This window comes from Myotis myotis, unplaced genomic scaffold, assembly GCF_014108235.1.
Source record: "Myotis myotis isolate mMyoMyo1 unplaced genomic scaffold, mMyoMyo1.p scaffold_m19_p_14, whole genome shotgun sequence".
Taxonomy (NCBI): Eukaryota; Metazoa; Chordata; class Mammalia; order Chiroptera; family Vespertilionidae; genus Myotis; species Myotis myotis.
The window spans coordinates 13,527,428-13,648,459 of record NW_023416318.1 but is presented as its reverse complement, the minus strand read 5'-3'; the positions used below and the strand labels follow the sequence as shown (position 1 = coordinate 13,648,459).

The 121,032-nt window shown below is 44.5% G+C and overlaps 1 protein-coding gene, 1 long non-coding RNA gene and 2 pseudogenes across 5 annotated transcripts; 3 read left to right on the top strand and 1 right to left on the bottom strand.

The window, feature by feature from the left end:
* Positions 1-32,131: 32,131 nt before the first annotated feature.
* Positions 32,132-32,557, top strand: LOC118668897 (annotated as a pseudogene).
* An 8,027-nt stretch (positions 32,558-40,584) lies between these two features.
* Positions 40,585-48,730, top strand: LOC118669409 (annotated as a pseudogene).
* A 384-nt stretch (positions 48,731-49,114) lies between these two features.
* On the bottom strand, positions 49,115-106,088 carry LOC118668898. Of its 4 annotated transcripts, XR_004971793.1 has the most exons (7): positions 106,053-106,088; positions 105,359-105,449; positions 102,767-102,936; positions 74,537-74,640; positions 65,433-65,543; positions 50,094-50,180; positions 49,115-49,250 (listed from the first exon to the last, which is right to left on the bottom strand). It is a non-coding gene; the product is annotated as an uncharacterized LOC118668898 (long non-coding RNA). The 4 variants fall into 4 exon arrangements; XR_004971796.1 differs by lacking the exons at positions 49,115-49,250; positions 50,094-50,180; positions 65,433-65,543 and adding an exon at positions 71,016-71,873 and having other exon boundaries at positions 106,053-106,075; XR_004971794.1 differs by lacking the exons at positions 49,115-49,250; positions 50,094-50,180; positions 65,433-65,543 and adding an exon at positions 71,927-72,179 and having other exon boundaries at positions 106,053-106,075.
* Positions 106,089-107,395: 1,307 nt separating this feature from the next.
* PCBP1 (poly(rC) binding protein 1) lies at positions 107,396-109,003 on the top strand. Its single transcript, XM_036334239.1, has one exon. It carries the CDS (start codon positions 107,581-107,583, stop codon positions 108,649-108,651), a length of 1,071 nt encoding a protein of 356 aa, XP_036190132.1. The 5' UTR covers positions 107,396-107,580; the 3' UTR covers positions 108,652-109,003.
* The last annotated feature ends 12,029 nt before the right edge of the window (positions 109,004-121,032 follow it).

The window sequence follows — 121,032 nt, the reverse complement described above, 5'->3', positions numbered from 1 at the left end:
ACAGATGCCCAGGGTTCTGGTGGCCAGAGTAACTGTCTCTAAGGGAAGACCCTCTGCAGAGCCCTTCCTCCACTTAAGGTTGGAAGTGGGACTTGTAACACAGACCAAACAGCTCTGGAGACATTAACCCACTTCCAACAAACACTCCTGAAATTTAAGAAATGTCCAGACAATCAAAATATACAGACTGGGTATTCTCTAGATCAGGGGTGGGCAAACTTTTTGACTCGAGGGCCACAATGGGTTCTTAAACTGGACCGGAGGGCCGGAACAAAAGCATGGATGGAGTGTTTGTGTGAACTAATATAAATTCAAAGTAAACATCATTACATAAAAGGGTACGGTCTTTTTTTTTTTTTTTTAGTTTTATTCATTAGTTTGCCCACGGCTGCTCTAGATACAAGTGGGCTTCTAATGACACTAGGGAACTTGGCTCAGAGCTAGACACATGGAAGACTTTTGTCCAACTTAAAATACCTCAAAGGCAGCTTTGAACTAATCCTGAAATAGTTTAATTGCTGCTAATGATAACTGGTATTGTGAGCAATGCAAACATATAAAATAACCTCAACATGAAGAACTGCTTCTTTTGAATCCATTGCCAACTTAGCTTTGCTCCTAACTTATAGGAGATGGGGGACAAAGCAGGGCCCCCCCCCCTCTGGCATGTCACAGTTGTCTCCCTTCTTCACCACCCAGGAGAAGTAGGGGAGGCAGGAATGGGCAGGAGAAAAACAGCTCATGCATGGAAATCTCCGGGCTATTGGTAGCAGCAGTAGTAAACATTTACTGAGTGCCTACTATGCGCCAGACACCATGCTGGAGGCTGTAAACTAGTATAAGGCACTCTGAGAATCTGCAGCACAGATGAGGATGGGCAATGCCAAATAAGTGGGTTGATTCAATTCCATACATATTTCTTAAGGCCAACTCTGCCTCACGTAGAGCGGTGAGTCAGCCCTGAGCCCCACCCTCACATAGCGCTCAGGTGAGTGGGGTGATAGAATCAGATACAGAGAGATGAGTATGGGACGTGGGCAAGATGGGGGCCCAAGGAGCATTGAGCAACTCGTCCCACTAGAAGTCAGCTAATGTTACCTAAGAAAAACCATGAAACCAATGTTAAAGGGGAGGCCTGCATTAGCATAAACTCGGAGAGACAGGGCACCACAAGCCACAAACGTGGCTCCATTGTTGCTCGTGAAGCAGACTCTCTGTGGAGGGATTTGGGGGTGAAGGCCATGGCGCTGAGCCACTGGTGTGGACACACTGAAAGGAGGGAGCTGAGTGGTAGGGTTAGTCTCTGGATAAAATAGTCCAGTTAAGAATATGTGTATAAGCCCTGGCTGGTATGGCTCAGTGGATAGAGTGTCGGCCTGTGGACTGAAGGGTCCTGGGTTCGATTCCGGTCAAGGACACATGCCTGGGTTGTGGGCTTGATCCCCAGTAGGGGGTGTGCAGGAGGCAGCTGATCAATGATTCTCTCTCATCATTGATGTTTCTATCTCTCTCTCCCTCTCCCTTACTCTCTGAAATCAATAAAAATACATTTTAATAAATAAATAAATAATAAAATAAAAATATATTTTAAAAAATATATGTGTATAAGTGTAGGGAAATAAACTGGGAAGAAATACACCAAAACAGTGAAAGTACTAATTTTTGGATAGTAGAATCACAAATGATCTCAATTTTCTTCTATATACATTTTGAGAATATATTCTTTAATAAGAAAACAGCATTTAAAAATATTTAAAAATTGTTCCTGCAATTTTGTGTAAGCTTAAAGTTATTTCCAAATAAAAAAGCTTTTAACCAGAGGTAGGTGGGTAATCACTGTATCTTCCGCTCAATTTTGCTCTGAACCTAAAACTGATCTAAAAAATGAAGACTGTTAAAAAATTTTTCTAAGTTTTTAAAAAGGTACTTAAAATAGATAAATAAAATAGTAAACAGGTACTTAAAGGGGGTGTCATTAAATAACATAATCATTGAAGCTGAATGATAGGTATAAGAGGGATGTCCATTTGCATTTCCCACAGCTCTTGGGTGTGTTTGAAATTTTTCCACAGCAAAAAGTAAAACAATAAGTAAACAAAACTCTGTGCCAAGACCCTGCCTGGCCTGCCCAGCTCTAGGCCTGCTGCATGTCACCTCTCCAGAGCCCAGAACTGCTCTAGACTCATCCACATATCAGGACAGGCCGCCTCAGCCATGTCTCATGTCCCTGCTCGGCGTCCGCTCCCTCGCCCCATCACAGAGATTCTCAGCGAACTCAGCTGCAGCACCGGCCTGCACACTGGCCCCGGGCTCCAGGTGGGGCACCCAACCCTCAACCATGGCCGCAGCACCAGCCCTGACCTGCACACAGCGCACCATGGACCGCCCCTCCTGCCTGGGCTGCCACCCAGCTTCCCATTGCAGGTCTCCCTGACCCGTACCCTCTTTTTCTCCATGGGCTCCCTCTCTCACACCAGTCAGCACGCACCAATCTCTCACAGCTTAAAAACTAACCCTTCGCATGGCCCAGCATCCCCGCGCGGTCAATGACTACTTGCTCCTTTTTCCGGCCAGTTTTCTAGAAGGGCTGGTGTACATTTGCGGGCCACGGCACACATGGGTGCTCCACTGTGGGGCCCGTGGGGGCTGAAATCCAGCCTGCACCCCTCTCACCGAGCCCGAGTGCTGGCAAGAGGGTTTGATCTGCCTGGAGGAAGGCGTGTCCCTTTCTAACTCGCACAAAGGCACCATATGGTCTACGTGAGCCCCGCTCTCTCCGCCTCAGTGTGACGTCTCCGCTCACTGCCAAAGCCCCGGCTCCTGCCACACACCCTCCACGAGCCCTTGCCCAGGGCACCTGTGTCCTCCCACAGCCACATCCCATGGCCCCTTCAGGAATTTGATTTTCTGAAGCATCTGCATTGCTGTGTTTCCTCCTAGGTCTTCTCTGCCCCCTTGGCTCCTGTGACCCAAGTTTCTGGATCTTGTGAAGGGATTAAGAAGCATAAATCGATGTACGAAATAGTCACGGGGATATAAAGTACAGCACAGGGAATGTAGTTAATAATGTAACACTTATGTATGGTGCCAGGTGGGTCCTGGAAATATCGGGGGACAGGGACGGGGGCAGGGGTCATCTGTAAAGTATGTGACTGTCTAACCACTATGCTGTACACCTGAAACTAACACAAATAATAATGAATGGACACTGTAACTGAAAAATACAATTTTTTAAAATTAAAAAATAGAAAGACCACTTCCCTCAGTCTTTCATGGGTTTTCTCTCATCTGTCTCCCTGGCCCAGCCCCGCTCCTCTGTTCCAGCTGCCCACTGCCATGTCCACCTACAAGTGCGGCTTCAGCTGAAAGCAGTATCTCCTCCCCATGGCCCCTCTCTGCCTCCTATGTTCTTCATCTGGGCAAAAGGCGCCACCATCTAACCGGTTCCCCCGTCAGCACCCCTGGAGTCACCCTGACCTCCCTCCCCTCACTGCCACATCCGATGATTAATGGGTGGCCACATCCTGTTGGCTCCTGAGTCTCTCTCCCTCCCACCCTCCCTCTGATTCCCCACTGCCCTGTTCAGGCCCAGCTCTTACAACAGTCACCCTGCAGGCCTCCCTGCCTCTGTGCCCTCTGCATTAATCCGCTCTCCTCGGGGCAGCCAGAGTCCTGGGATGTAAGTCTCCTCATGCCACTCTGCTCAACATTCCTTCGTGGCTCCTCAGCCCAAAAGCAAATCCTGACTCTCAAGATGGCACTTGAGGCCTCCTCCCTAGCTCATGGTCCACTGACGCCAAGTGGCCCATATTTCCCCAAACATGACAGGCTTTTTTTTTTTTTGCCTTTTCACAAGCCACTCACTTGGCCAGTCTAGCCTTCCTCACACTAGTAGCAATTAAGTTTTTCTTTACTGTGATTATAGTAAGAAAGATATTTCTCATCATACTCCAGTATACATATGCATTATATTAGACACATATACCTATCTATAAATATATGTGCTCTCCATAATATATTCATATAGTATATATATTAGTCTGTTATATCACCATTCTATATCACATATTTAACATTAACACATTGTCTATTATATATTTAATATTTTACGTATACTTATTTTTACAGATAGCTGAAACAAAGTGTATTTATTACATGCAATGTACTCTGACATTTTCTGTCTCTCTCCACTCCTTTTTCTTTATTTCATGCTGGTGATGACACTGAATTAGCTCCCAGCCCACAGCCTGTTCCACCCACCTGAGGCCTCTGCTGCAGCCCGCGGGGCTCAGTGAGGGCTTCCAGCGGGAGCAGCGTGACAGAGGGGGGATCAGAACACACGTCTCAAATGTTCTGAGGGGAAGCGCCAATTTTGTAAATTTCCAATCTGTCATGTATTTGACTTTTAAAAAACATAAGAAAAATGAATTACTAGAAAATAAAAGAATAAAGGTATGTTTTAAATGCAAGCCCTGATTTGTATTACTAGCGGCAGTAGGCCCTGTGGAACGTGCTGGGAGGTGGACACCAGGGAGGGGCCAGAGGCACGAGGCGGCTTTGCCAGTCCTTTTGATGCCCCCAAGTCCTCGACATGTGCCACACCTGCCCTCCCTGTCTCTGTCCTGGAGCAATTCCAGTGTCCACAGTGGAAGGGGCTTTACTGAGGAGAAGGGGCTGCTGTGCAGGCTCCCGACTTGTCAAGAGGGCCGGCTGCCTGAGTTCGCATCCTGACTCAGCCACGAACTGGCTGTGGGCAGTGGATAAAGGACTTAACCTCTCCAAGCCTCGGTTTCCTCCCAGGATTGTCCCAGCAGGTTAATAAAGCAAATCCGTACCTCGGGGCTTGGCCCAGGGCCAGAACGGGGTTGGCACCCCACCTTCCAGATGCCATGGTTATGACGCTGTTGTCGTCTCCTGTCTCAGGGTCGCCTTGTCCTCACGGGCCCCTTCTCTTTGTGCCTCACCCACCTCAGCTCTTTGCTTCTTCTCTGCCTCTCACTCTCAGAAGATGTTTGGCTGGCATCCTACGTGGCGGAGAAAATAGTACATAAATGAGTGTGCAATGAATTTTATTGACATGAAGAATGTTTAGCAATTTACAAATAATAATAAAATATACAGCACTCTTTACTGTAAATTGCATAGAGCAAATTGAGTCTTACAAATGCTTTCATTGATTTTTAGCGACCTGCTGAATCCATATCCAACCTATAACTATAATTGACAAATGAGAGTAGTTCCTATGTAAATGCTGGTTGATAGTTTTATTTGTGGCAACTAGTAAGAAAAAAGTGACACAATGAAGATACATGTTGGAACTTCACTTGTTTCTCAGTGATGTGAGCACATCTTCACTGAATGAGAGCATAGTTTTTGGACACTGGAAGAACTTGGCTCAATTTTTCTGTACAATTTACCATGTAGTGGCTACAGGCACAATATACATTTAAGTTTAATGTGCATTATACATTTTCTCTATAACTTTGTTAAGTCTAGACAGTCAACAAACAATAAATCAAACCCTGATTTGTGGAGTTTGCAAACTTCTATGCTGTAAATATTTCCACCTGACCAATTTCAAGCTATTAATATGATGTCACTGAATGTAAGTTGGGAAGGACAGCATAGTAACACATTATATAGTATTTCCACCGACATAATAAATGTAAATAATCTTACAAGCATAAATAATAAAATGTAAAATTCTTAGGAAGTTTTGAGTATTTATCTTTGTTTCCAATATAATTGATCTAATTGTAATGTTATATAATTTAATTTTAAAATAATAGCTGGTTTAACTACTGCCTTGTAAAGTTCCTAAAAATTTCACAATCAGCTCTCAGGAGCTGGTGTGATCACACACCTGGATCCATCCCCTCGCCCCCAGCTGTGCTTTGAATGGGGCCTTCGAAAAGCTCTCCAAACCTGATGGCCTCTTCCAATGTTCTTTTCAGGTCTTATAAGCAAAACTAAACTCATTTTCTTGCTCTCAAACCTGCTCCTCTCCAAGGCTGCCATCTTGGAGAACGAAGGACTTCACCATGCACTCAGCAACCCCAGCCAGACCACATGGCATCACCATCCTGCCACCTTCACACCTTCTCTGGCATCAGGTCACTTCCATCTGAACCCCTCGCAACGCTGCCTCTGCTCTCTGACGCCTGGCCTGCTCAGGATCACACCCCTGCACGTCCTCCCCGGGCCCCCACAGCCTTCCTCATGGCATCTAAAGCACTCACGTCCTACCCTGTTGTACACTGGGAAAAGCCAGTCTCCCCAGAGCCCAACAGTCATTGTCTCCTGTCCCCTTTCTCCAGAGTCATCTGTGGCTCACTCAATCTCTGCCCCAATGGCAGAACTAGCTACAGTTTCCTTAACATATCCCACTCTCCCAAACTTCCATCCCTCCATGCCAGTCCCTGTCTTGGAATGCCCTTCTCCATTCAAATTCCTGCTTCGCAATTCTCAGCCCTTCTTTTGGACGCACCTCAAAGATTAGCACCCTAGTGAGCACCCCAACCCCAAGCAGAATCCATTCATTTGATCATTCATGCATTACTTCATTACTAATATTTTAGTGCCAACTATGTGCCAGGGTAGTGCTAGATGCCGGGATGCAGAAAGGAGCTTGGCTCTCAGAAAGCTCAAACAGGGGAAACAGAGCTAGGGCAACCAGCCCCCTGGTAGACAGAGCTCTGCGGGGTGCTGGAGAAGAGCAGAGGGGGCACCCTTACTCAGGCTCCAGGGGCTTGTAGCTCTTGATCTGATCTTTTCTAGATGGGTAGGAGTTAGCCAGGGGAGGGATGGGGGAGAGTGCTCCAGGCAGACAGAAGCAGATGCAAAGGCCCTGAGGCATGAGAGTGCCTGCTGGGAGCTGCAGGTGATTCTGTCTGCTAGTCCTCAAGGTCCAGAGGAAGGCCAGACCAAATCCACGGCGTCTCAACTGGTACGTGGAAGAAGCTGAAATGGTGATGCTGGAGTGGTAAAGGCGACGGGAGCAACAGAAGTCTTCCTGCGCCAGAGCCAGGGCCTTTCAGAAAGCTCAGTTTGAGAGATAATGGAGAGACACCTGACGAGAATCAAAACGCGGGGCTGAGAGGTGAAATGGGCAGTGCAAGCAAGAACCGCTAAAGGCCACCTCCAGCGGCAGCGCCGGGGAAGGAGCACACAGTTCAGGAGGGACAGGGTGGAGAATCAGCGGTGCCGGTGACCCCCTGGAAGGGAGCACTAAGGGGGCTGCCCAGTTTCTGGCCGGGGTGACTCGGAGGAGGAGGGTGGCATTCTCTGGAGTGGAAAGCCCAAGGCGTGGCTTTGTGGGTAACCATGAGTTCACCCCCGGACATGCTGGTGGAGGTACAGCTGGTGGAAAGGGCCCCTCAGCAGCTGTCTATTGGCACCTGGACTTCAGGAACAATTCCTGATTTGGAATTTGGAAGGCACCAGCAAGTCAGCACCTGGGAATCCTCTCCCTCATGGAGAGCAGATGAGGGTCCCACACAAGCCTGGGAAGCACCGGCACAGAAGGGGCCAGCAGGATGAGGGGGCAGAAGTGGCGAGGGAGGAAGGAGCAGAGAGTAGCACAGGGACCCAGAGGACAGGAGAGGAGAGTGCTCAGGGAGGAGAGGGTGCTTCGCACAGACCAAGTGTGGCCAAGATCGAGAAGTACCCGAGGATTTTAGCAACTTGGGGGTCACTGGTGGCCCTGGTGGCACTGGGTGAAGGACGCGTGGCTGGCGAGGAACAGTGCAGGCCAACGAAGTAAAGGAGGAGGCTGGGAAACTGGGATGATGGCTACCAGGACTGTGGGGTCCCTAGGGAGACCAGCAAGGGAGTGGACCCCCAGCCCCACTGAAATATTAGCCTCTGAGCGGTGCAAGATCTGCCTTTGTAGAGATGAGCCAGGACGCAAGGGTGGAAAGAGGCAGGCAAGTATTCAGACTGACCAGCCAGGAAGGTGGACTCTGGGAAGCAGGTGCCAAATGGAGTTAGAAGAACAGGAGTTCTAGGGGCGTGGCGATACCTGGGGGTGGGGGGCAGGAAGAGGCAGAGATGCCTTCAGGTGCAGAGCAGGCAGAGGGCAGGCAGGCAGAGCCTCTGACTTGGGGCAGCAGTGGCCGAGCCCTCACACCCCTGCCGTGCTCACTGCTGGCTGCAGCTGACGGGCACATGCCCCCTAACCTCTCCGGCTCCCTCTGGCAGGGAGGACTGAGCAGCACTCCCTCCACAGCGGGGTGCTCCCCATCTGGTCACCTCTGATTTCCCAGAGAAGCAGGATTTGGGTTGTTGCCCTAAGTGTGGTGGAGAGATGACATAAATGGGTAGATGACAACAGAGGAGGCTTGAAGAATCCTAGGGAAGCAGAGAGGCTGCGGCTGGCTGGCTGAGGTTTGGCTGTGAGCGGAGGCCTAGCGTGTGTAGCAGCTCCAATCCTCCCACCGGGGACATGAGGGTGCCAGGAGGTTGGTGGGACCCAGAGCTGGGATGACCAAGCCTAGTCAGGGGCAGTGGCAGGACAGAGGAGAGAGGGGTTGGCAGGTTTGGGCAGACATGTCTGATGTGAGGGAAAGGGTCTGGGCCTTCAGGAGAGGGAGGTGAGGACAGGATGGAGGGGAGGGTGAGGGGAACCTCCAGGTGGAGGGCAGGGGTGGTGGGAGTTGTGGAAGAAAACTGGAAAGGAGAAGGCTGGGATCAGAAAGTGAGGACTCTGGTAGTACAGTTCTGGGGATTGACAAGGTTAGGTGGTCACGGGGGCACGGAGCCATGAGGCCAGGCCGTTCCCAGGATATGGGGTCATGGGCTGGTGACATCCCTGCCACATCCCCTGTCAGCTAGCTGCCCTGCACCCCTGTGTCTGAGCCCCCAGAGCTCCTTGGGGACAGAGCTGGTCCTCGGGCACAGGCCTGGCACCTCACCCATCCTTTAGCGAATTGGTAAATTTGGAAACACCCAAAATCACTTGAGGAAAAGATTGTAGCAGATACATTTGAATTTTCCAAGAGGCTTTGCTATCAGATTAGAGACAGAGGCCAAGTCCATGGTTTTGTCCCTGTGATTCCACGTTTTCATCAGTAAAATGTGGGCCTTGCTGAGTGATAAGGGGAAAGGAGTGGAGTGAAGGAGACACGAGCCAGAACGCCCCTCACTGTGCGGGCGCCGAGTGGGTGCCAAAGGTTACTTACTGAATGACGAGTCAGAGGAGCATAAAGGAATGGCGAGACTGCCTATTTCGTGTCCCCTTCCTTTCCCTATGGTTAATGCACTTGCTTTGGGGCTGAGCCTGAGTCCTTTTCCAGACGGCCTTGGGCCACAGGCATATGCTGGAGACTGCACACCTCAGGGCACAAGGGGAAATACCTGTCCTTGCTCAAAAGCTAGAGGAAGTTGCTAAATGGGCCAAAAGAAGAACCAGCTTGCTTGCTGCTCTCTCTTCTCTCCCCACACTCCGCTGTTGCTTCATTAGGGTCAAAACAGGCAAGATAAAATCTGTCCGACTCACAGCTCAAAGATGGAGGAGTGAGAAATGTGGCCCGACTGCAGCTCTGCCCACCCAGTGCCCTCTCTGCCACTGTGTGGCCTGGGGCCCGACCCAGGCTGGGCAGCCCCGGCAGCCTGTGCCCTGCTTCGCCAAGGTCTCTGGGCGTCCATATTCTGATCTCTCATGAGATTCAAATCTGGTTTTATTTCTGGATGGTGGATCCTGTTGTTTTCATCTTCTCTGACAAGAAGATGGGTATAAGTCAGGGAGGGTGGACACCCATGATCCCCCCCAGCCCTGCTCTCACCGCAGGCTTCACAGAGGGGCTGCGGAGGCCATTTTCCTTGGAGGCCAGGCCCAGCCCCACAGCGCCGTACTCACTCCAATCTGATCTTGGTGAGGCAGCAACGTGGATGGGCAGCCTTCACCCCGACCCAATCCCGGGGGGCCTGGAACCAGTCATGAGTCAACCTCTGAGCCCTGCGGTTGAGTGGAGGCTCTCAGGCAGGCCATGGGACCCCCTGGAGACTCTCCTATTGTTCCTGCATATGAAACACGTCCTTCCTGGAACCTGGCACGGGCCCTTGCACGGAGGTGATTTTAATCATTATTGTTGAATGCTCTCCAGAATTATTTGAGTGAATGAATGGCATGGACACTGAGTCAGGAGCTTTCAAAACCTGTAAGCTTCTGGGTTAGAAAACCCTTTATCAGCCTCTTTTGTTTCACTAAGAGACCCCACCTCACCCCACTAGTGGACACCATGGCAGACCCCTTCTCCCTGCTGGCCCAGCACGACACACACACACACACACACAGAGACGTAGCACAAACTGGGTAACAATGTAAGAATTCAATTTCACCTAATCATTTTTTTCATTATGGGATTTTCCAATGTCTCAAAAGAAAATTACAACCGCAGGCAAGCCCATATAAGAAAACAACACAGAGACCCTGGCAGCAAGCCCACTGTGGGCAGGAAATCACCACTAGGGAAACTCTGCTCCCCCCCACGGGTTCTGTAATCGTTTCAGAGGTGTCATTCCTGCTCTTCCGACCATACCGTAAGTTGTGTAAGATGCTGTCGAAAGAGCATAGGGCTGAAAGGCGAACTTCAAGTTCCAAACCCACAGGGGCCCCCAGGTCACCGTGACCTTGGGTGAACCCCTTAGCATCGCTGGGCTGTCCTGCCCGTGTGTGAAATGAAGGGTGGCCTTCACAACTTCTGTCTGAGATTCCCACTGCACGCAGAGGGCCTGCCCAGGTCCTGCCGAGACAGGGCTTACTGAGTACCAATGGGAAGAAATGGCCTAACAGGATTTTTGTCAGTATAACTCCAAACCTGGCTTAGATTTGGTTAAACAAGCTGCCATTTCCCAATGAGTTCATCAGGAAGGTTGTATAAAATGCATCTTGAGAGGTCACAGTCTTGGAATTTTCTCTTTCCCCAAGTCAATTTTTAGCCCCTGGGGTGAAGGGGAAACAGGTGGAAATTAGAAGCAGGAGTAAGGATGGGGCGGCGGGGACCGATGTGACAGAGTCACTGAGGGGGAGGCTTGTCGGTGTCACTCTGAGCTGCACCATCCCAGGCCGTCTGGGATCTGTCTCCAGGTGGTGAGCCCCAGATACAGGTCCCTGCCCTTGGGTGGTGCACGGCGACAGTGGCATCTGTCTGCCCAGAGATTGGGTGCAAACCCAGACACCACTTCCCAACCAGCAGGCAGGCCGAGGCACTCTGTCCGGGACCACCTCTGCATGAACCCGACTGGCCACATGCCTGTCCTGCCTTTGGAGCGAGGACAGCCCTCTGCAGGGCAGGCACGTGGTGAGGTCCCGGACCTTGGGCCTGGCAGCAACTTCAGAACCCGGAGAAATGCTTGCTCTTGCCCACAGAGAACCTCATCCCCAGGGGTTCTCATGTTCCTCCCAATACTCCCTTCTCCATCTCTTCAGGACTCAGGGGCCTGGGAGTCTGCAGGAAGAGTTTTGAAGATGGTCACATACTTGTCCTGGAATATTTGCCCTCTGAGTCCCTCTGACCCCCTGTGGGGACACAGTCCAGAAGGCTGAGCAGCTCAGCCTCAGAGTCAGGCCAGCTCTGTCCGTCACCGACCGTGTGGCTGCGGAAAGCTATCTGGCCTGTTTCCTCTTCCATAAAATGAAACAACAGGGCCAACCCAACAGGCAGCTTTGCGGATTAAATGAGATAATGCATGGAGAGCACTTAGCCAAGCCCGTAGCTAGCTCATCGTTACCGTGATGTTACACGGAGCTACAAAAACACTGTCACGGATTAAACCAGCAACAGCCTCAGTAACAATCGGTCTTCCTGGTCAGGTCACATGACTGGAAAAGGACAGGAACTCCAAAATAAAAGAAGCCTTAGCCTTCTCAGGAAGTGGCGAGTTAATTGGAGGACTGTGAGTGCCCACAGCTACTGTACAGGTTACAGCACCCACCCCCTCATTGCACAGCTGAGGAAACGGGCTGGGAGACAGTGGGTGACGTGCCTGAGGCCGCAATGCAGGTTTGTGACAGTATCTGGACAAGAGGACATATCTTCCTGTTTCTCCTTGGTGTGGCCAGATTATTTTCTCAGATATTATTTGTGTTTAGATGGTTGCGTTTTCCTTTCCCTTCCCAAGCCAGGGTCGTGGATCTGTCCTCTTTGAGTATCAGGACTAGACAGAAGCCACCCCAGGCCCTTCTCTCCTTAGTCTGTTTCCTGAGCCTGGGCTCCTAGGAGACTCTGAGGGGAGGGTCTTGAAGGCACCGTGGGAGGGAAGAAATGATAGGGAGAGGGGCCAGGGGAACTGGAGAGCAGGAAAAGGATGGAGACCCGGGTTCTGCACCTCCAGGAAGGGACAAGCCTTGGAGGTGGGTACAAAGACCTCAAGCACAGCCTGAGGGCAGAGTCTGAGCCTTGCAGGGCACCTGGGACCATGAGAGTAGACAGCCCACAGAAATGCTCCTTTTCTGGGCAGCCCCATAAGCCTCCTGGATTCTGGGTGACCCTTACCAAGAGGGAGCCTATAATCACCACAATGGAATTTCCTCCCCATCAGGCAAGATGGGAGCTCAGGGTTGGAACTGAGTTGATCTCAGAAGCATTTCTTGCCCTCTGGGGATGGTGGATTGATATTCATATGTCCACATAAGGCACTTCTCAGTTCCCTTTGCAACATTGTTCCCTATGATGTATGGTGCTTTCAAAGTACCTTCACAAATGGTCCTTTCCATCTTTGAGACTCCGCCTGCTAACCAGAAGGAAAACTAGAACTCAGAAAATGGACTAACTTGCTGAAGTTCACATAGGTAATAAGAGAACTAGGATGAAACCCCAAGTCTCCTGACTCCTAACAGTGCACTTTACACACGTCACTGCCCACTCTGCACGGAGCCGGCTAGCTGAGCCCACTGTTACCAGGTTCCACAGCCCGCAGGCCTCAGTCCAGCTCCCTGGGTGCTCGCCTGACACTGCCTGTATGTCAGCTTGAATGGAAGCTAAAGGCCTAGACACTGACAGAACCCCTATAGCTGATTGGGAAAAATTTTTAAAAAACTACAACTGGCCAACAAACAGATGAAACAATTGGTAAACCCAGTAGCAATGAAGAAATGCCCACTAAACTCGTTATTGTTATTGCTGTTATGCCTATTAGGTTGGCAAAGACTTTTTTCCACTATAGTATTAGTGGGCATATAAAATAATATAACTTTTACACACACACATACATCAAAGAGCCTTAAAAGCATTCACAACCAAAATACAACATGATGTCTTGAAATGGATCCTGGAATGGAAAAGGGACATTAGTAATGAAACTGATGAAAGTCAAATAAAGCCTGGGGTGTCATCAGTAGTGGCATAAGAATGTTAACTTAGTATTTTTGACAGCTACACTCTGGTTAGGTGAGATACTAGCTAGATATACGGGAACTCTCTGTACTATCTCTATAAATCTAAAGTTCTTTCAAAACAAAAGGGTCAATTTTTAAAATATTGACGTTCTTTTACCCAGAATTTCACTTCTAAGAATTTATCTCAAAACTTATCAGAGATGTAGACGGACATTTATGTACAAGAATATTACACCACTTATGATAAGCATAAAAATGTGGAAATTCTCTACATGTCTAAGAACAATAGGTTGGCTGAATAAGTTACAATGAATCCAACGATGATAGAATGTGGTCAGAAAGGATCACATTATAATAATATTTATTAACACAAAAAAATGCTTACAATAAATAGTAATGTGAAAGAACTAGGACACAAAACTATATACATTTTAAGCTCAAAAAAATTAAAATGATGCACACAAGCAAGAAGGAACTATGCCAATATATTAAAAGTACTTATTAATGGGTCATATAGAGTGAATTTTATTTTCTTCTGAATATATTTATATATATTATAAATTTTCTACAATGAACATATTACTTATAATCAGGGGAAAAAAAGGTATCAGAAATCCCCAACCCATGGCAGTTCCTCAAAAATTTAAACACAGAATTACCGTATGACCTGGCAATTTCACTACTAGGTATATATATAATCAAGAGAACTGAAAACATATGTCCACACAAAAAACTTGTACATGAATGGTCATGGCAATATTATTTATAACTAGAGGCCCAATGCACAAAATTCATGAAGAATAGGCCTTCCTTCCCCTGGCTGCCAGCACCGGCTTCCCTCTGGCACCTGGGACCCGGGCTTCCCGGAAGGACATCTGGTCTAATTAGCATATTACGCTTTTATTATTATAGATAGCCAAAAAGTGGAAACAACTCACATGTCCATTGTGATACACAAGATGTGGTCTACCCACACAATGGAATACTGTTCAGCAATAAGTAGGAATGAAGTACTGACACATGCTTCAACAGGGATAGACTCTGAGAACTTTAAGTGAAAGATGCCAGACACAAAGGCCACTTATTGTGTGATTTTATTCATATGAAATGTCCAGAATGAGCAAATACATAGAGACAGGATTAGTGGTTGCCAGCATCTGGGGGGTAGGGAGTGACTGTGAATGGTCCAGAGCTTCTTTTTGGAGTGATGAAAATGTTCTGGAATTAGACAGTGATGATGGTTGCACAAACTTGTGAATATACTAAAAATCACCAAATTGCACACTTTTTAGTTGTTGTTAATCCTCACCCAATGATATTTTGTTCTATTTTTGAGAGAGAAAAAGAGTGAAAGAGAAAATCATTGATGTGAGAGACACACATCGATTGGTTGCCTCCCGTACGAGCTCAGACCTGGGCTGTGGATCAAACCTGCAACCTAGGTGCGTGCCCTTGACTGGGAATAGAAACTGTGACCCTTTGTGGGCCGATGCTCTAATCACTTAGCAAACCAGCCAGGGCAAAATTATACACTTTAAAGGATGAATTTTGTGGTTTGTGGATTATTATCTCAATTTTAAAGAAAGAGAAAGAGAAAGAAAAAAATTCCCCTATCCAAATGCCACATTTCACTTCTACTCATAATTTTCTTTTTTAAAAAAATGTTTTCCTTACTTGTAACTGATGCTCAGGCTAGTTGAACCCAGCTGTCCCCCTAGCCAGGCCCATGTAGGCAGAGCAGGTGGCCATCTGTTTATGTGGTGGTCGGAATCCTGAGAAGGTGACTGTGACTGGAAATCTCTCCCCAGTCAGTTCCTTCCTTCCTCACCAGTTCATTCATTTGTTCATTTCTTCCTTCCTTCTTTCCTTCCTTCCTCCCTTCCTTCCTTCCTTCCATTCTTCCTTCCCTCCCTTCCTCCCTCCCATATTAGAGCTACACTGCCTGGAGGCCCACAATGAAGAACTAATCTTTAGAGTTACCCTTTGAAACAGACACCCTGTCCCATTACATCTCCCCTTTATAAAATACAAGTTTCCTGGAATTTTACACTTACCACCTATGTGGGAATTAATTGATTGAGCCTGCTAACACAGAGCTGGCTGAAAGGGAAAGAGACACAGGAGCTAAGCTTTAATTACAGCAACGGGAAAGGAAAGGTACCTTTCAGAGTGGACACTGGCACTGGGAATGTCACTGACCCCTGCGAGTCCGAGACCTGAAACTGTGGTCCTTCTGCCCAATGTTGCTAACACCAATAGAATGAAACTGTTCGGTAAAGCAGATCAGAAACTTTATTCTTTGGCCAAGGAATGGAAAAGGACAAGCTTATGCTTTAGAGATCCCTTCTGCCCGATTCTGGGGAGGTAGGAAAGTTGGGGTTTGGAGTGCATTGGTAGGTTCAGGGGCATAGATTTTCAAGAAAAGGGTGGAGTTCTCAGACTTCCAAAGGAGTATGTGCAGTTCCCAAGCATGCTTGGAACATGCCTAGCCAAACATCTCATGTCTCATTTTAATGTTAAATCTCCACCCCTGGCCGTGATAGAATGCTAATGAATAAAAGTTCATCAAAAGGTCACTTGGGAAGGGTTTTCAGACACCTTCTGAGGCAGAACTCCATTTCCCTAAATTCCCAGTGAGGCTGTCAGCCCTGAATCCAACCCAGCCAATGAGACTCCATCTGGAGATCACACAAGGAGGCTGGCCTGCTTCTGCCCAAAGGCAGCCTTCCTGTTCCTGAAACCCCAGGCTCAACTTTCCTGGCCTTCCTGAGGTCTCAGAGTCAACCTTTACTTAAGTCTGTGGGCAGGATTCTTCTAACAATTAGCTTTCTTTTTGGCTTATGTTAGCTACAGCCAAACTGATAAGGCATGCACAACATGATGCCATCTAATAATCCCCATTATTTACTGAGTATCTACCATGTGCCAAGAACAATGTGGGGCCCATCACATACATTAATCTAATTCTATTCCCACAGATGCAGAAACTGGGACTACTAAGAGAGATTAATACCATGTCTATAGTTCTACAATTAAAGAAGATGGAAAGGGGATTCAGGTCCAGTTTGATCTAGCTTCCAAGTCTAGGCTCTCTCTTCTCCCTTCCTTCCTTTTTTCCTTCCCTCCCTCTTCCTTTTGGATTTGAACCTTGGGGCAGAGAACTGATTATCCAAACTCTTCAGTTCATGGCACTTAATCACCACTGGTCCATGCAAAGCCCCTTTCTTATTTTTTTACCAAGTTAATATTATTCTTCCCACAGCACTGCACCACCTTCCCACTGCTCAGGATGATGGCTCACGTGTGATAGGGTCTGGCCTCTCACTGGCAGACACCAGGTATTGGGGAGAGTCAAACCTTGGGTTTGTTTCCTTGAAGATCAAAATCCAGTTTGACCTGGTAAACTTTTCCAGGTGACTCTCCAGCATTCCATCAATTGGCCAATCCATCGGCACTAGGCTGGGCTGAAATGCGGAATTGGTAAGAAAGGGAAAGACCCAGTCTTCACCTTTAGGAAGTTTAAAATTCATATATTTGTACACTCAACGAATACTTATGGTGCACTGTCTTCAGGTTCAGAGATAAAAAGATACAGGTGGTGTCCTCTGAGAGCTAAAGCCCAGTCGGGGAGAAGACAATGAAGCAATTAGACCTGTGTCACAAGGCTGTGGCAGGGGAGGTGCAGGAAGTCAGGCCGACATGGAACCCAGGCCTGGGCATGGCTCAGAGAGTAACATTAACCAGGAGCCAAGGAGAAATAAAACCTGTAGGTACAATTGTTTCTGCTCATATGCCTCAGCATCGTACAATCATGATGGTGGGATTTTCATCAGGTTTGGAGGGGAAATGTGGGATGGCTAAACTTAAAATGCAAACTTTATGGCATGTGATAAATGAACTGTGGGAAGCCCTGGGGCACATGGCAGAGAAGGAAGCAGTCATCCTACACAAGACCTGCAGAGACTGGGGCCAGGGGAGGCCTGACTGGAGGCCTGCCTGACTGTTGAATGGGACACAGAGGTCCTGTATGCAGATACCTTCCCTGGGGAGTACAAACAGGGTGTCTAATATGAATCCCAATCAAAAGATTCCAGCAGAAGGCTCTGCCCTAGCTGGGCTGCTTCCCACGTGGGTAACTCCTGGGATAATTAGAAGTGGGGCAGTGTAGTCATCAGTGGTGACTGATCCTCCTGAGCAGCCCAGCTGCCCAGCGGGTGAGAAGGCAGCAGTGGCACCCCCTCACACCCTAGGCAGAAACTAGTGTTCCTGGGACAGAATCTGCTTGCTAGAGGCTGTCCCCTGGGGTAAGTGAAGCCCTCCCAATCAGCAAGTCCTATGGGGACACCTAAAAGGTCCTTTAACTCAGGCCCCTATGTCCCCAGCCCAGAGCCATATGGGACATCAGAACCTCACTGCTGGTCTCATGCTGACTGGGACCACTGATGGGGACCCAACCATGTGTGCCTCTCACTGGAAGCCAGGAGAGTGGGAGGCGACTGTGAGCTCACTCAGTGGGGAAGACTCTCGTCCTGGCCCAGCTGGAGCTGAAGAGGAGCCCTGTCTGTGCAGCACCACAGCGCATGCTGCGTGACACCATTCTTCCCTCCCCTGCCAGCGCAGACGGCACAGGGCTGGGCTTGGCAGGGAAGGGCAGTTAGAATGGTGAGGAAAGCCCTGCAGATGTTGTGGGCTCGCCTTTGGGCCTTGAGGGATGGGCTACTTGGGTTAGGAAGAAAGGGAAAGGAGCAGGAATGGTGTTCCAGGATGAGGGAACAGCCTGAACAAAGGTGCAGAGGTGGGAACAGGCATCTGACCAGAAGTCCAGCCTAAGTGAGAAGGCACCAGGAAAAGGAGCCCAGGAGAAAAAGACACTCCAACCCCCACCCCACCCCGTCATCCTGCCAGTTCCTCCAGCCTTCCCTCACAGCACGGGAGGCAGAACATGCCAATGTTCCCCCGGGTGTCTCATCCTCTGGGCATCTCCTATCTCTTCTCCAAAGAGCCAAGCTCTGGAATCCACAGAAAACAAGGATGGCCTTTCACTACCTTCATATTGTCCTTTCCTTCCTATTCCTCTGGGACTCCTGACTCTGATCATGGCTCTGAATGTACTTCTTCCTTTCATGGTAAAACAACCCCCCCCCCCCCCCCCACACACACACACACCTGCTTAAAACTCTCCAACTGCCCTGGCGGGTGTGGGTCAGAGCTTAGAGCATCAGCCCTTGCACCAAAGGGTCATGGGTTCAATTCCCAGTCACGGGCACATATGTGGATTGCAGGTCCAATCCCCGGCCCCAGTGGGAGTGCCTGAAAGAGGAAACCAATCGAAGTGTCTCTCTCACATCGATGTTTCTCTTTCTTTCTCTCCTCATCTCTCCCTCCCTTCCACTCTCTCTAAAACAATCAATGGGGAAATGTCCTCAGGTGAGGATTTAAAAAAACACACAAAACTCTCCAATGACTCCTCACTGCCTGTGGCAGAAAACCCCAAATCCTTACTCTAGGCTCGCCCCCACCCACTCCCCAGCCCCTCCACAGGCTGGCTCTGCCACTCCAGCCTCCCTCTCCCAGCAGCCACTGGCCTCAGGTCTTCCACCTCCTGACCTTTGCCTGTGCTATCTCCTCTGCTGAGAAGGCTCTTGCCAGCAAGCTCCAACTTAAACATCATTTCTCCCAGAATGGTCTAAACGAGGAACTCCCTTCCAGCCTCTCTCACTGGACCCTGTTTTTTCTGTCACACCACTCACCCCACTTTCTACAACTGTGTGTCTCTAATTTCCTGCTCACTCTCCACACTGGAGGGATCTGCTTCTCAAGGCGAGGTCTCTGTTTCATGCACCCCAATTCCCCAGAGACCAGCACACATCCTGACATGTATTTGTTTTCTAATATTTGAATGACACCCCTCTGGCTGTAGGGTGAAAATCTAAGCTCTAGGCACAAAGACCTTTCACAATTTGACCTTCACCTGTTTTCCTGCCTCTTGTCCCTCAAGTTGGCCACCCCCACTCTGCCTTCCTTAAGAACCCTGGACTCCAGCCAGACCAGGCTCCTTGCTATTTTTTTTTTTAAATTATAAATGTAATATATTTTTTGTATCGCCACCAGCACAGAAAATAATAAGATAAAAAACAAAAGTCAGTTGCCAATCTCACAAACATTAACATTCTTACACTTTCTAACATTGCCTCTTGGCATTGGTTTGTGCATGAGGTGTATTTATTAGGCACAGATGTCCTTTTTTTATTTTATTTTATTATTTTATTTTATTTTTTTTAGTATTAAATTCTTTTTTTTTTATTGCTTAAAGTATTACAAAGAGTATTACATATGTCTCCCCCCACCCCCCCACCCCCCCCCACCCCCCCGCCCTTGACAATCCCCTGGCCTCCCTATTTTTTTTTTTTTAACATAATCTGCTTTCTGATCTCCATACTTTCCTATAAGCTTTTCTCTCAATAAAGAACGGCAAACTCCTATTTATCCTTCAAGACTCATTTCAGCATCCTTCCTGGACTCCCCCAGGCAGCATACCCTGTTCCTCCTCTCCCCACCTGCCTGTCCTCTTTCTTGTTCACCATTAAACTCCTCGAGGCACCCTTTATTCCTCTTTATCTCAATGCCTATTACAGGTCTTGGCACACAGGGCCTCAAAGCAAAGATCTTACATGCTGATTGGTTTCTACTCAGTAAGTGTGGGCTTCCTTGTAAGGTAGTTAACCCCCTGCCATGGGGAATTCTTTAGGCAGACCTTATACAACAATGTTTTTCAAATGCTTTGTGATTCATTACACACACACACCCAAATATACAAAAAAAAGTTTCACAATATGATACTTTTCTTTTTTTCTATGTGGTACACACTGGTATTTTTATTATTTCATTTTTCATAAATGTTAATTTTAACCACTAAAAATTGTATACACAAGCCACAAATAGGTAGAGACCCAAAGTTTGAAAAATAGGCCCAATCTAGGTAGCACGTAGGTTCCCTGGCCTCCACAGTGCACCACTGCCTCTTTAGTGCCACTCCTTAGTTACTCTAAGTGACATACCCCATCAAAAGGGCGGTTCTTTCAGAACTGAGCAGGGACTAGAAAGGGATGAATCTGTTGACTGGGTGCCAGTTTCAGGTACATCTGCCTAGAGATCAAGGTCTCCCATTCATTCAACCCAACAAATATTTATTGAGTATCTACTATGTGCGGAGTGAGCACTGTCCTAGTCTCTCAAGATATAACACGAATAAGAGATTTAAAAAAAAAAAAACCTGCCACAATGGCGAGGATATGTAGATATTGAAACCCTTGTGCATTGCTGGTGGGAATGTAAAATGGTACAACCACTGTGGAAGACAGTATGAAGGTTTCTCAAAAAATTAAACATAGCCATGGCCAGTGTGGCTCAGTTGGCTGGAGCATCATCTCATATGCCAGAAGGTTACAGGTTCGATTCCTGGTCAGGACATATACCCAAGTTACAGGTTTGATCCCCGTTTGGGGCACATGTAGAAGGTAACCAATTGATGTTTCTCTCTCACATCAATGTTCCTCTCTCTCTCTCTTTCTCTCTCTCTCTCTCTCTCTCTACTCAATTATATATCTATATTAGACATAGAATTATCATATACCAACAATTCCACTTCTGGGTATATACCCAAGAGAATTGAAAGAAGGAACTAGAACAGATACTTGTACAGCAATGTTCATAGCAGCATTATTCACAATAGCCAAAAGGTGGGAGCAACTCAATTGTCCAGCAACAGATGAGTGGATAAACAAATGCAACGTATACATACAATGGAATATTATTCAACCTCAAAAAGGAAATTCTGACACAGCCTACCACATAGATGAACCTTGAAGACATTATGCTAAGTGGAATAAGCCAGACACAAAAGGACAGGTATTGGTTGATTCCACTTATATGAGGTTCCTGGAATAGACAAATCCATAGAGACGGAGTAGCATGGTGGTTGCCAGGAACTGAGGGGCAGAGGGCGGGGTAGTTACTGTTTAATGGGTATAGAGATTCAGTTTGGGATGAAAAAGTTCTGGAAATAGATGGTGGTGATGAGTGCAGAACAATGTGAACGTGCTTAATGCCGCTGAATTGTACACTTAAAAATGGTTAAAATAGTAAATTTTATGTTATTATATTTTACCATATGTTTTTTTAAACTTGCTACTTGGACCTTATGTTCTAGCAGCAGAGACCTGGTGAAGAGCTCATTGACAAAGAGTAGGGTTAACTCTCCACACCACAGAGCAGGGGTCATAAACCACGTCTGGTTCTGCAGAATCTGGGTGGGGCGGTAGGAGGGGTCAAGAAATAAGTTCCCCCAGCCTCTCTTCACACAGAACACTTCCCCTTGTAACTGTCTTCAATGTTAAGCATGTTCAGATAAAGTTTTGGGGAAAAGGTCACCACAGAGATCCATCAATCGTAGCAAAGATGCCGATCTGGTAGAAGATATTGATGATGGGGAAGGCTCTGTATGTCTGGGGTCAAGGGGTATATGGGAAATCTCTGTACATTCCCCTTAATTCTGCCGTGAACCTAAAACTGTTCTAAAATAATAGTGTGTTTTTGGGGGGGAGGGTGGGGAGTGGCACCGCTGCTTAAAAACATTTTTTTCTAACCCACTGCCTTCCTTCTCTAGAATGACCACTGGGTGAGAGATGTTTCCACAAAGAGTGAGCAAGCAGGGACCACTTTGTAGGAAAGGTCCCCTGAGTACTGGCAAGCAGTACTGGCTTTGTGAGGAAGGTCTTGTGAGTAGACAGGGGTTTGAGGAGCAGCAGGCCGGCCTGGAAGGGTAGGACTCTCAGAGCCCTTCTGGCCCTTGCCCGGGGCTGGGGTGGTCAGATATTAGATCTCTGGCTCCATCTCCTCCTGAGGGCAGGGTTCTCAGCTGAGTCACCTCTGGTCTTAAACAGGGTGGGGTGTGGAAACAGCACCTGATTTTGGCCTGGGAAACCTTGACTTCAAGTTCCAGCTCTGCTCTTTCTGAGACACTTAACGTCCCAGCCTGTTTACTTAGCTGTAAAATGGGATGACCTGACACCTCCCAAGATATGATGTGCATGACACCACCGGAAGACGCCCAGCACAGTGCCAGGCATAGAAAGGGTGTGCACAGGAAGCTTTAGGGTTTGGGCCCTAAAGCTAAGGAATGTGGGTCCCAGCTGTGCTTGGGAGGCCCCGAGGCAGGGCCCTGCACCCTCAAACCTGCCCAGCTGGACTGGCCAATCCTAGCATTTTCTTGGGGTACACAAGAGGCACCTCGTGCACAGCCACCCCCACAGCAAACAGCCAGAGAGCATGGGACCAAGACAGCAGCCCTGAGATGCCTGAAAATGCTGTGGAGCCCAGTCACAGTTTTAGGAGCTGGTTTCCAAGGAAGGAGGTCCCAGGTCACCACCCCCAGGAACCTTCCCCAAGCCCCTTCTCCACATGTGACAGCTCTCCATTTTCCACCCTGGGCTGTGTCTTCTTAAAGGCAGGGATCCAACCTACTCCTCTCTACTGTCCCAGCACACAGAGCTCAGTAACTGTGTGATAAATCAGTGGTGGTGGTGGTGACAATGACAGGGACGGGGACAATCACAGCAGCTGTCTGGTACATGACCCTTACCACAAGCATGGTGCCACTTTAAATGCCTTGCTTTAATTCTTCTAAACCTCATGAAAGCCCCAGCAAGTGTGTGCTACTGCCGTGATACTTATTATTTCTTGAATTTTTATTGTTGAAAGTATTACATATGTCCCCTCTTCCCTCCCCCATTGACCCCTTTTAGCCCCCCCTCATCCCCTACCCTAGGCCTCCACCACACGATTGTCTCTGTCCATGGACTATGCATATATGCATACAAGTTCTTTGGGTTCTCTCTTCCCACCCACCCCTACCTTCCCTCTGAAATTTGACTGTTCCATGCTTATATGTCTTTGGATCTATTTTGTTCAACAGTTTATTTTGTGGAATCTAATGATCCTTATTTTTAATGAAGAGATTAAGGTGTAGAGAGTAACTTGCCAAGGTCACATACAAAGTGACAGAAGCAGGATTTGAACCCTTTTACTGCTGCTACAAAGTGCTGACTCCTTATGGGGCAAAGGGATGTCGAGGGAAGGGACTTTAGCATCCTCAGGCCACTTTCTTAGCAGGCTCTGCAGTGCCCTCTGAGATGTCCCAAGATTGTTCAAAACTTCCACTGACAGGGAAGACCCAGGGCATCTTTTGCAGATGGAATCCAGGCCTGCTCTCAGGTGGCCTGCCCTGTGGAAATACATAATTGGCCCCCCCTTCACCCTCAGGTGGCTCTTCAAGTATCTGGACTCACCTCTCTGCCCCCAGCTGAAGGCCCCTGCCTCATCACCCACTCCTCTATCCACAGACCCTCTCCTGGTGGCCTGCCCTCAATGTTTCCAACTTGGTTAGTCTCCAAGACCCTGGCCCCACACTGGACATCCATGTGGGCTAAGGAGTGGGGAGTGGAGAAGGGCTGCATTCCCTCCTTTGTCCTGGGTCCACAGGCTGGACTGTGGAAAACCAGTCTCCTAGGGCTCCTCCAAAGCCATCTGTATGTACCTGGATGAGTAATTTGTTAAATCCAAATATAAAATGTTACATTTTCCCTTGTAAAATTCCCTTCTTTTTCCGCACTAACAAGACTGGTTTGAATCCTGACTTTGTCACCCCAAAGCCATTTCACTTGTCCCTCCCAGGGCTGTGTCATCCATAGCCTAGAGTTGTTATTTTTTTTAACTACTAAACAGGACAAGTTTCAGTTTCCTCATCAGTGTTTAAATCTAGGACTAATGCCCTGACCGGTTTGGCTCAGTGGATAGAGCGTTGGCCTGCGGACTCAAGGGTCCCAGGTTCGATTCCGGTCAAGGGCATGTACCTTGGTTGCGGGCACATACCCATTAAGGAATGTGCAGGAGGCAGCTGATCGATGTTTCTCTCTCATCGATGTTTCTAACTCTCTATCCCTTTCCCTTCCTCTCTGTAAAAGATCAATAAAATATAAAAATAAATAAATAAATAAATCTAGGACTAGTAAATGGATGTGTCTCTGGTTAGACCACACCTCTCCCCAGAAATGCTAATTCAGGGGTGCTAGTCAACCTGGATGAATGAGACAGGTGGGGAATGTGAAAGGTGGACTTTGCCCCAGAAAGGGTTGGGGGTTCCACTAACATATCCTCTACTTTTGGGAGCTTCATTTCACCCCATATGATCTGTGTTACTTTCTCCCATTTGAGGACTATTCTCAAGGGAGACAGAGTTGGAAACAAATGGGAATTGGGAACGTTTCTCTCTCTCTGGCATTAACACTCCACACCTTCCCCTAGCAGAGAGCCTGTCTTCGCCCTGCTCATCCCCTTACTCAAAACAGACGTTAATAATGAAGCAAACAAGCAGCCTCTATGCTGGCCGGGCTTCTCTACAATCACTGCTCACTTCTGGACTTCATTCCTTCTGGACGTTCTAACACGAGTGGATTGCACACCAGGTATCATGTAAGTCATCTGTCTTCTTCTTTTTACACTTTGATCCTTTTTACACTTTGACCCATTAAAATCATTTGTGACCCTATCATCAGAATCTAACCTCCACTAGTCAGAATGCTTAAGGTTGGGTGGCTTTTTCTACCCCTCACATTACTATATTCCTACTGAAGAAAAGAATTCCATTGGTCGGCTTCTTAGAACCACCAATTAACCAAGCCCTGCTCCATTTCTGGCCTTGGAGTGGCTTTGCAAACCTCTGAAGTTTTGACACAGACTTTTAATATTATGCTTTAGTTTAATATTACTATTCTCCCCCATTAGGAGAAACAGTTTCATCATTTTATAATCAAAACAGCATTTTCAAGTATCAATAGAAGGATGTGTAATGCACTATGCATGCATTCTGTATCAGTGATTTTCAACCGGTGTGCTGCAAGAATTTTTAAAACATGCAATAACTGACTATTTACTCAAGGGCACTGACCTCTTTTCCCTTAGATTAGCAAATAAAAAAGTGACAACAGCTAACACAATAGTCATCCGGTGTGAATGAATCAAAATTATACCTTTTTTGGTAGGATCATCAAAAAATAAAACATTTTTTGGTGTGCCACATAATTTTAGTAATTAGTTTATATGTGCCATGCGCTGAAAAGGGTTGAAAATTGCTGTACTACATAATAATCTATTGTTAAGACAGAAACCTCCTAGTGGTGTGACACATCTCCAACCCCACTGCCTTCTACGTAACGCTCGCTTTCACAGATGGTGTAGAATAAATCATCTTTGTCTCAGAAATATCTGACTTTTCTCTAAGGTCCCTGACTGGAACACCCCTGCGGTCACCTGACATAACTTACAGAAGCAGATCTGGAGATCAGGTGGCCAGGGAGCCAGGGAAAGACTGGCTACCAAAGGAAAGGAGACCAGGCCCTGCCTCAGTGAGGGGGCTGCCCCAGCAAAGAAGTGAAGAGGGGGAATTCATCCTCCAAGCGCACCCCACACACACACTGCTCCCTGAAAACCCACCCCAGCCCAAATACTCAGTGGCTTTGTATGCCCTCTGGTCATTTAGGCCACCCCACCCAGGCCTGGAGTGTCCAGCTCAGAGTCCCCTCTCCACACCTATCAGTGCATCAGGGAGCCACTGTCAGCAAGCTTTCCAACTGGAAAGAATTTATTCCCAAGTTCACATTGGTGAACAAAAGACTCCAACAATAATGGATGGGTTTTACCCTGTGAGGCTGACTAGAGCATGAGGGTGGAGGGGGTGGGGAGGTCTTGCTCCATTACCTGAGATCACAGCATGCCTTACACCCATGAGGGGTATGACTAGCCCTAATCAGGAGCAGATCAATAGCATTGAATTTATACCGAATCACTGAAATTCTCACGAATTACTTTTTCTGAAAAGTGAAACTTCAATTGCCAAAACACTGTTTGGCCAATTTAAAGGGAAATCTTGCCACAATGTGGCACATAGGTCCCTAACACCTTAAAAAAAATCCTTTTCCACTGGTGTTGTTACGGGCATTCCCTATGGAACTAGACAATAATGTGACTGTGCTTCCTTCTTACCGTTTCTCTGTCCTCTCCATGGCCTTCACATTCCTGTTATCTACAAGCCTGTCTCTAAAAACTACCTACCGCCACCACCCTTCCAGGCCATTTCTTTTCTTCTGCAGTGCGTTGAGAGCCACTCTTGTTAGGATAGCATGCTAAAAAATAAACGCCGACAGGGGGGTAAAACACCTGGTTTACGTGCAGGGGTTTTGATGTAGTGATTTCAGTGGGTTCTGCTTTCAGTAACTCCCAGTTCAGGACTAAAGTCCAAAGGGAAAGGGGACTCCAAGACTTACTCCCTCCTGGAATGCTCCCTAGATGTGTTTGTCCCCCATCCTCTGGCTGGTCAGATGTCTCTACTGTGGTGCTGCAGGCAGGAGCTCCATGTCTTGCTCTTCCTGCTGGTTGTAGCCCCACAGGGGATGCCACTGGTGAGCCCCCACTGGGCCTGGGAGCTTTGCTTCCAGGAGGAGCCTCATCAAGAGGGCTGAGATACTCAGTCCTGTGGCACCTGACACGGACCTGACATCTTTCTCTCGGGTATCTGGAGTAGAGACTTCCCACCCCCTCCCACAGCATGAGACAGCATCTGTGACCATGGCCACTTGATGGCACAACCACCCGGGGCCCTGAAAGGAGACTCCAAGGAGAGAGCAGAGCATCACCAGGTGGACCGCCATCAGGAGCACGCGGCTTCTAGAGCCGTCATCTCCCAGCTCTTCGAGGAGCCCAGAGGGTTACGTCTGGACAGGGCCACTTGGCCTGTGTTTGGAGCTGTTCTGAGCAGCAATGATCTGCGTTTTCCGCCCAGTGCATTGTGCTGCATTACTGAGCTGTGAAATCAGTTTAATGGGTCACAACCAGTATTTTTCTTTAGAAGAAATAAATGGAACAGGATGGAAAGTAGCCAAGTACCGTTTTTACAAAACACTTGCTTCGGTGTTATGTATCAGTATGTATGTCTGTGGTAGTTGGGACATGAGATTTCTTTCTCCCAGGGAGTGGAGATGTAGCTGGAGAAGGAAGTCTAAGGGGCAGTGAGCTGACACACATACATCCTACGGCTATATCTTCCTAAGATCCATCCCTGCCACCTCCACCAGCAACTGGGCAGCCAATGGAATCTGTTCAGGGCCCTAGGACTGCCTCACCTGGAAGGTGCAGGAGTCTGGGAAGCCTTCTTGGAGGAAGTGGGGTTTGCTGTGGCAGGAGCAGAATAACAAATAGGGAGAGAGGGTGGCAGGGCATAAGGAAAGGCACAGGCACTGCCTTGTCCTTGAAAGGAGGAGTGGGGCAAACAAGGGTCGGGAGAAGCAGGTGAGGGCAGCTGTAGATACCTGCCTCCTTGGCGAGGCAAAACAAGGGCCAAGGCTAGAGAGGTGAGAGAAGGAAAGCCCATTTGATTTCAAAGACCCATTTTCAAAGGTACCTCTGTGGAGTATTGATAGTGGAGCAGCAAGTGGGGTATCAGACCCAGTGTCCCTATATTTTATTGATCCAGTAAGTGCAACCTAATAGTATCTGCTTTTCTTTTGTCGATTTAAATATAACTTTTAATTAATTAAAATAAAAATCTAACCTTGGCCAGTGTTGCTAAATGGTTAAAGTGTCGGCCTGTGCAAGTAAGGATCACAGGTTCAATTCCTGATCAAGGGCACGTACCTGGGAAACAGGTTCAATTCCTGGCCCTGGTAGGTGTTCACGAGGCAACCAATTGATGTGTCTCTCTCACATTGATGTTTCTCTCTCTCCCCCCGCCCTTCCTTCTCCCTCTCTCCCTTCCACTGTCTCTTAAAAAGCAATGGAAAATCCTGCATTCAATGTATTCCATCCCTGGGAACTACTTTCAAGCCAGAAGCAAATGGAGTCCAGCAGGATGAGACTTTTCACCTAAAATTAATCTCATAGATATGAGATGACAGAAATAGCAGTAGGGAAATGTTAGGGGCAAAAATAGAATGTTGGGGGCTAGGTATAGTTACAAGAAATATTAGTCATGCTCTGTTAACCATGATTGCCTTGCTCCGATTAAAGAAAGGACATTCTAAATAATACTAATAATAAAGCAATGGAAAAATATCCTCAGGTCAGGATTAACAAAAAATAAAAAATCTAGTTCCTCAATTACACTATCCACATTTCAAATACTCAATAGCCAGTTGTGGCTAGTGGCTATGGTATTGTATAGCCCAGAAAAACATTTCCAGCAATGCAGAAAGGTTTACTGGACAGGGATGTTCTAGAGTGAGCAAATGAATAACCCATTCCAGGTTCACCTTCCCTCAGGAAGCAACACCTTCCATTAGTCCTATTACACCTCTAGTTCTAGGTGCAAATGTTTCTGGAAGAGATAGTGAAATTCTTACCAAAGAGTAGGATCTCCAGGGCCTGAAGAGAGTCATAGTCTAAGAAGCCATCCACCAGAGGTTGGGGGGTAAAGGGATGCCAGAAAATAGGACCCTGCCCCCAACTGAATGCCCCATCTGAGGATACTGATGGATCAGGACTACGCTCCTCCATCAGAAGATGTGGAAAACTTTGAGACCTATGAGGAAAGGAAGTGACCCACAGTCAATATTCATCTTTAAGTGAGAAGACTGAGTTCATTCCCCCACAGTCTTCTGCAAGGGGGTTATTACATGAAAAAGAAGCACTTTTCTATTTCTAGAGAGAGAATAAGAAGTGAAGGTTCACAAGTGGATGCTTGCGAACTTGGCCCTCTTCTGTCCTCTATGTTCACTCAATGACCAGGCCCATGGCTTTATCTCCTTCATACCAGTGATTCCCTGAAAAACACCACAGACCCAGGCCTAGAGATTCCAATACTAACGGATTTCCACCAGGAGCCTCCACTCAACAATCCCAAAGGGAATTATAACAATCTCTGGTCCGCTGCTCTCCCCCTTCCTTTATTTCCTATTCTGGCTCATCCTCCCCCTGCTCACTCTATTATTCAGTCAGCACCCTGTGAGTCACCCCAGACTCCCCACCCCCCGCCCCCCGCTTCTTCCTTGCTCCACCACTCAAAGCCACCATATCTTGGCCACCTCTCCACTCTGCCTTGAATCGGCCCTGCTCGATCCCCTCTAGCCCTCACTACCACAGGAGCCAACCACTGGCTGTCCTGCTTCCATTCATAGCCACCCCCAGACCAGTGGCTCTTAACCATGAATAAGCAACAGAATGAGAGGAGTTTAAAATCTAGATTCTGACTCAGTACATCTGGCCAGGTTGAGCTGGTGTATTTTGCGGAAGTGCCCCAGGTGATTCTGATGCATACCCTTCTTTAAGAATCACTGCCACCACCTCCTCTTAATAACAACAAAAACAACAATTAAAATTTCTTGTGCACTTACATGTACTGCCTCATGCAATCTTCATGACAACCCTGTGAGGTAGAAGCTATCATCTACTTACTCCCATTTTACAGTTGTTAAAACTGAGGCACAAAAGTCCCATGGCTAATAAAGGGGGAGGATTGGAACATGGCCCACTGCTTTTAAGCATTTTGTTCCCCACATCACTGTATAGACTTGACATTTGGCTCACTCTTTAACATCCTTTAAAGATAATTCTAGAAAAAATAAGGCATCCTGGGGGCATACTCATGATTTCCCTCTCTACCCAACCTCCACCAACAGCTTCTTAACTGGAAAAGAAATACCTTGATCAGGGTGGTCATTACACAGTGTACACATATGGAAAAATTCACTGAGATAGGTGATTGGGATCTGTGAGTTTACTATATGTTTATTACTACTCAATAAAAATGATCCTGAAAACATCACTTGAATAAGAAAGAACGTAACAAATGTGAAATAGGGAAAACATGCATGCACAAAAGCTATCATGATGCTGGCAATTATGAAGAATTCTTTCTGGAATAACACACTTAAGAACAGATTAGGAAAAGACCCCCAGCTCGAACCCATAGGAAATCCTTAGAGGAGAACAGGCTTAGAGAAAACACTGGCTGGAGGCAGGGACCTTGCAAGATGGACAGGAAAATCCAGTAAAGCCTGGCTTGGCTACGGGGGGGACATGGCTGGAAGCTATGGTGGCCATAGCAGTATGGACAAAGGGGCTCTGGGGGTCCACAGGACTCTCTGGGCCAGAGTCTGGGGCTGCCCCAAGTGGAGGTCAATGGCAGTGAGGGGCTTCTCCCTAAACAGTCCGTGTGATGTCTATACCAAGAGGACAGTCCAGCCCCACCAAATCCAGCTTCTGGAATGTTTGTACTTATGATTTTAAACAAGCCAAACTGGGGTCAACTGTTTCCAGCCCCCACTGTGCAGTCCAAGGGAGCAGGGCTTGGCATAATGATTCTGAAGCCTATCCTAAAAGACCAAAGAAAATTCTGAGAGAGAAAAAAAAAAGCATGATGAAATATATACCTTATCCAAGCACCTATTGAGATATATTTAAAGAAAATGTGATCAAAACAGATGGAACAAACAATTCACTGGAACAGACCGCAGAGACCGAAAGCAGACCCAGATATACATGGAAGCGAACTGTGAGATACAGGTAGTATTTAAGATAGATATTTTAATCATAAGTGACTTCAGAAAAAATAAGTTAAATCCTTAACTGTCACAATTCACCAAAATACCACAAATCCTGTCTAGATTAGAAGTTAAATGTAAAACAACAAAAAACAAAAGCATTAAAGTATTATGAGAGAATTTACGTGCATATATAATTCTGTAGCAGAAAAAGCCTTTCTGAGCTGACACAAGACAGAAACCAGGCCAGGCTTAGAGATCCAAATACCAACAAGTTCTCTCCAGCAGGAGCCTCCGTCAACAATCCCAAAGGGAATTATAACAATCTCTGCCCCCTGCCCGCTTCCTATATTCCAGATTCTGGCTCACCCTCCACCTGCTCACTCTTGTCGTTCATGTCAGCATCCCAGACTCCCCCTCCTTCTTCACTTCCCCACCCAAGTCACATTTTGATCACCTCCCAACTCTGGCTAGAATCTGCCCAGCTGGATCCTTTCCAGCCTGGCCCTGACTGCAGGTCTTGTCTTGCCACCGCTGTGCCAGCCCAGGGGCCGCAGGGGCCTCCCTGCTTCCAGTCACAGCCACCTCCAGCCCAGTGGTTTGGAAAGCCTGTATGGAGTACCTTGACTACATGGACATCTTAGATTTATGAATGCTTAAATAGTAAACAAAAACTAAATGGCAAACGACAATCTAGGACAAAGTATTTGTAATATAAGAAATACAGCCCTGCCCTAGCTGGTTTGGTTCAGTGGACAGAGTGTTGGCCTGGGGACTGAAGGGTCCCAGGTTCGATTCCAGACAAGGGCACATGCCGGGGTTGCGGGCTTGATCTCCATTAGGGGGTGTGCAGGAGGCAGCCAATCAATGATTTCCTCTCATCATTGATGTTTCTATTTCTCTATCTCTCTCTCTCCCCCCCCTTCCTCTCTGAAATCAATAAACATATATTTAAAAAAGAAATACAGCCCTACCCGGTTTGGCTCAATGGATAGAGCCTGCAGACCAAAGGGTCCCAGGTTCGATTCCGGTCAAGGGCTTGTACCTTGGTTGCAGGCTCCTCCCCAGCATAGGCCCTGGTCAGGGCTCATGCAGGAGGCAACCAATCAATGTGTTTCTCTCACATCAATGTTTCTCTCTGGTCTTTCCCTCTCTCTTCTACTCACCCCCCCAAGCCCCCCGCCCCCCCAAAAAAATCAATGAAGCAGCGTGAAGAGCTGCTGCCATGTCTGCCCACCTGCAATGGATGATCGTGCGGAACTGCTCCAGCTTCCTGATCAAGAGGAACAAGCAGACGTACAGCACCGAACCCAATAACCTGAAGGCCCGAAACTCCTTTCGCTACAACGGCTGATTCACCGCAAGACGGTGGGTGTGGAGCCGGCCCAATGGCAAAGGTGTAGTGGTCATCATGAAGTGGAGATCCAGCCAGCAAAAGCCGGCCACCTCCTCTGTGCGCACCACCATCAACAAGAACGCGCGGGCCACTCTGAGCAGCATCCAGCACATAATCCGCAAGAACAAGTACCGCCTGGATCTGCGCATGGCCGCCATCCGCAGGGCCAGCGCCATCCAGGGCAGCCAGAGCCCCGTGAGGTGAAGAGGAAGCGGCCGCCCCACCAAGAGCTCCTAAGCACCCCTCCCCCTAAAGCAATAAAGGTATCAGTCAGCTCTCCTCAAAAAAAAAAAAAAAAAATCAATGGAAAAATATCCTCGGGCGAGGATTAACAATAAATAAATAAATAAATAAATAACCGAAAGTAAAGAATAGACAGCTCTGGCCAGTTTGCTCAATGATTAGCATGTCAGCCCTCGGACTGAAGGATCATGGGTTCGACTCCAGGTCAAGGGCACATACCTTGGTTGCAGGTTCAATCCCCAGCCCTGGTCGTGGCACTTGCGAGAGGCAACCAGTCGATGTGTCTCCTTCATATTGATGTTTCTCTGTCTCTTTCTCCCTTCCTTCCTCCCTCCCTTCCACTCTCTCTCTCTAAAGATCAATGGAAAAAATACCCTCGGTTGAGGATTAAAGAAAAAAGAAAGACATAGAGTTAATACCCTGTATATCAAGTACTCTTATAATCAATAAGACAAAAAGAATAAACCACACTAAGTAATAATAAAACACTGCACAAATGAAATGAAAAAGAAAGAAATATACTTTCTTTTTTTTTAAATTGATTTCAGAGCGGAAAGGAGAGGGAGAAAGAGATAGAAACATCAATGGTAAGAGAGAATCATTGATTGGCTGCCTCCTGCACACCCCACACTGGGGATCGAGCCCAAAACCTGGGCATATGCCCTGACCAGGAATTGAACCGTGACCTCCTGGTTTACTCCTGGTTTATAGGTCGACTCAACCACTGAGCCAAGCCAGCTGGGCAGGAATATACTTTCTGATAGGAAAAGAGATAAAGCACATAATCAAACAATTTGTCAAAAGAGAATCACCGATGACTAATTAGCCTGTAATTATATACATATATATATTATATATAATAATCTATATATATAAAAGGCTAAGTGACAGACCATCTGGTACATATGACATGCACTGGCAATCTAAAAATAAACATTGACTTGTGCATGCGCAATACATATAAAGCTCTCACTTTATCACATGCATGTTTCGATCTGTCATTGTCGATCATGAATTTGGTTGTTTTTGTTGACATTCTGAAGCTGAAAGTGGCTGCGTCGACAGAATATGTCCGAAGACCAATTATTGGCACAACTGTCCCCGTCTGACACTGGTCTCCCACTTAAATTAATTCGAAGACAGTTTCCCGTGATGCCAGCATTTGTGATGACTATTAATAAATCACAAGGACAAACTCTAGACAGAGTAGGAATATTCCTACCTGAATCCGTTTTCGGACATGGTCAGTTATATGTTGCTTTCTCTCGAGTTTGAAGAGCGTGTGACATTAAAGTTGTAAATACTTCATCACAAGGCAAATTAGTCAAGCACTCTGAAAGTTTTTTTACTCTTAATGTGGTATACAGGGAGATATTAGAATAAGTTTAATCAATTTATCAGTCATTGTTTTTAACAATGTTGTTTTTGTTGTTGTTATATCATGTCTTTGTTGTTGTTATACCATGTTGTTTATTAATCAATTTATATGTTATTTTCATATACATTTTATTAATTTTATGTCATCTCTGACACTTCTATTATAGAGAAAGGGGGAATAGTGATATTAAAATATTTCTTCTAATTAATTTCCTTTCAATGTGCATGAATCTGTGCACTGGGCCACTAGTGTAGTAATAATAAAAAATGAAAACAAAATAAAACAACACAATGAAATACTGTTTTTGCTTATCAAATTTGCAATTTAAAAAAAAAATAATACCTGGAGGTGGGAAGGATGTAGTGAAAGGGATACTCTCATAGGACAGGTGGGAAGAGCCTGCATTGATATATCCTTTCTGGAAGGCAAATGGTTGATACATAGCAAAGCAGTTCAAAGTGTGCATGCATATACTTTGCTCTAGTAATCCTACTTAAAAACTATGTCCTAGGAATAAAAGTACAGATGTGGAGAAATACGGATAAAGCACAGAGTATGATAGAGTATTATATAGGCCACAACTGTTAGTAACCTATAGGGGAAATAACAAGGGATTAGTTACTGGTAAATCAGAGTAAGTACACAATAAAATACAAAAGATCCTAAGAAATTTATTTATTGCTAAGTATAAAAATGTAAGTCACATGAATCCACTTATGTAACAAAATGTGTATATGTGTATATATTCATATGTATGCACAGGAAAAAATATCTTAAAGGAGATAACCAAAATAATAACATTATGTATCTGACAAGAGTTAGTATGATTTTAATTTTTTTCTTTGTTCTTCTTTGTGTTTCCTACTTCTTTTACAACATGGAGGTGTGATACAGAACCCCACCACCTCCATCCATCCACCTGGTGGAGAATCCCTGTCCAGAACTCCTATTTGCTCTGAGCATCCAAATCCCTTATATGTGACATATATGATATTTCATGTGCTGCTCTTTAACTTTTTAAACTTAACCTTATTTCCTCAATTCTCTACACTGTGGGTATGGCTTGTGTCTTACATTTCTTTCGTGTTCCTCTCAGTGCCTAATACATAGCAAGGTCACAGCAAATGGCCCAAGAAAGAATGCGCCCCTTCTGTGCCCGTACCCCTGTTGGCTGCCAAAACATGGGTTGGTTGGCTCCACAGGTGTGGCATCCAAGCCCAGTTCCAGGTCAGGTTTGAGACTGTGTGTTGTGGGCCACCTGTCAGTCTGGTCCTGTGCTAATTACTGTTGAGTGATGGACTGTTTAAAGCATGGGTTATTGCGCCCACAACCAGAGGCAAAGCCAATCCTATGGCATCCTATAATTAATGAGCCAGTAAGTATTTCCTCTGGGGTGAAGTTGGCTTTGATCCAACAGATCCCTTCCCACTTCTTTTACCACCCTCACCCCATTTACAACTTCCCATCTTGGCTGTTGGAGACCTCCTTTAGAGATGCACCCCCCTCATCCAAACTGCAGGCAGACAACCTGTGTCCCTGGTCCCAAGCTTGACTCACCAGCTCCTCCTTGTCCTCCTGGATGATAAAGTTTGCTTTTGTGTCTAAGCAAAACTAACTACTCAAAAGCATCTCAGTCTGAAGGCCCAGAGACTAAAAGGGCTCTGAGAAACCACTGTAGGAGTGATAGGATTATTCCAGGCAAATTTAATAAGTAAATTGTCATGGTTGCCCATAATCTCTGCAGTCAGTGTTTACTTCAATTAAGCCCTTTGGAGAAAAAAATACAAAAGGTATCGGAAATGAAGTCAGAATCAGGGCAAGAACACCAATCAGCTACTTTTTTCTCTCTCCTTGTGCAGACACAAACAATCCCTGGTGCTTCCAAGGCTCAGGAAGAAGCAGAGAGAGGAGAGAAGTCCTGGAACGCTCACCATGAGCACATGTGAGAGGCTCCATGGAAGCCAAGCCCAGAGCGCCCCCGCAGGAACCTGGGACTAGGTACTCTAGAGCTCCATGCCTCAGCTTCCCCATCTGTAAACGGGGTGATAATAGTGGAGCCTGCCTTACAGATTCGTGAGGATTACCTGAGTTAAAGGATGTAAAGCACTCCAAACAGTGGCAAACTCTAGGTGACCAAGACGTGTTTGCCACTGTTAACAAAAACAGAGGAAGTCACAGTGACAGCCACTTGCTGGGCAGTCTGCCCACTGCAGCCCAGGGTCTTTCAATCTCAGGACTACTGACATTTTGGGCTGGATAACTCTGTTGTGAGCAGCTGTCCTGTACAATATAGGATGCTTAGCAGTATCCTTGGCCTCTCTTTACCCACTAGATGCCAGTAGCAAACCCCCATGAAGTTGTGACAACCAAAAATATCTTTAAGCACTGCTAAATGTTCCCAGCTGGTGTGGGGGAAGAGAGACAAAATTGCCTCGATTTCAGAACCACTGATGGAGTCCTATGGAGAAGCCATGTCACACACTCTGACCGCCCACCTCCAGGTCTGATGTGAATCTAGGCCTGGAGGTCCCACACTGGGCCCCTTGTGGTTAGATAGAGGAGCTGCAGGTATGGAAGTAAAGAGCAGCCAATTCTGTTTCTCCAGGTGGCTGCCATTTTCTCTTCTTGCAGATGGAATAGGAAACTGGGGCCAAGGCAGCCCTCTAGTTAGGAGATACCCTCACCTTGAGAGACCAAGAGAGTACAGAGAGAAAAGGAGGCTAAAGCTCAATTCTCTGGGAGCCTGTGGCTGTGGCCTTGGTTAGAGGACATGACTTCTGGGAGCCCAGCCCAGCCCAGAGGGTGAGAAGGCCAGGATGAATTCAGAGATGAAGGCCTGGCCATGGCAGAGAACAGGCCCTTACTAGTGAGGCCTCTGGACACAGGAGCAGCAGCCCCTCTCTTCTCAGGAAACAAGTGGACTCTGCACTAAAAGAAACATTGCTCTCTTCATGAAAGAATCTTCAGACCATTTCACATTAAAATTTAACACACACTTATTTTGACCCAGCAAGTACAGTGCTACAAATGTATTCTATATAGAGACATTAGCACAGGTGCACCGGGTGGTATGCTACTCTTAGAGTGCAGGGTTGGGACCTGACTGCCTGGTTCAAATCTCAGATCTACCACCTATCAGATATGTGATTGTGAGAGTTATTGACCTCTTTCTGACTTAGTTCTTTCATTTATGAAGCAGGGGCAATAATAGGGTCTATCTCACTGTGCTGTTACAAGGCTTCTGTGACTGACTATATGCAAAGAAAGATGTCTGTGGCCAATAAATGCTAGCTATTATTATGTTCATTGTGCCCTTAATTGATAATAGCTAAAAATCTGGGCCAATCACCTAGTTAAATACATGTGACACATCTATTCTATGGAATACTGAGCACCACTGAAAGAAATGAAGTAGGACTATATCTACTTTAAATAATGCAATTTATTTAATAATAAGGTCAAATTGTTAAAGAAGCAAATAGGTTGCAGATAAGTATATATAGCTGGAGAGTATTTGTATATAAAAAGAGCTATGTAGAATAGATACATGTCTTTATCTGAATAACAAATTTCTAGAACTCTCAAGGAGCTGTTAGCAATAGTTACATCTAGAAAGTGGGAATAGACTGAAAACTTTTGCCTTCTCCTTTAGTACTATTAGAATTTCCTACTATGAGCATGTATTTAAAAAAATTTTAAGAATAACATAAATCTGTATCTACAGCTATGGGAACATTTTTTTAAATATATCATGAATTGTTTTTCAAACGTGGCAAGCATGAACAGTACAAACCGCAGTTCACAAATTTAGGCATGCAAGAAACTAAATGTTAGTTTCTATAAGTCAACTCAATGTTTATGTTAAGCTTCCATCCTGCTAACAGGAAACTTAATTCCAGGTGTGTACAAGTCTTCCAGAACACTGAGAAGTGCCAGGCACAGGACAGAGGAAGTGGCTGTGAAGTTGGCTGAAGCCAGGCTCTGCTGCTTTGTGCCACGTGTGGGCAGCCAGGCATCTTGGACAAGATCACATGTCTCTCCACAGCTTGCCCAACCACGTAGCCACCATTCCCTGGGGTCTTACTCCTGCCTGCCCAGGTAAGCTGATAAAAGTCAGGATAGAGGCCACAGATCTTCCTCCCCTGTCTTTCCTGCCCCCAGGCAGTCTGGGTGGGGAGGGCTTCAAAGGGTTGGGGGTCTTTCCACTCCAGGTGAACTCCTTCTTCCATCTTGTTTCTAGTCAAGACATCCAGTCTCTGCAAGAGAATCCTTTGTCTTTGATGAGCTATTCCTCAAATCCCGAAGTTTCCCTTAAGTGAGTAAACTTTGGGCACACAAAGCCCAAGACACCTGAAAGTGGATTCCATTTTCTAATCTGGGGAGCTAGCTCAGGAGGAAATGAGTTCCATAATCCTGAGAGTGGAAAGGGGGAAATCTAGGGAGGGGGTGGAGATTAATTTCTCAAATATTATGCCAGCCACACATATGTGTGTAAATGCAGAGCAAAAGTCTGGACATTTCTACCAAATATTTAATAGTGCCTACCAGCAGGGTAAGCTTTAGGATAAGGGGAGGGATGCAAGGGGATTTTTAACTGTTTGGATTTTTAAGTGATGAAGCTGTAATCAATATGGCTTATATAGGGTGTCCCAAAATTCACGCAAGATTTGAATTTTGCGTGAGCAATAACAACAACAAAAATAAAAGCCTAATTTTACTTGGTTTATTGAATCAGATTCTAATATCTGTTGCCCTTTGATTTCAATCCCTTCAATTTTGATAAGCATTACCAAGTACCAATTATGGCCCAGGAGCAGGGACAATGAAGACCAATGAAGACCACGGCTTTGTGTATGTACCAGCAAAGCCACGAAGGCCATTTACCTGATGTGCTATTCCATACATAACCCTATACTGTATACTTTATGAATCAATAAAGAAGTTACAATTTTTAATTATAAACCTGTGTTTTCTATCAAAATTACTTCTTGCATGAATTTTGGGACACCCTATATAATCTACTTTAAAAAATAAATACCCATATATCTTTTGCCTCCAGGCTAGAGATGAAGGCTGATGCAGGTCACACCTATCTGGTCCTCTGGTGGGCAGAACCTTGGGAAGTATATTTGCATGAGGGGCTAAGAGGCCTGTTAGGAAAGAACACTTTCTAAGAGAAGGAGGCTGATACTATGAACTACCCCAGAGACAAAGCTTTGCTCAGTGGAAAGGAGATAATTCTGAGTTAGAGTGGTATTTATGATTCAGACATATCTGTGGGGCCATATACTATGGCTGTATAAGGCAATGAGGATAGCATCAGCCCTATAGCCTTGCTCTTACAGTAGAACGGCTGATCTCATGCCAACAGGAGTGTCAGTGGTTCCCAGTAGGTGTGGGGTGCCTAATGGGTGTGGCAATGTCCAGCAGAACTGATATTGCCATGGGGTGTGGCAGGGGCAAAGGGAGGTTACAGAGCAGAGAAGGGGAAAAGATAGCTGGAGGTTTGGGGGTGGTAACTGTCTAGCTAGCCTTATCCACCAGCACATGGGAGACACACACTCTGAGGACGCCCAAAATGCTCATGGGGTGAGGGTGTGGGAACTAGGCAGGACCTGCATTGGAAGTAGAAGCCAAAGTCAGAGGCACATGTGAATGAGCTCTAATGATGTCAGAGAGCACAGGAGTCCAAGTGTATGCACAGGTGGGGAGTACAGGACAGGGAGCCACAAAGTCTACATGGGAGGGTCAGGGAAGGTCTCCTGAGTCAGCTGCCTGGTAATCCAGTGGGTGGGAAGGGTGGAGGAGATGAGGAACCACGTATACAAAGGCCTGGAGCTGTGAGGGAGTGAGCGAGGTTTGGGGAAACTGAAAGCAGCTCAGGCTGAATACAGGGGAATGGTAGATAAGGCCACAACAGTAGTATTCCATAGTATGGGCCTGGCCTTTATCCTACAGGCAGTGGTGAAGCCCAGAAGAGGGCTTTAAGTAAGGGGAAATGAGATAATCAACTTACCAGGAAAGCTTTTCACACCACACACTCCCACCACTTCTAGCTAATTCCTACCCAGTGAGCAGTTTCACAGTGTTGCTTCCTCCAGGAAGTGTTCCCTGACCACCCCTCAGGCTCAGCTCCTCTTAGCTAAGGTTTCTAGGGGTTCTCAAGCACTCCTATCACACTGTCTTGATTACCTGTGGCCTGTACTTTTTCTCTCCCTTTGTATGCTGTGAATACTGGAGGCCAGGGACTGGCTGTTTGTTCTTTGCTATATCCCCAGCACCCTGCACACTGTCTGACATGATAAGCTCTCAATATGTATTTTTTAATATATTTTTATTTCAGAGAGAGAGAGAAAGAGGTAGAAACACCAATGGTGAGAGAGAATCATTGAGCAGCTGCCTCCCACATGCCCCACGCTGGGGATCGAGCCCACAACCCAGGCATGTGCCTGACCAAGAATCGAACCAGGACTTCCTGGTTCATAGGTCAATGCTCAACCACTAAGCCATGCCTGCTGGGCCAATATGTATTTATTTAGTGGGGGGAAAAACAACTGTGAGAAGATAACTCTTGTAGTTTCTAGCCTGAGCTATACAGTATAGGTTGGAAAGGGGAAAGGGGACCAAGGAGGAGCCACTTGTAATGGTCTGGGTAAGTAATGATGAGGGCCTGATCTGAAGTAGTGGTGACGGAGCTGGAAAGCAGGGAGAGATTGGGAAAATATTTAGGAGGCAAAAATGATAGGCCTGGGTGGTTAGATGAGTGAAGGGACGGAAGGATCCTGGGCTTTTGGCATACGTAGTTGGGTGGATGATGGATTAACCACAACTGGCTAGTCTGGAGGAGGAAATGTGTGGGGGAAGATGATTAAATCAGTTTAGACATACAGGTAGGGACACAAAAATGGAGAAATCTGAGGGGCAGGTGGAATCATAGAATTGGATCAGATACCTGGGACAGATATCTGATCTGAAAGTGAAGATTTGGGAGCTGTCATCCTGCAGGGGATGGCTAAAGGCCAAGGAAGGGATAAGATCACCAAGGGAGTAGAGGAGGTAAAACAACAAGGAGGACGCCCACCTGTAGGAGGTGGGCTGAGAGGAGCTACTAAGGGAAAGGAGATATAAGGGAGGGAGGGAGAAAAGAAGAGTACTACAGCTGCTAGGGTAGAAGTAGCTTCAAAGAGTAGCAAACATGGCTCTATAGTGCAGACAAACTAAGAGCCCATCCAGGCTCTCCTTAAACTTGAGAAAACTAAGGCCCAGGGAGGCTAACTGAGGTGTTCAAGGCCACGAGCTATTATTACCCATGGTCACAGTGATCAGTGGCTCTCAAATTATGTTTGCTGGACTCCTGGGGGTCTCCAAGACCTTTCCAGGGTATTCAAGAGATGAGGAACATTTTTATAACAATACCAAGATTTTTTTTGCAGTATTCACTGTGTTGACATTTGCACTGATAATGCAAAAGCAACAGTGGGTAAAACTGCGGGGGCCTTAACACAAATCAACGAAGTCATATTCTTCACCACCCATGCACTTAAGGCTTAACAACAAGTCCAGCTCCATATAAGAATGTCCATGATGGAGTAATAATTATTAATTAAAACATTACCCTTGAGTATAGATCTTGTTAACATCTGTACATAAAGCACTTCCGCTGCATACTGAAGTAATGGATGCATTTACTTGATTGACTGCACTGAAAGCTGAACTACCTGCTTTTGTTGTGGAACATCATTTTTGTTAGAAAGAACAACTGACAAACTGATTATTCAGAGTTAGGTATTTGGAAGACATTTTCTTGAAAATGAATGAAGTGAGCTTGTCACATTAAGTAAAACAACTGGTAGTAATTTTTGCCAATGATAAAATTTGAGCTGTCAAGTGAAAACTAGAATTTTAGAAAACTTGTATCGCCGGCCAGTGTGGCTCAGTGATTGAACACCGACCTATGAACCAGGAAGTCACAGTTCAATTCCTGGTCAAGGCACATGCCCAGGTTTTGGGCTTGATCCCCAGTAGGGGGCGTACAAGAGGCAGCTGATCAGTGATATACTCTCATCATTGATCTTTCTATCTCTCTCCCTCTCCCTTCCTCTCTGAAATCAACAAAAATAAAAAATAAATTAATAAAAAATATATATATTAAAAAAAGAAAAAGAAAACATATCCACACCAGGAGCTCGACTGCTTCCCAATACCTAAAGACTTTGCTGATTAAATCAGTGGTGATATTAACAAATCTGAGATGAACATATAATAATGACAAATGGAAAGAACTTTAAATAAACAGGAAAAAGAAACCCACACCCAGGGCCAAAATAAATAAATAAATAAAATCTGATATTGTGGAATGAAATGTGTCCACTTTGAAAGGTCTGCATAACTCACTGAGTCATTGTTTTCCAAATAACCAATGCATGATGTTATAAAATCAGACATGAATAAAAGACCTACTCAAGGTATAAGACAGACCAAGAGAGTTTAATATAGCTGAGTGTGAGGAGTTAGTTCATTGATGTGGCTTCAGATTCCACACTACAAACTAATCTTTCAGAAACTGGCTTTGTCCAATTTTGGTGGCATATTAATGATAGCCATCAATGATCTGAAAAGGCTATTAAAATACTCCTACTTTTTCCAACCACAAATCTGTATGAAGCTAGATTTTGTTCATCTACTCCAACCAAAGAAACATATTGCAATATCTGAATACAGAAGCAGATATGAGAATCCAGCTATCTTCTCTTAAGCTAGTCATTAAAGAGATTTGCAAAACTGTAAAACAATATGACTCTTTTCTAATTAAATACTTTTAAAATCTCTGTTTCTTTTATTTCCATATTTGTAATATCTATAGCTACAGACCACATAAATAAACTTAGCTGAAGAAGAGATAAGACAGCAGGCACAGTGAACTAAAGAGAGAATAAGACTCTTTTCTTCCCTTCAAAATAATGTTCCTAATTTAAGGGCCAAGGCCTGGCAAGTGGTCCTACCAGGCAAGGCTGGGTTCATCCACAATCCCCTCTACTGCCACCTGTAGGAGAAGAAAGACTAGGGACAGAGGGCTGAATGGGCATTCAGGTCTTATCTTCTTTATACATTCCATATCTAATTTGACACAATAGCCAATGAAGTAAGGCAGGTGGAGCATTTTTTATCAGTTACGATTTATGGGGAGGAAACAGGTTTGTGCCTTGCCTAATACCAGTAAATAAAAATCAGATTGGAATCAGCAGCCTGTGGTTTTAATCCAGGGTTCCCTCCCCTGGATACTCAGCTAAAATACCTCTCTTCCCTGAGCAAGCCTAGAGGTCCACCACTAAAGATGCATTGTTTTATTTGCAAGTAAGTCTTTTCTTATGTTTATAAGCCACATCGATTTCATTTTTTAATGCTTTGTCCATCCTTTTGGGTATCTGGTCTTTTCATAATAGTTTGTAAGACAAAGTGACCCTTTGTAATATTTTTCAGTTACAAAACTAGTTTTAAAAAAATTAAAAGTTAATGAAATAGAATACAAAGAAACAATAGAGATGAATACACAAAAGCTGGTTCTTCAAAAAGAAAACTGACTTCTAACAAAACTAATCATGAAAAGACATGAAGCATTAAATAAGTGATACTGGGCATGAAAGAGGGAATAAAAATAAAATACAGTAGAGATATAAAAATAAAAGACTATAAAATTTTTCCACTAATAATTTTTAAAACTTTTCTTACATTTTAAAATTTTTTTAGAAAAATTCAAAATTACTAAAACTGACTAGAGAAGAAGTAATCGTTTTAGAATACTTAGAGTGGTAGTAGAAGTAATATTCTGGAGTGTCCTCTTAAAGTGCAAACTGCTCAGGGAAGTAAGTGCTGGTGAGTTCGCTCCTCAGTTGCCTTTTGGGTCTTTGGAGCCTGGGCCTGTCTGGCTGGAAGGAAAGATGATGCTGAGAGTACAGAGAGCCTGGCACTGTCCCCTGTTCAGCAACCCTAGTGGCTATGAGTCAGATTACACCCAGGCTGTATCAGGCTGCCAGGACAACCCTACTTGCTTCCCTAAGATTTGGCCTCAAACCTGAGGTTCTGCCTGGCCTGTCAGTCCCAAATGGGAACAGACACCCCCCTCAATCTGGCTCTGCCCAGCCCCAAGGCTCAGCCTACAATCCCCTCCTCCCTTACCTCTCTTCCTCAGTTCTCCCTCTATCCTTCTTCCCTTTCTTCCCTCTCCCTGCCTCCTCTCCCTCATCTTCTGTTGGAAGACAAAGAGTAGGTTTGGTTGGAGTCATATCAGGTGCCATACTCTCTCTCCCCACATCCCACCCTCTCTGCACTCCCACTGCCTGGTACTTTAGCCAGAGGGTTTACAACAAATAGGTGGAGTCTTAAGTCCTAACCACTCAGCCTATCTTGGCCCAGTCTCCAAACTCATTTCTGAGTCTGATGTCAAATGTGGTCAGAGGGGTCTGGTGGTGTGTGCAGTAAAGGGAGATAGTTGTCTAGCTCTGTGCCCTGGTACTGGAGTTCACGCAAGAGATCTATCATTTATACCTTGCACTGTCTGTGGTGCAAATGAATGTCCCACATATATAAGCACAAATGTGTCTCAAATTTGTCAATGCAGTTCAATGAATAAAAATTAAACCTATTTAAATGTGTTATCCTGTCCATACCAGCTTGTGACCACCAGTATTATCTCAAGCAACAGACACTAGAAGCACCACCACTAAAAGATACGTGTGTGTGCACGTGGGTGAACGTGTGTTGGGAGGTTAAAAATCTGTAATTATTTTTAATGATAGGGTGATCTTCAGGAAAAAGATGGGGATGACCAATGTACCCAACATTGCTGTGGTCAAGCTGTGATGTCTTCTTATGGTCTTATCCATTGTGGGGGTGGGGAGGTAAGAGTGGGAAGGAAGCCCCAAGAGAGTTGAGTTTAGGTAGAAATGGTTCCTTTGTGGACCTTGCTGCTAATGACTTTAGTCCTGGATTGACTGTAGCCCCTAGCAGCCCCTAAGACGGTACTTCTGTGGACTCTACCTTGTCCAAAGCCTCAGGGGGGATGGGATGTGGAGGGCAGATACTCACAGTGACTTCCAAGTTCTGCTGATTACCTGGTCTAAAGTATCCAGCTTGTCCAGAAAACAATAAAACTGATGCTGCAATAACAGTGATGACAATAAAGGCCAGGACACTTGTCAATGGTGAGAATGTGGCTAGAAACCCAGCATCAGAGAACTAAAAACCTCCAAGAGTAAGAAAGAGGTTTGATGTCATGACACTTCCCAACGTAGGCTGGCACGATGATTTAAAGCCCTAAGGAAGGTTCCCAGATTCCCCCTATCTAGTGAAATGATATCTAAAGTCCCAAAATTAGAGCTCTCTTCCTTTCACTGAACTTCCACTAGTTTGGGCAGTGCTGGGTGACGCAGGAAAGAGCTGGGACCAGTATTACTCTGAGCTGCTGTCACTCTCTTCACCCCAATACAGATGAAGGCTGAGAATGAAGTGTGATAGGGTAGGTTTGGGAGTGGATGGAAGTAATAATGAGGAGAAAACTTTCTACTATTGCCTGCAACTGATTATATTGATGATTTAGATCTTTCAGGTCTCTCTCCCTAACCCCTCTGAACCCATTTGGGTTCAATTTTTGGAAACAATGAGCTTCTTTGAAGTACTCACCACTCCCTGCCACCTGAGACCTTACAAAGTTGGGTGCTTTTAGCATGGGCTCTATGTAGACTCAGGGCTATAAGTGATTAATTCAAATCCTTCCTCTCTGGGATCCTCTGTATCCAGGAAGGGACGGTGACATAATAGGAAGCCTGGTATATTTTGATGTGATCTGTCAGGCTCTTAGAAATCCTCCTTCCAAGCCCTGGCCAGTGTGGCTCAGTTGGTTGGAGTGTTGTCCTGTATACCAAAGGGTGGCAGGTTCGATTCACAGTCAGGGCACATGCCCAGGTATAGTTTGGTGTGTATACCACGTAGTCAATCAATGTTTCTCTCTCACATTTATGTTTCTCTCTCTTTCTCTCCCTCCCCCCCTCCTCTGTCTGTCTCTCTAAAAATCAATAAAATTTTTTAAAATCCTCCTTCCAAAAATATCACTCCTATTCCAGACCCACCTGACACTCAAAATTTCACCTTTAGAGGGTCTGTAACATTACTCACTAGGTCTCTAAAAAAACACAAAGATCATTTAATTCAGGGTGGGGGTGCGGGATTATTGAAAAAATCACACAAAAACAAACCAGTGGTAGCCTGGAATTCCTAGATGAGGAGCTCAGAGGTGACAACCCAGTGGGCAGAGGGCAGGAGTAAGAAAGTGGGAGGGTTGGAAGTATCTATATTAAAGCTGTGTTTTCATAGTGCATACATGGTTTTCAATTATATTGAACTAGAGGCCCAGTACACAAAATTCGTGCACAGGTAGGGTCCCTAGCGGCTGCCAGCCCGGTACTCCCTTCCTTCCCCCAGCCAGCCCTGACCCCTGGTCAAACTCCAGGACTACCAGGGGACAATTTGCATACTACACTTTTATTATATAGGATATTTGGGGTGGCTTTGGCAAGGAACTGACAGATTTGGGATGCTAAAGACTAGCCCATAAAACACCCTTTGACTCTACTTCTTCAACAAAAGAAACAAGCTGAGCACCAAGACCATGGAAATCAAGACACAAGCAGGGAGTAGGTCAAATTCAATACCCTCTCCCTTAGTCATTTTGCTTGTCAGAGGCAGGTAAACACCTCAAGGCTGAGCTGGGGAATATCCACAAGGATCTTGAGTCCTCAGAAATCTCCTCAGGGTCCCCTCCCTGGAGGACGGGAATGCAGTCCCTTTGGCCAAGAATGGCAGGAAAAGGGCAGAGTAAATTGTGGGCTGGATTGTCCCAGTCACATGATGCAATCTCACTGCTTTTTGTCACGTAATATTTTTCCCTCCTCCGCTGGTCCCTCCCTCGCCTCCTTTCCTCTCCCTCTGCTCTGTTTTGATTTGGTTAAAATAGACGCAAACTCTGGTGTTGTCTATTTTTAATACCCAGCGATTACATAATCTATACCGTAATTGCTGACTTGAAAAACTACTGGCAACAGTAGAAAATCCCCAGAGTTTTAAACAGGAAAAAGATTACTACAGCACAAAGCCTTTGGCAGTTTTACTGACTGGTAAACCGCCTGTAATCGTCACTTGCCAGTGTAAGTCACATGGGCCCTGGGAAACACTCTCCCCACCTCAAGGAAAGCCCGCTGGGGGAGGGGATGAGCTGCAGCCTCACCGGGAGGAAGCTTTGAATGGCAAGGCAGGGGGTGGATGGTGCACTGAGAGTTTTCTCTGGACCCAGACTCCGGGTTCCTGGAGTGAGCTTCAGGTTACCACCCCCTCCCAGGGGCTACCTTTTACTGCTTTTATCTCTTGCTTTAGAGTAGTCTCTAGCATCCAGGATCTTTCCCTCATCAACTTCCCAGGTCTTCCTATAGCAGCGGTTCTCAACCTGTGGGTCGTGACCCCTTTGGTGGTCAAACGACCCTTTCATAGGGGTCGCCTAAGACCATCCTGCATATCAGATATTTTCATTACGATTCATAACAGTAGCAATATTACAGTTATGCAGTTGCAACAAAAATAATTTTATGGTTGGGTCACAACATGAGGAACTGTATTTAAAGGGCCAGAAGGTTGAGAACCACTGTCCTATAGCCTCCAATACATTCCTAAACAAGCCTGAGTGAAAGGAAACTATTGCAGTTAAATAGATGATTTAATAAAGACAAAGGAGCAAAGAAGACTGCTTGTTTATCACAGAGACCTGACCCACTCCTCTACAGGGCTTTCCACATATTAGGCCAACATTCACACTATTTAATTCTTCAATAAAGTATTTCAATAAAAATATAAGAACTATAGGTTTGGTAAGGGTTTCACAACCAAATCAAAATGATCTCATTAAGACAAAATTTTCTGTATGTGTATGGGAGGTGTGGGTAGTATAGGAGATACAGAGGGGATAGAAACAGCTTTCCCTGATTTTGCCAATTCTGCCACAATCCTATCCCCAATAAATAATCAAGGAGGGTGAGTCCAATTTGGGTAACTTAACTATATGTGATGATTCATTCAATAAATGTTTGCTGAATGCCACACACTGGACTCTGCAGGGGATATAACAGTGAGCAAAATCACTGCCCTGGTGGAACTGCCAGGTCAGTGAGGGAGACAATCAAAATATTACATAAACATATCACTATAAACCCTACATGCTGAAGGGTTATGAGGGAAAAACACAGGGCACTAGGAATATGTAGAACAGGAGGCCTGATAGGGCCTGAGGTTTCTTAGAAGATTACCCTAGGCACTTCAGGGTTCTTTTTTCAGCACCCCCTCTTCTTTCACTTCCCCATCCTCCCTCTTGCCTTGCTCCCTGTAGTTAATATTTACTGTTTCCCCCCCTATGTACAGAGGATAATGCTAGGTTTTTATATGTACAGTCTCATTTGATTCATATAGCAAATGGACAATTCAGCACTTTAAGACAAAAGGATCTGTTGAAAAAGGCCAGATCACCTTTCCTTTTGTGTCATTGCTACAGAGAGAGCAACTCTACTGGAGCCACCTGAAGAAATTCAGCCAGGGTTCTCGTTCTTGCCACGACTGCTCAAACGGCCACAGTCTGATCCGAAATACGGCCTCAACATGTGCCGCCAGTGTTTCCATCAAGTGAAGGACATAGGCTTCATTAAATTGGACTAAGACATCTACCTTCTGACAGAATGCTATCTCTTTATACATAAAAGTTAAAAAAAATAGAAGAAAAAATTAAAGGCCAGATCACAATTTATAATGAGAATTATATACAATTCATACCATAAGTTAAGACTATACTGGCTGCAGGTTACAAAAATCTAAATCAAAGTTTCAAAAGAGAGAAAAGAAAAAAAGGAAAGCTGGGGCCCATGTAAAATGAAATGCCGGCATTAGATTAGCTTAAGGCATGGTTAGATCCAGGTGCTCAAAAGATGTCATCTAGTCTCCATCTCTCTCCATCTCACAGCTCAGCTTTCATGTGTTGGTCTCAGCACTCCACCTGGGGTGGCAAGACGGTTACCAGCAGCCTCAGAGTTATGTACATACTACAGGCTTGGCAACCCAGTTGGAAAAGAAATGAGAATTTACCTGTTAATAGTTCCAACGAAAGTCCAGAGTGCTGATTGGTCTGGATTTGAGACCATGCCCATTCCAACTGCTGTTCTCTGATTGGCATAGTCATGTGTCCTCCATCAAGAGCCAAGGGATGAACTTGAATCCAGTCTGAGAATGGGGAAGGAAAACTAAGGTACTCAGACCTATAAAGGGAGAACCCATGCCGGACAGTCAAAGCCACTGATCCCCACTGTCCTCAAACTTTGGAATTACAGTGGATGTTAAGACTATCCAATAGATTCTTCCTCCCTAAGGAATGGGCAAGAGTTCTGTACAGTGTGGCACTGTCTGGATTTGTCCTAGTCCCACTCCAGCAGCTCGGGAACGTTGGCTTCTTGCTTTAGAGCACTCACCAGAGTCTTAATATTTGCTTAAATACTTGCTCAGAACAGTCTTCAAGTCCTAAGGCTTTGTGGAAGACTTTTCCCACCTCCCTTCACTCCAAAATGATGTGCCCTACTCAGCACTGGCTAAAAGAGGCTGCAGTTCTTTGGCTCTTTGGCAAGCGTCCACAGGGTCTGTGCAAATTATAGGGAGAGAAGGGAATGACAAGTCCTTTGTTGGAAAATTTTACTTTCCTTCTGGAGTCTGAACTGAAAATGGTTTTCATTGGGCACATACAGGAATATTAGGATAGTTCATAAAGCACCCAATAAATAGATGTCCATAAGAAGGATCCTGAGAAGGGGAGCAGGGGAAATCACTTAAACATGCTATATGGTACACAGCACTATAGCAATGATATACAATTGGAACCACCTGTCCTTGGGCATGTTGTAGAAGCTGCCTGGATCCACCATTCCAAATTTACGTAAAGTCCAAATCACTGTCCCACAATTTCTACAAATTCCCAGCAGCTAATGCTCTTAACAATCCCTTTTGGCTCTGATTCCAGTTCCTTCTGGACTTGGAATCTCGTTCACATTTCACCTTCTAAGGCTGGTCTCTTACCTCTGTTCGAGCTGTCCCATGCTTTACCAAAAAGGAAAAAATACACATATACAAACTCGCTCAAAACATTGTGTTCATCAGATGATCCTAAAGTTATGAAGAAACAGAGGGGTTTTATATTCCATGCTGCTGGGCACCTTCACCCTTCCAGATATTTCTCATATTTAGAAGGGGTCTCTCCTTCCATCAGGAAATTAAGCTCCCCTTATATTACTCAGAGTAACTTAGCTCTCCATTCCCCTTCCTCTGAACTCCAATGCCATCAGAGCTGGAGTCAGCCCCATTATGAACCATCCACTCCAGGTTCCACCCCAGACTAGACTGAGGAACAAAAAGAGGTTTTGAATTTTCCCTCTCTCACTACCACCATTAACTATATGTGTATGGGAGGTGATGATGCAAATGGAATGATTCTTTCCTCTGCAAATATGAATTATTCCACTCCTCTATAGAACAGACTTAGCTATAGTCAGTTTGATTTTAAATAAGTTTCTACACGCATACCTCAGAGATATTGCAGGTTCTGTTCCAGACCACTATAATAAAATGAATATCACAATAAAGCAAGACACACGAATTTGGGGGCTTTGTAGTGTATATAAAAGTTATGTTTAAACTAAACTGTAGTCTAAGTGTGCAATAATATTATGTCTAGAAAACAATGTACATAGTCAACAATATTGTAATAACTATGTATAGTGCCAGGTGTATACCTGAAACATTGGGGGGAACACTTTATAAAGTAATGATTGCCTAACCACTACGCTGTACACCTGAAACATACAAAATAATGCTGAATGCAAACTGTAATTGAAAAAAAAAAAGAATGAATGGATCCAGCAATTCCACTTCTGGGTATTTATTCCAAGAAAGCACAAATACTGACTTGAAAAGATATTTGCACCCCCTTGTTTATTACAACATTATTTACAATAGCCAAGATATAGAAGCAACCTAAGTGTCCATCATTAGATGAGTGGACAAAGAAAATTTGAGAGATACAGATATAGATAGAAATATAGATGTATAATGTAATCGATATCTATATACATATATATAAAAGCCTAAGCGACCATTCGACCGGTAGCTATGATGCGCACTGACCACGAGGGGGCAGATGCTCAATGCAGGAGCTGCCAAGCTGCAGTGACTTGGCAGCTGCGCTTCTCAGGTGACACACCCGGAAACAGAGAGGAGGGAGCCCGATTCTGGGGTGCATCACCTGAGAACCACACTTTCACAATCCAGGACCCCTCAGGTGACGTAGGAGAATAGGTTTCAGCTTGAATCCCACAGGCCAAGCCAAGGGACCCCACCAGTGCACGGATCCATGCACCGGGCCTCTAGTATAATATAATAGATATAATGTAATAGATATAATAGATATAAAATATTATTCAGCCATAAAATATTATTCAGTCATTGTGACAACACTGAAAGACCATGAGTGCATTATGTTAAGCCACATAAGTAGGACAGAAAAAGATAAATGCTGCCCAAACAAAAACAAAAAAAAGAAAAAAACAAACAAAAAAAAGACAAAAGAAAAATACCAACAAAGAAAAAATGACAAATGCTGTATGACTTCACTTTTATGGGGGATCTGAAAACAAAACAAAAACTAATTTCTTAGATGCAAAGAACAGATTGGTTACCAAAAATAGGGGTAGGGAGTAGACAAAATGGATAAAGGTGATCAAAAGATATAAAATTCCAGTTATAAAATAAGTAAGTCATGGGGATGTAATGTACAGCATGGTGACTATAGTTAATAATATTGTATTGCATATTTAAAAGTTAGTATGATTGTAAGTCTTAAAAGTTCTCATTACAAGAGAAAACATTTTTGTAACTATATACAGTGACAAATGTTAACTAGGCTTATTGTGGTGATTGTTTTGCAATATACACAAATATTAAATCATTATTATGTACACCTGAAACTAATGTAATGTTATAAGTCAATTGTGCCTCAATAAAAAAATAAGCAATGTACATACCTTAATTAAAAAAGACTGTATTGCCCAGCCAGTGTGGCTCATTTGATTGAGCATCATCCCATGCATCAGGAGGTCGCCAGTTCAATTCCTGGTAAGAGCACATACCCAGGTTGTAGGTTTGATCCCCAGTAGGGGATGTACAGGAGGTAGCCAATAAATGTTTCTCTCTCATCAACATTTCTATCTCTCTCTCCCTCTCCCTTCCTCTCTCTGAAATCAATTTTTTTAAAAAAATACTTTATTGCTAAAAATGCTAAACATCATCTGAGCCTTTAGTGAGTCATTATCTTTTGTTGCCTCCATGTTGATGAAAATGAAATTATCTGCAAAGTGCAACAAAGAGAAGTACAATAAAATGAGGTTGCTGTATTACACCACTCAATGTAAACTGTCCAGCTCAGAGAAAATCCTGTGTTACAAGTCCAAAACAATTCACATATACCCATACTGGGGCCCACTGACACTGAGAATGTGTCTAAGGAAAGCAATGCTTCTGTCCCAAAGGCATTACCTGTCTTTCAAAGATAAAGGGGTTTATGTCCTCCTGTTTCCAGGCTAGAGTTCTAAAGCCTCAAACCCCAGTGAAATAGGCAAAACTAAGGTGTTAGCTTCAAGGACTCTTTTCATCTAGGTTGGTGGGGGCCTGACCTGAGACAAAGCTTAAAGCTTAAAGCAGCTGAGAGGCTTCTCCAAAGGAAAGGAAAGGATAAATGCAAGGGGCATGTTTCCTCCCAAGGCCTAGGCCAGCTCTAAGCCTTGCCTTCTGGAGCCACTCTAGTAAAATTTCCTTTGGTTTCTAAGGAGAAGGAGCAAACAGAGGAAGACCCAGCCCCTCTCACTGCATCAGAGGCAGGAGGCACAGAGGCTCCACAAGGCTGTAAATAACAATGAAAAGGGAAAGAAGAATTCTGAGCTTTGAATTCCTTTGTTCATCACACCAAAAAGTACTACAGCAGGCACAAGGCCCAGTAGTCTGACTCAGAAGTCCTTTTAGTTCCTGGGGAGGGAAGGATAGTAAAATGTCCCTAAATCCTTATCAGAAGTTACAAATTATAATACAGAGTTAAACAAATAAAGAGAGTTAAGAGGGTGAGGAGGGAGAATATACCTTTTATCTTACTAAACAAAAGACATAAGTTGACTTTTCATTCATTAATATCATAATTAGAATAGTCTTAAATATTTTTAATATAAATGAACCCTCTAATAAAATTTATAACAGAATGAATACATTGCAAATCAAATAAATAGGAATGTGCTTAAAAAATAAATGGGAACAGTCTATTATGTTGCTCTGCACTTGCTTTTTTCAATGATACAGAAACCTACTTCAATGTTTTCATGGCCACATAGTATTTCACAATCCCCTTCTCAGGGATATTTACCAAAACAATGAACATTCTTGTTCAGAGAACTCTGTGCTCTAGGATAAGCATTTCTTTAGGTGAAATTCCAATTTGCTCTGCCTATTTGTGTTGTTTGCTCATTTTCTACTGGGTTTGTTGTCTTTCCCTTATTGACTTATAGGAAGCCTTTAAAAATTATAATATACTAGAGGCCTGGTGCACGAAATTTGTGCACGGGGGTGGGGGGAGTCCCTCAGCCCAGCCTGCATCCTCTCCAATCCAGGACCCCTCAGGGGATGTCCGACCGCCCCTCCCAATCCGGGACTGCTGGCTCCTAACCACTCACCTGCATGCCTGCCTGATCGCACCTAACCCCTCTGCCTGCCTGCCTAATCGCCCCTAACCACCTCTGCCTGCCTGCCTCATCGCCCCTAACTGCTCCCCTGCTGGCCTGAAAGCCCCTAACCGCCTCTGCCTCGCCCTGCACCCAGGACCCAAGATTCCCTCCTCCGGCCAGCTGCAGGCACCCAGGACCCAGGCTTCCCTCCCTCTGGCCAGCCGCAGGCACTCAGGACCTGGGTCGGCTTCTCTCGGGCCAGCCACAGCCACAGGGGACCGTGAGTGGGCGGCTTCGCCCAAGCTGCAGCCGCAGGCTCCCAGGACCACAGGGCAGGTGGCTTGTCCCTCTCCCAGGCCACTGCCCCAGCCGCTGACGCTCAGGACTGCAGGGTGTACAGCTTGTCCCTCTCCTGGGCCACAGCCTGGCTGGTCCCCATTCCTCCCTCCCCAGTGTTGAGTGTCTGAGCTGTTAAGGTGTGATGGCGTGAGGGTGTGACAACCATTTGCATATTAGCTCTTTATTATATAGGATGTCTTTTACATATATTGCAAAATTTTTCTCACAGTGTGTTGGGATAACTTTAGCCAGATAGAAGTTTCTCATTTTCATGAGGCAAAACCAATCATAACTTAGAAAGTACTGCCATGGGAACAGTACACCCTGAGCTCTGAACCACACAGCCTCTTCTGCTGGGGTGACACAACCTTGCTTAGGTTCCTGAAGGGAATGGCTGTTTAGGCAATCATTTTCTGAGCTGTTCACATCTGGTTTTAAAGCCAAGGCAATAGTGTAAATAGATCAAGTTAAGAAGGGGCAACAAGAATTCTGAAGATTTTATTTGTTTGTTTTCAGCTATTTGGAGGCTCCTTTCTTAAATGTTTAGAGTCATGTACTAACAATGTCAAAGGAATCCTGAACCATTGCAAATCCAAAAACATCTTTATAAACAATAGTCTGAGTATTTCCAGACTCTTTCAAACTATGTGGGCTTTAGGGCATTATTTACTGCCATCATGGATGGAGGAAAAAATAAATTCCAGACCCCACAGGAATAGAAAAGCTCAAGAATCAACCGACTCCTAGACTTTTAAGCAAGTAACCTTTACAAAATTTCCCACAAGCCTCTCACAGAAGATGGCACTGGCCCAACCTGACACTGAACAATTCAAAAAACCCTAGTGTCCAAGTGAGATTCTGCCCACAAGAGTACTTAGTCCCTGGTCCCTGCAAACTCTGCCAAAGGCCCAGGACTTGGTGGCAGCCCTCCCACTTGGTCAAAACCCCCTCGTCCACCCCTCCCCCAACTATTAAAAACCCCATGGTGTTTAGGAGGCCGTGCTGAATGCAGAACTGAAAGATGATTCCAGCCTCCTTCCCCTTGCCAAAACCTGGCACTCCTTGAGGAAATTGACTTCTGGGCAATGAAGATTCGGCCATAAAATCATTCATCAGTCAGTACCCAGTGGTACCAAAAGGAGAAACAATCTGTCCCAATGCTGCTGCAAAGCCATTATTCCTACAATCTTTTTTTAAAAAAAAAAAAATCCTTCTTTTGTTGAGGTTTGCACCAAATAACTACACTTCTCACTGTTGTCAACTACTGACCGTTTGGTCATCAGGGGCTTTGGCTTTTGATCAGAGTCTGCCTTTCCATTCTAAGTCAGGCTCCTTGCCTGGTCATGACCTTCTATATTTCTACCCCTCCTTGTCTTTATTTCTACAGCTTCTGTTATTCAACAGCATTGAGATTTCCAGTTCCTTGAAACCAGCTGCCCATTATATTGCTGTTTATCAGTCCTTTCTTGCATTCACTTCCCTCTAGCCAACTGGATGACAACCACTCTGCTACCAATTCTTATGCTCCCTTCACTCCAAGTCAACCATTTGCCCCACAAAACACCATTCCTGTTGTCCTCTGCTTTAACCCCTAAGTTGCTGAGTGCTGCTAAAGCAAGCACGATCATGAGGGCTGACTCCTCTAGAAATTCATTGTCTTCAATGATTAGTTGGGTCTGCAGCACTGTTCAGTTATCCTCCCACATACCCTGATCACTACCATTCGCGCAACCGTTTTTAAAACTGCCACTGTCCCCAATACCCCACCTGCTCTAGCCGATGACCTCAACTTCTGCCTAGAGAAAACAAAACCCAACTGAAGGAAACTCCAACTTTCTGTTTCCCCAGAATCTTACCAAATTCCTCTGCCCTATCATAGCCCTCCCCCTATCAAATGAGACTTAAAAGTGTTCAAGAGTGGCAGCAGAAGGTAGAAAAGCAGTAAATAGTGGTAGTGGTGGTAGCCTAGTCCTAGTTCAGTTCAAGTGTAATCTCTGTACTAGTGCTCAGGATATAGTAACCTGCTCCACCAGCGCCTTGCTCAACAATTTTTCTCTTTCTTTCAATCTCCAACTTCATCCTCTTTACTAGTTCGTTCTCCATAGCACAGGGATATGCTTCTAGATCCCGTGTCTCCCCTTCACTAACTCTCCTCATTTCACAGAAAAGCTTCTCGGAAAAGTGGCCTTCCTGACTGAGTCCACACCCTCCTTCCATCTGCTAGCTGCAGAGGTACTGTCTCATAGGAGAGAGTGGACTGGTCTTATTTACCAAAGGTCTGCTCTTTGGAAAATTGCTTTAGAGATTAGCAAAGAAGCATAGTGAAAGGAAATACATTGTGTTGCTATTAATTCCGAGTTTTAATAATAAGAATAATTTTTAATAATAGGAATAATAGATTTCCTTTGTGTCAACATTACCTCTGAATAGGGTATAAGGAAGATTGTTTAAAGTGTTCTTTAAAACAGTGAAAGCTGGCCCGGCTAGCATGGCTCAGTGACTGAGTGTCGATCCATGAACCAGAAAGTCAGAGTTCGATTCCTGCCCAGGTTGTGGGCTCAATCCCCAGTAGGTGGCATGCAGGAGGCAGCCAATCAATGATTGTCTCTCATCATTGATGTTTCTCTCCCTCCCTCCTTCCCTCTCCCTTCTCTGAAATCAATAAAAAAAATTTTTTTTAAAAAAGGTAGAAAGCTGTTTAGATACAGCTTCCCTGATTCTCTAGATCCAAAAACTAAAAACAATCTCTCCTCAAGGGGGAAGAGGGAGGTGGAGGTGAAACAGGGTACAGGGGAGATAAATGGTGATGGGGGAAAAATAAAGAATCAAAAAAATTAAAATCAAAACAATCTCTCCTCTGAGTTCCCACAGTTAGTCTATACTTGTCATACTCTGTCACTTTATCTCAAGTTATCATAGAACTGCAGTTAATAAATATTTGATAAATGAATGGACTTTACAAGCACCAATTATAGATTATATAATTCTAATTACTAATAAATCTAATTGACTAATTAAATCAGGCCCCCTGAAGAGCCTCCACTAACATTATGCTAACTTAATATTAGTCTTTTTATATATACTGAAATTAATAAAGTTGCATTAAGTCAGTTACATCCTGTAATTTAGGGTTTTACTTATTTACACATGCCTTGCAAAATCTCAAACACTGAGGTATTACTGTGTTGTTTGGGGTTCAATCTGAAAGGACTAAGGTAAGAGTCAGTGAGGCAGTCCTGGATGGTGCTCCATTGGTTGGAACAGTCCCGTACATCAAAGGAATGCATTTGTCTCCTCCTTCACCTGAGAAATACCCCAAGAAATGCTCCTCCAGGAGCACTGAGACTTCCTCTCATGCAGTCTGCTCCCTCTGCTTCAACTCCTTTCACATCATTTGAGTGTCAGCTCCTCAACACAGGCATGACTTTGTCCTTGCTGGACCCTTCCAAAGTTTACTCTTTTCTAAAACAAGATGTCTGCCTAGAAAGTCTCAAAAGTTTTTTTCTGATGTGAATAACTGCACATTACTTACAGCATGAAAATAAAATTTTATCTTAAAAAGCAGGTTCAATGCTTTAAAAAACTCAGTGGCAAATCCTTTTGTGATATGAAGAATGTCCAAGTCCCCCTATCACTCCCAATATAACTGCTAAATATCTCTCTGAGACCAATAATTCTCCTCAAGCAGGACATGGAGACACGTCAGGAGCTTCTTCCAAAGCACTGACATTCTTGCTCCCACAATCCCTCTGAAGAAGCCAGTCCTTAGTCCTTACACAAGGAGAATTATGGGCTTGGAGAACTGTGCTAAGAGTAAAAGAGTGGCAGGGAATGCACGTCAGGAAACATAGGGCAGGGCCAGGTGACAGCCCCAGTCTCTCTGGAGCCAGATCCAGAACCTCCCAGTTTGCTTTACCCTCACAGAGGGTGTAATTTCTAGCAGGGCGAAAAATCACCAATGGCACACAGACAAAGGGCAGGGCCAGGCTGGGTAAGCAAAAGCTAGCAATGAGCCCAAGAGGCTCCTGATTTAGAATCCAGGCAGTGAGGAGGAAGGGTCTTGGAGCGGTCCCCAGAGAACTTGGAAAGTAGCTGTCCTCTCTGGGTAATATCCAGGTTGCCATAAGAAATCTCATACCTCTAGAGGCCTCCTCACTTGCTTCAGAGACTTTCTCAGCAGCCTGATCTCATTAGAAGGAAAGATCATGTGACTGGGACTCAACAGACACCAGCTTACTGGTTTGGACAGCGTCCCTTCTCTGTGGAGTCACCAGCTCACAGAGCAGAAACTTCCCATGGTGCTTCCATTTCCTCCCTTCCCACCACAAAATCCGAAGGAAAGACTTGTCCTCAAAACCATCCCACTAAGCTACAGTGTGAGACTGTGGGAAGACTTCCTTACAGCTCAATATGCCTTAGGGAGAAAGAGTTCTTTGGTCCTTCACTCACTCACTCACTCACTCAACCACGGCTTCCTGACTGCACACCCTGCTCCAAGCACTGGGCTGCAAGGATGTCTTGCAGGACTCTCAGAGGATATTAGTCTAGCAATTGCCTAAGAACCTCTTTAAAGTGGCCCCCGTTAATTCAGAACTTCTGACAGGAAATAACTACTTTTTGTGATTATGCTATCAGAATGGGTTAGCAAATAATTTAAACCCATAAATATGGTTGTCAGCTGGAAAACTGAAGTGACTTAAGACTTTAGTTATTTTACTCATTAAAGCAGGTCCTCTTAGGAACTCTACCAGCTGGCACATACACAAGTGATTTACTATGTGATCCCAAAAGTAAACAAACCTAATGACTTTGTAAAAAAATTATTTTCATGTAATTAATTCAGACAAGCCCTTCCCTCCTGGCTCAAAGTAATATGCTTTTACTGTATTACTTTCAAAAGAATGAAGCCAGAATTCAATAAACCACTAAGCCACCACACTAACTCTGCTGTAACCAAACTGGCAACCTTATTTCCGAAATACCTCAAGCTATTTATGGACAGATTCAGACATTTTTCCCCTTGAATTCAACAGAAACCCAACATTCTCTAGTTTAGAGGAATGTCAGGGCCTACAAGGGGCAGGGGACAAGGCAGTGACTATGAGTGATTTGGTGTCTTCCCCTCTTCTTCCTCCCACCGCTTACTGTGGATCCCCCTAGCTCCAGGCTGCAGCTTTTGCTCTATTCTTTCCCTCCTTGGAAAATCCATCTCTAAGAGATGGAGAGTGAAGAACTGAGAAATAGATTTGAAGCCTGAATATCTGAGTTTGAGTTTGAATTCTACTCTCTAATTGTGTCTCAGTGTCCATATAAAAGAAGCAAAATAATAGCACACAGCATTCAGGACCGTGTAAGCTAAGTCGCTGTATATAATGGCCTTTGTAAATGGTAGAGTGCTTCTTAAATAATGCTGTGGCTGTTGTTTTATTATGAGTACTTCCCACTCCTACCTCTTCTTAAGCTCTCTACTCAGGTTCCAATTGAGACCACTGCCACACACTCCTCTCCAGAATCCGTCGGGACTGCTAACAGGAAAGAGAGAACCAAGATACATGATCACCCCTTCCTCAAGTATCTAAAGGTGTCAAATCTAAAGAGTCCCCACTCCCACCTATTGCCTCTAGTTTAGAAATAACTTTTCCTCTAAATAGGAATCTCCAGCCTACAAAACATTTCCATTTGGATATACATCTGGCGCTTCAAATTCAACTCCAAGAAACAAATTTGTCTCCCCTTCTAGAAGAGTGGTTCTTTCTTCCAGTTACCTCCATTTCTGTCATGACAAATAACTTTCCAAATTCACAGGGTAGACCAGTGGTTCTCAACCTTCCTAATGCCACGACCCTTTAATACAGTTCCTCATGTTTTGGTGACCCCCAATTTCATTGTTACAAATTGAACATAATTAAAGCATAGTGATTAATCACACAAAAAATGTAATGATATATGTGTTTTCCGATGGTCTTCGGTGATCCCTGTGAAAGGGTCGTTTGACCCCCAAAGGGGTCGCGACCCACAGGTTGAGAACCACTGGGGTAGACAGACACCATGGTATTATCAGTGACTTGCTACTTTTTCTTCTTTATCTTCCTCCTGACTGAAACTATCAAATCAGTGTTTCCTTCAGAATGATCCTTGTACTTATCATCCCACTGCCTACTCCAGTTTATGCCTCATTATTTCGGACCTAGACTGCCACTATCTTATTTATCTAATTGCATTTTTCACTTCATTCATGTCATACATTCACACCATAAATCCTTCCATAAACACTGCTCTTATCACCACTATTCATTACCTAGTCCACCAATCTGGTTTTAACCTACCCACCACCAACCACAGTCAAGTCAGAATCTATTTCTTATTTTTTTAAGTGGCTTTTTCTTTTCTGAATCAGAAAAGATAATTTCTGTTAACAATGTGTTGCATGAATTTTTAAATAAATATTTCAATTGAAACAGGTTCATATGCTATTTTTCTCATGTATATACTATAGCCATCTTTCTGAGTTAATAATTATAGATCTATTTCATTTATCATTGTATAGACACACCACAATTTATTTGACCCTATCAATGGCCATTTTGATTATTAGAAACTCTATAGTAACATATAGTAACAAATATCCTCACACATATATCTCTGTATACTTGCCCTTGGGATAAATACCTAGAAGTAAAATTGCTGGTTTAACAGTGTATGCACTTTAAATTTGATACATAATGCCAAACTGAACTTCAGAGAAACTGTATTCATTTATATCCCTAGCAACACAGTATGAGTTCCTGTTTCCTCAAGCCCTCAGCAGCAATAAATATTTTGTTTAATATGTGTCAGTCTAACAGTTGAAACATGATATCTCATTTCTGTTTGCCTTTTCTGGATTATAAGTGAAACAGCTTTTTTCTTTTTTTGTGTGTTTTTGTTTTTTGTTTATAAGCCCCTTTTATTTTTTTAAAATATGTTTTTATTGATTTCAGAGAGAGGAAAGGAGAGGGAGAGAGGAATAGAAACATCAATGATGAAAGAGAATCATCAATTGGCTGCCTTCCACACTCCCCCTACTGGGAATCAAGCCTGAAAACCTGGGCCCTGAATGGGAATTGAACCATGATCTCCTGGTTCATGGGTCAATGCTCAACCACTGTGCCACACCAGCTGGGTTAAAACAGCCTTTTTCTATAAGCTTTATTGGTCATTTGTATTTATTCTTCTATGACTTTGGCCTATTTCCTTTTTGTGTTTTTCCTATTGATTTGTAAGTGGCTTAAAGACATGTTGGAGACATTTCAACTTAAAGACATGTTGAAAACTCTTTGTGCCCTGGCCAAGGAACTTAGTTGGTAGAGCATCTTTAAGTACACCAAATTTTCATGTTTGACCCCTGTTCAGGGCCCATACAAGAGGCAACTAATAAATGCAAAGTAAGTGGAACAACAAATTAATGTTTCTCTCTCTCTCTCTCTCAAATCAATTTTAAAAATAAGTAGCAACAAATCTCTCTCTCTCTCTCTCTCTCTCTCTCTCTCGCTCTCGCTCTCACTCTCAAATCAATTGTAACCAGTTTGTCATCTGCTTTTTATTTTGTTTATGGTGCCTGTTGCAATTTTTTTAGATAGTCTATCACACTTTTTCCTTTATAGTTTCTGTCGTTGGTGCCCTAAGAAACTATTTTCTAGTATACTTATTACCTTAGTTTTCATGTAAAAATATTTAATCCATCTAGAATTTATTTTGCTAGAAGGTGACAGAATTTTTTTTTTTAATGGTTAGACATTTGTCCTAAACACTATCCTTTCCCACTGAAACCCAAGTCTGTTTCTGGGCTTTCTAATCTATTCTGAGCTCTGCTCCCCAACAAGAATTCTTTCTAGTTGGACTAGTTTTTTCATTGATCATAATAGTTCTATGTAGGTTGTTGCCTATATTCACATCATTGCCCTTGGAACATCATCAGACCTTCCCTCCACTGATCCTTCAAAGCGAAACCATTTCTGGGGTAAGAAGAAATAAATGCTACCTAAAACAAGAAATGCTTTCAAAAGAAGGAAGGTAATGTAAAATAACACATCAGAGGTTCCACAAATCCTTTAATACCCTTGTACTGAAGTACTCCTGCTGAGGATCCATAATGATAATCTAAGGAGAGGATCCCTGTAGATTTTTGTGGGTATTTTACTAGGTGGGGTGTATTTTGTGCTAGATCACTTTCAGCTAATTACTTCCTTAAGATGGTAGATTATTTATCCTCTTGTTTTAGGGTTTCTGCCTCATTTAGAACCTTTTTAAAGGAACCAAATTCCATGAGGCTCTGAGATGACTTACCGAAGCAGCCAGTGGGGAAGGTGACAATTACTCTGCTTGCACAAGAAACAAGCTGAGGGTCATATGGCCCATCCCTTCTCCACTCTGAATGCTTCCAAGGGGTCTTTTGATCCCTAACCCACCTAGGGTGTTCTTGGTCAACATCTCTTCCACGATGCTTACTCCCGAGGTTTTAGCCCTCAGATGCTTCCTTTCCAGACTTCCATTTTACTTAGAATCTTAACCTCAGTTAACCTTTCATTGTTCTTTGTTTTTTACTATCTGTTAACTTTTCTATTGAATTCAACTATAGATTCCTTGCAGACAAGAACCACAACCTGGAAAGAAAGAAGAACGGGAGGAAGGGAGAAAAGGAGAAAAGAAGGAAGGAAATCACCCACCCATATTCTAAACATTTTCATTACACTGAGAGCCTATTAAATTTATGGTTGGGGAACAGTATAAGATAGTGATACAGAAACAAGTTTACAGGCATGCTCTCCCTCCCTGGAGCATGCTTGCACCTTTCCCTTCTCCCTCTTCTTCCTCCACAGGCATGCATCCCCTAAATTCTAAACTCATTGAAACCAGGGTTGCAAAGGATAGCACCAGTTCATCCCAAGCTAACTCACTGCACCTGTCTCCAAGATCCCCTTTTCTCTAACTTTTTAGTGAGTCAAAGCAGCCCTGCCTAGGCTCTCCACTGTTGCTTCTTCTATTCTAAGCCCTTCTTTGTTTCACTCCCCCCAGCTTTAATAAATGTAGGGGGGGAAATTTTTTTTAAATATACTTTACTGATTTTTTTACAGAGAGGAAGGGAAAGGATAGAGAGTCAGAAACATTGACAAGAGAGAAACATCGATCAGCTGCCTCCTGCACGACCCCCACCGGGGATGTGCCCGCAGGCAAGGTACATGCCCTTGACCAGAATCGAACCCCGGACCCTTGAGTCCGCAGGCCAGCGCTCTATCCACTGAGCCAAACTGGCTAGGGCAGGAAAAAAATTTAAAAAAGAAAAAGAAACAAATTTACTAAGCCCAGAATCAAAGGAGGAGGAATAAGAATAGGAAGGAATAGGGGAATAGGGAGAAGAGAATGGGTTGATAAAGAATATAATTTGGTTTGGGATATGTTGATTTAAAACTGCCTGAGGGTCATATGGAACAAGAGCCATCCAGGTTATAACATCAATAGTGTTTGGCCATTGTGATTCGGGAACTCAGAACAGAAATTTGCCGAAACTGGTTTGGCTCAGTGGATAGAGCGTCGGCCTGCGGACTGAAAGGTCCCAGGTTCGATTCCGGTCAAGGGCATGTACCTGGGTTGTGGGCACATCCTCAGTAGGAGATGTGCAGGAGGCAGCTGATCGATGTTTCTAACTCTCTATCTTTCTCCCTTCCTCTCTGTAAAAAATCAATAAAATATATTATAAAAAAAAGAGAAATTTAAGTTGGAGATAGAGATTTAAGAGTTTCTGACATATCAGTGGTAGCTAAAACCATAAGCATAAATGACATCACCCAGGGATAGTAGAGGGAGGAGAGAAGAGAGCTAGGACTAGGAACGAATCTTAAGGAATGTCTTTATGTAGGGAGCCTGTTAGGCAAAGACTAGTCAGAGAAAACAAGCCTTTTGCAGTTATAGGCCAACTAATACTTATAAATACCTACAGCCTGACCAAATAACTGACTGGCTCTATTTAAGATCTCCAAATGCTCACTCCCTGATCGTCACAGTTAAGACTTTCAGAAGAAGGGGCAGAAATGGACAAGTGCCATAGGCCAAGGCTCTTAGGATGGAGCTTACGAGTAGAGAATACTACTTGTTGGATGTTCAAAGAACATCATACCTAAGGGCATACCTAAAAGCTGAGTCTTGCCCAAGCTGGTTTGGCTCAGTGGATAGAGCATCAGCCTGCAGACTGAAGGGTTCGATTGCAGTCAAGAGCACATATCCAGGCTCTGGTCTTAATCTCCAGTAGGGGGCGTGCAGGAGGCAGCCGACCAATGATTCTCTCTCATCATTGATGTTTCTATCTCTCTCTCCCTCTCCCTCCCTTCCTCTCTGAAATTAATAAAAAAATATATATATATTTTTTTTAAAAAGCTGAGTCTTTCCATCTATTTTGTTTATGATTAGCTCAGCCAACTGAGTCAAGACTGGCTGACCAAAGATCTCACTAATGACAGTAAAGACATATACATCAGGGTCTCAAAGAGACCTAGTAATTTCTTAGTCACAAGACTTAAGAGATTTCTATCTGCTTCAAGTAGTTTCTTCCAGTCTGTACTGGTTGAGAATCACACACAAAGGAAGTGACTGATTTCCTCTTTGGTACCACCTATGCCAGCTTGAGTTCCTGACACTTGATCACCCTCCCTACCAAATTGATCTCCACCTGCAAGATCATCCTGCCCACAGAACATGGGTTTATCTCATTGAAAGGTTGAAAAAATTATTATAATCTGGACTTCCTATGAGCTATAGAAGAGGAGGAAAAGTAGAAAATACAGAACGTCACAGTTTTTCCATAAGAATGAGCTCCATCCCACTTGGCAGAGATCCCTATGAGTAAAGTCAAAATCCTGAACGAGCAGTGAGACTTGAGACTGAGGCTGAGATAGACAGTCCTGGAGCAGGAGGAGTGCTTGAGAAATCTTGGAAGAGGCCAAACACGGGGAAAGAAGCCTCAAAGCCCTCCTTCCTTGGATCCAGAAGCCAATGATGTCTGTGGCCATAATGGCATCACCCCATTCACCACTTCCTGTTTCAGCGGGAGGAAAGGGGAAGTGGATCCAAATGTGGGAAAAAGAATGTAGAATATCTACTTCCTCCTCACCTTAGGCTCCACTCCAGGTCAGAACTGGCCTTATGCAGACACACAGTAAACAAACACTGGTGTGACTCCAGCAGAGACTGGTAAATAGTAGGTGGTTCAGTGGATTTGTTCCATGAAGAACACAAGGAGAAATTTCCAACCCCACAGAATCTTTTTCACTGATAGTCACATTACCTTCACCTGGAATTCCTCCATTTGCCATCCATTCCTTTGGGGAAAAGGTTCACACTTTCCAAAACTGTGCTCCACCAAACTCCATATTCTGTGAGATTTTAATAAATACTCCTTCAGAAAATAAAATGGTTCTCTAATTAAATGTATTTTTTAATTCGTTTTCGAAAGAGAAGAAGAGAGAGAGAGAAATAGAAAAACATCGGATGCCTTCTGCATGCCCCCTATTAGGGATCAAGCCTACAACCCGGGCACATACCCGGACCAGCAATCGAACAGTGACCTCCTGGTTCATAGGTTGATGCTCAAACACTAGCCAGGACTGGCTCTCTAAACAAATAAATTTGGGAAATGTCATATTCTCTATCTCCTTCTGGAGCTTTATAAATACATATTAAAAGCTCTTTTTGAAGGCAGAGGCAGCTGGAGAGCTAGCATGAAATTCAGGATAGAGGCCTAAGCTAAGAACCTTGTTCCAGAAGTGCAGCTGGACTTATCAGTATGACATCCAATTAGCCAAAAAGTAGCAAGCAGAATTCAGAGTGGTCAACACTGGGAGATTTGTGGGTGAACAGGACTCTACCTACCAAAATCTAGATGTAAGAAAAGGCTCTAGCCGAAACCGGTTTTGCTCAGTGGTTAGAGTGTCGGCCTGCGGACAGAAGGGTCCTAGGTTCGATTCAGGTCAAGGGCATGTACCTGGGTTGTGGGCACATCCCCAGTAGGAGGTGTGCAGGAGGCAGCTGATCGATGTTTCTCTCTGATCGATGTTTCTAACTCTGTATCTCTCTCCCTTCCTCTCTGTAAAAAATCAATAAAATATATTTAAAAAAAAAAAAAAAGAAAGAAAGAAAAGGCTCTAGTATCAGAGAAGAGACCTGGCCTAAGGAGGCTGCAAAGCAAAGGCCACAGCCCCTGGTGAGGAATTGACAAAGGGGTGGAGTCCTGACATGGCGAGGGGGTTTGAGTAAAGCAATTGGACAGAGCTTGATACTCTTAATAAAAAGCCAAAATATAGGTGACATGGAGGGGAGGTAGATTGTCATTTAGGGCATAGTACACATGACCAGGAGTCCCTCCCTATTGGAGGTACTGGCTCCAAAATCTTGGTGATCAGCAGATCCAGCTACATCATTTGATCTTGTGTATGGGCTACAGTGGTTGGGGGGGGGAAAGGATGGGGTGTGGTACCTCCAGAAACCTCCACAGCATTGTACTCATTCCAGTAAGGATGGAAGTCCAAACCTTGTCAAACTTTAGGAGGTGAGTGATAGAGATCATTTCTAGGACAGCTCTCTAGGAAAATATGCCAGAAGAAATGAGTAAGAACGTCAGTGGTCTGAATGAAACCAAAAGTCTGATCAAAAGAAAATGCTCTTGCCCTAGCTGGTTTGGCTCAGGGGATAGAGGGTCAGCCTGTGGAATGAAGGGTCCTGGGTTTGATCCCCAGTAGGGGGCGTGCAGAAGGCAGCCAATCAATGCTTCTCTGTCATCACTGATGTTTCTATCTCTCTCTCTTCCTCTCCCTTCCTCTCTGAAATCAATAAAAATTAAAAAAAAAGAAAAAGAAAATGCTCTCACCCTAACCGGTTTGGCTCAGTGGATAGAGCGTTGGCCTGCAGACTGAGAGGTCCCAGGTTCGATTCTGCTCAAAGGCATGTACCTTGGTTGCGGGCACAACCCCAGTAGGGGGTGTGCAGGAGGCAGCTGATCGATAATTCGCTCTCATCGATGTTTCTAACTCTCTATCCCTCTCTCTTCCTCTCTGTAAAAAATCAATAAAATATATTTTAAAAAAATAAAATGCTCTTGACTTAGGGTAGGAAAGTAAACAGAGTAAAGTTGAAGCCTAAGAGTGAAGGACATCCATGAATCCATCTGTGAGGAGCTGGGAAAGGCAGAGGTTTGGGTTGCCTCTGTCAGAGATCCCCTGGGGGAGGAAAAAATGTGAAAATTCAGATCATGAAGATGCACAGTCAATTAGGAAGGCTCTCTCACTTTGAAGTAACTCAGGCCAAAAAGTTGTAGATCTGAATCACAGGTGCTACGCTGGCAGCCTCTGGATTAGCTATTTTGGCTCCATAAAGTTAGTGATCAAGGGAACGTGCACGTACACCCAAGTGCTTTGTCATTGCTTTTGACATGGCTTATTTTGCCTTCCCATAAAGCCCCGGCTCAGCACAACTCATTGGGAAATCAAGACCACAAGTTGTCTGTGACCAGCGGTCACTGAGGAAGTACCCTGCCGATGTTGTCATCAGCGGCCTCTTTTGCGCCACCACTTTACATCATTTCTGTGAAGCTTCCTCTTGCTTCCTAAGACCTGTGACAGTCTTGTCTGAGGACATAACAGCAAACCACAGACCCAAAGGTCCTGCACTCCTTGTTACATTTTGCCTATCAGCTGCTCTCCAGACAATAATGTGCTTGCATACCCAGCACGCAGGTAGGAAATCTCTGCCCCACACCCTTTCTTATGGTCAAGAGCCTCCATCCCCACCACCCTCAGCTGCTGGTTTTCTCTCAGACAAAATTGTGAAGGAAACAAAATGTTTCTTTAGGGACCCAACTTCTCTTTGCAGAGCCTTTTTATCCAACTCAGTGGTGTCTCCCTCCTGTCCCTATGACTAGGAGCACAGTGTCCTCTCCTCTCAGTCCCTTGCTTTAATCTAGTTCTCAGAAATTAATCTCATAAGCTGAATCACACTTCCACTTAGATGACCAGGATGCTTCACAATCAAACCCCTTCCTGGAGTCTCATTTTTAGTAGGGTCTCAAAGACTTAAATCTAGGGGGAAAGTTTCACTATGGAACTCCAAACAATAGCAAATCGCTGAGGCAAGTCTTTGAGGGGCAGGACACATTCTAGGTCCCCTAACATGACATCAGTTGATAGACTAGCTCTGTCTCTTCTTATTCCATCACCTGACCTCTCAAGCTGTCTATTCTGCCAGCGCAGAGGCCAGGATCCCCTGGATCTTGGCCAACACCCACTGCCATCTGGTCTCCCTTAGAAAAGCAAGAGAGAGACACCTCTTGTTTACTCAGTAATAATTCACTGCAATAGTCACATAACAGGTGCCACCAGCTCCAGGAAATGCAGTAAGGGCACACCACACCCTCACCTCTGCCCCATCATGACTTACTTACTGCTTGGGATAGACCAACAGATTTTATTTGAATAGGACAGGGCCTCTTACACACTAAACCAGTGTTGCCAGTGGTGTTTTGACACTTGTGGGTTACACTGCAATGAGACCTAGAGTAAAGAACAAAGGCTTTTTTTAATCCTCCCCTACAGCCAATTGGTATCTTTCCCACATATGTTGTTATAGCATCTCTATATATAGAACCTAGTTTTCTATAAACAGGACGCTCTGGCTAAACAGGTCTCAACAAGCAAAACTGTGAGCACAGAAAGATGGCATCTCCCCATCTTCTCTTTTTTTGCCCACCCTCTTTTGCTAAAGCTTGTCAGAGAGACAAGAGCTGTGATAACAGCATGGGCTTTGGAAGTGGACAGACCTGAGGAGAAATCAATCCTAGCTCAGCCTTTTATTCACTGTCTGACCTTGGGTAAGTTACATAAGTTCAATGACTTTCAGCTTGCCCATGCAAAAATGATAATTTATTGGTTTGCATTATGGTAACTAAATAAGAAAATATATGAAAAGCATCTAATTACGTGCCTGGCTCTCCAGGGATGTGAGTTTGTTCTTCCTCATCTAGCACATCATGTACCTGGTGCCCTCATGTTACTCCTTGGCTGTCCAAGGCCAAGGTATGTGCCCTGCGTAAACCTTTCCTTCCTTTCCTAAACCCTATCAACGTTTCCATCCCTTAGAGGAGCTGATCTAATCACACTGCTAAAAAGGAAAGCAATTCTGATTAAATAAGTTCAAGTAAAATGTGGATAATGTTGCTGGGTTCCTATATTAAGTGTGTATGGGGAGGGGGGGGGAGGGGAGGAGCTGTATTTAAAGAGCCTGGAAATTCAAACAAAGGGACATCAAATAGTGAGGCTCTCCTAGAGGACATTATTATTGGCCTCTTTCCTTGCAAACACAGCCCATATCACTCTCTATGAGATGAGAAACCATCAGAGTTCCAGGACATAATCTCAAAATGCTGAATGTCACACCTCAAATCAACAGGTCCAGAATAGAACTTGCAAGGCTTGGCTACCCCTTCTACTCTGGCCAGCAAACACCACTTCCTTAGCCAAGAAGTTACGGTGGTGATTTTTTTCCTAGGAGGTTTCCAATACTATTTTAAACTCCTTAGAATCAAGCAGCAACTGGATTTGACTATGGTCATAACCTTGGAACAGCCTGTAGGAAGTCTGGGCTCCACTTCCAGAATCACACCTTACTTCTCTGAATGATCCCAGCAAGACCCAGCTTAATACAGGAGGCAGAGTGAACCTGTGTTTTGACTTCTCTCTCAGTAATCCAGGAAGGAAGACTGTAAGAAAATTCCTAAGCTTTCCACATATAGGATCAGGAAGCAGATTATGACTACAATGGCCTAAGTAACACAATGTGCTATGCTGACTATAATTCCAAGACAGCATGGGAGTTCTCCTTAGCAGTGCTCTACTTGATTTTCTGGCAAACCCCCAGGGAGTCCAGGGCACAAACCCAGGCTGGGGTCTCAGGAGCCAGACACCACTGCGGGGTGAAAGGGGCTAGCTGGCAGCTTCAGCAGATGGCGTAAAGAGAAAAGTGAAGTTCAAGGTGAGGGAGGGGCTGGTCAGGGCAGGATTATCCAACAGCATGTGCTTAGGGAACTAGCAAAGCAGAGACAATAACAACAAATGTTTTAAATTATTTAATATTTATCCAAGCAGTCACCATGGTAATTTTGCTGGATTTTCTTTATACTTTTATTTTAATACTGTTCTTAAAATATATATACTGGAGGCTGAAGTATGAGGGACATGATGATTGTTCTATTGTGTAGGCCTCTAAAGTTTTGTTTTTTAAAAAATATATTTTATTGACTTTTTACAGAGAGGAAGGGAGAGAGATAGAAGAGTTAGAAACATCAATAAGAGAAACATTGATCAGCTGCCTCCTGCACACCCCCTACTGGGCATGTGCCTGCAACCAAGGTATATGCCCTTGAGCAGAATCGAACCTGGGACCTTTTAGTCCGCAGGCTGATGCTCTATCCACTGAGCCAAACCGGTTAGGGCTGCCTCTAAAGTTCTTAATCTGATCCTTGGCTTTAACAAGAAGCAAGAAAAACTAGGATTCCAAAGCTTCAAGGTCAACATTCATTTCTTTATTCAATGAACATTTCCTGAGGGATTAGCTAGTAAGTGCCAGGTCTTTGCTCAGTCCTGGGCTATAGCAGCAAACAAAAGATATGGTTTTGACTGGCCAGCATGGCTCAGTGGTTGAGTATCAATCTATGAACCAGGAAAGTCACAGTTCAATTCCCAGTCAAGGCTTATGCCCAGGATGTGGGCTCGATCCCCAGTGTGAGGCATGCAAGAGGCAGCCGATCAATGATTCTCTCTCATCGTTGATGTTTCTATCTCTCCCTCCCTCTCCCTTCCTCTCTGAAATAAAAACATATTTTTTAAAAAAAATATATGGTTCCCGAGTTCCCAAAGTTCAGTCTAGTGAGAGGAGCTGACAATAAGAGCAGGATCCAAAGCAAAAAAGGTCTATAGTGGAAAATAGACGAGATTCCAGAGCCAGCAACAGGATGCAGGAGGAGGAAATCTCTCCTGGGATGCCAGCAAAAGAGACCATGGGCTGACAAGGAGCTACACTGAAGAGCTGGGTCAAATAATGTCCTCATCCCCACCATTCCCAGTGGTAGGGGAGAGAGGCACTGTGGTGATTTGTGTTCATCAAGCGCAGGTGACCGGGGCAGCCACAGACAGTGCTACCAGGAAGCAGCTCCTTTTCTGCTCACAGCCATGAACTGTGATATGTGCCATATGAGCTATGTGTGAGATCTTAAAAGCTCCAAAGAAAAATAAAGACTTGAATTGTCTACTGACAAATTCTTGGAAGCATAAGCGGGCCAGAAATGAGAAGCATAATTCAATTGCCAGGAGCTGGGTGACCCTCCCCTCAAATGTCACCCACACTTCTCTGACAATGCATGGAAATGAAAAGTAAAGCCTAAAGGGTTGGAGTCAGTAAGAGACCTGGTGAAACGATCAGGCTATAGCCAGAAACCTCATGAGAAGAGTTTCTGCTTCAGGATGTGAAGTGGGCAAGGATGGGGAAAAGGCTGGGCCTGCTGTGACACAAAGGAGCCATTCCAGCAGCTCAGCCCCAGCACTACCAGAAGCTGACGGCTGTGGTGAATGTGGAGAGCTGACAACAGCAACAGCAGGAGCTTCAGGGTAAGTGCCCAGCCAGCAGAGCAGTGGCCTTGAGAGATCTCCAAATATTTGACCATTCTGGGCCTCCATTTCCTTACCTGAAAATGAAGACGATAATAAGAGTGTATACTGGTTTCTTAGGGCTGCTGTAAAAAAGTCTAGAAACTGGGTGGCTTTAAACAACAGAAATTTATTCTCTCACAGTTTTGAAGGCTAAAAGTCAAAAATTAAGGTGTCAGCAGGGCTGTGCTCCCTCAGAAGGCTGTAGGGAAGAATCCTTCCTTGCCTCTTCCAGCTTCTGATGGTTGTTAGTTATCTTTGCCATTCCTGGTTTGTAGCAGTATAACTTCAATCTCTGCCTCCATCTTCATCTGGCCATCTTCCCTCTGGTATGTCTCCCTCTTCTTATAAGAACACCAGTCATTGGATTAGGACCCACCCTAACCCAATATGACTTCATCTTAGCTTGATTACATCTAGAAAGACTCTATTTCCAAATAAATGACATTCACAGGTTCTGAGTGGACACTATTCAACCCAGTACAGAGGATCTACTTCATGAAGAATATATATGTGTGTGTGTGTGTGTGTGTGTGTGTGTAGCTTAGAACAGTTCCTAGAACATAATATATGCCATGTAAGAGTTAGCTGCCCTTCTTTATTATCTCTGGCAGAGAGTAGCTGCTGCCATGGGATATGTGGATGCTCTACAAGAATCATCCTCCCTCTATCTTGAGTCAGAAGCAAGCAACTGGATGGGACTAGAGTTCCAAAAGAGCTAGTAAGGGCAGACCTATAACACAGTGAGTTTACTACTATTCAATACTTCCTATCAATACCCCAACAATACCCCCAGGCTGCAGTGAGAAAATATCTGCTATAGTCACATTGTTTCTCGAACAACACATAACTTATTATTGCAAACTAACAATGCCCCTTCAAATCAGTCCCCAAATTAGGATCCACTTAGGAGGAGCCTCCAGAGCCAGTGGAGAATTGCACCAATGAGCAGAGCAGTCTCATCACTTAGAGTCAAGTTGTTAGTTCTGATCCCAAACTGCTTTACACAGCATATTCATTCCACAGCTTAGCAACAGAATGATTATTGACTATTGACTGAGTTTGAAATGGAGATTTGCTATCTCTAGGATATCCTACTTTCAAATTAAAGGAGGGGAGAACAGATTCTCCTGAAGGAGAGCCCTTCCTCATTCTTGCTCCTACTCTTGATGATTCTTCTTCAATAAATGGGTTTGGGAAACAATCCAACTAAAAAGAAAGAGCCAGCCCTAGCTGGTTTGGCTCAGTGGATAGAGCGTCGGCCTGCAGACCGAAGGGTCCTGGGTTCAATTCCGATCAAGGGCACATGCCCGGGTTGCAGGCTTGACTCCCAGTAGGGGGTGTGCAGGAGGCAGCCAATCAATGATTCTTTCTCATCGCTGATGTTTCTATTTCTCTCTCCTTCTCCTTCTCCCTTCCTTTCTGAAATAAAAATATTTTTTAAAGAATAAAATAAAAAAAATTAAAAAAAAATAAATAAAATAAATAAAATAAAATAAAAAGAAGGAGCCAGATCACAATAGCTGTCTTCATATGAAAATAAATTTCAGGTGGTTTAAAGACTTAAAGATTTAAAAATACACATATACACAAAGTACTCAAAGAGAATGGGTTACTATTTTTATAATTTTGAGCTAACAAAACATGCCTTTTTTATTTATATTTATATCTTTTATTCAATTTATTGGGATGACATTGGTTAATAAAATTATATGTTTCAGGTATACAATTCTATAATACATCATCTGTATATTGTGTTATATGTTCACTACCCGAAGTCTAGTCTCATTCCATCATCATTTATCCTCCCCTTTACCCTCTTCTACCTCTCCCCACTCCCTTTTCCCTTGGGTAACCACCATACTTTTGTGTGTGTCATGAGTTGTTTTTTTGCTTTGGGTTTTGTTTTTGCTTAATCCCTTCACCTACCTCACCCAGCTTTCCCCCCCACCCCTCAATACCCCCTCCCTCTGACAGCTGTCAGTCTGTTAAAACATGACTTTTCTAAAGATTGGTCTAGTAGCTCAGCTGGTGTGACTCAGTAGTTGAGCATTGACTTATGAACCAGGAGGTCACAGTTTGACTTCCGGTCAGGGCACATGCCCAGGTTGTGTGCTCGATCCCTAGGAGGGGGGCAGAGGGGGCATGCAGGAGGCAGAAGATCAATGATTCTCTCTCATCATTGATGTTTCTATTTCTCTCTCCCTCTCCCTTCCTCTCTGAAATCAATAAAAATACGTTTTTTAAAAAAAGATTGGCCTAGTAGCAGAGAAAACTATAAAGGAAAAGATTATTTTGATTACCTAAAATTGTAAAACTTGCAGGCAGGAAGAAACCTGCATATACAAAGATAAAAAGACAAATGACAAACTGGGAACAATTCTGCACCATACATAATAGTCAACACTTTAACTCTTACAAATTATTAGAAAAATATGACTGGGGAAAATGTGCGAAGGACATGAATAAGTGATCCAAAGACACAATATAAATGTCCAAAATACATCTGAAAAGATACTTCTGAAAAGATGTTCTATCTTTAATATTCAAAAAAAGTAAATTAAATTATACTTATTGTGTGCTACATCTCAATTACTCTTTCAACTCATTTTACTTGAATTGATTTACTCCCCCATGAAATCAATACTATCATTATACCCACTTTACCCAAGACAAAACTGAGGGAAGTTAAATGACTTACCCAAGGACACACAGTAAGTGGCTGAGTCAGAATTCACACCCCAGAAGGCTGACTCCAGAATCACATTCTCAACTATTATGTTACAGTGACAAGACCTGTCTCACCTATGAGATGGGGAATACGAAAAACACACAACCCAGTGTTACTCATAATGTGGAGAAATTGGCAATCTCATGCACTGTTGATAGAAGTTAACATTCTTAAGGGTAATTTGGCTCCATGAATTGACAATTTAAATGTGCATAATCCTTTAACTCAGACATTCCATTTCTTGGAATTTATCCTAAGGAGATAGATAAGTGTGCTAAATTTATATACCAGGGTATTTATCACAGAATGTACACAATAACAAAAATATTGCAAATTAAAACTTAATAATTACACAAAAAGTCCAACAAACTCATTCATTCAACAAATATTTATTGAGCACCAATAGTGACCAGGAATGATTCTAAGCACTAGGTATACAGTAGTAGAAAAAAAAGGGGGTGGGGGGAAATCCCTGTCTTAATGAAGCTTACATTCTAATGGTTGGAGCATGTTAGACAATAAACAAATATTTTTAAATGTATATCAAGTGGTACTAAATACTATAGAAAAAAATAAAGGAGATAGGAAAGGAAGGAGGTTTGTTACAATTTTAAGAAAGGGTATGGTCAGGAAAGGCCCCATTGGTAATATGTGAGATAAATAGATTAAATATTAGAGAACAAAATATATTATGGTATAGCGGCACATTGAAATATAATTCAACCACTTACTCTATACTAGTACTGGTTAACATGAAAAGATGTCCATAACATACAATCAAATGAAAAAAAGTCCTCACCACACACAAAAAATAGGTAACTATGTGTGGTGATGAATGTGGTAATCGTTTAACAATATATACTAGTATGTATATAAAATCATCACATTGTATACCTTGAACTTACACGATGTTATATATCAATTATATTTCAATAAAATAGGGGGGAGGTAAAAAAAAAAAAAAGGATTACAAAACAGTATTAAAGAAAAAAACAGCTCTAAGGTATGATTCCATTGGTATGAAATTACATGGGTATATATGCTGATACTTTAAATGGGAGAGAGGAATAACACTGGAGATTGAGAATACCAAGCAAGGGTCCAGGCTGAGGGACAAACAAGTGGTACAGGTGACATCTGTTTGTTCTCCCACCCACTCACTCATCCTCCTCCCACCTACACTTTGTTCCAGAAAGCATGTAAGGATAGCAAATCCACATACCTCCCACCAGTTATTCAACTCTTCCTATCTTTCCTCATCCTTTTCCCTCCTCTTCCCAGAAGCCAGACCAGTGATAGGATGAAAGGGATAAAAGCTTAAGATCAAGGTAAGCTGAGGTGGCATAAGAAGGATGGAGAGAAACCCTCCAAGATCTGGATGGGATTCCACTAATTTTGGCACAAGGAAAACAGATCCTGAGAGGCACACTTCCAACCGGCAAACCGGTAACACTTAAAACAAGGCTATCTGATTCAGAGTCCCTATTTCATCTACTTAACCTCAAATGCCTTGCAGAGCAGCCAGGAGGTGACATTCACAGGAGGTGACAGACACAGCAGGCCAGAGCTCTGTGCTTGGCACAAGTGCCTGCATCTCCCTATGAGCAGAAAATGACACAGAGCTGAGCCCTTTTCTCTCTCTACCGTATCCCTTTCTCCATACTTGCACCTAACAAGCTATCTTGGCTAAGTTAAACTCATGCCCAACTCCATAAACCCACCACCTTGCCACAACTACCCTAGAGATTCATACACTTCTCCACTAAGATTCTCAAGGCTAGGTCCCTACTAAGAAGGTTGTCTATATAGACAGGTGCTGGGACCAGCCGGAATGGCTCAGTGATTGAGCATCAACCTATGAACCAGGAGGTCATGGTTTGATTCCCGGTCAGGGAACATGCCCTGGTGGTGGACTCATTCTCGTGTGGGGTGTGCAAGAGGCAGCCCCTATCTCCCTCTCTGAAATAATAAAAAAATATATTTTTTTAAAAAAAGTTGCCTAAGGTGACAAGACAGGCTCGTTTGTTTGGAACATTTTCAGTCTAGGGTGAGGTTTTAGGGGAGATTATTTTTCTCGCCCGAGAATAAAGCCACAAACAAGGAACTGGAAGCTTCCCAAAGGTGGAATCCATGTTGCTATCCCCTATCTCTTTAGCAAGAGGGTAGGAGTGGAGGCACAGGAATAGAGGTAGGGGTCCTAGAGAAAGATTTAACTTTGAAAATATTTCTCACATACTCTCTTCTGTCACCTCCTGGGTACCTACTATATGTCAGGACCTGTGTTAAATGCTTTCATATACTATCAGCTAAATGAAAAATCACTTTTATTAAACATTCCTACTATGTGCTACTACATTTAAGAAGCATAAGGCACATGCAGATCCAGCTGCCCTGCTAACAGTTGAAAATCCAGGCTAGAGATTAGGAAGAGGGCAGAAATCTGAGATTCTCCTGAGGACAGCAACACAGAAGTCTCAGGACCACAGCCTTATCAGTCCACAGCCTTAAAGACCCCATGCCAGCTTCTGCTCTCTTTCCTGGGCTTTCACCAGGAAACATCTCTCTCTCTCTGGGCTTTCACCAGGAAACATCTCTCTCTCTCCTCTCTCTCTCTCTCTCTCTCTCTCTCTCTCTCTCTCTCTCTCTCTCTCCCCCAACACACTTGTCTGCAAATGTAAACATTTTTTACTAGTGAAGAGTACAAGATAAGTCAATTTTCCTTGAATATGTAGTTTCTGAGTAACTTCTATTATGCTCCTGACTAGAGGATATAACATAAGACGTCTCCTGCTTTAAAGAATTTATTCCAGCCCTGGCTGGTTTGGCTCAGTGGATAGAGCGTTGGCCTGTGAACTAAAGGGTCCCAGGTTCGATTCTGGTCAAGGGTACATGTCTGGGTTTCAGGCTCGATCCCCAATGGGGGTTGTGCAAGAGACAGCTGATCAATGATTCTCTATCATCATTGATGTTTTTATCTCTCTCTCCCTCTCCCTTCCTCTCTAAAATCGATTTATATATATAAAAAGCCAACGACCGGAATGCTGTAATGACTGGAACAACCGGTTGCTATGACGCCCATTGCGGCCAGCAAACCGGCCTGATCAGGGGATGGGGCCGGCTGGCCAACCTCCTGCAGCCCCTCCCTGCAGCTGGCCCTGCCCCTGATCGGCCTCTCCTGCCCTGATCGAGGGCAGGGTGGCCGGCCAACCCCCCTGGCCAACCCTGACCCCAGTGGGCCCCCACCACCCCAACTGGCCTGCAGCTGCTCCCCACACCCAGTAACACCCCTGATCGTCCCCCCCTTCCAATCAGGGGCAGGGCTGGCCAGCCAACCACCCATGGTCCCTCCTCCAGGCCGCTGGCCCCCGATCGGCCCCCACCACCCAATCAGCCCACGGCCCCTCCCCCCAGCCAGCTCTGTCCTCTACTGTCCCCACACACACCAATCAGGGGTGGGGCTGGCCAGCCAACCTGACACAACCCCTCCCCCAGCTGCTGACACCCAATCTGCCCTCACCACCCCTATCAGGGGCGGGGCCCACTGGCCAATTGCCCTCAGCCCCTTCCCCCAGCCAGCCCGGTCCTGATCAGGCTCCGATCGGACCTGAGGGGCCGGTCAGCCAACCTCCTGCTGTCTCCTCCTCCCGACAGGCCCCCATCTATGCACGAATTCGTGCACTGGGCCTCTAGTAAAACTATATTTTTAAAAAATAATTTATTCCATTTGGAAAGACAAAATCAATACACGGAATACATGTTATAAAAAGGGGGCCCCAAAATTTCTAGTGCATGGAACAAGAAGCACAGAGATGCTAGTAACACAAAGGAGTGGATGAAGTAAGACAAATGGTGGTATATCCTGACGTACACAGATATCATTAATTTCAAACACAATCTTCCCTTTTGTTGTTGCATTCCTAATAAAAGATGTGTTTCACTTAAAGAGAAAAATTTAAATACAAAAATCCAAAACATAAAGTTGAGGATCATTCACTAGACAAAAGGGATCCTTCTTTTTGCTATAAAGTTTAGAAAAATACAATTTAATAACACCACAACCATTCTCCCTGCTGCCACACACACACACATGATGTTTATGATCATATGTAAAGGGTGAAACAAAGTACTTTTTCAAAGTTTATAAAAGACAATATATTGACAGATGAATAGATAAAATGTAGTATACATCTAAAACGGAGTATTATTTAGCCTTAAAAAGGAAGACAATCCTGTCATAGTACATGAGTGAACCATCTCAAGGACATTCTGCTAAGTGAAATAAGCTAGTCACAAGAAGACCAATACTACATGATTCCACTTTTATGAGGTATCTATAGTAGTCAAATTCAGAGAAAGAGAAAGTACAATGGTAGTTACCAGGAGCTAGGGGGAGGGGAAAATGAGGAAGTATTTAAGAGTTTCAGTTTTGCAGGTGGAAAGAGATTAACCAAAAAACATATATACATAACCCATGGACATAGACAATAATGTGGTAAAGGGCTGGTGTGGGGTGGGGGTTGGATGGAAAGGGGCAAGGGAAAGAGAAATAGGGGACATCTGTAATACTGTCAACAATCCTATATAATATCCTATATAATATAAGGCTAATATGCAAATTGACCAAATAGTGGAACGACTGGTCACTATGACACACACTGACCATCAAGGGGCAGAGGCTCAATGCAGGAACTGCCCCCTGGTGGTCAGTGTGCTCCCACAGGGGGAGCACCACTCAGCCAGAAGCCAGGCTCATGGATGGTGAGCGCAGCAGTGGTGGCAGGAGCCTCTCCCGCTTCTGTGGCAGCACTAAGGATGTCTGGGCCTAAGCCATCAGTTGGACATCCCATGAGGGCTCCCGGACTGCAAGAGGGTGCAAGCCTGGCTGAGAGACCCCAACCCTCCCCGCCAGTGCATGAATGTTGTGCACCAGGCCTCTAGTAAAAAATAAATAAATAAAAGAAAGGAATAGACAGGAGTGCTAAGAACTGAAAGAGAGATAAGAAAGCAAAGAGTCAAAACAGTTCATGGATTTATCAAAAAGTAGCCCAGTGGTGATAGTATCAGTTTTATGAAAAGGAATTGCATCCGATTGTGGGGAATGGGACTGAGGAAACAGAAAGTGCATCAAACTTCTTTCAAATGTCTGAATGCCTTTACACTGATTTACCAATAACTGAACTATAACAAGAACAACCACATACTCACAAAGAAAATTCTATACACAAATGGTAACTATTATTTGAGATTTGGAATTATACTTCTATGAATGCCCAAAGATAAAGACTTTTATTCTAAGAAGAAAAAAATGAGTTTCAATTCTGGTAATCTGTGCACAACATGTGCACATATTGTACACTACTGTATGAATGGTACACTTAAAAATGGCTAAGATGGTAAATTTTGTTATGTTTTTTACTACAGTTTTTTAAAAATGCAATGCACATATGGGTAAAAAAACAAACAAACTTCAGCAACACAAAGATATTAAAAAACAAACTCTGGCCCCGACCGGTTTGGCTCAGTGGATAGAGTGTCGGCCTGCAGACTGAGAGGTCCCAGGTTCGGTTCCAGTCAAGGGCATGTACCTTGGTTGCGGGCACATCCCCAGTGGGAGGTGTACAGGAGGCAGCTGATCGATGTTTCTCTCTCATCGATGTTTCTAACTCTCTGTCCCTCTCCCTTTAATCAATAAAATATATTTAAAAAAAAACAAAAAAAAACAACTCTGTAAGTAGTCTGGGTATAAGTATATAGAGTCCACCCTTTTTCATACAAATACTAAAGCTAACAGGCCACAAACACTATTCTGTACCTTTAGTTTTCTGTTAATGAAAGATCTTAGAGACTACTGTTCTTTTTTTTTTTTAATATATTTTTATTGAATTCAGAGAGGAAGGGAGAGAGAGAAAGAAACATCAATGATGAGAGATAATCACTGATTGGCTGCCTCTTGCACACCCCACACTGGGGATCGAGCCCACAATAGGGGCATGTGCCCTGACCGGGAACGGAACCATGACCTCCTGGTTCATAGGTCGACACTCAACCACGGAGCTACAAGACTACTGTTTGTGTGTGTGTGTGTGTGTGTGTGTGTGTGTGTGTGTGTATATGTGTGTATCTAATTCTTTTTCACAGAGCATAATATGATAATATCTGCCATAATTTACTCAATTCGTATCTTACTGATGTATTTTTAAGCAAAATGTATTAAAGGCTTTGTATACCAATTTTGCATATTTTTCCTCTCAACAAAAATGTTAAAATTTCATTCTTTATCCTCCAAGCAACTATGAATGATGACTGAAATTTGCTTTGGTTTTAATTTAATAGTGTTTCACCCTGGCTCATTTCTGGTAGGCTGTATGTTGACTTCGTCATTATCACGAGGAATCCCCAAAGATATGAGCTATTTGTTTCTTTTAGATATAGTGCAATGAAGTAGAATGAGTGAGGACTCTACAGACATATCGAGGTTCAAATCTCAGTTCTGCCATTTCCAAGTTAATCCATCTCTCAGAGTCTCTGGCTTGTCATCTGTAAATCAAAGGCAATACGTACTATCTATCTCCTACATACGTGAAATTACCATGCAGGGCAAAAGTCCATTCAAGAGGACCAAAACATGCCCTAACTGATTTGACTCAGTGGATAGAGCATCGGCCTGTGGTTCCCAGGTTTGATTCCAGTCAAGAGTACATACCTTGGCTGCAGACTCCTCCCCAGCCTGGGCCCTGGTCGGGTCTTGTGCAGGAGGCAACCAATTGATATGCATCATTGTTTCTCTCTGCCTTTCTCTCTCTCTCTTCCACTCTCCCTAAAATTCAATGGAAAAATATCCTCAGGCAAAGATTAACAACAACAAAAAAAGAGGACCAAAATATTATCTATGTTGAACTAGCACTGCCTGGGGAAGTAAGGAATTGCTCAGAGAAGTGGTAAAGGACAAGAGGGAATCTGAACAGCTGATGAGAGAATAAGGACTTTCGGCAGAAGCAACAACATATGCAAAGGGTGAGGGTTGTACAGAACCAGAAAGCACCAACACAGGTACCAACAAGGTGAAAGGCAATTTAGTCAACAAGTACCTGAGTATCTCTATGCACTAGGCACTGAAGATACAACCATTCACAAGGTCCGTGCCTTCAAGGAGCTTACCCGTATTTTTAGGAGAAAGGAAAGACAAACAAAAAGTTGTAAGTGAGCTAATGGAAGCAAACAAGGTGCTAAATAACATGTGAGTGTGAGTAATATAGAGTGGCCAGAAAAGACCTCTAAGAGAAGATAATACTTAATTGAAACTTAAAGGCAAGGGAACCCTGGCTGGTGTGGCTCAGGTGGTTGGGCGCTGTCTGGTGTACCAAAAGGTTGCGGGCTCAATACCTAGTTGGGAGTGTGCAGGAGGCAGCAGATCGATGTTTCTCTCTCACATCGATGTCTCTATCTCTCTAAAAAATCAATTTTTAAAAAATAATAAAAAAGGCAAGGGATAGTTAATGAGGTGAAGAGCAGGACAAAGAGTTTTCTAGGCAGAGGCTATAGCACTGCAAAGGCCCTAAAGCCAGAGAGCTAAAAAAGAGGTCCAGGTACTTCAAGGGTGCCTGCAAGAGACAGACACAAGGGGGAAGGGCTTGGAATAAGCCCTGAGAAACAGTTTTTGCTGGGCCTTGTAGACCATAATTTGGACAGTTTATTCCAACCTAACATTTGGACTTGATTGTACACATAATAGAAATCCAATAGAGGATTTGAAAAGGAGAGAGACAGGTTGACAGGATGAGTTGTTTTATGGGAGGACAGTGGAAACTTTACAGAGGATGACCACAGTAAGAAGTGAGGACAGTTTGGAGACCAAATGAAGACAACCTTTACTAGGGCTGGTCTATGTGCACAGGAAACAGAGGCACCGCAGAGATAAATCTGAAGTACACCTGGCAGCCTTTAAGGTCTATATTCTAGCCTGCCTTCTGAATCCAAAGTTAATGCCCCTTGTAAATCCCAGAGATACTGACCTTCCGTGGGGGAGTCATTAAGACCTGCTACTTCATCTGGGCTCTGCACCTACTATGTCAATGGGAAGACAGGTACTGGTACACAGAGACAGTTATCCATTGTCCCCAATGGATAACTAATGTTCCTAGGATCTTAGGATCCAAGGAAAGGGTTCAAAGCCCATTCCTTCCCCTTTAAAGGTCAGAGGTCAAGCAGACTCCTCTAAGTCAGAGTTTTTCTAAATATGATATGCATATGACTGGTGTGTCAGAGTCACCAGGGAAGCCAAGCAAAATGCAGATCCTTGCTTAGCAACCCATACCTACTGAATCAGAATAGCTAGGAGGAAACCAATAATCTGCATTTTAAGTAAGTATCCAGCTCCCCCTCCACAACCTTTGTCCCCATGGGTAAGTCTAATGCATTAAAGCTTCAAAATCATAGCTCTAGAAAGAGGGCTAATGGAAGAAGGCCCTCACTTGAAGCTAACTGGAAATATCAAAATTAGGGGACTATGGCACTGGCTGGTGTGGTTCAGTTGGTTGGAGCATCATCCAGTATACTGAAGGATGGTGGGTTTGATTCCTGGTCAGGGCACATATCCACATATCCAGGTTGTGGGCTTGATCCCATCAGGGCACATCAGGAAGCAACTGATTGATGTTTCTCTCTTTCTCTCTCTCACTTTCTCTCTCTCCCCCCGCCCCACCCCCCCTCTCTCCCTTTCTGTCTAAAAATCAATATTTAAACTTTTTTTTAAATTAGGGGACCATGTAAAGCCAATAGTCAGGCTGGGCATAGCCTGATATAGAAAGAAGAGTCAGAATGGATTATGAAATTTGAAGGCCACAAAGTAGAAAACAAAAGGCAGGACCTCAGAGCCTGGGGCTTAGAGAACAGAGGAGTCAAAGTTGGGAGCACTCACACTCTTGGGGAAATCACTAACAAAGGCCATGATCTCCATCCAGCTCTCTTAAATTGGTTTTCCTAACGGAGCCCTAGGATAGAAGTATAAATGCCTACCCTGACATAGGCCTTAAACTGCCCAATATAACCACACATAATCCATCCAACCTTCAAAAGAAAACACACCCCTCCTCAATAAGTACTGTTTCTATCCCGATGATTCCCCCTTAGCACCCACCATTAGGCCAGCTATTACTCTGCAGAAGAGCTCCAGACTACACAGAAAAACATACAGGACACCTCTAAGAGCTAATGACAAGCTCTATTCTACTTGGCACATCAGAGGCCCCTAATGCTGACAAACTCAAGGACCGTTCCAGGTCAGAAACTTTGAAGTCCACTGCCTACACACCTTCAGATCCTACCATCTATGTACACCCAGCCACTCTTCCACTACTCTTTAATATGCCTCACCTATGAGAGTACACCCTATATTCTACACTATCATGTCCCTTCCAAAAATTGAGAGAGAAATTCCACAATCAGGCTAGGCCAGTGGTCAGCAAACGGCGGCTTGCGAGCCACATGCGGCTCTTTGGCCCCTTCAGTGTGGCTCTTCCACAAAATACCGGCTCTTCCACAAAATACCAACTTCTGCGCATGGGCCACGAAGTTTCAATCGCACTGTACGTGCATGCCCGCACGTGGTATTTTGTGGAAGAGCCACACTGAAGGGGCCAAAGAGCCACATGTGGCTCACGAGTCGCGGTTTGCCAACCACGGGGCTAGGCAGAGAGCCCTGAATTCCTGAGGCTGCTGACGCCAGCTCCTATGCCTGGTTTGGTGAGAGGACAGCCTGAAGGATTGCTCACCCTGCCTGATGGGAATACCAGGATTGCTACAGGCTTCTATGCAGGAATCTTTTTTCAAAGATGAGTTATTTGCACCGAGTATATTTAAAAGGAGTGAAGGTTGGCTCTTGGGAGCAGAAACTGAAGTAGGGAAAAAGTTAACCTAGAATTTCTGGAGAAAATTAAGGTAGGATTTGATTGTATATAGCACATAAAATACTAAGTAATATGCAATTCAGCTCAAACCCTTGTAGACCTAACTACCTAATGCTTCTTGTAACACAAAAGTTGTTTCCACACTAAAGAGCTAAGAATACTAAAGATGATTTGAGCAACCCCCAAGATTATTTACGGTCCTAATCCTGACTTGCTTGTTCTGTCCCTTCTTACACTCCACCCACTATCCTGATTGTTTACGTTTCTTACCTAATGATTCAGCTTCCTGTTTCATCTTTGCCTCACCTTATCCCTAAGGCCTTTTTGCTTCCTTCCTCGCTTAGGATTTTACTCCAGCAATGAGCCACTAGGAGTACCCAAATCCTCAACCTCTGTCTTCTTTATTCATGCCCCCCTCATGGACAAGTTCCCTGCCAGGCTTACTCTGATTTTATGAATATGTCCCACAGAGAGACGAGTATATTAGATGGTTCCTCTCAAGAATATTAGATGGTTCAGATAATAAGCCAGGGCCAAATGGCTTGACATTCTAAGATACATTTGTTGCCCCGCAGGTGATACCCCTGGTATTTCATCCCTTCTACTCACCACCCCCACCTCAAGGGATTCTTCCAGCCCACAGCAGCTAGTACTAAGAGTACATGGTGGGCAAGACATGGGCCTTTATCTGACAGAAACTATAGTCTAGTTAAGAAGACAAGCAAATAATTACAATATGAATGATAATTAAAGGCAATACTTGAAAAACTGTAAGATTAAGAAGGCTAATAAGGTGAAACTACACCTAAGCTAAAACTTGAAGAATAAATAGGAGATACTCAGGCAGTGGCAAGGCATTTGAGAAAAAGTATCCTAGGGAGGGGGAACAGTATATGCAAAGGCCCTGCAGCAAGAATGCACATCTGAAGAAATGGGATAGGCTGGGGAGGCCAAAGTAGAGGGTGTACTAAGAGGCAGATGATGCTGGAAAGACCAAGAAGGGCCTCATAAGACATATGGAGCTGTTTCATCATTCAAGTATTATCTGAATTCCTACAATGTGCCAAGCACTATCCTCAGAGAGTTTACATTCTAACTGGAGGAGACTATAAACAAATGTGTGAGTAAACCAAAAAATATCATATTACTAAGTGCAACACAAAAGATTAAAAGAGGTGATGTTATTGAAAGTATATGGGTAGCTACTTTAGAATCATTAGATGGTCAGGGTAAGGCCTCTTTGAGATGACATTTAAAAACAAGTATCTCAGCTCCGGCCAGTGCTGCTCAGTTGTTAGAGCACTGGCCCACCTATCCGAAGGGTCTCAGGTTCAATTTCTAGTCAAGAGCATGTACCTGGTTTGCAAGTTGTATCCCTGGCCCCGGTTGAGCCACATGCAATTGGGGCATATTTGGAAGGCAACCAATCGATGCCTTTCACATCAATGTTTCTCTCTCTCTCTCTCTCTCTCTCTCTCCACTCCCTTCTCCCTCCCATGCTTCCATTCTCTTAAAAATCAATGGGGAAAATATCCTCAGGTAAGGATTAACAAAAAAACAAACAAATGGGTATCTCAGTAAAAAGAAACCAGTAATTCAAAGATCAAGGGAAAAAGCATTCTAGGTGGGGGTAATAGTACATGCAAAAGCCCAACAGAAAGATCATTGAAGATTTTTTAAACAGGAGAGTTAGATCACTATTCTTTTTTTTTTTTTTTTTGGTTAATCCTCACAAATTGAACCTGTGACCCTTCAGTCCAAGGGCTGACTCTCTATCCACTGACCAAAACAGGCTAAGGCCTGTTTTATTGTCACACTAGGGGCCCGGTACACGAAGATTCGTGCATGGGGGGTGGGTCCCTCAGCCCGACCTGCACCCTCTCCAATCTGGGAGCCCTCAGGGGAGCCCTCTCGAATCCAGGAGTTTCTGTCTGTCTTTGCAATCATATGAGCGAATTGTCTAAGACCCCCCCCAACCCAGTTTGGTTTGTTGCTCACAGAATAATAGAGGCATTTTTTTTTCTTTGCTTCATTGGTGGAGATTTCCTGGAAGTTTTACGGTATCTTCCCTTTAATTTTTCCTAGACACTGTGATTTACTTATGTCTCTCACCTTTGCTTTCCCTCCGTCCCCCACCACAACAGTAGCTTGCTCCAGGCTCACTCTGTTCTAGTGCAGTGGTTCTCAACCTTCTGGCCCTTTAAATACAGTTCCTCATGTTGTGACCCAACCATAAAATTATTTTCGTTGCTACTTCGTAACTGTAATGTTGCTACTGTTATGAATCGTAATGTAAATATCTGATATGCAGGATGGTCTTAGGCAACCCCTGTGAAAGGGTCGTTCAACCGCCAAAGGGGCTGCGACCCACAGGTTGAGAACCGCTTCTCTAGTGTCTAGGAGATCCGTGTGCCACCAGAACTACGATTCCCAGCATTCCTGGTGCTCCCCACACTCCTGCGCTGTCTCCATCCCACAGCCTCCCACTCTGCCAAGTCCTCCAGGCCGCCAGCTCTCCCTCTCTGCTCTCCATCTGGCAGCTTGGGGAGCCAAGTTCCCCAAGCCGCTCCACTCTCCACCGGCTCTCCTGTTCTGCTCTCCGCCTGGCGGCTTGGGGGGGCGTGGCTCCCTTGGTCGCTGGGAGTGACCAAGGGAGCCACGTCCCCCCAAGCCTCCGGCTCTAATGCTCTGCTCTCTGCCCGGCAGCTTGGGGGAGCGACCAAGGGAGCCATGTCCCCCAAGCTGCAGCTCTGCTCTCCGCCCAACGCCTATGTATGAAATTAACCAATCTTTGTTGGGTTAATCTGCATACTCACTCCTGAGTGGCTGGTGAGCATAGCAGGGGGACAGTCAATTTACATGTTTTTCTTTTATTATATAGGATACTAGAGGCCCGGTGCACAAAAATTTGTGCACTCGGGAGGGAGGGGGGTCCCTCAGCCTGGCCTGTGCCCTCTCACAGTCTGGGACCCCTCGGGAGATAACAACCTACTGGCTTAGGCCTGCTCCCAGGTGGCAGAGGGCAGGCCCAATCCCTAGGTGCAGCCCCTGGTCGGGCTCAGAGCAGGGCCGATTGGGGAGTTGGGGCGCCGCCCCCTGTCATGCACAGAGCAGGGCGGATTGGGAGGTTGTGATGCCACCCTCAGTCACGCTCAGGGTAGGGCTGATTGGGGGGTTGGGGCACCGCCCCGTCACACTCAAAGCAGGGTCGATGGGGAGGTTGCGGCACCACCCTCCGTCATGCACAGAGCAGGGCCAATCAGGGGGGTTGGGGCTCCGTACCCTGTCACGCACAGAGCAGGGCCCATCAGGGGGTTGGGGTGCTGCCCCCTGTCGCATACAGAGCAGGGTCAATCAGGGGTTTGGGGAGCTCCCCCCTGTCATGCACAGAGCAGGGTCAATCAGGGGTTTGGGGAGCTGCCCCCTGTCACTCACAGATTAGGGCCGATAGGGGAGTTGGGGCACTGCCCCGTCACACACAGAGCAGGGCGGATCAGGGGGTTGGGGCGCCGCCCTCTATCACCCACAGAGCAGGGCGGATCAGGGGTTTGGGGCACCGCCACTGTCACACTCAGGGCAGGGCCGATGGGTCGGTTATGGCTCTACCCCGTCACACACAGAGCAGGGCCGATCAGGGGGTTGGGGCGCCGCACGCTGTCACATACAGAGCCGCAGGGCGATCAGGGGGTTGGGGAGCTCCCCCCTATCAGGCACAGAGCAGGGCTGATCAGGGGGTTGGGGCGCCTTCCCCTGTCACGAACAGAGCAGGGCGGATAGGGGGGTTGTGGCCCCGCCCCCTGTAACACACAGAGCCGCAGGGCAATCAGGGGGTTGGGGAGCTCCCCCCTATCAGGCACAGAGCAGGGCCGATCAGGGGGCTGGGGCGCCGCCCCCTGTCACACACAGAGCCGCAAGGCGATCAGGAGGTTGGGGAGCTCCCCCCTATCAGGCACAGAGCAGGGCTGATCAGGAGGTTGGGGCGCCTTCCTGTCATGAACAGAGCAGGGTGGATAGGGAGGTTGTGGCCCCGCCCCATGTCACACACAGAGCCGCAGGGTGATCAGAGGATTTGGGCGCTGCCCCCTGTCACGCTGATCCCAGTGCTGGGAGGCATATTACCCTTTTACTATATAGGATAGAGGCCTGGTGCACGGGTGGGGGCCGGCTGGTTTTCCCTGAAGGGTGTCCTGGATCATGGTGGGGGTCCCCACTGGGGTGCCTGGCCAGCCTGGGTGAGGGGATGATAGCTGTTTGCAGCTGGTTACACACCCTTCAGGGTGGGGGTCCCCACTGGGGTGCCTGGCCAGTCTGGGTGAGGGGCTGAGGGCTGTTTTCAGGCTGGCGGGTGACTGAAGCTCCCAACTGCTCCTTTTTTTCTTTTTTTCTTTTTTATTCTAGGCCAGCTTTAGCTCTGGCTCCAGCTCTGAGGCCTCTGCTGCTGAAAGCAGGTATCTGGTTTGTTTGTGTTCTATAATCGAAACACTGTATCAACTCCAGCTCTGAGATCCCGGCTCGCTGAAAGCAGGTTTCTGGGGTTTTGTTTAGCTTCTATATTTGTAACTATGTTTCAAACTGCAAGCTCAGAGGCCTGCAAGGCAGGCGGGGAACGTTGGTTTCTTCTGTCACTGAAGCAAGCAAGCCTCATGTTAGTTTCAAGCTGCCTGGCTGCCGGCTGCCATCTTGGCTGGCAGTTAATTTGCATATCTCGCTGATTAGCCAATGGGAGGAGTAGCGGATGTACGGCTAATTACCATGTTTCTCTTTTATTAGATAGGATTCTTAAATATATTTTTATTGATTTCAGAGAGAGGAAAGGAGAGGGAGAGATAGAAACATCAATGATGAGAGAATCACTGATTGGCTGCCTCCTGCATGCCCCACATTGGGAATTAAGCCCGAGACCTGGGCATGTGCCTTAACTGGGATTTAAACTGCGCTGGTTCATAGGTCAACACTCACCCACTGAGCCATGCCGGCCTGGCTAGGGCTTACATTTTATAAAGCTTAGTCTGCCTGCAGTGAGGAGAATGGAATGGAAGTGGGAGACGATAAAATCAGGACTGGAGATTGTGTGGGGAGGAGTAGGAAGAGGAAGAGGAGTAGAAGAACAACAACAGTAACAACAACGAAGCCAATGACAACTAAAATTAAGACTAAGAAGACAAGGAGGGGTTGGGGAGAGGAGGAAAAAGAGGGAGGAGACGGGAGGAGAATGAGGAGCCAACTATGATGATGATAACAGCTAACATTCACAGAGCACTTACTAGTTGCCAATCCATCCCTAAGCAGATATTCACAGATACTCTATTTTACAAATAAGGAAACTAAGACACAGAGTAGTAACAATGAAGAAGGAAAGAAAGCATTCAAGAAGGTCCCGGGATCTCCTAGACACTTGAGGAAAGTGAGCCTGGAGCAAGTTACTCTTGCAGTGGGGGATGGAGGGAAAGCAAAGGTGAGAGACATAAGTAAAAGAATGAAGAACTCAAGAAATCTTGGGGAGGCCCTAGCTGGTTTGGCTCAGTGGATAGAGTGTCAGCCTGTGGACCAAAGGGTCCCGGGATCGATTCTGGTCAAGGGCACGTATCTCAATTACAAGATTCTCCCCGGCCCAGGTCCTGGTCAGGGTGCATGCAGGAGACAACCAATCAACTTGTTTCTCTCACATTGATATTTTTCGATATTTGGGGAGGACAAGTCCTAGTGATAAGCTTGTTGTCAACTGTGGAAAGGGAAGGGAGGGCTTAAAAATTACTACTAGGCTTTGGGGCCTAACAACTATGTGTGTCAGTGGTGCTGTTTACCATGTGACAGGACACTAGATGAGAAGCAAGTGGGAAAGAGCAAGAGACTGCATTTTATCAAGTCTGCAAAAACAATCCAGTGGAGTTGTCCATAAAAGTAGTTGGAGAGAGATTTGAGTATTATCCATGTGTAGATGGAAACTGAAGCCATCAGAGAGATTGGGATTACCTAGGGAGAATATGAGAAAAAAGGGGGAAAAGGCCTAGGAACAGAATGCTGACACTAAAAACACAACAACAATCATTCATAACAACAAAAAAATGGAAGAACCTTAATGTCCCTTGATAGTAAAATAGCTAAATAAAATACAGTATATTTATTCTATGAAATACTATACAGTAGCCAAAAGAGTAAGTATCTTTCTTTTTAATCCTTGCCCGAGAATATTTTTTCCATTGATTTCTAAAGAGGGTGGGAAAGTGGAAGGGAGGGAGGAAGGGGAGAGAGAGAAATATCGATTGGTTGCCTTCCGCATGTGCCCCTTCCGGATCTGGGGAATCTGCAACCAAGGTATGTGCCTTTGGTCCGAAATTAAACCCTTGACCCTTTGGTCCATGGGCTGGTGCTCTAACCACTGAGCAACTGGCCAGGGCAGAATAAGTATCTTTATGTACCAACATGGAATACTATCAAGGCATACTACTGAATCAAAGACAGAAATACCACAATATATAAAATATAACCCTATTTGTATAAATAAATAAAACACAAAAATAATACTTCAAATTTTTTCTGGCTCATACATATGTATACAAACATACAGAAAAAGGTACACTCCTAGCCCTAACTGGTTTGGCTCAGTGGATAGAGCGTCGGCCTGCAGACTGAAGGGTTCCAGGTTCGATTCTGGTCAAGAGCATGTACCTTGGTTGCGGGCACGTCTTCAGTGGGGGGTGTGCAGGAGGCAGCTGATTGATGTTTCTCTCTCATCGATGTTTCTATAGCTCTCTATCCCTCTTCCTTCCTCTCTGTCAAAAAATCAATAAAATATTTAAAAAAAAAAAAAAAAAGGTACACTCCTAACCATCAGGTTAGCTCTGAGGAATAGAAATAATTAAAATGTGGGAGCAGGAATATTCAAAATATCTATAATGTTCTGAGTTTTTAAAGATCTGTTCTTTGTAAAATTAAATAGCAATTTTTCAAAAAAATAATGGGAATTTGTACTGTTTTCCCAACTTTGCTGTGAACCAAATTGTTCTAAAAAAAAAAAACAAACTTAATTTTTTTTAATAGGCAGAATAGGGAGCCTACAAAGGACATCCTTTGCTTCAGATACTAAATTTTCTGTCCCTTTCATCCCCACACTGGCCTTGATGTTCTGATGTTCTGGCTTTCCACCTGCCCACATCTGTAACATTAATACCAAGCCCCGTAATTCCATGCTCTATTTTGATTCCTTAAGCCTGGCCACTAATCCCCTAGCCTAGCCAGAGCCCCAGGAGAGGAGGTCAGACACCAGAATCCTACACAAACATGGGAGAATGAGTATAGATGCCAGCATGAAAGACAGGGATCAAGTAGCATCGCTGGCCGGCACAAGTGTCAAAGAAGAAAAGGTATTTGAAAGTCTGAAAGCAGCTCTGCAGTGCAGGGGAATGGGGGTAGGGGCCAGTCAGGCAAAATCAGGGGGAAGTAGTATGGAGTAAGTTGAAGAAAGAACCTATTGCACTTATAAAAATTCTAAGTGAAGTACTGTAATATGGTGGAAACCAGGTTTACAGTAAATGGAAGAGAAGCTACATTCTGTGAAAGGGTCAGGAGCAGAGTATGTGGAGATATGTGTCTAGGGATATCTAGAAGAGTCAGCTCATATCAGAGCAGTAATTTCAGGAGGCACAGTATAAGTTTAAAAGCTGGAGCAGCCAGGAACTTGGCTATCTCCTGAAAAGGACAGAGGGTCTACAAATGAGGAGAAAAAATAGTGAATAAAGCCTTTCCTTCTGTAAACCAAAGGCAGAGACAGATCCTGACAGATCTCTAGAGACTGTGCTCTTAACTTTCAACTTTCTGAGGATGAAAGATAATGTATTTGGTCTACGTGTTTTCCTGGTTACCCAAAGAAACGATACTGCCTAGGTCTTACGCAAGGCTGATTCATCACCAATTAGTCTATATCACAGCCTGCTGAGCCTTATGTCTCACGCATTCCCATACCAGACACTCTAGAAAGAAAACAACCTGGTGTGAGCTGTCAAAGTCCTCTCAGGTACCCGACCTCACCCTCTGGGGTAGGTTTCATTTCAAAACTGAAAGGGACTGAAGGGCTGGGGAAATCCAAAGATCAAGAGAGCCAGGAATAGGTGATTCCCAGTAAAACAGGATCCCAGGCAGGAACTCAAAACAGAAACCAGACCACGGATAAGGCACAGTTTATGGTATCTGTCTTCAAGCCTTCAGATGCCATTTTTATGTTTTCCAATATATGCAGTAAGGCATGGCCATGATTATCTAACTTCTGGTAACTAAATATCTAATTCTCCAAGTGTTCAATCAACTTCCTGGCTTTATTAAGTTTTAGAGCTTTGGGGTAGCTCCAATAACTGAGATACTAGGGAACTGGGGAATTTTGCAGTCCTTCAAATGGACCACATTTTAATTATAATTAATTTAATCATTTCTTCTTCCTTTGGCAAAATTCCTCTCTCACTAAAAAATTTCCAAGTTGTTCATAATGGCCCTCTCATTAGAGCAATATCCAATACAATGAAAGTCTAACTCACAAAGGAGGCTATTTGCTTGAGGTTCATTTTAACTAATTTAGTGACCTTGGGCTCAGTTTCCTCATCTATAAAATAAGGAATTAGAAACAGATGGAAGGAAAGCAATAAAGCTTATTTGAACTAAGAAAAGACTTAAGTCTTTAAGTCTAAAAGTTTCACCAAGTGGCAAGCAAGAGTTATTTTAAAAAGATACACACCTAAGGGTATCATGGCGAAACATAAAGCACGAAGAAAAATTTACAAACTTCCAAAAAGAGAGAACAGGTTATTACTTATAAAGAAAAAAGTATCCTATTGGCATAGGACTTTTCATTTGTATCACTAGAAACTGAAGACAGTAAAAAACTGCATACAGACTTTGTAGAGACTAGTACTATTCAAGAATGCTAAATCCAGAAGAGATATAATTTATATACCTGAAGGTTAAAAAAAACAAAACAAAACTGGATATATAATGACCTAGAAAGTATCACCCATGTCTCTTTTCTAAGAAAATCACTCAAAGAAGTATCCTAGTCAAATAAATATTTAAAATTGGAACAAAGCTGGAAAAGACAAAGTATACACAGATGTGTTTCCCCACCCCTCAAAAATATATTTTCATGAGGTTGTACCAGATGACTTCTGATGGCCTTTGGGAGTACAGGCAAAAACTGCCCTGTACACAACCGGCCCTGGCAGTCTGGGTTTGTGAGTCGTTCATCACCTAGTGGTTTGATGAAGTAAATGCAGTTTCATCAAGTGCCTGGATAAACCACCAGCCATTTTGTGAGCTCTGACTGTGTACATGGCAGAAACCTGATATCTTAGAGATTACGAGTAGGAGACTACCTCCAGACTCATATACAATTGTATAGAGTCAGCTCGTTATCCATTCATTCCCCCAAAGTGTGGGAAGGACCCACACTTTGTGCCTAACTAATCACAAGAAGCATAAATTTTATTGTAAGACTATACTTACAAAAGTAAGAGATAGAGATTGCTTCTGTGCCGACCAATCTGAATTGAATGCAAGTTTAGATGCTACAAGAAAACTGCAGTCCTGGCCTGTTTTTCTCAGTGGTTAGAGTACTAATCTGGGGACTGAAGGGTCATGGGTTCGATTCCTGGTCAAGGGCATATACTGGGTTACAGGTTCGCTCCCTGGTCAGGGTGCCTGAGGGAGGCAACCAATTGATGTGTCTCTCTCATAGATGTTTCTCTCTCTGCCCCTCCCTTCCACTCTCTCTCTCTAAAAAAAACAAAACAAAAACAAAAACAAAAAAACCTCTCAAAAAATATCCTAGGGCCCTAACCGATCTGCTCAATGGATAGAGCATCAGCTGGCGGACTGAAAGGTCCCAGGGTCGATTCCAGTCAAGGGCATGTACCTGGGTTGCGGGCACATTCCCAGTAGGGAGTGTGCAGGAGGCAGCTGATTGATGCTTCTCTCTCATCGATGTTTCTAACTCTCTACCCCGCTCCCTTCCTCTCTGTAAAAAAAATCAGTAAAATATATTTAAAAATAAATAAATAATATCCTAGGGTGAGGATTAAAAAAAATTTTTAAAAAGAAAATTGTAAATATGCTTTATAAATACGAAGAATGTCTTCCAACATTCACAAGACTGGCATGTGGTAGATTGTATTTCTTCTGTATGGTTCCAGGGGACAGGCCTAAAACGGATAAGTTATCTAATTAGATTACAATTCAAAACAAGAAATAATTTCCTACCAATGAGAGCTATACAACAATATAATGGGACTCCTCAAGAAGTGATGAGTTCCTCAGCAATGGAAGTATTCAAAAGGAACTTGGATGGTCATCTGTCAGGGAATGACAGAAAGCATTCCTGTAACTAACTGGATGGCAATCTGGAGACAAGGAGCTTGACTGTATTACTGCACAGGCCCTTTCCAACTCCAAGGGTCTATCATTCTAAATAGAACAAAAACAAAACAATACAATCAAACAAAACCCACTAATAAATAGAGTCCTCTCTCTGCTTTTTTTTTTCTAGCTCCAACCCGACATTATAACTTAGTGGATTTGATACCACTTTCCACTTGAGTAAATACAAAGTATTAACTCTATTTGCTTCACTTTCATTATCTGTAAATATACAAGTACCAATCTCATAATATAACTATGACGATTAAGTAACATAATACTTTGTAAAGTACTTTAAAAAGTGCCTATCACATAGAAAGAATATAAAACTAGCATCTTGAAAAGGAAAGTGGGCTGGTGAGGTAGGGGGTAGTTTGGAAAGTGAAACCTAAATGTGCTGCTTGTTTTAGTTATCTATACCCAATCCTCAACCAAAGCATTCCTGACTGTTGCTGGCCAGAGGCAATGTTCCCTTGGCAACCATCATCAAAAAAGAGATCAGACCTACCTTCTTCAGGAAGGCAGCTCACTCTCTGCCTAGAACTCTGGCATCTTCCCTGCACAAAGCAGACTCCCTAAAACCTCACAAATACCACTGCTTCAAAATCAAGAAGCTGAGCTACTATTACTCTCCTCATTTCATACGATCAATCAGAGAACATCAGAGGTAGGAGGGATCTGTCTCAGAGATGGTTCAGAGCGACACATCTGCTTAATGAATGTGGACAATATGGCTGAGAAAAGTGAAGTTCTGGACCAGGCAAGTTGGTGATAGGGTCAAGACAAGATCACCCCCCTCGACACAAGGGTTTGTAAAAAGATAAAAAAATAAATAAATAAATAAATAAATAAATAAATAAATAAATAAATAGACAAGATCACCCTGGCCAGTGTGGGTCAGTTGATTGAATATCATCCCATGCACCAAAAGGTCGCTGGTTCAATTCCAGGTCAGGACACATGCCCAGGTTGTGGGCTCGATCCCCAGTGGAGGGCGACCAGGAGCTAATGGATGTCTCTCTCTCTTTCTCCTTCTCCCTTCCTCTCTGTAAAATTAATAAAAATCATAATGAGGAGGAAGGTCACAGGCCCAACACTCAAAATCTTCCCATTTTTTCAATGGGAAAAACAACTGGTCCTACTAAGCCACCAGGCCCATACTTTACACAGGTAAGGGAGGAATGCGAGTAGAGTGCAGAGGTTAAAAGCATGGATGCTGGAGCCAGATTGCTTATTCAGATCCCAGCTGTACCACTTACTGTGTAATTTTATGCCAGTTTCCTAACCTCTCTCTGTTTCTATAAAATAGGGATAAGAGCAACTATTTGATAGCATTATTTTAAGGATTTGATGAGATAATCCATGTAAAATGCGTGGCATATAGAAAGTGTTCAACGTGTACATTGCTCTACTTTTCATCATTACCAGGTTTATTAAGAAGAGAAACAAATCATACTAACTAGAGAAACCAGACAAGCTTCTACCTCTAATCCAAAGAGCCCTGGGAAGGGCATAGGTGTTTATTCAGCTGTTTTCTGGCCAGGAAACACCCTATGGGTTAGTTATGGAGAAGACCATCAACCACCACTCATTCGTTTTTTTTGGATCTAGGTAAGAATCAACTCAAAGAATAACCAAGCACATGCTATGGTGATAAGATGCTTAAGATAACAAATAAAGATTAGTGAGGTCCAAACCCAAGCCTAGCTTTTACATCTATGTTTACCTCAGGTTGGACAAAATGCAGTTCTTATCCAGTCTCTTCCCCTAAACCAGCGGTTCTCAACCTGTGGGTCGCGACCCCTTTGGCAGTCGAACGACCCTTTCACAGGGGTTGCCTAAGACCATCCTGGTATCAGATATTTACATTACGATTCATAACAGTAGCAACATTACAGTTACGAAGTAGCAACGAAAATAATTTTATGGTTGGGTCACAACATGAGGAACTGTATTTAAAGGGCCAGAAGGTTGAGAACCACTGCCCTAAACCCATGAAGGTGGTGTAGTGTAATTGTTAAGAAAGAGTTCTGAAGTCTGGCTGCCTCGGAGCAAATCCCATCATTTATTTACTGTGTCACTTAGGCAAAAAAATCTTACCTCTCTCTAAGCTTTGTTTCTCCATCTGTTAAACGAGGATAACAATTATTTTAATTATGATAACAGCTGACATTTGGTGAGCATTTTCTATGTGCCAAGCACTATACTAAGCACTTTATATGGCTTACATTATTTTAATCATTACAACAATTTTATGAAGTACTATTATTACCCTCATTTTACAGATACAGCTGAGGAAAATAAAGTATTTTTCTTTTCTTATCCAAAGCCACATGGCTAGTTGCTGGCAAAGCTTGGCTCTGTGGATAGAGCATTGGCCTTTGGACCAAAGGGTCCTGGGTTCAATTCCGGTCAAGGGCATGTACCTCAGTTGCAGGTTCCTCCCTGGCCTGGGCCCTGGTCAGGACTCGTGCAGGAGGCAACCAATTGATGTGCTTCTCTCAAATCAATATTTCTCTATGTCTTTCCCTCTCTCTTCCACTTTCTCTAAAAATCAATGGAAAATATCCTTGCGTGAGTATTAAAAAAAAAAAAGCTGAAGAGTCATTGCAAGACGTCTGACCTCGAAGTCTATGTTCCTTACTCCTAACACTGTTCTACCTCTCATAGCACCAGCCTGATATAGTTGTTACGCTGTTAAAATAAGACAATCCACAAAATGTGCTTAGCACAGTGCCTGTTTCATCAAGGTTAGCCATTACTATTATTGCTATTATCATCATCATAGACTTCTTTGAACCTCTCTCAAATTCTACGGTCTCCAACTAAAAAAAAAGCCCTGGCCAGTTTGGCTCAATGGATGGAGTGTCTGCCTTCGGAATCAAGGGTCCCGGGTTCCATTCCGGTCAAGGGCATGTACCTTGGTTGCAGGCACATCCCCAGTGGGGGGTGTGCAAGGGGCAGCTGATCGATGTTTCTCTCTCATCGATGTTTCTGGCTCTCTATTCCTCTGCCTTCCTCTCTGTAAAATATCAATGAAATATATTTTTAAAAATAAATAAATAAAGGAAAATGGTTGTTTTCCTTTCTAGATACCAACTCACTGGGCAGCAAGGAGTGGGGTTCTAGCATTTCATTTCTCTCATGCAATATAGGGATAAGCATCTGAGTAGAGAGAAATATTTTCCATAAACAACTATTCTATAAAGCAATATATTAGTCTTTGTTTTCAAAAAGAAAAGCTTCATTGTTCTCATTAGAAAAGAAACATGCTTATTGAAATTATTTTCAAAATAAAGCAGAAATATACAGTACTTGCTTAAAAAAAATTATCTGTCCTTTACAATCTTCTCTTTTCATTCTCCTAGTCTCAAACCCATGTTATTTAGTCATTTAATCCTCACATTATCTCTTTTTGACAAGAGCAGAAACTGAGGCTCAAGACCAAACGGCTAATAAGTGGATAGTCAGGAATTCCGGAAAAGAATTTTCAGATATGGAAGAGGTAAAGATAGTAAACTCTTGCACTTATCCTGAGAGGAGGTGGCTATGACAGAAGGTTCTTAGGAGGTACCTAAAAATAACTAAGACTGATAATGGGATTTTTAAGAAACTCTTGCTATTAACAAGGCAAAACCAAACACAAACTGTAACCCAAAAGCCAGTAATGCCAGGTAGCTATCATCAATACTGCCCTCCAAGAGGCAGTGCAATTATTTTTTTTTGCATTTATTGTATTTTATTTCAATTGATTTAAAACTTATACCTAACCTTATTTTTCGAAAACTTTTAGCTTAACTTGTATATGTAAATTTACTTTTTCTGCTGTACATTTTATGAAAGGTAAATACAGACCAAATATTTCCAATGAAAATTTAGCACATTTTTTTCTTTCAGTTTCAGCAAATTATTAAGTCTGACAAAGCAGGACTTTGTCTCTGAAAATATTCATACTCTTGCACACCAGTCCTTACCTCCCCAATTCCAAAATGATGTATCACTTTATCCTGCTAGAAAACACAGTACTGTTTTGGTCAAAATAATCATTTTTTAGACTAAGAAACTTGAGGGCAGCCCTGGCCAGTGTGTCTGATGGTTGAGGACTGTCCATGCACCAAAAGGTCACTGGTTAGATTCCCAGTTAGGGCACATGCCCAAGTTTCGGACTTGATCCCCAATAGGGGGAAGGAGGGGCCAGAGGCAGTCGATTGTTTCTCTCATACATGGATGCTTCTCTCTCTCTCTCCCTCTTTCTCTCTCTCTCTCTAAAAAATCAATAAAACATTTTTTTCAAAAGAAAGAAACGTGAGGGCAGGAACACCATCTTATTCATACAGATTTCCTCTCCTTATCCCTCTATGTGGGCTCAATCTCCTGTGGAGGGCAAGCAGGAGGCAGTCGATCGATGATGTCTCTCTCTCATCGATGTTTCTCTCTCTCTCTCTTCTTCTCCTTTCTTCTCTCTCTAAAAAAATCAATTAGAATGTATTTTTAAAAAGAGCAAAGGAGGAAGAACATTTAGAACAGGGGTGGGCAAACTTTTTGACTCGAGGGTCACAATGGGTTCTTAAACTGGACCGGAGGGCCGGAACAAAAGCATGGATGGAGTGTTTGTGTGAACTAACATAAATTCAAAGTAAACATCATTACATAAAAGGGTACGGTCTTTTCTCTTTTTTTTAGTTTTATTCATTTCAAACGGGCCTATCCAGCCTGCGGGCCGTAGTTTGCCCACGGCTGGTTTAGAAACTATTCTAATAGTAGCAGAGGAAGTAGTGTGAAGTGTTCAATTGCTGAATGTATTATTTTCAAAGTACAGCTGACAGGACCTGCTGGTGTACTGGATGAAGAGGGTAAGAGAAAAAAACAAGTCAAGGGAGAGGTCACCATACATTCAATACAACTGAAACTGAGATGGGGATGAATTGCCAGAGATAGAGGTTTTAGAGGAGAAGTTCCAGAGTCCATTTTTTAAATACGTTAAGTTCAAGAAGCTATCAGATACCCAAGTGGAGGTATCCAGTAGGCACTAGGATATAAAAGCCTTGAGTTCAGGGGAAGACATTCAAGCTAGTAACACACACTTGAGAATTGTCAGGGTATAAATAGTATTTAGTCTTGAAATAAAGCACCTAGGAAATGAGCATAGACAGAGAAGGAATCCAAGGACTGATCTGAGTACTCCATCATTGGAGGCTGAAGAGTGAAGGGTGGGGGGTGGAGAGGGAGGTTGAAAAGGAGGAAGGATGGATGGTAAGGTAGGAGGAGAACCACTGAGTGGCATCCTGGAAGCCAAGTGAAACTAGTGTGCAAGGAGGGAGTGCCAAATGCTACTCAGAGGTCAAGAAAGAAGACAACTGAGAAATGATTACTGAATGATCTATGTGTTATTTTCTAAGCATGTTCTTCCCTACTATACAATATCACTTATCTTTTAATCCAAGGAAAATCCCAGTATTAGCCTATGAATACACATAAGGTTTCTGTTTAATGCAGATATATCCGTGTCTCATAAAAAAAAAAATCAATGCTCTTAATCTGGACACAACATATTTTACAGTGACTAATGTTGAACAAATGCTTTGTCTGGTTCAAGTAATTGTCTCTCTGAAACAAGGTCCCCAACTATATCTTGCTTGTGCTCAGGAGGCGAAATCAGATAATTCAGCTATTTAAAAGTATTTATTTTGTTCTGCCACAAAGTAGCAATTACTCTTCAACTCATTTCCCTGTTCCTTAATTCAAACATCCTAGCCAAGACCCTAAATTTCCACATACTCCTTTAAAAACAAAGCAGAACACAATCAAATTCAAAACTTGGATGAGAAAGAGATATGTTGTGCTCTCACCTTCTTTCTTTTACTGCACAGAAGGTTAACAATCATTTGCTAACTCAAAAGCTGTGATTTACATTTTGTCCTTACACTAAGACAGGAAATAAAATTTCTGGTGTCTTAATCTTAAAAAAGAATTACTGCTACAAAATAAGGACTTTAACTCTGTGCTCTACCAAGTAAAGTCTCAATAATCTACATTTCTGAAGCAGAACAATCATCACCAATAACTGGATCATGCAAACATCGTTCATGCCTTCCTAAAATGGCTATAACTTCTGAAGGAACTCTGCCTGTAATACCCTTCCCTGCCCTCCACCTTGCAATTTGCCAACTTGGGACTCAGCCTGAATGTTAACTTCTCTAGGCAGCCTAGATCCCTGGGTCCCCTCCAAAACTGCATCAAGGTTCCTCGCTGAGCCCAGAGCACCCTCTGCTTACTCATATCCTAACACTTTAACACTCTGAACTGTAAATCTACTGACTAGTCTATCTCCTTCTCCAGACCATAAGCATCTTGAAGGCAAGGACAGGATCTCATTCATTTGAATATCCTTAGTGTTTGGGATATATCAAACGATCAGTGTTTATTGAATGAATAAAATGAAATTTGACCTGGAATACCTTATGTTGATTTTGTAGCACATTTTTCCTTAATAAACTAATTGAACTGATGCTGATATTAAAATTACTGGCACCTAATCACATCCTCAGCTGATAACAAAAACAAAAATATTTTCCCCACCTGATACTGGAAATAAAAAATTAAAAGAGATTTCCTGCTCAAGATCAGCTCAAGAAGGAGTTATTATACCAGCTGCTCTTCCTGGTTCAAGACAGCAGCCTATGCTTCCTACAATACAGGAGGGGCTAATGCATCTCTGGACTGTTCTTGTCACCTCCCTTCCACCAATCCTGTATTCTCCTCTTTTCTGCCCTATTATTTTCTCTTTCCTTTTCTTACCTTTCTTTCCTTTCTCACTTTTGATACTTAGCATTTGCTAATTATCTGTTCTCATTTTCCCTTTAACTTTTTTCTGTACTCCCTTCTCCATGCCTTATTTCAGAGTGACCCTGGAGAATCCATGGGCATTGCTTTGCCCAACTGGGAGAACTTAGGCCAGGATGTTGCTGTATCTCCTCATCACTTCTGTAAGGCACACCAACATATCTCTTCTGTTTCTGAGGAAACAAGTACCGACCCTATAACAGCAATGCAGGGTCACCAGCAAATAAAGTCAAATTGTTACTATCCACACAAAGTGGGAATGACGTTTCTAGGCTGCACTCTGAAAGTAATGAGAGAAAAGGACTTTTAACTTAAGATAATTTTAAATAAAAGAGAAATGGAAAGCTAAGTGTGAAAAGGGAAGAGAAAAAGAAACCATGTAACCATGTTTTTTTTAAAAAAAAATGCTGGTGTGTTGGTAGGGCAAACTGAAAAAGCTGCAGTATACTTACTGGGCCAGGTAGTTCAGGAAAAAAATGTAATCCCTGCCTCCTGGGAATCCAAGAGTCTTACTGAGTAGGAATCATGCCCACCACTCCCCAAACCCATAAATGTAAACATTAGAAAATGAGAAGAAAGAGATTCTCTTAAACCAAAGGAGTCAGAAACCTAACATAAGTGGATTGGATATTCTGAAACAGAAAAATAAAGACTGAATGGAAAGCTTTCCGAGTTTAAAATAAAGGTATTCCATGTATCAAAGTCAGTGTCACAAACATGAGAAGCGAAAGAAAGGAACAATCCACAACTAGGAGTCAAGAGGCTCAGCTCAGGTCCTACTAAGCTGTGTAAACTTGAGCAGGTCACTTCACTACTCTGATCCAGAAATGGATCTTCCATAAAATAGGTAGAATAATATCTTTCTGGAAACATTGCCTGTGATGATTAAATAAATAATGTGATATCACTTGGAAAGGTTTTGTGTAATAAGAAGTCAATGTGAGGTAAGAGGAAGCAAAAATCCTTCCTCTGAATGGAGTATAAATCCTATGGTTCAATTTCCAGAGTCTAAGCCTGATTCACCTGCTCAGCCTCATTAAACCCCTTAACCAACCTGCGTCATTCAAGTGGGAGGAGAAGAGTCCTGTGTGAGGCTCCAGAGGTGGGGTGGTGACTAGTCAGTTGCTCCATTATCTCAGTGGCTTCATCTGTAAAATGGGTGGTGTCTGAAGAAGTGAATAGTCCAGCGCCCTTTCTGCCAGATCTCAGGATCACCAGAGGTACCTGTGGCCCGTACAACACATTATCAATACCAAAACATATTACAACTTAATAAACAGCCAAATGTAGGCTATTCTTGGGAGGAGGTATAAGACTCTGGAGGAAGTGGGCAGATTAAGAACTAGTAAAGTGAGGAGGTAGATAGAGTCCTGAAGGTAAGAAATTAAGAGAATATATCAAGCATAAAAGACTTAAGATAGGCAGTCTTGTGAATAAAGACCCAATGGATAAAATTTTCCTTAGGGAAAATAAACAGGTGGCAGATGAATCATGATTAATTCTTGATTATATGTATTTTAGTCCTTTTGTTGTCTCTTAAGCTTTTAACATTTACTAATATTTTTAATTCCCTAATCAACTATCTCCCTACAACAGTGATGGCGAACCTATGACACGCGTGTCAGAGGTGACACGTGAACTCATTTTTTTGGTTGATTTTTCTTTGTTAAATGGCATTTAATTATATAAAATAAATGTCAAAAATATAAATCTTTCTTTTACTATGGTTGCAAATATCAAAAAATTTCTGTATGTGACACAGCACCAGAGTTAAGTTCGGGTTTTTCAGAATGCTGACACGCCAAGCTCAAAAGGTTCGCCATCACTGCCCTACAAGATAAGGCCCTCTATAGAGAACAGTATGGGAGTTACGTATTCAGCTCTGGGCCCAGATTGCCTAGCTTGAAATCCTTGCTTTACCAGCTATGTGACCTTCTTGGACGAAATCCTTCAGCTCTCTGTACCTCTGTGAAAAGGAAGTAACATCACTCCCACCTCAGGATGGAACCCTGCTTAGGCACCCATTTGTTGCTGGGCCCACAAGCTATTTATTACATTGAACTCAGGAGGTTTTGTGGGAATTATATATGTACATTAATCATACCCGTAACACCTAATAACGGGTTTTCCATCACTTTAGTTTTGATGTGCCCCTATTTTTTTATTTTTAATCCTCACCGGAGGATATTTTTCCACTGATTTTTTAGAGAGAATGGGAGAGGGAAAGACAGAAAGAAATACTGATGTGAGAGAAACACGTTGATTGGTTGTCTCCTGCACTTGCCCTGACCAGGGCCCCGGCTGGGGAGGAGCCTGCAACCGAGGTACATGCCCTTGATTGGAACTGAACCCGGGACCCTTCAGTCCGAAAGCTGACACTCTATCCACTGAGCCAAACAGGTGAGGGCTACTAGCATGTACCCCTATTTTTAACATAAAGGCAAAAATAAAAATCACCAGAGTAGCCCTGACCAGTGTGCTCAGTGGTTGGAGCATCAGCCTGAGCACCGAGGGGTTGGGGTTGGCTCCCTGCCCTGATTGGAGTCAATGTGTCTCTCACACGGATGTCCCTCTCTCCCTTTCCCTCTCCCTCTCTCCCTCCCTCTGAGAATGCAATGGAAAAAATATCCTCTGGTGAGGGTTAACAAAACAAACAAAAATCACCAGGCAGTGTGGCTCAGTGGTTCAGTCTCCAGTCAGGACACATGCCCGGGTTGAGGGGCTTGATCCCAGTACGGGGCATGCAGGAGGCAGCCGATAGATGATGTCTCTCTCCCTTCCTCTCTCTCTAAACATCAATAAAACATATTTTTAAAAAATCACCCGGATATATTGCATGTCGTAAAGGATACGTACCATTTTACAAAAATGCTGTTTCTGTTATATACACGGTACATAGGTGTCTGTGATTATGTAAAACGTATTCCTCACAGCGGTGGGCTTCTGAAAGTGGGGAGCTCTGAATTCACACCCCATGGAGCTTCCACGGGCACGGAGCGAGCCTGGGCGCTACTCCCCTGCTGCTGCCGGGCAGGGGTCTGTCTGCCGGGCTGGGCCGGGGCCAGGGGAGCGCCCCGCACTCCGAGAGGCTGGCGACGGCTGCGTGGGAGCAAGCAGAGGCGCTGCTCCGTGCCGGGCGCCCACGCGCGGGGCCTGCTGGGGCACAGGTGTGGCCGGCCACAGGCTATTCACGACCCCGCACGGGGGGGGGGGGGGGCGCCGCCGACGGCACTGTGTCTAACTGTCACGCTCTGTCAGTATTTGCGGAGGAACGGGGGCCTGGCGCCGGTGTACAACTGTCCGTCTGTACCTGGTTGGGGTGGGGAAGGCGGAGTCACAGCCACTGGAGCCGAAGGAAGCGAGTGAGTCAGAGAGAAGCTGCTGCTCCCTGGAGCCGGGCGGACTCACGGCTGCCGAGCCTCCCTCCGGGCGGCTGAGTCACCCCCTCGCGGCCTCCCCCGGCACCTCGTCCGAAACAACCCGGAACCACGGGAACCCCCAAACGCGTGCAAACGGGGGGGGGGGGCAACTCCCCACCAAAAGGTCACCTGCGGGGATCCCTTTAAACGACTAGCCCACCTGGACGTTCAACTAGAGCTTAAATTCTGAAATTCTAACGGACAGAAACACGTGGCGATGTGCTCACCCATAAGAAATAAGGAGGTCTGGGTTCCATCCTTGACACTGTGACCTTGAGTTAACCACGTCATCTCCCTGTGCCTAAGGGAATTCATCTGCTAAAAAAGAGAGAGAGAACGGTCACACCACCTACCTCGGAGGATCGGGGGAAATGAGATGTTGGCAGTACAATGCCTCGCACAGCCCGAGCTCTGGCCCAGGCACAGTAAATGCCTGTCCTTGTACTAAGCGTGACCCCCAGGGGCAACTGAGGGTCACTGTCCGACTCGCCGGCGGGAAAAACCACCGGCCGCCCGGCCGCCCCGGGGACACGGTGTTTCACGGACCGACGGGGCCATTCCCCGGCCTCCCCTCGGCGGCGGGGGCCGGGGGGCAGCCGTGCCCGCCCCGCTCCCTAAGGCAGCGACCCCCAATGCTTTGTTACTGGGGCTCCCGTGACCCAGGGGCCCAGCCCCCACTGGGACTGAATTTAAACTGAGCGGCAGCCTCGGTTTCATGCCTACATTTTAGTTCCAATCCCCGGTTCCAAATAACGAGAGAACGGCATTAAAGGTCGCCCCCCGCCCCGCCCGCCCCGGTGTGGACCACCCTGTGGGGGCGTCGGGGGGGTCAGAGGGCTCGCGGAGCGGGGCAGGCGCCACCACAGGCGCGGAGGGTGGGAGGAGGGCGACGGGGGCGCGTTCGAGAGCTTTCGCGCGAACCCCAATTTCTCGTTGGCGACGAACCCGGACCACGTGCGGCCATTTTGTGTGGAGGAAAAATGGCGGCCACCCCCGTGGGGATGGAGGGCGGGGGGGGGGGGCAGAGAGTCAGCCGTTAGCCGCCTTCCCTGAGGGGCCCTGAGGCACTTTGCGCCCACAGCCTTCCCCGCCTGGCTTGGCTGAAGGGAAGGGCCAGGGGCCGAAACCATGACGGGCGCCCCGCAGCCACAGCCGCCTTGCTTCGGCGGAAGGAACGTGCTGCAGCGCCTGCGGCAGGAAAAGCCGCCCAAGATGGCGGCCCGGCGGGGGCCGCCCCCGGAAAGCGCGGGGCGCGGCGGCTGCACCAAGCGGGGCAAGGGCGGCCTGGCCGCAGCGGGAGCCTAAGCCGTGCGGGGAAAGCTGCAGGAGCGCCCCCAAAGCACTGCCCGGCACCCCCAAGAGGCACACCATTGTCTTAAGCAGCTGAGGGGGCTGCCACAACTAAAGCGCCACCGGGGCGGGAGGTGGGGTTTCTGCGGGCTTAACCGAAAGAACTTGCAAAATGCAAACAAAGCATTATGTAAATGGACGCCATGCTTTCAGGGCCACGTTTCTAGCACTTCCCAGAAACCACGAACAGCGCCGCAACTTGGGCGGCGGCCGGGGGTGGGTTTCGGTCTTTCTCCTCACCGGCCACACGGCCGCGGCCTAGGCCGGGGCGGCGGCTGGCGCCCGGCGCCCAGACGCCGGGGACGAAGGAGTCCCACGTGCCCGCCCGCGCGCCCGCCCCAAGCCTCGCCTCGCCTCCCCTCCCCCCCGGAAGGCCGCGCGGCCCCTCCCGTCCCCCCCACACCCTCGCGCACGCGCCGTGGACGCCTCACGCGCCCGTTTTAAATCCGCGGCGTCCCCGCTGCCGCCTGCAGTCACCGCCAGGCCTGCCCTCGTTCCTCCTGGCCCAAACGCGTTTTGCAGGGAGGCAAAATAATGTGTCGCCCCCATCCACAACACTAACATTTCCAAACCTCTGCCAGTGCCACCAGGGTTAACAAAATAAATATTTTGTTTTAAAAATTTGCCGGACTCAGAGTGTCTGCCCATCGGAGCTTTATAGTCAAGGCTAGGTTGTTAAAGGATTTTTGTAAAACTACCATCTGCAGGTTGGCGCAATCTTGTGACCTAAAAAAGACGGGTCCTCATTTTTTTTTCAAGGGGTCCTGCGCAGCAAGCACTTCCGGGGTCAGAGGGTACGCGAGGTTGAAAGCGGGCTTCCCGCCCCGCCCAGACCGCCGAGGCTGCCGCCGGAGTCGCCACCGCCGCGCCCTCGCCCACCCGCCTGCCCGCCGCTCCCGGCCCCGCTCGCCCCCTCCGCCGCCGCCGCTCGCCCCTGCGACGACGCCGCGGCCTCCCGCCCGCGCCCGCTCGCTCCCGCGGCCCTCGCTCGCCTCGCGCCGGCAGTTTTGGGCCTACACCTCCCCTCCCCCCCCGCCAGCCACCAAAGACTTGACCACGTAACGAGCCCAACTCCCCCGAACGCCGCCCGCCGCTCGCCATGGATGCCGGTGTGACTGAAAGTGGACTAAATGTGACTCTCACCATTCGGCTGCTTATGCACGGAAAGGAAGTGGGCAGCATCATCGGGAAGAAAGGGGAGTCGGTTAAGAGGATCCGCGAGGAGAGTGGCGCGCGGATCAACATCTCGGAGGGGAATTGCCCGGAGAGAATCATCACTCTGACCGGCCCCACCAATGCCATCTTTAAGGCCTTCGCTATGATCATCGATAAGCTGGAGGAAGATATCAACAGCTCCATGACCAACAGCACGGCGGCCAGCCGGCCCCCGGTCACCCTGCGGCTGGTGGTGCCGGCCACCCAGTGCGGCTCCCTGATTGGGAAAGGCGGCTGTAAGATCAAAGAGATCCGCGAGAGCACCGGGGCCCAGGTCCAGGTGGCGGGGGATATGCTGCCCAACTCCACCGAGCGGGCCATCACCATCGCTGGCGTGCCGCAGTCCGTCACCGAGTGTGTCAAGCAGATCTGCCTGGTCATGCTGGAGACGCTCTCCCAGTCTCCGCAAGGGAGAGTCATGACCATTCCGTACCAGCCCATGCCGGCCAGCTCTCCGGTCATCTGCGCGGGCGGCCAAGATCGGTGCAGCGACGCTGCGGGCTACCCGCACGCCACCCATGACCTGGAGGGACCACCGCTAGACGCCTACTCGATTCAAGGACAACACACCATTTCTCCGCTCGATCTGGCCAAGCTGAACCAGGTGGCAAGACAACAGTCCCACTTTGCCATGATGCACGGCGGGACCGGATTCGCCGGGATTGACTCCAGCTCTCCGGAGGTGAAAGGCTATTGGGCAAGTTTGGATGCATCTACTCAAACCACCCATGAACTCACCATTCCAAATAACTTAATTGGCTGCATCATCGGGCGCCAGGGCGCCAACATTAATGAGATCCGCCAGATGTCCGGGGCCCAGATCAAAATTGCCAACCCAGTGGAAGGCTCCTCTGGTAGGCAGGTTACTATCACTGGTTCTGCTGCCAGTATTAGTCTGGCCCAGTATCTAATCAATGCCAGGCTTTCCTCTGAGAAGGGCATGGGGTGCAGCTAGAACGGTGTAGGTCCACTCATAACCTCTTTCTGCTGTTTTTCCCATGATCCAAATGTGTAATTTCTGGTCAGTGATTCCAGGTTTTAAATAATTTGTAAGTGTTCAGTTTCTACACAACTTTATCATCCGCTAAGAATTTAAAAATCACATTCTCTGTTCAGCTGTTAATGCTGGGATCCATATTTAGTTTTATAAGCTTTTCCCTGTTTTTAGTTTTGTTTTTGGGTTTTTGGCTCATGAATTTTATTTCTGTTTGTCAAAAAGAAATGTAAGAGTGGAATGTTAAGAAATTTCAGTTTAGTTCTGTAATGTCAAGAATTTAAAAATTAAAAAGTGGATTGGTTAAAAAAAATGCTTCCTATTTGAAAAAGCTGGGAACTGCGATCTTAAACTCTTTGTTGGTGCATTTTTTTTCCCCTTCCCTTTTAGTGTTAGGCATTTGCAGGGAGAAACGTGGGCCCGTCCTCGGTATTCTCTCAAGCCCTTTGCATCTCATTGGTAAGATTCCATTTCCTCTCCCTCCCAACAAAGGAACACTGCAGGTTGGGCCTGCTTTGGGGTATTTGCAGAGACATAGGGTCTCGCTCGGAGAGTAACATCCCTCCCTCCACCCAAGTTCCAGAGCGGCCTCTGCCCATTTCTCTGATAGAAAACGTGCTTTCTCGGATGGAGAAGCATGCCCACTCGTTAGGACCTCTGAATGGCCCTGTGTCCTGGCCTAACCAGCCCCCATCCCCACCCCCAATCTCACTGGAAAACTCTTAGCCAGGAACAAAAAAATGTTCTGAGGTGGGAGGAGCCCCAGGGGACCCGGAGGGGGCGGGGGCTGGGGAGGAAGGGAGAGGCTGAGGTGGGGGGAAGGGAAGGGAAGGGGGCAAGGGTGGGTTTGAGGGTTTGGAAGGGCATTTGCTAGAGGGTGGTTGGCGGTAGGGATAGAAGGGTCTTGGTTGGGCCGCAGGACTGAATGAATGGGGGATGGTACCAGTGGGGCACACGTGGCAAGCAGGCACCTGTGGCAAGCAGCCTGTCAGAGGATGTTATTACACCTGCCAAGTGGCGTATCCAGAAACAAAAGAGGCCTAGCTCCTAATTCTTCAGCTGTGTGCAATATTTAGAGAAATCATTGTACCAGGAAATAATCCTGCCTAAATGGGGCAGTCTCGAAGGCAGGAATGTAGACTGAGCCATTGGCTAAGTCCTAAGAATGACCTCGGTGTTAAACATGTGGATTCTTGGTTCCTGCCCCAAATTTAGGCTGCATTTTTAAAACTCCAAAAGGTTCTTGGATTTGAGAGCCACTGGTTCTCTTCACGAGTGAATTAGGAAAATCCTGCTGTGAAGGCTCATACCCACATCAGCCGGTGGGACCAGGCTGGCCTGATGAGAGAAGAAAAATGATCATTAGGCAAAGATACACTAGAAACAACACGACAAGACAGTAGACGATTAAGTGCCAAATTGTAGCTCAAACCCCAGGCACCGTGGGCGATCACTAACAGGAAGAATAATTCTGACGGGAGGAGAACTTTATCCATGATAAGTATCTGTTGAGACTTATTCTCTACAGGGCATCGGCTCCTTTTTTCCTGAGGTACAGACCTGGCTCTGAGAGTCCCTGGAGGTAAGATTGGGGTCTCCCATATACTTCACATCCTCTCTGGCGTCCGGCACACAGTCACTGAAAGAAGCCCACATTCTGGAGTTAAACCTGAGTTCAAATTTTGAGTTCTGCTTCTTGTGGCCTTGGGCACATTACTCCACCTCAGTATAAAATGGTGGTAAAAGTACTCATCTGGGCTTGTGGGGAAAAGAAAATAAGAGCATGTATTTAAAGCAAAAGAGCACTCACAACACAGTAAACTTACATATGCTTTAGATTGCAAAAAGCCCACTTCTGCCCACAACATATTTGGGCACAGAAGAAAGATTAGAAGGTAGGGAACAAAGCAGTGTACACTAAATAAGCTAAGACAGTTGGGCTGAGGGGCCAAGACAGGTAAAGGAGTGCCTACTGAAGACCCAGAAATGGGTTAAGTGTCTCCTGAAAATAATAAACACAAATTAAGTTTGCATAAGGTAAGGAAGGAATGGATCACTAGGCTGACCCCTCAAACACCAAGGCAAGTCATTTGTGAGGAGTCCCTGAAACTGGCCGGGTTTAACGGATTTGATTGAACATCTATGTACAAAATGAACTATAACTTGATGCTTTGGTATAATTGGAAGATAGATAGCAGCTCACTGTAGTTAGAGTATGGTAGGTGGTAAATGGAGGGAGAGGCGGTGGAGGAAGCCATTAAATCTTGAGGCTAAATTATAAACAGCCTTGAGTGCCAAAATAAAGGGTTTGAGCTTTATCCTAAAACCCAGTGATCTCCAAACATTTTCTTTAAATGTACCCCTTCAGTAACAGGTCTTCAACATATATCCTTAGTACATATTTTGAGTACTTATAAATTATATATATGTATACTAGTCATGCTTATTTATAAACCATATACAAACATTAAATGAAAATATATCAGAAAAACACAAAAACTTAAGTGTAAGTAGTTAAGGTAAAAAACAAATTGAAGTCCAGCTGGCATGGCTCAGTGTTGAGCGTCAACCTATGAACCAGGAGGTCACGGTTCGATTCCTGGTCAGGCCACATGCCCAGGTTGCGGACTCAGTCCCCAGTGCAGGGGGAGGATGCAGGAGACAGCTGATCGATGACTCTCATCATTGATGTTTCCATCTCTCCCTCTCCCTTCCTCTCTGAAGTCAATAAAAATATATTTTATATATACATATATATTTTTAAAAACACAAACAAATTGAAATCTAATTTCTAATAGTTCTTTGTACCCCTTCCCTCTGGTCATTTTAGAGACCATTTGAAGGGAATACTGGGGAAAACAATTTCAATGTCATAGGTATCCTTGGGGAGTAGAATTTCAGAAGAGTGATGGGGAAGCCAAATTGTACCAAGACAGAAGGCACTGGGGTGAGGCAGTGGAGACAGGATTGTAGCTGGCTCAAAACTTGGTAGTGCAAAGGAAAGAAAGAAATAGACAACTTGAAGGGGAAGAATTGGAGAAAAGGGGTTTGGGGGGTTTTATTATTTTTAAAGGAACCTCACTAAAGGTAGGTCATAGGGAATCAATAGCAGGCTGAAAAAAGCTGGAGTTAAAGGACTGGATAGAAGAGGGACTTGCAGCAGTACATGTCAGATGCCAGGCCAATTTAACTATTAGAAGGTAATTCACTTTGTCCCCACAGGATTCCTCTCCTCTCTCTTCGGGGCAGCTTGAGTATATCCTGTCCTCTTTTGTATTAAGGACTGGAAATCCTTAATCCAAAGAGCTGCTGTGTTTCAGCCCCATTCTTATCACCAGCTGTTAGGCCACAGCCACTGCCAGTCAGGAGTGTATAATAATTTCTCTAAACATTAGCAAGCACCTGTTGTGCCGTAGCCACAGGAGTTTTATCGCCCACCCCAATCCCCAGGCCCCTCGCTTCACTCGACCTATACCACCACCACAGGCCCTACCCCAGGGAGCAGTTTGGGCAATGAATCTTATGTTCGCCTCTAGAATGGCTACTTACTCTCTGTCAACCGGAGAGTAAACTGTTTGCCCAGAGCTTGAGGTCCGTGAGTCGAATCCACCTCATCCCCTGCTACTCTTGGCTGCCCCACGTAGTAGTGAGCCGCACACTGTCCAGCATCTCCGGGCCTGTCCCTCCTGCCAATGAGACAGCACTCAGCCAGACATATAAATAGGCAGTCACAACCAGAGAAGGCTCTGCTGCCAAGTCTCTGGCCACCTAGCCTGGCCTGGGCACCTGTGGGGCCTTCCTAAAATTCCAATCTGACCACATCACTCCACCGCTTAAAGGCCATCAAGTCCCACCTCTACCCATGGTCTACAAAAGAAAACGCACACTTCTCAGCACAGCTCACAGATACCTTCAGGATCTGTTCCCAGCAGCCTCCGCGGTACAAGGCCTCCCATACAGAATGACTTGTAGCAGTGGTTCTCAACCTTCCTAATGCCGCGACCCTTTAATACAGTTCCTCATGTTGTGGTGACCCCCAACCATAAAATTCTTTTCGTTGCTACTTCATAACTGTAATGTTGCTACTGTTACGAATCGTAATGTAAATATCTGATATGCAGGAGGTATTTAGGCGACCCCTGTGAAAGGGTCGTTCGACCCCCAAAGGGGTCGCGACCCACAGGTTGAGAACTGCTGATTCCCAAAGTCATTCTGTTTGGCAATTCTTGCACTTGGGAAATAATCGTTCCTTGGTCATTCTGAGACTGGCTGCCCTCTTCTTCGTTACCTGCCTGGGGTCCTGGGGCTCCTGCTCTTGAGCACCACCATTCAGCAGGGAAAATGGCACTGCTGAGGAGCAGGAGACTCAGGAGTCCTACCTCTGACATCAACTTCGGGGGTGACCGTGGAGAAGCCGCTCCCCCTATCTGGGTCTTAGTCCTCCATCCGAGAAGAGGGGATAAGATAGTACCCACAGTTCTCTGGCTGCCATTGGAAATAATGCTGCCTTTGTGGGTGCCCATCCCTGCTTCTGCCTCCTGCCACAAGGCTGGCTTCTGACACATAGATCTTTCATAAACACTCTGAGAGAAACGGAAGTTAAAAAACCAGCAGCAACAAGCCCCAGCTTGGCATTTTGGGTAACTACTCACGAGGGCTTGATTGAGGAGGAAGCAAAAAGAAAGGAACTGTCAAAGAATGTTGCTGTGAACATTTTTGAAGGTGCTGCCACCTTTCAACTCCATGGGGAAGAGGAGAGGGCAGGAGGGGGGAAAGCAAAGGGGGCATGCCAGGGAGTTACACGGAAGCAGAGTTAGCCCCCCGAGCAGACCCAAGCCTCCTCCCTCTCCTTCCCCTGCTCTCAGGCCCTAACAATGGGACTCTGTGAGAGGGCTCTGACCCCCGAATGTCCGGTAGACCTGTGTCTACTGAAGTAGAGAGAGGGTGACTGTAGCTGCCCCACTTCTCCTTCCAGGACTCCAGACATCTGCCGCCAGGCTGAGTACCCCTTGGTAGGGAGCTGAGGCAGCTGTACTGCAGTGATAGCAAACCCTACCCAATTGGTCACTGAGGTGGTGGAAGACATCAAATTAGTTATCCCTAAGCAGGGACCCACTATGAGGAGATACAGACACACCTTACCTGTACTTTCATTTGTTAGTTCGCCTCTACTTCAGAAAGCATTTTCAGGGCTTGCTCAAAAGACCTTCTCCTGCCCTGTTCGGTGTGGCTCAGTGGGTTGACGCGTCACCCTGTACATCAAAAGGTGGTGGTTTGATCCCTGGTCAGGGTGCGTAAGGGACCAATAGATGTTTCTCTTTCTCTCTCTCTCTCTCTCTCTCTCTCTCTCTCTCTCTCTCTCTCTCTCTGTTTCTCTCTCTCTCCTTCTCCCTCTGAAAATCAATTTTTAAAAAAGATAAATAAAAATATATATAATTAAACTCATGCTTAAAAAAAAACAACCTTCTCCCACTGGCTCCTGATCGGACCTTAGTGAGGTTAGTTGTAATCATTTCCCAGCCTGGAACCTGGAACCTGAGCAGGTCCAAAGCAACATCCTCAGGACTGGCTAACATTTATCAAATTCTTACTATGTGCAAACCACTGTTCCAAGAATTTTAAATGAATTAACTCACTGAATCTATAGAACCCTATGAGATAGATATTATTGTGATGCCACTTTACAGGTGAGAAAACTAAGGCACACAGCAATGAGGTGACTTGTCCAAGGTCAGAGCAGCTGCTCCCTGGTGGTCAGTGTGCATCATAGCGACTGGTCAAGCGGTCAATGCTTATCATATTAGGCTTATCTATATAAAGGTATGTTTTTATTGATTTGAGAGAGAGGGGAAGGAAGAGGGAGAGAGAGAGAGAAACATCAATGACAGAAATATCAACCCCACTGGGGTTTGAGCTCACAACCCAGGCATGTGCCCTAACCAGGAATTGAACTGGCAACCTCTAGGTTCATGAAAAGACACTCAACCAACTGAACCACACTGGCCAGGGTTAAAATTCATCATTTTAGAGTGTAGAATTTAGTGGGTTTTGGTATAATCACAACGTTGTGCAATCATCACCACTATCTTGTGCCAGACATTTTCATCACCTCAAAAAGGAACCCACACCCATTACTAGTCACTCCTCACTACTCACCATTACCCCAGTCCCTGGCACTATGATTTGCTTATTCTGACATTTCATATAAACAGACTTACATAGGCTGTGACCTTTTGTGTCTGGTTTCATTCACTTAGCATAGTGTTTTCAAGATTCATCCATTTTGTAGCATGTATCACTACTTTATTTCTTTTCATGGCTGAATATATTCCATTGTATAATTCTACCACCTTTTGTTTATCCATTCACCAGTAGATGGACATGGGGTTATTTCCACTTTGGGGAATTATGGACAATGCTGTTTTGAAGTTTTTATGTCAACCTATGGTTTCTTGGGTATATACCTAGAAGTGGAATTGCTGGGTCATATGATTGCTCTATGCTTAACTTTTTGAGAAACTACCAAATTGTTTTCCCAGTGGCTGCACCATTTTACATTCCTACCAGCAGTGTATGAGGATTCCAATTTTTCCACATTCTTGCCCAGGCTTGTCAGTTTCCTTTTTTTTTTTTTTTTTTTGCAGTCACCCAAGTGGGCATGAAGTGGTACCTCATTGTGATTTTGATTTGCATTTCCCTAACGATTTGCGTTTTCTTTATTGAGTATTTTATTTGGAGGAATGTCTACTCCAATATTTTGCTGATTTTAAACATTGAGTTATTTGTTTTTTTATTATTTATTTGTAAGAGTTCTTTATATATTCAGAATCTTACCTGATAGATGACTGTAAATATTGTCTGCTATTCCGTGGGTTGCCTCTTAACTTTCTTAATAATGCCCTTTGAAGCACAAAAGTTTTTAATTTTGATAAAGCTTACCTATTTTTTCTTTTATTGTTGTGCTTTTGGTGTCATATTTAAGAAACCATTGATTAATCCATTACTAATGTTTCCCTTCCTAAGCGTTTTATGGTTCTATGTCTTACACTATAAAACTCTTAAAAAAAAAAAAAAAACTCTTAAAACAAAACAAGTATAAATCTTCATGACCTTGGATTTAGGTATTTGAGTTAATTCCTTTTTTTAAAAAAAAATCATATATGAGCATTTATTCCAAAACTGCTGGCAGTACGGGAAAGCAACAGGTCATCCACAAAATGCTCTACACCCCCCAAAAGCCAGCTGCTTATACTGGGTAGGACAAAGTTTACATGGGGAAGTAGGCATTACAGGCTGGGGAGGTGGGCAATGAGGGCTGGGTGGGACTCCATTGTTTGGGCAACACAATTGTTAATCTTTCCATGATATTAGGCAGGTCTTGAATGAGAATGGACCTTATTCCAAGGTTGACTGCCAGGCCCAAGGTTGACTCCCAAGTCCCCAGGACATACAACTCCCAGCCAGGTTAGACTGTCCTTTCTCCATTGCAGGCTTTGTCCCAGGCCCTAGTCAGAGCAAGTGCATTAATTCTTGAGTTAATTCTTGTGTATTTGGTCTGAGTAGGGCTCCAAATTCATTCTTTTGCATGTAGATATCCAGTTGTCCCATCACCATTTATTGAAAAAACTATTTTTTCATTATATCCTATTTTTTAACTTAATAAATCGTGAACATTTTCACTATAATAAATAATATTTTGCAGTAGTATTTTTTATTGGCTGTATGTACTCCATTCCACTGATATAATTTATTTAACCAATCTCCTATTTACAGACATTGAAGTTGTTTTTACATTTTGCTGTCTTAAATCATACAGTGGTGAAATATTTACAAAAATATCTTGAGATACATTTCTGATTATTTTCTTAGGACAAATTATTAAAAAGAAGAAAGGCTGGATTAAAGGCTAGCTCCGTTTTCAAGGCTTTAGATGCATATTATTACTTAGCTTGCAAGCAGCGGTCTTCAAACTTTCCCTTAACACTCTTAAAAATTATTGAGGTTTTAAAGGGCTTTTGTTTGTGTGGGTAATTTATATTCATTTTAACTATCTTAGAATTAAAGCATAGAGGAATTTTAAACATTTATATATTAATTTATTTAAAATGACCAATGAAACCATTAACTGCTAACATAAGAAATACATATATTTTTAAAAATATATTTTTTTATTGATGTCAGAGAGGGAGAGAGAGAGAAACATCAATGATAAGAGAGAATCATTGATCGGCTGCCTCCTGCACACCCCCTAGAGGGGATCGAGCCGGCAACCAGGGCATGTGCCCTTGACCAAAATTGAACCCGGGACCCTTCAGTCCACAGGCCAATGCTCTATCCACTGAGCCAAACCAGCTAGGGCTAAGTAATATATTTTTATTAAAAACAACAATTTTCCAAAACAAAAAATATTTAGTGAGAAAATTGGCAGTTTTTTGTTTGTTGTTTTTATTTATTTATTTTTGCAAAGCTCTTTAATGTCTGGCTTAATAGAATATGCTGGAGTTTTGTCTCTGTTTCTGCATCAATCTGCTGGGAGACTACACATCATCTAGTCTCTGGAAAACTGTGCCCTAGCTAGTGAGAGAATGAGAATGACAAGGGCAAACATCTTAGTATAATCATGAAAATAGTTTTGCCCTCTCAAACCAGTCTCGAGAAACCCTAGGGGTGGGTCTCTGACCACTCTTTGAGAAATGCTGCTCAATAGAAAGATTTTACCAAACTACACGATCACCACTGTGCCCTTTTCCCTGCATCTTCTTCAACACTGGGCATGATATACTCTTTTTAACATTTGCTAATTTGTTCAGCGAAAAGCAGGCTCTCTGTGATTTTAATTTGCATTCTATAATTTCTAATACTATGGAACCTTTTTCATGATTTTTGTAATTTATGTTTTTCTTTTATGAATTGCCTCTTTGTATCATTTGCACATTTTCTTCCTGGGATGGGCATCTTAATGATTGTAAGAGTACGTTTTATATTCAGGGTATTAGCGCTTTGTCATGAATGTTGCATATATTTTTTATGTACACAAGGAGTTTTTTTGTTTTGTTTTTTTAATTAATTTTTCAGATTTAAAAATTTTCTTAATTTTTAAAATTGATTTTTAGAGAGGAAGGGAGATAGATAGAAACACTGATTAGAGAGGACAATCATTAATCGGCTGCCTCCTGCACTCACCCCCACTGGAGATCAAGCTTGCAATCCGGGCTTGTGTCCTGCCTGGGAATGGAACCAGTGACCTCTTGGTTCCTGGGTCGACATTCAATAGTTGAGCCACACCGGCTAGACTACAAGCGGTTTTTATTATTATTGTTTTTATACAGGCAAACCTATCAGTATTTTTAATGGTTTCATCCTTTCCTTTCCCCTAACCCACATTCAAATATGTAAATTGTCCTCTAATTTAATTTCCCACCAGCAGTGTGTGAATGTTCCTGCTTGGCCTAGGAAGGCATCAGGAGACATCTGATTAGCACTTTCATAGTATTAATAAAATCTTACCTTTTTTATATTTTTATTGATTTCAGAGAGAAAAGGAGAGGGAGAGAGATAGAAACATCAATGATGAGAATTACTGATCCACTGCCTCCTATACACACACACCCCCTCCCTGGTTTGGGGATTGAGCCCGAAACCAGGGTATGTGTCCTTGACCGGGAATCAAACCTGGGACCCTTCAGTCCGCAGGCTAATGTTCTAGCCACTGGACCAAACTGCCTAGGGCTCCATTGCCGGAAGCCGGTCCATCCTTGCTGCTTGACACAGTCGCTGCAGGAAAGAAACATCTGCACAGCATATGTTTCAAGGGACCTGGCGTATATAGCATACTGTTCTTAATATGTTTGCTCCCCTTAGCACTGTGTGTTTTAACCAAGGTCACCTCTCTGAGAAAGGTTGTTTCCCCAGGTAGGAATTTTTCCCTGAAGTCAGGGAGGGGATGAAACTCCTTAACTAAGTGCCAGGCGGGTAGTTAATCACTACAAACAATCATGCTTAAGCTACATAATCTTTACTCCCTGGAATGGAGATAAGAAACGCCATAACCTTTGTAATAGAAATTGACAGGATTAAAATCAACTGGGATAAATACGGATGTAACAAGACAATAAACAGCAGAACTTCGCTGGAGATCCAGACCAGAACTTGGCTGGAGATCCTGGCTAGGCTGCTGATCAACTGAACGCTGTCTCCTTGTCCTTCCTTCTTCGCCGACTCCATCCACACCTTTGGGGACCCCTGGACCTGCTGGGGTTGGACTCCGGCACTCCATTGATTTTTAGAGAGAATGGGAGAGGGAAAGGCAGAGAAAAATCGATGTGAGAGAAACACATTGATTGGTTGCCTCCTGAACGCTCCCCGACCAGGACCTGGACCTGAGAAGAGCCTACAACTGAGGTATATGCCCTTAACGGGAATCAAACCTTGGGACCCTTCAGTCTGCAGGCCAACACTTTACCCCAGTGGTTCTCAACCTTCCTAATGCTGCGACCCTTTAATACAGTTCCTCATGTTGTGGTGACCCCCAACCATAAAATTATTTTCATTGCTACTTCATAACTGTAATTTTGCTACTGTTATGAATCGTAATGTAAATATCTGATATACAGGATATATTTTCATTGTTACAAATTGAATATAATTAAAGCATAGTGATTAATCACAAAAACAATATGTAATTATATATGTGTTTTCTGATGGTTTTAGGCGACCCCTGTGAAAGGGTCGTTCGACCCCCAAAGGGGTCACGACCCACAGGTTGAGAGCCACTGCTCTACCCACTGAGCCAAACCGGCGAGGCAAGCATGTCAAATTCAAAGACTAACACGGACCAAATAAAAGAGGTATTCGGCCCTCAGGCCACGAGTTTGACATGCTTGGGCTAGAGCAAAAATCTTACCATTTTTATCCTATTGATTATTTGGGTATTAGAAACTGAAAATAAAATCACATCTGAGCCATAATGATCTTTACTGTCATCATTCTAGGACACTTCCCAACCAAATGTTGTTGGGAAGAAAACTCCTGCTCACCCAGAACAGGGTGACAAATGTGGGTTTTATTGTTTGTGTGGCAGAGTCGGTGGGTCTTACCTGCTCAGAAGCCTGGAGACCCATTTGGGTGCACATTCTGGCCTCCTGCCAACACTGTGGTGCCCAGTAGGGGGCTGTCTGATCAGTACCCTGGGGTGAGGCCAGCTTATACACAAAATTTTAGCAAGGGATTTGGGTATCCAAGAAGTTAAAGCTTTATTAGGGGACAATAGCCTAAGCATTCATGACCCATTTCTCAGGAAGAGAGGGTTTAAATCAAGAAAAGGAAACTAGAACTTAACAGCCTGACAGGATATTCTAGCTAACCACAAATTTACAGAATTACAGCTTAGATACAGCGATCTTCTACTTTAGCAGCTTTTGCAGACCTCTCCAGTACATACTACCTTCTATAGCTCGACTTCTCTGGAAAAGGTAACTAGAAACCATTACAAAGTGGATTTTGTGTCCAAGGTGAGAGCAGGCCCCATTAGCTGGAATTTTCTCAATATTGTTTCCCACATTCTTAACCACACTAGAGGTTTTTCTTTGCCAGTCTGGCAGATGTAAAAAAATAAATAAATAAATAGCATAGCATTGTGTAAATTTTCATTCCTTAGCTTAATAGTGAGAAGAAAAAAAAATGTTTTTCAGCTGTTTGCATTCCTCCCTTGGTGAATTACCTATTAATAACTTTTTTACCTTTTTTATTGGGGCGTTCATATTTTTCTTATTGATTGAGGAGCACATCAGGTAGCAAAATATTAACCCTTCATTATATATACTGAATTTTTTCTTAGTGTATCAGTTTCCTTTTAACTTCTGCTCTGCAGTATTTTCTAATGATTAAATAGCTAAATCTATCAATCTTTAACTTTCTGGTTTCTGCCTTTAGTATCATACTTTGGAAGTCTTCCCTCACCACCACATTTATAAAATAAAATAAAATCCTCTTTTTTCTTCTAGTATTTTATGTTTTCATTTTTTACATTTAAATCTAAGGGATCTGAAATTTATTTTGCTATCTATGATGGGGAAAGCTAACAATTTTTTCCCCCAAAAAATGCTGTATAGTTGTCCCAATGATATTTATTGAATAATCCAGGAATGACAAGTATGTGGCCTAAGTGTACTCTCCTCCTCCTGGGCCCCTGGAAGACATTTCTAATCAAACTCAGAACTCCTGGCTAAACCTAGACTCAGCCTCCAAGCCCTCCTATAACTTCAGGCAGCCACCGCCTTCCTGTGTAGTCTGAATCTAGATGAAACTTTTTGTCATCCCCTAGACTAATCCATCATTGTCCCT

Coding starts and splice junctions, on each gene's coding strand:
- PCBP1 (XM_036334239.1), top strand. CDS start 107,581: ATGGATGCCGGTGTGACTGAAAGTGGACTAAATGTGACTCTCACCATT.